This window comes from Euprymna scolopes, chromosome 4, assembly GCF_053919585.1.
Source record: "Euprymna scolopes isolate OS-2025 chromosome 4, ASM5391958v1, whole genome shotgun sequence".
Lineage (NCBI taxonomy): Eukaryota > Metazoa > Mollusca > Cephalopoda > Sepiida > Sepiolidae > Euprymna > Euprymna scolopes.
The window spans coordinates 139,478,421-139,618,749 of NC_136485.1; the positions used below are offsets into that span (position 1 = coordinate 139,478,421).

Genomic DNA, 140,329 nt, shown 5'->3' on the forward strand with positions numbered 1-140,329 from the left:
TCTGAAATTTAACCTACAATTCAAAATTCATAGTGTACTTTCTTTTCAACTTTACCCCTGACCTTGTGACTATCTCCCTGAGAGGTTGGTTGGTTGGTTGTTTTTGGTTTACGGCATATCAACCCTTTTCGGGTTATTTAATGCCGAATCCAAAGATTTTGAAGAAAAATTTTTTTAATAGAATATATTTGTTGTTTTCACGTCGGTTTCTATTTAACCCATAGTTGTGGACCTGGGAGCAATGGTAATTAAAGGGTGGCTCCACACTCCCCAAAGCCCACAAGCTGGGGCCTCACCACTGGATATAGTTTAAGGTCATATCCAGGACCTCGATTGAGAAACTTTTACCCTCTGCAGGGGGGGGGGCAGTCGGCGTATTCTAATGCCCCACCGACAGGGCCTCCCTGAGAGGTAAATATAATTAGTGCCTATTTACTTTTCACTTCATGGGGGGGGGCAAGTAGGACTACAGGTCGGTTTTAAATATGGGGAAAATCCAGATCCTTCAAATGGTGCACTCTGGGTTGGGACAAAAGTTAAAGTTGCCTCCGTCTAGAAATATGTCTTCACTGACTTGAGGATATTAAAAGATGAAGTGTAATATCAGAACAGATTCTTGACTTTGCTCCTAGCCAAATGACCGTGGTTTATGTCGCTTTATTAACAAATATTAAATAGCTGGATATTTTCAATCAAAAAATACTTTTACAATGTGCCCCACTATTTCAAAAGAGGAAGTAATGCCTGGAAACTTACCCTCTTGATTGAACAGATACTACTTAAATGAATAATAATCCGTATTGATTTTTTTTTTTCATAACAAGGTCGATGTTTAATATAGGGAAACGTTTATTTTGAGAAAAAGATTTTGGTACTTGTACAGTTTAACCAAGACATTAAAAAATGAAAATATCGAAAAAAAGGTTATATTGTACGTATCCGTTTTGGACTGAAGATCTTCGGAAAAAAAATTAATTTAATTTGACTTTCAACCCATGCTGCAAATAAATACCCTTTTTACGTTGTTACTGTTGAAAAGAAGTTTGTTGTTTATTTCGTGCTGTGCTCAGTAAATATGTTTTATTAGTGGAAACAAATCACTACTTTACTCAAAAATATCCGCGTGCGGTCTGGAGAAATAGAAACGTGAGCCAAATAGAATGGGCATGTGGCAGAAAGAGACTTTTTAAGCGATGTCAAAACAATTATAACGGTAATAAAAAAAATTTGTTGAAAAAGAAAAAAAAAATTGCTGACCTGGAGTTTTATTTATTTATTTCTTGCCTTTGTTTGTTTGTAACAGTAACGTTGCACGATTAGACGCTCACCAAAGTGTCCCCGCATATCAATGAACGGCTCTACGTCTATGAAAACAGCAATAGAGTAGAGTAAGACACCCAAAATCTCTTCTGACTATAGAAACAGGGCTGCGAAGTCGCTTTTGAACTCTGTTAAGGTAAGAATTTTCGCAAAAGAAGAATGGGAGAGGGTTAATTAGTACCTTCGTAGAAACGATAACAGCATTTTCCATATTTCTTTTTTATAGTACAGTTTTACCATTTATTAAGGACTAGCGAGGGTGCCTGGCGTTTAGGTGGTGTAGTAAGGACACCCGGGAGAATGTCAAAACAACCGTATCGGGGGTGCCCGGGTGTGTGTAGGTGGTGTAGTAAGGAACCCCGGTGTATAGTAACGGAGGGGGTGAGAGCAATGGTAGGCAGAGGTTTTAAAAAAGAAAAAATAGTGGTAGTAGGCTGGAAGGCTCGAACGCGAAGAAGAAAAAAATGTTTTTAAAAAACGTGACGTCGTAGCCGATGTCTCCATCGCGCGACCGGAAGTTCAGAACATTGAAATTAAATGTAGTCAATCGAAAAAAAGACGATGACTTGCTAAAATGTCGGCGAAAAAAAGCGACCCCCTCCTTGTACAAAACTGCTCAGTTGAGGGCGAAGGAATGAATGTTTTTGGCCAATTTTTCGATATTTGTCGTCCGAGGGATGGAGTTTAAAAACGATACTGAAATGGTCAGGATCCGTCGCCTGTCTCGAAAGTTTTTGCAACACCCCCACACACACGCGTGCGCACACACACACACACACACACACACATACACACACATTTTGCCCTTTATATATATAAATAGATAAAAATCACTAGATTGTAAGAATTGATGAGATTTTCATTTGGCTGATGGAACAGCATTACGAAAGGATAAAGAACTATGATGAGCTAGATGTTTTAGTCTATTAAAAACAAGCGAATGATATAGCTGTAGAGTAGTATGACTTAGAATGAGTGCTTGATGGTTGAATAGTGTTAAATTTGTGCTCATTTTTGCATTAAATACTAAATCCCTATTAAGTACCTATTGATCTCTAACTGTGCATCGAACGGATACCATCGTACTTAGTACGTTGCACCTTGCTATAACAAAGGTAAACACGTTTCAGCCAGATCGGCCCAGTAGTTCCCGAGAAAAAAATGGAATCGACAGACAGACAGGCAGACAGACGGGCTAAGAGAAATATGGTATACATTCAGATTGAAAAGTTGGTGTTAGACTTAAAACAAAACCATGTTGTAATTTGTAAAGAACCATTTCGGTAGGATATTTTTGGAGAGAAACTTTGTCCACCGAACAGTTTTTAAGCGAATAAAAAAGAAAACCAACGTCAAAATAAGTACGAATATATATATATATATATATATATATATATATATATATATATATATATATATATATATATATATATATATATATATATATAGTAATAATGAGATCAAGAAGAGAAAAGTGTAAAAATATAAATAAATAAATAAAAATATAAATAAATAAATAAAACAAAGTGAAACATGTTTTATTTATTTATTTATATTTTTATTTATTTATTTATTTATTTATTTCTGCGGGCGAGAGGGGATATTGTTTATGCGAAAATAAAACGTAAAATAGGAAACCAATTTTCACTCGAGCAGTCATTGTATATCCATTACAGCGTTGGATATCAATAAAGTTGATTCTCATATAATCGAAGATTTGATTTATTTCAATCATGTCACTTATAAATATATTCAATGCGGATGTCACGATGAAAGAGGGAACGGCAACGCAATAAATGCCTGAACAATCGCATTCGAGCGTGATTAGAATCATGTGAGAAAGTGGCATCCTTGCTTGCGGAGTTGACGCTGACTAAATGGTTAACAACACTGGCTTGAAACCTGGTTGGGTCACGTCGCTTCATGAAAGTACTTACATATAAAATGTTGGTAATCTTAGCGTGGTAACTCCTGTAAGTACCCGAAGGTTTTTAGAAAGAATTTGGGCATTTTTTACAGTAGATAACAAAATTTTTAAAAAGGGGGGGGGTAAAAAATAAATATACAACGAATAAATGTTATCAGAGGCAACGTAAGTTACTCTTTTATCTACTTGGGGAAAGGGTTTTTTTTGCGTTGTAACTTATTTCAAAGCGATTATTTACTTCGAAACAAAAGTATTGTCAATTATGTTGAGTTAGAATGAAAAAAATGTCAGTTACCTTACATGCATGTATACCCTCTATAATCGTCCAAAATTCGAAAATTAAACAAATTGCTAGTAGAAACACGCCCTATAAATGTCACTGACCATGCGAAATGTAACGGCTTACCAGCATTTTGTTTTAATTGTTTTATTTCTGAGTGATTATCGAGGATATACAGTTGTACATTTTTCACCTTTGCCTTTTGTTGAGTATTGTTAAAAATACCCAAGGATTCCAACTAGAAAGATTTTTTCCAGAAATGAAACCCAAATAAAACTAAATGCAGAAGTGCCGAAATATGTTTAGATATTAAAATCTAGTTAGAAGAAGAGTTACGAAAAATTTGGATGCATCATATAGCAATGGGTATTATGTATGCGTAATTAACACGGATGTCAGCTTTTTTTATGTATTCGTCAATCGCTATAAAACAAAAGAAGAAGAAATTGCTACTTAACGTAATGTGTTTTACTATTGGGGGGGGGGCGAATTCGGCATAACTGAATTCAATTTGATATCCGGGATATATTTAGAGATGGCATCATTTGCAAACTCCAGCGCCCCGCCCAAGCGGTCATGTCACAACTAAAACAACTAAAATGAAAACTTTCGGCTGGCAATTTTAAAATGTTTACTGCGTCAATTATACATGAGTAGGGGCCTCTTTTTTCTTTTAAGTTCTCATTCACTTTTGACAAGATTTTTCGAGATAATTTACGGCTAACACCTGACCCAACGGACCAGGAGCATTATTCCTGTCGTGAAAAAACCTCCAGCAATATTTTTCCAAATTTTAAAACTTTACTAATTCATAACAATAAAACGGGAGATACCACTTAAACAGTCCAAACAAACTTATAAAATATGTTCAAATCAAAATGGTTTATTCCAGATTTCTTCTCTAAAACAAAACAAGCTATTTGTTACGTTAAAATGAGTGTCACTTATAATAATGCATAACAGACCCGTAAGAGTGGAACATTCGCCTAAACACTAAAACAACATTGATGGTAAACCATGATTCCCACAAAACAAGAAAATCTGTCTGATAGGATGAAGAAAATTCGAACGTGAGCAGACAAGAAGAAAAGAGGCAAACAATTAATTCACCGATTCATGCAATATCCTTCTTTTATTTTTAAAGTTCTCAACATTTTGCCTTTTCTTGCAGCTGTATTTTTCTTTGGTAATGTTTATTTATATTTTTTCTTTATATTGACTCTTTTATGGTAAAAAGCTTAGTCACGGCATCCAATTAAATATTTTGTAACGTGGCCTTTAGGCTCGAACCATGTTCGTTACAGTTCAAACTTCTCTCGGGCCCCCACGCCATCTGGCATCATCAAAAAGGAACAAACAAAATAAATGAATAAATAATAGAAGTTGTTTGTAACCGTTCTTTTTTCCATCTCTCGCTGCCACATGTCCATCTCACCTGATGCGTTACTGTTTCTTCTGATTTCATGCTGGCCACAGCCACCCCTTTCTCACATTCGTTCACATGTCCATCTCACCTGATGCGTTACTGTTTCTTCTGATTTCATGCTGGCCACAGCCACCCCATTCTCACATTCGTTCTACACGCCCATCTCCTTTGGCGCCGACTTTGTTTCTATCCGACCACATGGTGTCCTTTTTCCCTTTTTCTTTTCGTGCCAGCTCCTGCTGCTAATACAATTGTTTGTCATCCATCCTTCCGCCGCTGCTGATATTTTTCCACGCTCTGTTACATACACATACGCACGCACACATACGCACACACATACATATCTCTCTCTTTATCTCTCTCTCTCTCTTTATATCTCTCTCCCTCTCTCTCTATATATATATCTCTCTCTCCCTCTCTCTCTCTCTCTCTCTCTCTCTCTCTATATATATATATATATATATATATATATATATATATAATTATATATATATATATATATATATATATATATAAAGAGAGAGAGAGAGAGTATTGTAGGCTTTCTTATCATTAAAAACTATATAAAAAATGATTTAACATTTTTTATTATTATTATTTTTAGTCCTTCGTTTGAAAATTTTATGAATAAGTCAATTAATCTCCGGTAATCATTGAATCAACTTACTTTCTCGAATTTACAATGGTCCTAAATTTTCAGGGATTATCAGTTGTGTTACAACACTCATTGAAACCCGACCGATAGGAAACGAAAAGGTGACAGATGCAGATTAAGATGTGGTAAAATTTGAGGATATAAAAAGTCAGTATCCCTTTCATTGGCGGGAAGAACTTTTTTTTGTTTAATCGGAGTCATTTTATATGTACGGTTAATTTTATATATATATATATATATATATATATATATATATATATATATATATATATATTATAATGATTACTATAATAATTACTAAACACCTATAGACACTAGTGTTTCATCCTTTCGGGAACCATCAGTGCAGGGTGTCACGACTAATACCGGTTGATAGAACTCTGCAACAGAAGCCACCTCTTACTCCATTAGCAAGGGCCCAATCCATTCGGCCATCGTTAACTGGGAGAAATACTGTTGAAATTTTCTGATTTATTTGAAAATGTTTTTAACATCTGTCAGAGTGATCTAATCATTATATGATGATCTGTACATACGATCTAAATTGATCTAAATTGACCGACTTTATTTCAACTGAAAGCACTCAACGTTAAGAAACGAGTTTCTTAAAGGGGCTGACATAATTATCTACTATAATAATTATTAACTATATTATTTACTATAATTAATTATTAATATACGTATATACAGTGCCACGCAAAAGTATTGGATACATTACATTTTTCTTCATAACTTTAATTAGGGGTCAAGATTTTACCTATAATTTGGTCAGTATATTCTTATTACTATTCTAAATTATATTTGGAGTAGTAATTACAAAATCAAAGTTTAGAAAGTTTATATTAAAGGAAAAATATGAATTAACAAACGCAAAAGAATGGATACACTTTTAAAAAATTATTTTTCTGAAATAAATTTAAATTACTTTTGCTTAGCGTATTGCAATAATGCAAACGAGTTATCACTGACCAATCAGAGAGCTTTATATTAAAATAATTTTATAAAATTCTTCCAGTTTGGCCTCACTCCTTCAAAGTCAACCAGTTCATTTATAAAAATGCCTAAAACTAAAGAGTTGTCAATAGACATTCGTCAAAAAATCATTGATAAGCGCAAAGAAGGAAAAGGGTATCGAATAATATCAAGGGAACTTAATCTACCACTTAGTAAAGTTGGAAACGTTATTAGAAAGTTTAAAACCCTGGTGAAGCTGTTGCAAATATTCCAAGATGTGGTCGGCCAAGGAAATTAAACGAAAAAAAAATCAAGGTGGGTAAGCAGAAAGGTACAAAAAAAAACCCTTTTCTTACTCGTGTTGAAATTCAAACTAACCTCAGAGAAGCTGGGATTAATGTGAGTAAGGATACAATCAGTAGAGTTCTAAATCGTGCAGGTTTTGAATAAAGGTCCCCAAGAAAAGTTCCATTATGCTTAAACATGTCAGATCACGTTTGAATTATGTTAAAATATATGGGGAACAATCCCAAGAATTTTGGAACAAGGTAACCTGGTCAGACGAAACGAAAATCGAAATCTTTGGAAGAAACACAGCAACACATGTATGACGTAAAAATGGCACCACCTATAACAAAAAGAATACCATTCCTACGGTAAAGTTTGGCGGTGGTTCGATTATAGTATGGGGTGTTTTTCATCCAAAGGTACTGGTGAACTAGAAATCATCAATGGTAGAATGAATGGACGAATGTACAGGGAGATTTTGGAGAAAAACCTCCAGAAATCTGTTGATTTGTTGAGACATAATAGCAATTTCGTGTTTCAGCAGGACAATGATCCCAAGCATACTATACTGTCAAACTAACCAAAGAATGGCTTAGAAATAACTGAATTGACGTTCTTATTTGGCCCAGTCAGTCTCCAGACCTCAACCCAAATGAAAATGTACGGAAAATATTGAAGATCAATGTTCACAAGAGGAATCCACAAAATATTCAACAACTAGAACAGTTCTGCAAAGAAGAATGGCGCGAAATACCTTCATATCTTTGCAAAAAAACATGTGTGTAACTATAGAAAGCGATTGGAAGCTGTTGAACGCAATAAAGGCTATGCAACCAAATATTAAATCAATGTATCCAATACTTTTGCGTTAGTTGATTTATATTTTTCCTTTAATATAAACTTTCTAAACTTTAATTTTGTAATTACTACCACAAATATTAGTTAGAATAGTAATAGGAATATACTGACCGAATTTTAGGTAAAATCTTGACCCCTAATTAAAGTTATGAAGAAAAATGTAATGCATCCAATACTTTTGCGTGGCACTGTATATATATAATAATAATAAATCAGATTAACGTAGACTAATTATGCACACAAAACCATCAATGCAGAACAGGTATAACACCTCTTCTTTCGCCTGATCAACTACGTCGTGGCTTTTGAGACTGATCAATTGTGTAATGATGTACAACCTTTTCTTTTCTCTTGTATCATCTGACACGCATCCATAGAAAAACAAACGTGATCCTCTAAATGCATTGTTTCCCTCGTTCGTCTATTGTGTTTTCTTATGACTTGGATCATGTCTAATATTTCTGTTTCGACCCGTATCTACCTGCGCTCACGCGAATGCGTAAACGACATCGATTTGCCCCTTTTGAAATCGCATAAATCGTCAATCTCATTATTCTATACAAACAGGGTTATCCAACGCTGTCCGGTTGGATGTCTACCACAGAATAAAAGTTCAACTGAGTGCGTATAATCCATCTGGCAAGTAAATAAAAGAAACAAAAAACGGGAAAAAATATAACCCAGCAGTAATTGGTTGTTTGTTTTACGGCATATCAACCCTTTTCAGGTTATTTAATGCCGAATCCAGTTATTTTGAAAGTTTTTTCATCGAATATATATATATTTAATTTTTTTCATCGAAAATTTTTTTCATCGAAAATTTTTTTCATCGAATATATATATATATATATATATATATATATATATATATATATATATATATATATATATATATATATATATATATATATATATATTTAGGTCGGTTTCTATTTAACCCATAATTGGGACCCTAACAGGTACTACCACTCCGGATCAGAGTGGACCTGGAAGCAATGTCAATTAAAGGGTGGCTCCACACTCCTCACCATTGGATATAGTTTAAGGTAATATCCAGGACCAACCCAGCAGTAAGTAAACTATTAAAATACAAAAGCATCAACATGCTAAAAATATTTTAAACTAGCAGTACCCGCTAACCGACGTTGCTCGGTGGAAGCGTGCCCCCTCTCGAAAAAATATTAAAGTAAGGTTGTTGTTGTTGGTGGTGGTATTGTTGTTGTTGTTGGTGGTGGTGGTGGTATTGTTGTTGCTTCCCAACCCCACCTCCTCATGTTACAAACGGCTTTTGGAATAGACACCCCCAACTCATGGTAAGAACAATCATCGGAATGTCAAGAACGGGTAGAGAGAGGTGGTGTAGTAAGGATAATGAGCAACCCCCCCCCCAGCCAGTGGTGCCAACTGAGATTTTTAAAAATCCGCTAAATCAGTAGTCTTCTTGACCTAAAATGCAGCAAACATCAGTGTTATTGTTTTTCCCATTTTCCTTGTTAAAACTCAATCATGTTCTGCAAAGCCAAAAACAAAGGCAACAATTTTTATCTCCATAACAACGAAGCCATGCAACATTAATAAATATTAAAGGATATAACTTAAAGTATAAAACTTTTTTTTCAAAATTACTGGATTTAGCATTAAATAACCCAAAAGAGGATTGATATGCCGTAAAACAAAAGGACCAAGGAGCAGAGGTTTAAAAATGAACCACCAGCAGTGTCTCCTGTTCTTCATATCAGCAATTGAAAAATAGCATGTTTTAAGCTAATGAATATTTCATATTCTAGCTTTTATGTTTTAGCAACTCCGTGTTCGGATATATCTTTGCTATAGAGGTGGTCACCATTTTGTGTGGTGCATTATCATGAATATCACAGACGCGGATCGAAAGAAAACATCATGACAATTGCTAAGAAACAGTTGGATTTATATACATCTTGTATCAGCCGGGATCAGTTTTTCTCAACTTTGGTTATCTATCAAGAACAGGTGCATCAACGTGATTATGCAGTACAAGATCGGAAATATTAGGCGCTGTATGTCATCTATCTTAACTTATAACCGGGATTATATATATATATATATATATATATATATATATATATATATATATATATATATATATATATATATATATATATATATATATATATATATATGGGAGGGTTATAGGAAGAGAATAAAACCAATTCTTTAAGAGAGGACTTATCTGGATAATACAAAGCTATATATATATATTTATTATTGGATTTTATTATAAGTATGTCAAGAAAAGGTAATGAGTTATTGTTTTCTGTTTCATCGGTAAACTTTATGGAAGGTTCGACTGAGTTTAACAGCGCCAGCCTCCCCCCTCCTTTTTGAATTTCCAACATCAATTTTCCGTTTCTCTGAAATAGAACTCCGTCACACTATGCACGTGAAACATTTTCAAATATTTTGTACTGGTATATTTTTTGGTTTCTTAATCTCATTCATCCAGAGGAAGTCTCGAAATAAAGACGAAACGTTAATGAACACATAATACGGTTTGTTCCTTTTTATTTTCTCTCTCTCTCTCTCTCTCTCTCTCTCTATATATATATATATATATATATATATATATATATATATATATATATATATATATATACACACACACACAGCGTGTCCAAAAGATCAAGAAGAGTTTAGAATCTTTGTGTTTTTACCATTAATGATTATTTTCTTTTCTATTTCAGATATTTTACAGATAATATTTCGGGAATTAATTATGCAGCATTAAACAAAGTACGCAACTTGTTAAATTATTTTACCAAAATCAAGGGTAAATTCTTTTGACTCGAAGCATAAATTTCGATACGCAGAGCAAAAGTATATATTTATTATTAAAAGTAGTAATCTACAGACACGCGTGTTTCGGAGTCCTACTCCTCTTCGGCGTAGCATGACTGTTGTTGGGATTCGAACCCCGGATCTTAGGTATTTCAGTCCAGCAACCTAACCCATTTCGCTATGATGCTATAGACAATTTGCTGTTTAGCTTTTATCGTTTATTTGTTTACGTAGTTTTTGTTGTTGATTTTTTAAACGCTATTAAGGTTAACGACTCCGCCTCGGAGATCCGGTGTTTTTCTTAGAAAGTCGCCCATTTTTTTATTTGGACGTATTTTTTATTTATTTATTTATTATTTTTAAAAACAGTAATCTTCGGACACACACACACACACACACACACACATATATATATATATATATATATATATATATATATATATATATATATATATATATATATATATATATATATATACACTTTTGCTCTGCTTACGAGGGGCGTGCAATAAGTAATGCCCCTGACCCACTTCCAGTTGTCTGATCTAGCTGAAATTTTACATGTGCAATGATTTATATCTCTACGGGCTATGTGGCAAATTCAAGCTCTGAACTAATTGTGGTTTCTGTTTTACAAGTGTTTGAACTGAGTCAGGTGTGAAATGGAGCCTGGTGAATGTCGAGTAGTGATCCGGTTTTTGTACTTGAAAGGAAGCACACCACAGGAGACGTTTGATGAAATGAAAGAAACTTATGGTAATAAGGCCCCATCATATGACCTTGTAAAACGCTGGCATCGTGAATTCAAACATGGCCGGAAGTCTGTGGAAACAGCTCCCAGACCTGGTTGCCCCCCCCCCTTCTGCCATTGATGAGGCATCTGTCCGTCAAGTTGAGGCTGCCATTTTGGAAGATCAGCGTATTACTATTCGCCAAATAGCCCAAGATGTCAAGATTAGTACAGGGTCTGTGGAAACTATCATTCATGACCATTTGCATATGCATAAGGTGTCTGCTTGATGGATTCCCAGGTTGCTTACACCATTCCAGACGCGAGAACGCGTCGAGTGCTCGGGGATGAATTTGGAGATGTGTCAAAAAGATGAGTCAAAGTTTTTCAAAAGACTGATTACACAGGATGAAACCTGGGTCCATCACTATGATCCAGAGACCAAAGCCCAGTCAATGAAGTGGAAGCACTTGGACTCACCACCTCCAAAGAAGGCAAGGATGCGGCCCTTCCCTGGCAAGGTCATGCTCACAGTCTTCTGGGACCAGGATGGAGTAGTGATAACAGATTTCCTGGCAAAGGGTACCACGATTACAGGAGCCTATTATGCTTCACTTTAGAGGAAATTAAGGGAAGCTATCAAAATCAAGAGGCGGGACAAGATCAGCAAAGGTACCCTCCTCCTGCAGGACAATGCTCCGATCCACAACCCGCTTGTCACCAGATCAGAAGCACGGGCGTGTGGTTATGAAATCCTTCCCAATCCTCCCTACTCTCCTGACCTTGCACCCCCTGACTTTCACCTCTTCCGAGCCATGAAGTTGTTTTTGAAAGGAAAGCGTTTTACAGATGATGCAGCCTTGATTTCTGAAGTCACGTCGTGGTTGGAGGACCAACCTGGGGTGTTCTACAAAAACGGTCTCCAGAGCTGCATCAAACGATGGGAGAAATGCGTAACTCGAGGTGGTTCCTATGTAGAGAAGGACTAATAACTGTGCCAAGTTTCGTTGCTCTACTGCTATGGGAAGTGGGTCAGGGGCATTACTTATTGCACGCCCCTCGTATATATATATATATATATATATATATATATATATATATAAAGCTGAACGTCTGTGTATGTGTGTGTGCGTGCGTGTGTGTGGTCACGAATAGGCTCCTATATGGTTGACTATTTTAAAAAACTGATTACATATAATGATAGAAGATGTATCGAGGATCAGGAATGGGTATGTTTGATCTGGCAGAACGTTGGTTCATAAAAATTGTGGGGTCTGCGTTCGCGCCTGGCCCCCAAAGTATGGAAATAAAAAATGAAAGAAAAAACGTTTACAAGGGGTTTTGATATAGATGTACATAAGAATACTTTGATGTATGTTTCAACTTAAATAGTGATAGTATAATAAAATTATGGAGTCTGCGTTCGCGCCTGTACTCCATGGTAATATGGCACAAACTTTAACAAAGACTATTCATATCTATTTGCGTAAGTATACTTTGATAATTACGTTTCAGTTTGAAGGAATATGGTATAATAAAATTATTGGGTGTTCGTTCGCGCCGGACCTCCATAGAATGTAAATATGTCACAAAGTTTAACAAGGTTTTTTAAAAGGGTGAGGGTCCACAATAACACCTTAACTTTAATCTTAATTTATGTTAGCTTTTATTCATTTTTTTACTTAAATCATATTGTGTCGAATAAATTCACCTCATAAATTCACGTTCTTATTAAAGTGAAAGCCAAAAAAAAAGTCGGAACTTTAGACAATTCTTGACACAAATTTTGCATAACTCTGCTTTTTTCCTTCTCCACTTCTACGTGGCACTCTTTCAAAAATAAATAAATAGATAAATAATAAAAATAAGAACGTTACTTGTTATCGTATCAAAAGAAGGAAAAAATCCTGCTCATGTGGTTACGTGTCTTTTTAAAAACATTTACATAACCTTTTTATTTTTATTTATATATTTGTTTAAGCTTTTTTTATCAATGTACTAGAAGGAATTCAGTTTTCTGCGTGTTCTTTACATTACAATAGGACAACCCTGAATCCAACGGCGCAATACTACATCGTTCAATACTGTAAAACTGAAACGAAGCTGTTCTGCTTGAAAAGGGCGCCATTTTCTTCTTATTCATATTTATGTCGATTCTTTGTTTTAAAAAACTAAAGTAATTATGTGTTTACTTTTTTAATATCCCATTTTGCTGTTTCGGAATATTTTACTAAAGTAAGTAAAGCTTCATTATTTTTCAAAACTGTTTTTGTGTCTTTGTTTTTCGATATTTCGTCTATATTATTTAGTAAGAGTGTTTAGCAGAAAAGCCAACAAATGACTACCTGAAAAAATAAATATACAAGAAATAAATGTTACCATAGTCAATAAAAGTTCAGTTCATGTTTTTTTTTTTTTGAAATAGTTTTAATGCTCTTTACTTGAAATAATTTCAACGAACCGAAATTAAAACGAAATTTGAGGCGATAAGCAATTAAACGCATTTTTATATAAACTACACATGCCATAATCAAATATTCCTCAAGCACAAACTAACGGAAAACATTAAAATATGTTTATAAATATTCCTTACATTGACGGAACTCTTTTAAATTGTTAACACAGACTGCTCAGGTACCCCGCCTTCAAATTGAAAACGGGGCTCTTCATTTCAAAGCCGCTGTCATTTTGATTTTTTTAACCGGTTCGTGAATTTAAAAAAAAAATTTACAAACTACTTAAAAATACAAACCAATGAACTTTTCTACCATAAAAGTAACTTTTCTTGACTATGATAACATTTATTTTTGTATATTTATATTATTATACAGATAACATTTTCTCTTTGTAAGGAAACATCATTTTGTGGGTCACTTTTGGCTGCGAATGGAAACAAAGTTGATATAAAAAAATATATTTTCGCGAAAATTATCTTTACTTTCATTATATTTTACTTAGGGTAAAATTTTTGAGTATCAAAACCTATCTCTTTACAACCCCCACCTTTTCATAACCTATCATACTTTCATCAATCACAGTCCATTTTCTGTAGGCTGTTTTTGAACCCAGTCAACGACGGATACTTCTGCTATTATATATATATATATATATATATATATATATATATATATATATATATATATATATATATATATAAACGTAGCCAAATGGAATATTAAAATGCTCAGATTTTTCGTTCTATTGGACGAGGGACAAAACTATATGAAAATTTCAGGGGGGGGGGGAGATTATAATACTATTCTATGGTTAAAATTCCATGTCAATAGGTAAAAAAGAACCTATTTTTTAACCAATTTGTCTACATTATATATATATTGTGGTCTGCATGCCAGCTTCAGTTTTGCTGCTTCGGTTTCCTCCCCTGTGGCATTGTCAGGCCACTAGCATATATCTATATAATTATAAAACTCAAAAGACCTTGTAACGTGTGTTGTAACCCCACATCCGGTTTACGACTTCCGGTTGCGCATGCGTACATAATCATAAACCCATTACAGTGTAAACAAATAAACACAAATCGCTACTTTTGCAGAATTTGACCTGCAACGTTATTATAAACGTTATTATTTAGGAATTATTATTTAACATCGGAAGGGTGGGAATGTTTTGCAACTATTCTGTATTACAACTATACTGTCGCAATTTTCTTACAAATAAATCAACTTTGACCCGTTGAGAACCATAAGAACAATTTACAACGGCCATTTCTAAACCGCCTTCCTTTTTTTTTAATTTATTCTTTTTTGTTTTAATACACCTTTCTTAAAAATATTCATACATTTTCTCCTACACTACCAAATATAAATAAATAACCCCGAAAATATGTTTTTTTAAATTGCGTTACAAATAAAAAAATCAATAATAAAACGTATTTTTTTTCTGTGTACATTTTCAGCGTCCCAATTGTTTTTTTGTTTTTATCGCGTTTAAATTATCCAAATAAACAATTGTTAACACTTTTTTTTACATCGTTCATTTCCGTATTACGTTTAAGTTATTTTAACGCAATTTTTTTTCGCATTTAAATTATCCAAATGAACAAGTGTTAATACTTTCTGTTTTTTTTTACATCGTTCATTTCCGCATTGTCTTAATTAGTTTTATTGACCTTATTATTAAAATATAAATTAAATATTTGACCCAATGAGTCATGAATGTTTGTTTAAAATAAATGAAAAAAAAGTTGCATTTTATTTTCATTTTCTATTTAAAAAGCCATTCTTAACATGGGGAGAGTGTTTTTAACTATTCTGTACTTTCAACTAACAATTTCATTTAAAAAAGATATATCAAAATTTGAATTTAACTTGAAGTATTACGGTATCTGTTCAGTGCACATTTACCAATAAGTATGGCAAACCACTTATAATTCAATGTCTGTAAGTTTTGTTGTTTTTTTCAAAAATAAACAATTATAAACAGAATGACTCGGAGAAATCTATCTATATTCTTTTTTTTTTCATTTTAATATACTTTCATAGAAATGTTTCTATTATGTCACAAAAAACTATCTTCTTTATGTCACAAGTGTCACGCTCATACATTAATTCCATAGCTAATATAACATACTGACCCAACGGGTCACTGGTAGTCCAGTATATAATATATATATATATATATATATATATATATATATATATATATATATAATACTGATTTCAAAAATTAAAAAGTGACATGGCTAAAATCGAAGCCAAAGTAGTTAATGTTCAGCTATATTCCTTACCGCTTGAGCTAAATCAACAGATATGTAAGCAAGATTTAAAATTAAGCTATTTGAAGGTTTTTTGTTGTTGTTTTTTTTAATGTTCTTCCTTTGAAGATTGTAATGCTGGGTCTGGAGCAGCCAAACCAGCTGCCAACATTGCCCCGCTTTTTATTGAATCCAATTGAGAGCTCTTTTTAGTATCCTCGCTGTTCCCTTAAGTGCAGTTGTCTGGATCTCTTTTGCACTTGGTTCACCAGGAATATTAGTTAGGTGAATGAAGTTGCACATGTGCATAATAATAGAAATATAAATGAATATTTTGCATTTCAACTTTCCGACATATTTTTGTGCGCAATATTTATCCATCGAAACAAAGAGTGCACTCGTTATAAATCATCCTTTGTGTATGATTACTATTTTCCTGCTAATTGCAATGTTATGTGACCAGTAGTTTAAAGGTTTATAACTTAAATATTTAAACACACATACATACATACATAAATACATACATCTACTGTTTTATTTATATAAGTAAACGATTTAGAATAGATGCTATAAACGATTCGAAAAATAAAAACGTCAATTCAAACTTTATCAATATAAAGGATTTATTTTTAACTAGTATTTCAGCCCGGCGTTGCCCAGGTGTTTGGAGGTGTATGTTGAGCAAAAAAAAAAAAAAAAAAGTGGTAGTAGAAAGGCAGGCTCGAACCCGTACCATGAAGGAGGAAAAGAACGGGGGAAAACGTGACGTCTTTGCTTTACGACGACCGCCAAACCGGAAGTGGTGTAGGTTTAAACTAAAGCTAGAAAATCGAAAAGAGAGGATGACTTTCGAAAATATCGGCGAAATAAGCGACCCCTCCCTGTAGAAAAGAGCCCAGTTGAGGGTGAAGAAATTAATGTTTTTAGCCAATTTTTCGGTATTTGTCGTTTGAAGGGCCGGGCTGCTAAACGATACTGATTTTGTGAAAATCCGTCGCCTCTGTCGAAAGTTTTAGGTAGACATGCAAACATACATACATTTATATATTAGTAGCTCAAATTTTCGACCCAAACCGATTAAAAAGCTTGCCCTATCTTTGAATACCTTTTATGTAAAATTTCAAATGTTCAGACCAAAAATTGTCTGAGTAATTTGGTAGAGACCGCAGAGGGCAATTTTTTTTTTTTACTTTGACCCCTCTTATGACCCGTTAACATCTCAATATCCTGTATATCAAATTTCGAGTCTGTAAACTGAAAATTGACAGGGCTATTGCGTAGAGAAATGTACACAGACAGGCGCACACACACACAGACTTTCACTTTTATAGATATATAGATTAAATTTTAAAAACTATATGCCAGAATTCCCCCCCCCCCGTAATAATAATAAAGGGTTGGGTTCGAGACTCCTAACAAACGGTTCCCCAGTTCGATACAAAACGCCTGATGAAAGCCGGAGGGCAAAACGGCCGAAACGTTGTGACTATAACAACCAAGATGAGGAAGTCAGTCCGACAATCTCAATAAATGAAAACACCTCATCTCAAAAAATAAATAAGTAAATAAATAAAAAAATACAGACAATTAATATGCCAGAATGTTTTTAGATGAAGATTGATAATTCATATTATTTGGTTTATTTAGACAACTGTTCTCATTTTGAGTGTTATTTTCACAACGTTTCAGCTGATGTAACCTCAAACCTTCTTTAGGTGTATCTTGTCAAATATAGGGATCTTTCTGTAAAACTCAGGAATCTTTCCGCCAAATTTGGCAATCTGCACGGAATTTTGAACCCTTATTTAATCCACATACAACTGAATTCTTACAAAGTACTTTATCTGTTATGCTGCGCGTCCTTACGCAAAGACACTCTTGCAAGTGACACTTTTCTGGAGGTTGAAGTTTCAATCCTCAGTGCAGTTGATACTCAGAATACAAATGCGAATTACTTAGGACTTCTACCCGGTCATGGCTGACGGAAGACGAACATGCTACTCCCACGGATTAAATAAAGGGTTCCATTCGAAATTCCGTGCAGATTCCAGAGTTCGACAGAGAGATTCCCGAGTTTAATGAAATGCACCTGAAAAAAAAGCGAAAGTTATATCGATCGAAACGTTGTGAAAAAAAAACACTCAATATGAGAACAATACTCCTAGTAGTCCAAATAATCTATATAACTAAAATAGTAGATGTATTTATGTGCGTGTTTCTGTGTGAAAATATTTAACCGATAAACTCTTAAATTGTTCATTTCAACTTGCCATCATATTTGTATTACTTTTGCGCATACGCAAATTCATTCATAGCTTGAAGTAGTTTAATTTTAAATCTTTCTTATCTATCTGCCGATAACTCAAACGGTCGGGAACGCGGCTGGAGAGCTAAATCTCTTAGTTTTGACATTAGCTGATGGCATTCATGTCATTTTTTTTTATCTTTTGAAATCATAACTATATATTAGGTACAATATAATATTCAGTCGAGAATTGGCTCTGTAATAATAAATACGAAATCTGTATGAATTAAAATATATTTAAGCGTATATTACAAACTTCCCTTCGCTGCTAGTATAAATTAAAATTCTTTTTTTTTTTTTTAACAAATGATTTGGATTTTTAATATAATCCTCTCTAAAACAACGGTTTACAGTTTGACCTACTTTAACTTACTTAAGAAACCAAACAACTTAAAGCATAAGTATGTTTTCAGATGCGTATCATCATTTTGGAAAATCCAATAGTTAAAAATTTTTTACTTTTATTTTTTATGGCCGTCGAGCGTCTTATGCCTGTTGGCCCACTAATTACTCCAGTCGTCTCCAACCTTTTTACATGGCGGCACGCTATTGAGATTTTTTTTTAGTTTTCGTGGCACATCTATCACAAAAAAAGTACATATTTTCTACATATAAAGCTTTTTTTTTTTTTTTTTGCAAAAGTAATAAAAGCAAAGAAGATTATATAAAAAAATTTTTAGTTACATAAATCAACATATCCTGTATTCAATATCTGGTATAGAAAAATAATAGTGAATGTCAACAGGAAAGTTGTGCCTGGTGTTTCTTTAACTAGTGCTGCAATTTGTGAGTGATTGTGAGAGAGACACACTCTTAACTCTTGTTCGGGTTTGTAAAATAGTTCACGTTTTTTATTTTTAATGTTTTTTTTACATAGAAGTCGCCACTTATCAAGACCCGAAGGCCACTCGAGAATAAGGGCTAATGAGTGTACAGTAGTCAATGGGGCGATATCGTAGCAATCGTTAGTAATTAGTAGTGGAAATTTAATAAATTTGATTGCTTAAGGGGACGGCTTATCAAGAATTTGTTTACATTGGACTTGAAAACGACCAAACTGTAGTCAGCTGAAAAGCAGACAAACTTAACAGAGTTCCGCAAGCGTACAGTTCTAAGAAAGAAGCTCTGTTCGTGGAATCTACGTTTAGGTTTAGGCACAGATAAAGAGTGGGGGAAATTATTGACAGCGGTTTTAGCTAGACGAGTGTCTTTTTTCCTAATAATTTGGCGAGGGGGGGGACCATAGGTTGGAGCTCAGATAAGCACTTAGCATGAAAATATCGATAAAGCAGAGACAAGTTAGCAATGTCTTTTTATGTGAGAAGATCCCAGTTCACATAGGTATGAAGTTGAGAATTTTTTTTTTTTACTTAGAGGTGAATATTCTTTTAAAAGCTGAATTAGTTTGATTTTTTTTCTTTTTTCATGTTTATTTAAGAATCAATTTGGTGTCGAAATTGGGTCTGTATTATTCAGCACCGATACCGATTCCCGATACTTTGAAAAACTTTAATATTCCGTTAATAATTAATCGTCCCATCACCAATAAAAACCATAAAAATGCTGACCAATTAGCATGCACGAAATGTTTAGATTCCAGAAATTCGGAATTTTTTTTTTATTACGCTGTGTCATCATGATTAAGAGATTAGATTTCTTTATTAAACAAAATGAAATTAAATAGCTTCTAGCTATCATCACTTTGCCGCACACCAGTAATCATTCCGTGGCACATTAGTGTGCCGCTGCACGGTGGTTGAGAACCACTGCTCTAATCTTTTCCCGTAATCTCTACGTATCAGCCCGACCTACCCTGCTCGTAAGCATAAACAATCGTTGTATTCACTAGTCTTTTTAATTCTATTGCTATCATTCAAGAGTGTGATGGGAAGAATTAGGAGTGGATAGAGTAAGATCAGGAAATTTCTACTTTTACTAACCAGCAGAGTGTTACCATTGTCAACCTAAGAAGACTATTAAGCATGTGTATGCAGTGTAATGATGTGTAACGCCACTCCCAGTGTATTTTGACGCTAGTAACGGCTTTGAAAAGTTCAAAGAACCGCGTTAACAATCAATATAAAAGTAGTTTAATTGGCTAATGAAAAAGATAGATAAAAATATTAATATTAAAGTTCTCATTTTTTTAGTTAAGTTCTTTTTTTTATATCGTATTCATCGGACTATTGTTCTCATCTGGATTGTTATTTGTGCAACGTTTCGGTCGGGTTGTCCTTCGACAGTCCTCGGGCATGATGGTTGTGGTTTGAGAAAGAAAAGAGAAAAGTTACTAGCTCCGTAGATATTTTCGTAGATATTTTATTCTTGAATACGAAAATATCTGTTGCAGGGTTGAATGTCGGTGACAATCGACCCTGCAGCTAAAGATGACGCAGGCAAGAAAAAGGCGAACGATAATGGCAAAGAAGAGATGACAGACGCAGTTGATACAGTCGTAAACGAACACAAATCCGCCCAGGCTTATTTTCCGAAAAACAAATAAAGCCTAAGATCTTAGGTTGAGAGTTGGAGTACTGCTTGTGTTCGAACTGGAGCGGCTTCGTAGTAGTCGCTGGAAACTGCAGAAAGGTGTCGTACCAGTTGCGGGAAAGTGCTGGAAATGGCAAGAGGAGGAGACGATTTCGCAAAGATAGATAATGGCTTTTTGTGGAAAAAGGTAGGTGTGTGTGTCATCTGGTATGAGCCGACGATGAGTATCTAGCTGTTGCGTTGGGTTAAGCTGCTAACGGGACGAACCTCACCGCTCTAGCCGTTTCTGAGTGCTTGTTGAAAACCCCTCTGTATTTATACTCTTCCTGCGGACGTAGTTGTAGACAAGTGGCCCCCGGCCTTAATCGTCATTTTCGTTTTTAATTTGAGTTTGTTTTCATGTATTTACGTACTCTAGGGAGTCATCTGTCTGGGGGTAATGTTTGCTTGCGTTTATCAAATTGAAGCTGATAAAGTCGTGGATGTATCCGAGTAGGAATGTACTCTTACAGTGTTCCATATGTATGTGCCAGAGGGACGTCGGCTGTGGTATATATGCTTTGAATTTTACTTTTTTTATGAGTTTTTTTTTGGGGGGGGGTGAAACCGCCATATATCTACAAAGCCAGTAACTTTTCTCTTTTCTTTTCCAAACAACACCCAACATGCCTGAGGACGGTCGAAGTCCATTCCGACCAAAACGTTGCACAAATAACACTCAAGATGAGAACAATAGTCCAATCAATACAAGTAACATAAAAAAAACATGAATGTTATGAAAAGATCACTAATTGGCAAGTGCTAACTCAATAACAGGAATTTGGAGGAATAAAGCGAGAAAACATGAGTCAACGAACAAAATATATTGCAAACCGGATTCTCATAAATGTCTGATACGGCTGGACTGAAAAATTATGCAAACCGCCGGAATGTGATGAGCGCTTAAGTTGATCAGCCAATCAGAATGTGACAACAAACATGATCAACCTATAAGAAGCCGAGCAGGCGGCTTTTTATAAATCGAAAGAAAAGGGAGAAAACTTTTTTAGTTATTAATTTTAAATCATGGAGTAATAAACGACAATTAATCTAACTATGCTGGCCAATTTAGTACAGATACCGGAGGAAGTCGTAGCGTATTGTTAACAGAACAAAATGATAGTATCTGAAATGAGGTGCTAGACATTGCCACAAAAGAATATGAAGAAGAGGATGGCTCGAATCATACCGTTACCGATTGGAGGAACTAACCCTAGCCCTAAACCTTAACCCTAAACCTAAACCTTTACCATGACCTCCCACACGCACCAAAGAAACATTAGTTTTTAATCATACAAAAAAATATTTCTACTTATTTACACAAATAAAGCAATATTTATCTATAAAACGGCGGGTTGTTGTTAGATTTTATTTTATTGCGTTTCCATTTTATTTATTTATTTATTTATTTATTTATTTTTTACTGTAATTCGTATCTGATAAATATTGTTATTTTCTGGTTTCTAGCATTTTTAAATTTGCTCGATAGCACTCGGCATATTCCGGCGGCTTACGTCATGGGCCGGGCAAATACGAGCAGACATTTACAGTAACCGGGTCTTTAATATGCACTAGTATGCATACTTATATCAAAAAATTTTACAAATATGTAGAATATACTTTGAAAGACCAAAGATAGTTGAGAAGTTTTAAAGTACTTGAATAAGAACTAAGCAAGAACGTCAGAAATAAATTAAATGAGTTATTGATGTGAAGATTTGCTTAGATTGGTCATTATTATAACTGTTGACAATATAGAAAGTGTCAAAAAATGTGAAGAAACGGTTAAAAAGATGTAGAATGACAGATACATTTCATATATTAATAGTTTTCTTACGATAAACTATATACGCAAACGAGTATGACAATAAAATAAAAAAGGGCTACCCCGTCCAGCAATACATCAAAAAGTATTTAATTTTCCCCAAGCTCGTCCTTTAAGTCATAAAAGAGACGAAAAAATTAAAAAAAAATTTTAGCGGAAAAAATAGCATGCGACTCCGTCTTAATGAAAATTATTGTTCTTAACACAAGACTCTCAGGTTGTTCGAATGACGTACCTAACTATCACACAAATAGAGAATCAGCAGAGTAGTTGTCGTTTTTAGTTGTACACTTGTCGTGCCTTAATTTGTCCTAAATTATTAGTAAAACACGAAAATTTTATCAAATCATCGGATGTTAAAATATTGAAAGTTTTTGAAGCAATTTACCTAAAATAATTTTATAAAGAAAAATTAAAACAGGATTATATTAACAAAATTAGTTTATAGTTTTATAACAATTTCATTCAATTTGTAATTTAACGGCGATATATAACTATATGTGAATTCAATCTTTTTCTTTTTTAATCTTTTGTTGAAACATGAGTTATTATAACTGTTGGCAATAGAGAAACGTGTCGAAAAAATATAGAGAAAAGGTTTAAAAGATGTGGGATGGCATATACATTTCTTTTAAATCTATAAAGACAATAAACGAGTGTGACAACAAAGTAAAATAGGGCTTCTCTATTTGTTACGTTATTGGTTCTCCGAAAAATGCCGGGTAGCCTGGTCAGTCTTTAGTTAATAGGTATATTTCGATAACAGAAAGGAATGTTTGAATAACATAAAGAATGTTATCAAAGCGGATTAGGTATTTAATGATAAAATAATTATGTTAAACTACGTACCAGGAATGTTAACTTGGTGAAAAGGAATATTAGTTTTCATAACTAACATACATAGGAATTCAGACAAATAATAAAGATGATTCATTGGTGACGTCAGAAAACAAGAAAAAAAGGATTATATAAATACACACGTGAGATATTTTCGATACCCAACGGATTGGAAAACAGACCGAGGTCTTGTGCTCTAGGGTTTGGACTTAACGTCCGAGGAAGTCAAAGGCGTGTGATAGCTAAATGTAGACTTGTACGAAGTATGTCCAACTCAGAGAAGGAACCCAGCACGGAAATAAATGATTATATCCAAATATAATTCACGACTTCGTGTTTCCCTTGTTTGGAGAGAAAACATCTTTCAATGCATGAAGCACAAAAGAAACTTTGAAAAGGTATGTTTCTTTTGTTGGTGTCCCCACCGACAAAGTTATCCGTCTCTTTGGTAAAGACTGTCTATGTAAGTTGTCGTTGTCCATAGTTGTTATGCATACTGTTATAAATATATACACGCATATAAGCATAACAGACTCGTAAATAGACGTTTATATACATCTGTAAAATAGACCTTATTTCTATACACTCCCAACTATGAAACACCCACTAACAGACAGGATATCTCAGTCTTTGTAGGATTCCCAGAGGGAAAATAAGGATGAAATCCAATCTTATTTATTGACGAAATAATAATGCGATAGTTCCAAGTAAAATCTTATTTGAAAAGCAAATGTTTGAAATTTTTATTTTATTCTAATACCAAAAATCTATCTAATGAAGTCATCTAACCGAATTTTCAAAGTCAGACCTAAATAGCAATCCGTCTGACATTACCTGTCTCAGACCAACAGCTGATGCAATCCCAATCTAGTTATTTGTTCATGCAACCCAAAATCATGTTTACATCTGTTTTCTATTTTCACATTCCTTTTGCGGTATTATTATATTATATATGTCAATCATTTTTTCCCAATTTAATTGTTTATTTTCTAATCATAATAACTGATCCAGCGACCCGCCGTCGCTCGAATTAATTAATCAATTAATTAATCAATTAATTAATTGATAATAGTAATAATAATAATAATAATAATAATAATAATAATAATAATGTTTTGACCCTTGGCTCTGCTTGCCACAGTTAACATTGATACTATGCTATGATCACTGGGACTATTTGGCTTAAATTTTGCATGGATCTTTGTTATAAGGTGCAGCGAACTAAGTGTTATAGTATTCGTTCAATGCACAGTTAGGAATTAATAGGGACTAGTATTTGATGCAAAAATGAGCACAAATTTAATCATATTCAAGCATCAAATTAGCATAAAGCAATCATTCCAATTCAACGGCTATAACTTTTGCTTGTTTTTAACGGGCTTTTAAATAAATAACAGCCAATTGTCATTCCTATTGTTTTCGACAAAATAAAAGTTTATGTTTAAGGTACAGAACAGTTAATAAACATCCCGCCCTCCTCATATTAAGAATGGGTTTCTAAGTAATAACTTTATTTACGTCCTTTCCAGGAAGTTAGATACAAGGTCATGTCTGGTTTTGATCAAAGTGGTTCTGTGGAGTTAGTCGATTCAAATTTGGCACGCCCAGGTTAACCACTTAGCCAGCGTCCATTTATGTAAGAAGTCCATTCTTAACACGGAGAAGATGGAAACGGGGAAATGTGTTATTATAATGTATCTTCACCAACTTAAATGTTTGGCATTTTTTGTTGTATGTCGCTGTGAAGTATCGTCTAAAATAATATTTGAGTGGACAAACAATTCCTGTCCACTTTCGTGGGGGTTCCATATCCGTTATGGCAGAATCCGGGTTGAATAATAACAATGAAGGAATATATTCAGCTGATGTTTTCAAAATAACTTGTGAATGCAGCAGCAGCAGCTATAGTAGTAGTAGTAGTAGTAGTAGTAGTACATGACTGGCTTTACTGCATAATTTGAAAGATGAACAAACTTTAAAATAAAATTGTAGAATCATTATACAGGAATACTACTCCCCATCTCTGTTGACAATCATGCCGTCTCGTTAACCTTTATCCTCGAATGTTTTTGGTCTTGATATATGATGAATAAATAGTAAGAAAAACGATTGCCGCTGGTAAGTAGTTTGCACGAATATATAAAATTATTACTGTTTTCATTATTATCTTAAGCTTTTATCAACAGCTGAAAAGGGGAATGAAATTACTTTTGTTGTCGTTCAAAATTTTAAAGGATTTTGAAGCATTCAAACCGTTGACTAAAGACTCGTTTCTGACTTTAGAGATTCTTAAATACTCATGTATGAAATCAAAAGTTAAAACTTTAGATTTTTTTTTTTTTTACATCCAATAATTTTATAGTCAGAGATTAAATCAGTTTGTTAGTCTGTAGTAGTAGTATTATTATTGTTGTTGTTGTTGTTGTTGTTGTTGTTGTTGTTGTTGTTGTTGTTGTTGTTGTTGTTGTTGTTGTTGTTGTTGTTGTTGTTGTTGTTGTTGTTGTTGTTGTTGTTGTTGTTGTTGTTGTTGTTGTTGTTGTTGTTGTTGTTGTTGTTGTTGTTGTTGTTGTTGTTGTTGTTGTTGTTGTTGTTGTTGTTGTTGTTGTTGTTGTTGTTGTTGTTGTTGTTGTTGTTGTTGTTGTTGTTGTTGTTGTTGTTGTTGTTGTTGTTGTTGTTGTTGTTGTTGTTGTTGTTGTTGTTGTTGTTGTTGTTGTTGTTGTTGTTGTTGTTGTTGTTGTTGTTTGAACTTCTGTTCTCATCTTGACTGCTATTTGCACAACATTTTGACCGATGTAGCCGCCGACCTTCTTCATGCGTCGCTTGTCGAATTCGGGAATCTACACCGAATTTCAAACGGAACCCTTTACATAATCCACGATGGTAGCACGCTATCGTCTTGTCATACATTCGATATTTTCTGCAGATTCCTAGTTCGACAAAATACACCTGAAGAAAGTAGAAAGTTACATCGGTCGAAACGTTGTAAAAAATAACACTCAAGATGAGAATAGTAGTCCAAATAATTCAAACATTACAATTTACTAATCCTCATCTCAAAAATTCAGAAAAATAAGTTTATTAGTTTTATAACAACTTGGTTCAAATAATAATTTAATTATGAAATTAAATCCGCCAGGATGCATTTAAGTTCCTTTATGACAATAGTATTCATTTTAATCGTTTGTTAATAGTTGAAATAAAAAGAAGAGATATTTGGAGGCATTTAAACCGTCGAATAGACAGTTATTTCTGGATTTAAAATTCTTCGGTTTTACTAGGGCACGAAAAATGTACTACAAAGCACCACAACTGCTCCTACTAATTCTCTATTTGTGTGATATTTAGGCACGACAAATTTAAGCACAACAAATTTAGGAATGACATATTTAGGCATGACAAATTTCTTCTCGTGTTTTGTGGGGAGGCTTATAGTTTTTCGCTACAAATCTTTCTAAAAAATAAACAAGTTTTTTTTAGAATAGGAGTAATTTTTTATAAAACAAAATACTAGCCAAACATAAAAATGTTCCTTTAAGAAAAGAAAATTGTTTATTTTTTAATCATAAATATTTATTTTTGTTTTTATAGTAAATGTTTTTGTTTGTTTGTTTATAATAGTAAATGTTTACCAAAAACTGACATTAAAAAGGAAATATATCAACAAATTAATTAATGCTTCCAAATCTCGTCTTTCAGTCTTTTTTCTTTTCTTTTTTTACAAAGATTTTTACTGGAAAAAAAATAGCATGCCAGTCCGTCTAAAAAAAATCATTTGCTTTTTGTTGTTCTTGACACAAGAAATCCGGGTTGCTCGAATAACATGCATAAATATTACACCAATAGCAAATCAGCAGGAGTAGTTTTCGTTCTTTGTCGTAGATTTATCATGCCTTGATTTGTCATAAATAATCACTAAAACACGAAAATCTTACCAAATCTTCGGGTGTTCAAAAAATGAAAGTTTTTGGAAGCCATTTACACACAATAATTTTATAAAGAAAAATTAAGACAGGGTTAGATTAACAAAATTAGTTAATAGTTTTATAACAATTTCGTTTAATTTATAATGGCGATATATGTAAAATTAATTTTTTTCTCTCTTAATTTTTTGTAGAAATATGAATTATTTCTTGATTCTTCGATATTTAAAAGGAATTTGGAAGCATCTTAACTGTCGAATAGAAGGTAATGTTTTGTTTTGTTTTTTACTTTAAAATTCTTCGCAAATTTTCATGTATTAAATTGATTATAAATTTTGACACTGCTTTACTCCAATTATCTTATATAGATTTAAATAAGATTGCATTAACAAACTTCATTATAGTTTTATAGAAATTTGGTTTAACTAATAATTGAATGGCCAAACGATACCGTGATAATTAAAGGTAACTTTAAAAATCCTAATAAAAAGTAATAAAATTTGGTAAAAATCAGGCGATTATCTTGTTTGACCCTAATATTAAAACCTGCTCGTAAAAAGAGTTCGCAAGGAGTTGTTTAATCTGTAGAGCCTGCAAGGAATCTTTTTAATCTGAGACAATTCCTTACTGCATAGGATAAGTTGCTTTTGAAGCTTTGGTTGGCAAGGTGGTGGTGTTCGTAGCTTCAGTTGGTTTTGGTATTGAGAGAATATGTTACTAATAATGTCACTCTGTCTGTGCCTAAAACTAAACGCAGATTGCATGAACAGAGTTTGTTTTTTTCCCTAGAACTATCTGTCTATGGGACAGAATACCGTGTGTGTTACACAATACCGTGGCTATAGAATGGTCATCTTCAAATCTAATCCTAATAATTTTCTGTTGAACCGTCCTTTTAAATGATTAAGCCCTATCCAAGTTCCACCATTACTGGTGACATTGTCTCACCATCTACCTAACGCTTAACACTTATCCTACAGTGGTCTCCGGGGCCTGATCAACGGTGACATTTTAAGTTTAAAAAAAAATCCTGCAACATATGTAACCTGATTCAGTGCTATCATGGATATGTTGACTGGCATAAGTCTACGGAGAGCAATGTCTGCTCTTTTTATCATTAACTCAGTAGTTACTGGGGCTTGGGTTTTAGGTAGTTTGGGATTTTAGTTTAGTTTGTCGAGTCTCATCATCTGTACTTCCCCAGTAGTGTTTCCAATTTCTTTCTGCTGTCGCTGTTCATTTGAACCTGAAATCGTAAAAATTGGTCAGTCACCTCAGGAATAATAACAACAACAACAACAACAACGACGACGACGACGACGACAACGATGATGATGATGATGATGATGATGATGATGATGATGATGATGATGATGATTAAAACACCACTATTAATGTTAAACTTTTATTTTAACAAGAAAATGAAAACGAAGTATAAGAATTTAAACAAGTTATGAAAAAACAATTGTAGATGTCTTTTAATGAAACATTTAATTAAAAAAACATTTTTTGGGATTTATTGTTGTTTGGGAGCCATTGTTTTTTTGTGTTTTGTTTTTTTCTGTGGGGGACATTGTTATGAATTTTTTCCTTGTTAGTTATTTTTTTTTTTTGCCGATGGTTAGTGGTCATATTTATGTTTGTGTTTGTTTGTTTGTTTGTTTGTTTTGTTTTTATTTTTTTTAATTATTTTCTTTTTAATATGGAGGGTAGGGTGGTTGGCATTTTTTTTTTGTTTTGTTTGTTTTTTTGTTTTTTGTTTTTTGCTGCAAGAGCAGACGATAAACGCGAAGGTAGAGAAAAGGACGTACGGAAAGTGGAAAGAAGTTGAGAGTAATATTGAGCTACCTGGTTCATTATGCAGGCGAAAGGATCTTTGAATTTCTGTTTCCACATAAACTCTGGCAGGTAGCTTTCTAAAAGTCCCCTATTGGTCCCACATTCGATTTTGTTTCTTTGCTTTGCTTCTCTTCACATTCTTTTGAGGTAGTTCGTTGTCGCGTGTGTAGTAGGGCCAACAAAGTTTATGGATTCTTTATCTTAATTATCTGGAAACTTTGGTAAAAAAGAACTTTATTAAAGTGTAATCATTGACAAAAATATAATCAATAAAAAAAAATTCATTGAATGTTTTTAGCGTCTGCTTACTTGAATTCGATTGGCTAAGCGGCTCGGCATGTCACGGTTGTTCTCGATATCTAACCGAAAACACTCATGAAGGTTAGGAAAAATCGCGGTAACAAAACTGCATAAGTACCGTCATTTCTTTCTAGTGTAGATTTAAATTTAAAACAAAAAGATCGTTAACCCACAGTTTCTTTTTGTTTCCTATTCTTTTTTTTCCGTTTTCCTGCTTTCCGGCTGACTACAATATGGTTGTCTTCAAGTCTAACGTAAATAAGTTCTTGATGAGCCGTTCCATATAAGTTATCAAATTTAACAAATTTTCATTACTAATGATTATTATATTGTCCAATTTCTACTGTACACTCTTTGACCCTTATCCTTGAGTGGCCTCTTGGCCTTGATAATGAGTTGATACCTATGAAAAAAAAGAAGAAAAAGTCCAATGTGAACACGTTCTAATTGAATCGTCCCCCTAAGTAATCCAAGTTACAAAATTCCCACTGTTTACTATGCTAAAGTCGCAGTGACTAATGTATACCTATTAACCCTTATCCTCGAGTGGCCTCTGGGCCTTGATAAGTGGTGACACCCTTGTAAAAAAAAATGTGTGTTGCTTTTTCTTTTCTTCGTAATTTTATTTTTCCACCTATTCATTTATGATTATCATTACTTGATCCTCTTTAATTTTGTTTTATTTTATTCGCTTCGTTTCATGAGCTAATAAAGTAGGTCGGCTGTGACGTGTCTTTTTTTGTTTTCAAACCATCTTTGCCGATCTTACTCACTAACTGATTTTTCCTTTTTTTCTTTTTTGGCGTTTCTATTCGACTGTGTTTCTAACGCCACTTTTCTTCTTTATAATAACAATTTATTTTTTTATTTATTTATTCATCCATTTACTAAGTGTCTCGTCATAGCATGCACTTATGTTTTTCTTCCTAAAAAGGTTTTCATACCCGGTTTTCATACTAGTAAATAAGTTTATTATTATTGTGATATTTTGAACAATTGCATTTAAAAAAATCTTGGGATTTGAACAGATTGTTTTTCGTTTATGATTTTTTTCTTTGGTTATACGTGTAAGCAGTAACGTACCAGTCAGAAAGTAAGTAGAGCATTATGAAAATTTAACGATAGCTAACCATTCAGTATAGGGTGAAGTGGGAGTCAGTGGGGTGACATTTGAGCGGACTGCTCCGTGTGACGTTTACTCTAGCTACGCCACTACTTAGCATTTTGTAATTTTTATACGCATTATCTTTTGAATATTACCGAAAAGAAAAGAAAGAAGAAATCGATGTTGAGTGCCTGGGAGAAGGTGTTTTGTTTTTAATTTACAACTTGAGTTCCTCTAGGGAAGATATTGTTACATTATTATATAACTAGCATTTCAGCCCGGCGTTGCCCGGGTGTTTGAAGGTGTATGTTGAGCCAAAAAAAAAGCGGTCAATTTTTTTTTAATTTGACCCCTATTATGGCGCCTTAACGTTTATTGTTTTGGGCTCAAATCAAGTTATTAAGTTAGATCCATGTCCAAGGAACCTACATCTAAAATTTCACTTGAAAGGAGGGGCACGGGTATAGCCATTAAGTTAAAGATCTTAATGGCTATACGCGTGCCCCTCTTATTACTAACCCTGCCCGCACACTCATGTTTTCTATCATTCACACTGAGGAAGATCGCAGGATCGATCGAAAATTATGTGCTTTTGAAGGAAACATTCTTCTTTTTTTTTTTTCAAAAGACTTTTTGTATTCCTACACGTCAACACACAGGAAATAAATACAGAAAATATATAAACATTAATATATTTTTCATATTGATTTTTTTATTCATATATATAAGTATATTTAGGCAGCATTTTTTCATTCAAGTAAATATTATTAAATGAAACGGGGGGGACACACTTTGCTTTATGATTCTTTTTTTTAATTTTTCGATTTTCCGTGTAATCTTTAATAAATCAAAATAAAAAATATTAATAAAGGTTCCATAGTCGTTGCTGTCACGAGCGCTTTCGATTCGTCCACGAATCATCTTCAGGTGTTGAAGTAAAAGTGCGAAGGAGCGAAAATGAGAATTAAACGTGAAAGTCGATGAAAAGTCGATCAAAAATATAGGTCGATTATAAATTTCAAGTAATAAAATCAGCAAGTTAGTGGACACTGTTAGCGAAGTCCGTCCAATACGAACTGCGCAAGATATTTTAGAACGTTACGGCTTTTCTCGAATGCGATATCATTTATAGCGAGTTGAAGAGTTCTAATATATGATGCTTCAAGAATTTTTAATTTTTTAATATTATTTTCATGTTGTATATTATTTATCTTGTCAACGAGGATCTTTCTAACAGGGGGGGGGGGCAGTTATGTTCTTTTATTAAATGTTTATATACAGGACTAGTATTATTTAGATGCATGTTTATTCGCCGGGACAACGCTGTCGTTGTATGCCCAATCATAAAGCAAAGTGTCTCCGTCGCATTTAATATTTGCTAGAATATGTGTGTGTGAGTGTGTGTGTGTGTGTGTGTGTGTGTGTGTGTGTGTGTGTGTGTGTGTGTGTGTATGTGTGTGTGTGTGTGCAGATATATCTATACTCATAGTCAAATTGAATATTGAAATGCTCATATCTTTGGTTCTATGAGACGAAACTACATGAAAATTTGCAAGCTTTTTGAATATTATAATACTATTCTATGGTTAAGATTTTATAACAATTGGTAAAAACGAACTTATATTTTCAAACCAATAAAATTTACCTACATTTGTATGTATAGTGTCCTGACAGGCAGCTTCAGTTTTGCTGCTTCGATTGTCTCCATCGAAGCCTTCCCAGGCCACTAATATAGATATACCACCTTTTGGGGAAATATTATAAGTTCCAAATCTCAATGACAATTGATCAGAATTATACAAATGAAGGCTCATTGGAAAGGTAATGAACTTAATTGTGTAGTAGGCTATGTGACATTTGCCTTAACGTCGCACATTAAGGGGATCATCCATCACTCAGAGCCTATTTTTGACACTTTTTTAATAATGTTTAACTGATAGTCATTTGTTTTCCTAGTTTTGCATATGACTTACAAAATATAATATATTTTCCCCAAACCTCTGGCCTTAATAAAGGTGAGACTAAACTTGCTGCAAATGATCTGAAATAATAGAAAGGGGAGATTTGATTCCAAATATTTCTCATATTTTATATGCCCCCTCTTTGGTTTTAATACATAAAGTAAATTTCACAGTGTATAAAGATTATTTCATGCTGGAGACATCCATAATCATACCCTATCTCCAAAAGAGGGGATATATAACATATGAGAAATATTTGGAATCAAGTCACCCCATTGCTGTTATTTCAGATCTTTTGAAACCATAGTAGCAGGTTTTAGTCTTCTCTCCATCATGGCCAGAGCTTTGGGGAAAACACACACACACGCACACACACACACACACACACACACACACACACACACATATATATATATATATATATATATATATATATATATATATATATATATATATATATATATATAAAATATATATGACGATTAAGCTACACTGAATATTCCGCGTTTGATCCACTCTAGGATTCTTCAGACTTAGGCGCATAAGCCTGAAGAATCCTAGAGTAGATGAAATGCGGAATATTCAGTATAGCTTAATCGCCATATATATTTTATAAATTACTAACTAGCTCTACCTACGTATTGAGCACTTTTGAAGTAAATACGTAAAGTTTACGCATAAATTTATACTTTCGTATATTAATTTTATGTGAGTAAATGAAGTAGTTATATATATATATATATATATATATATATATATATATATATATATATATATCATTCAACCACGGTAGTGGTCGAATATATGCTTAAGTCCGAAATTGAACGAATCGAGACACATTCAAACCCCCACCATTAATTCCGTTCGCAACCAAATTTCAAACAGGTTATATAGTTGGATAGAACACCTTATTAGCTACATTTTGAAAAAAGAATTTCGAAAATTGGTTCAGTAGAAAAAAAGTTACAACAAAATATGTGGGTTCACAAACAGGAGAGTAAGTACATAAGTGACTAACGCTTTTTTTATTTTGCATAACTTTTTTTTGGATATAAATATTTTTTACTGCGATTTTGCCAATATGACATGTTAGCGTAACGGTTAGAGTACCGGAGGTTGGTGGAAAGATTTTAAGTTCAATCCCGTGTATCGTTTTTTTTTTTTTATAATTAAAAAACCGAACTTTTTTTTAATAACTAATCTTTTTAACTCTCCTTATGATTTTATAGCGAAAATGGTGAATTTATCGATTAAAAATATTAGTGAATTCTCTGATATACATATTCTTTGAATGAACTCAAATTTTTCGTTATCACATTTGATGAAAAATGTAGTCATTACCCCTAACAGCCTTGCCTCCTGCGAAAGTTTCAATTTCTGTCCACTCAGAAAAAGGTCACCAAGTTGGCAATTCCTTTTATATGTAAAGAAGACCATTTTTGTTTTACGGCTACTGAATTCTAATTCATTTCGATTAGACCATTTATTAGGAATATTTAATGCCATTTTGGCAATGCGTCTGACCAATGATGCTTTTGAACCCGCGACAAGCACTGTGATGTCATCAGCATCAGCCTGGGCATAAATATTCCTATTTTTAAACTCCTTTAAAACAGGATTCAGCATACAGTTCCATAGTAAAGGTGATAAAATCCAACTTTGGGGGTTTCATTTAACTACTTCCCTTTTAACAGTTGCCCTCAGTAGTTCTACTTGAACTGTTCTGTGCCTCACCATATACTCAATCCATCGGATGAGTACTGGTGTCACATAGAGTTCTCGTAGCGACTTGAACATACTACTGACGGGTATGTTGTCAAAAGTTCCAACGATATCTAAAAAGACACCGAGTGCCATCTTCTTTTTTGTTAGTTTACGCTCTATACAGATCACGAATTCATGAACCGCAGTCTCGGTAGAGACCCTGGCTCGGAACTACTGTGATTGAATGATAAATATTGCATAAATGTGTGTTTGAGAGCTAATTTTTTTTTGACAATCATTAATGAATATTATAAACTTATATATTAATACAATAGCAATGCCTGGAAAAATCATGAATTATATAGAAAAATGCGCGCATGAAAAGTAATATTCTTAAGATTTTATTAAACCTGGAAAAGTAAAGAACAAGATATTCTAGTAAAGTAAAAAATAAGAATTTTTTAGACTTAAAATATTGCAGCTAAAAATAAAATTTGAATTGTATAATTTACATAAAAATTAATAATTTTATTATATCATAATTAGGATCATTTAATTCATTTTTATGTAAATTATAAAATTATTAATCCCATCTACTAACTAACTAACTAATGAATTAATTTTATTCAAACAATTTTCACTACATAAATATATGCAAATAATAGGGGGAAAATAAGTTCAATCCAGCGACTGACACCCTTTCTAACTCAACAATAAACAACATATGCAAATAATAAATAAAATATTTATCAATATTCAAATTTTATTTTTAGCTGCAATATTTTAAGTCTAAAAAATTCTTATTTTTTACTTTACTAGAATATCTTGTTCTTTACTTTTCCAGGTTTAATAAAATCTTAAGAATATTACTTTTCATGCGCACATTTTTCTATATAATATATATATATATATATATATATATATATATATATATATATATATATATATATATTATATATATATAATATATATATATATTATATATATATCTATATATATATATATTTCTGTAGAAATATGATTTTTTCAATTATATTTCACTTTTTATACATACAAATTCTTAATTTAAGAAGCTCAATGTAATTAAAGAGCATATAACAAATAAATAACAAAAGTCTATATTCAAAATTTCATGATGTTGACCATCTTACAATTCATTCCTTTAATTCCGGCGACAAAAATTCTATATTCCAAATTTCATGTTGACCATCTTACAATTTATGTCTGTCAAGAATTTTAAGTGTCAACGGAATTAAAGGAATAAATTGTAAGATGGTCAACATGAAATTTGGAATATAGACTTTTGTTATTTATTTGGTTTATATATATATATATATATATATATATATATATATATATATATATATATATGCTAGCAGTGTACCGGCGTTGCTCGGTGGAAGTATGTCTCCCACTCCACCTGTAAAAAAAAATAATAATTAAGTATGGTTGCTAGTTGGATCCACTGTCCGCCCATTATAATATCAGGCATTGGCACTCGTAGCCAAAATGAATGTACTGTGGAAATGTACGGACGCATTTGATATGTATTTATATATTGAAGTGTATATCTTCCAAGTCATAGCGTATTTAGTAATATGATTTTTGTCCCCCCCCCCATTTAATATGATTTCGTTCCAGAGGGGAATTTCTGCAATCATTTTATTATATAATAGTGAATAGATAGTAGAATATATATATATATATATATATATATATATATATATATAGAGAGAGAGAGAGAGAGAGAGAGAGAGAGAAGATATATATATATATATATATATATATATATATATATATATATATATATATATATATATATACATATTTATCGTTATTTCCATGGCATGTGCTCGTCTGAACTCCAATCTCTGGTCCCCCTTCGCCAATCTTTCATGAAAAACACCCGTCTAGCTGAATCCACTGTGAAAAATTTCCCCCACTCTATATCTGTGCCTAAATCAAAACGTGGATTCCATGAACAAAGCTTCTTTCTTAGAACTGCACGCCTGTGGAACTCTGTTCCGTCTGCCTGCTTCCCACCGGACTACAACTTGGATATCTTCAAGTCCAACGTTAGCAAATTCCTAATGAACCGCCCCCTTAAGTAAACACTTCATCAAATCTCCACACTAACGTAATGTACTTGCAATAACCCTTATCCCTGAGTGGCTTCCGGGCCTTGATAAGTGGTGATCACTGTGTAAAAAGAAATAAATATATATATATATATATATATATATATATATACATACATACATACATATATATATATATATATATATATATATATATATATATATATATATATATCACTGTCTGACTGACGTAAATGAACATTTAAAATTAAAATGTTTAAATTCGACGTTATTTCACGCGGTTAATGGTGACCGAATGGATTAAGTCTTCGCTAAACCGAGCCAGAGATGTCTTGTGATGCGGGGTTCGAATCGTTCGACTGGTATTAATCGTGGCACTCTGCACTGAAGATTCCCGAAAGGATGAAACACTAGTGTCTGTAGGTATTTAATAATTATTATAGTAAAAAAATAATAATATATACATATATATATATATATATATACAGTCATATCTTGCTACGATGTGCAGACCGTTTCAATCATATTAGATATCATCAGGCAAGAAAAATTAAGGTACAAAAACTGAAAAGGTTCAACAGCGTTTCAAATTTGGAGGAGAGAAAATTCGCTTATCGCCACTCATGGCGAATTTTCTCTCCTCAAAATTTGAAAAGGTGTTGAACCTTTTCAGTTTTTGTACCTTAAGTTTTCTTGCCTGATGATATCTAATATGATTGAAACGGTCTGCACATCGTAGCAAGATATGGCTGTATTTACATAAAAAACTTTTTTTTAAATATATACATAACTTGCTCTCTTATGATTGAGCCCTATCAACGGCCCTTGTTGAAATTCAATTATTTTCAATTTTTGGATATCTTCCCAACGAAAAACAATATATATATATATATATATATATATATATATATATATACTGGTAACCAAATTGAATACTAAAATGCTCATATCTTTGGTTCTATGGGACGAAACTACATGAAAATTGCAGGCTTTTTGAAGATTATAATACTATTCTATGGTTATAATTTTATGACAATTTGTAAAAAAAATTTTTTTCAAACCAATAAAATATGCCTAAATGTGCATAATTTCTCTATACAGGCCATCAATATATATATATATATATATATATATATATATATATATATATATATACATACATACATTTTTTACATAACACTAGCGGGCGGGAGGTCCTACTTTACCCGGTCGTAAAATACGCTTAAATATGATATTTTAATTTGGATTCCGTATATATTATTATAGAGTCGTACTTTCAAAAGTAAAAAAAAAGTATTTGGGTGTCATAAGCTAGAATAAAAACCGGAAACAAATCTGTACAATTCAAAGCTGGCGACGTTACCACTGTACCAACGTGACACGCATATGAACTGATTAAAAATAAACTAAGATGAATGTACAAAACGTATAACGATTTTTTTAACTTTGACCCTTTTTTAACCCCCTTAAAAACTATTTTAACAGGCTAAAGACCCATTAAAGGGCGGGCCATAAAAATCCAATCATTTGAGGCTCCTATCGCCGCTCTGCGACTTTTAGTTTCGGAAGAGATAGAGTTTGAAAATATGGAGACAGACAGACAGACAGACAGACATGGTGATTTTTATAATAGATTTACGTGCCGCTACACGTTCATGAGCATGTTTCGGTCAGACAGTTACAAGTAACAAGAGACCTTTTCAGGAGATATTGCTTATACAAAAAGTATATCTTGCCCTACTTCGGTATTGAGCACTCTTGTATTAACCTCATTTAGTTAGGGCACTTTTTAATAATTATATCGTTTGTTATTTACTTAGTGTAATGCAAAGTTCTTTGTAAATAAACAAATGGAGTAATTTAAAAGTGGCAATCAATGTTTATATAAAGAGTTGGAGATATGATTTATGAGCGCCGATCCCAAGGCTTACTGGTAAAACTGCTGACTTGTAACTTGAAGGTTATAGGTTCGAGTTCTGGCTTGGAATGGTGCTAATCTAGCAGCACTGAAGAGCTGTGATACAGTAAAACAATCTATCTATGAATCACACACATACACACACACACATATATATATATATATATATATATATATATATATATATATATATATATATATATATATATATATATATATATACTAATAGAAGTACCCGTCATTGACTAGGTTCAAAAAGAGCCTTCAAAAATGGACTCTGGTGTATGATAGTATGAAAGGTTTTTAAAAGTGGGTGTGCGTCTAATGAAATAACTTCAAATTTTCGAGTATCGAAACCAAAACTATCATGGAAAAAAGAATTTCAATTTTATTGTCGAATTAATAATAAAAAAAAATCAGTATTAGCTCTTTCCTCGCCAGTCAGAGGCACAAATTGTTTTCGACTGAGGTAATTCTTGCCTCTGACAATCTTCATTTATACATTTACATTTCATAAGTGTATTTCAGAAGTTTTATTACCACACAAGTCGAAAGGAATATAAAATCAACAGTAGGTTCTTTGATATGACAGGGGCGCGTTCGAAATGAATGTTTTTGTTTTGAGCACAACTGAAGTATGATACTTGATATTCTCAATTTAAACTTCAATTCAAGCCATTATCAAAATAAGCATAAGGTCCAGGCACATAAAATCGATAGTAGGTTCTTTGATATGACAGGGGCGCGTTCGACACGAATTTTTCTGTTTGGATCACAATTGAACGAATTGATATTAGACTTTTGCATTTTAAACTTTAATTCAAGCCGTTATATTCAAAAATAATTTTATAAAATAAACAGTTGGTTCTCTAAAGTTCAATGTAGATTACAATGTATTGTGGACTACGTCACTGCGTGGAGAGGCATGTGAAACTTCCTTCCGGTGCACCATAACGGGTCCCCAACTAGAGCCGGCAATCAATCGATTGGATTTTTAAAAAAATGGGCGATTATACCGATTTCGGTGATTTTATTTATTATTTATTATTTATTATTTATGAGAAAATAACAAATAAATAAAAAATACTCATATGTACATGCATGCGTTAAAAAGTTGAACTTAAAAAAAATTAAATCGAACTTGATTTGGCGTCATCTGCGTTCGTTCCAATAACGACCGACTAGAAAGGAAACAAAAATATAAAACCAAACATATCTTTTTTCAAACGTCATTCTTGACAATGGGATTATAATCTCGAAAATTCGGATTCCACGCTAACAACACCCTGTACACCCAGCATGTAATAAAGAAAATTACTGAACAAAAATTGTTCTTCAATATTTTCAAATACTTGTAAAAACGTACAAGCGACGGGGAAAAAAAGACATGGTATTGCCTTAAAAATAAATCCCTTTAACATTATGCGCACCGTTTCAAGAAAACTACATCCTCCTCACATTATAATTATTTACTTGTGAAACCGCTAGCTTCAGTGATTGCTGAGAATGCAGTTAGGAGATTCGGAGTTCCTATCACGTCGCGAAGACGAAGGGCAGAGGAATAGTTGGATGAAACGTCGTGAAACAGCAACTAAAAAAAAAGAGATGAGGGTAATAGCCCGCAATAAATAAATAAATAATACTCATCTCAATAAAGAATTCCAATTAATTAAATAATACATACCATTCGGTACAGACGCAACTATGGAAGATCAGATCTATATATCTATAAAAGTGAAAATGTCTGTCTGTCTGTCTGTGTGTCTGTGTACATTTCCCTGCCAAGTAACTCAGTCTAGAGACTCGAGATTTGACATAAGGTTATTGAGATTTGGGAAAATCTTCTTAATCGGTTTTCGGCCAGAAATTTGGCTGTCTAGGGGTCCAAGTTCAACGATTTTACCTTTGAAAACTCTATCAAACTCCTCCGCCAAATTTGTATCTAAACACTTGAAATTTTAGATGTAGGTTACTTGGACATGGATACAACTTTTTAATTTGATTTGAGCCCCAGAAAATAAATGTTAAAGGGTTAAAATTGAGGGTAAAACAAAATTAAAAATTGACCTCTGCGGTCTCTTCCAAATTACTCAGCCAATTTTTGGTCTAAACATTTGAAATTTTACATAAAGGGTATTCAAAGATAGGGAAAGCTTTTTAATTGGTTTGCGTCGAAAATCTGAGCTGCCAAGGGTCAAAGTTCGACAGATTTAACCTTTGCGGTGTCTAGTAAACTAATAAGCTAATTTGGAGCCTAAAAATTTAAAATTTGTACATAACGGATATTCAGACATGCGGCAAGCATTTTAATCAGTTTGGGGACGAAAACTTGGCTGCCAAACGTCAAAGTTTAAAGAGTTGACCTTTGCAGATTCTTCCGAATTTCTCCGCCAATTTTGGGTCTAAAGACTTGAAATTTTAGATGTAGGTAACTTGGACAGGGGTAAGACTTTTTATTTTGATTTGAGACTAAAATAATTAATGTTGAGAGGTCAAAATTGGGGTCCAAGTAATCAAAAAATTACCTCTGCGGTCTCCACAAAATTACTCATTTTTGGTCAAAATATTTGAAATCTTATATAAAGTGTATTTACACGTAGGGCAAGTTATGAACAATACATAGGACCCGAGCAAAGTCGGTTGAACTGCTAGTAATGAATAAAAGTGGATTTATAGGACCAAAAAATCCAACCTTGATCGCCCTTGGCGCAGTGGATAGATACGTTGAATCTCTACCGTTCCAGGTGAGCATTGTCTGAAGATAGCGGTTTCAATCCTACCCAAAGCCAGCCAGAGGCTTACTTGGCCAAAACGTGGTGAGAAGACAACTCTGGATGGCAATAATTGCTTAGAATGCAGGTGGGAGTTTCGGAGTTTCTATCCCGTCGCGGATACCACGTGATGAAGGCCAGAGGAATAGTTGACTGAATCGTCGTGAAACAACAACTAAAAAGCAAAAAGATGAGGATAACAGTCCGCAATAAATAAATGAATACATGTATGATGTATGGGCGACCTTATTTTAGATATCGTTGATAACGCAACAACAATTTATATGGAATACGTGTTAAATACTGGAGATTAGAGTTTCGCGTCAACCTATTGATACAGAAAATAAACACAAAACAAAACTTCCTTTATGCTGGGGCCAAAAAAAAATATTTTGTTTACTATTTCACATTCTGATATTTAATGTTAGTGATTACTGTCTTAACCACCTAAATATACGTCAAATATTGAACTTCATTAAAAAAAAAAACAAAAAAAAAACAATACGGTTACCCATCCCTCCATGACCTTGAAATGGGAGATAAATAACGCTTTCTGTAGCGGAAGCGGTCAATAATTCTACGTTAAATTTAAATAGAAATTTGAACACCCAAACTCAAGTGGAAGATGATGGACGATTTGTAAAAAAAAAAGACAAGGAAACAATGCCTGAACGAATAAGTCAGAATGTGTCCAGTTAAGAGTAGGATAGACAGTGGATGAGCATCGACTACCTCTCTCTCTTTCTCTTTCTCTTTCTCTGTCTCTGTCTCTCTCTCCCCTCTCTCTCTCTCTCTCTCTCTCTCTCTCTCTCTCTCTCTCTCTCTCTCTCTCTCTACATTTTAGGGCGTTGTTCCTAATTTATAAAATTGCATCTGTTTCATTTTTGCAAATAAATACATCAAAGTGTAATATGATTTTTGTCCGCAGTCGGTGGAGAAGGGAAGGGTTTCTAGACTGAGATCATTTTTTATTGTTGTCCCAATCTAGAGTTCGTATTTTTGCAGAGTCCGATAACTTAATATTAAAACCCACCCTTGTATTCGTGAGGGATATATCTAATATCTATGCTTGCCTTTGTATAGATTTTATTAAAAAAAAATTCTATATAAATTGTAATTACCTCTCATGTGCCTATAAATTAGCCGTATAAAGTTAACCACCTTCATTTTGGTTCTGGTCATATGTTTAAACTTTCTATTTGGTGTATAATTTCTGTGGTGATAAAGAGATTTTATTTTAATAAAAATTTGTCTCTGAAACGATCGTACACATATGGGTAGTTAATGTTGAATTCTCGGAGCCTAAATAAATTTTTCATAAATCATATTACCTCCATACGTTTTATATATACTTTTTTCTAGCACATTCATTTCTCCTATCATTGAGATTGATTTATATATCCGGTAGTTTGAACACTTGGTAACTATACCTATGTATAACTCTAAAAATTAAAGGTAAGCTGGCTGTTTATTTGCCAAAGTTGTTCTTCTCCGTGTTGTCCCCTATTTTATCTATATATATATATATATATATATATATATATATATATATATATATATATATATATATATATATATATATAAGCCTGAAAAATCCTAGAGTGGATGAAACGCGGAATATTCAGTGTAGCTTAATCGCCATATATATTTTATATATATATATATATATATATATATATATATATATATATACCAAATTAAAGGTATTCAAGTTGGTTGGTTGGTTGGTTGGTTGGTTGGTTGTTTTTGTTTTACGGCATATCAACCCTTTTTGGGTTATTTAATGCCGAATCCAAAGATTCGGAAGAAAAAATTTTTTTAATGGAATATATTTGTTGTTTTCAAGTCGGTTTCTATTTAACCCATAGTTGGGACCCTAACAGGTACTACCACTCCGGGTCAGAGTGGACCTGGGAGCAATGGTAATTAAAGGGTGGCTCCACACTCCCCAAAGCCCACAAGCTGGGGCCTCACCACTGGATATAGTTTAAGGTCATATCCAGGATCCCCATTGAGTGACTTTTACCCTCTGCAGGGGGGCACTCGGTGTATTCTAATGCCCCCACCGACGGGGCCAAAAGGTATTCAAGAGAGAAAACTCATGAATAACGAGGTTATTAAGAATGCTCAATAAAAAAAGAGCAAAATATAATATTTTTTTATTTATTTATACAAATATTTCATAGTCGCTACACTGAACATGCTAATGTTTTGCACAATTGGTTGGCAAGAACCAAAAGAGCTAATGTATCAATGAAGGTATCTGGTTCTCAAATGAGATGCCAACCAACTGGCCGAAACATTAGCATGTTCAGTATAACGACGATGTAATATTTGTCTGTATAAATAAAAAGATTATATTTGAAAAGGTAATTTGAGAATTCAAAAATTCTTACTTTGTAGAAATACATGACCACATACAAACATACGAACTCATGATAAGTATAATATGGAACATGCAATAATAATACATGTTTTATTTTTGTCATCTTTCTTTTCTCTTCTTTTCTTTTATATAGGTTTCACTACTGAACGTGATTCATTCATCAGATGAAAAAGAATGTCATAATTCATAATATGGAGTTTTTTGTAGAAACGTTTCCTCAATTTGACGTAAGTTATTAAGATAAATGCAAGCAAAAGTCAATTATTCTCCATTTACAGTTTACTGAATTGCGACACCATTCTTAATAAGCTTTAATTATAAAATCAATTAGAATGTAAGGGAGCTAACCCTATTCGTACTTCCGTTCCGTTTTCTGAGGAACTATCTATCCTTCATCAGCTCTTTAATGAGGCTTAAAATAATAAACGACAAACAGACATAACTTTATGAATTTTTTCATGAAACTGTTTTCTTTTGTTTTGTTTTGCTCTGTGATATGAAGTCTTTTGTCGACAATATTCTTCTGAATATGTGTGTGTGCGCGCACGCGCGTGCATGTGTGTGTGTTTGTGTGTATGTTTGGTAAGGAATTCCTAAATCTTATTGAAAAGCACTTCCCCCTTAACAAATCCCTTACACAAAATCTTCAATAAAAAATAACCTAAAACTGTCCCACAGCTGCTGCAAAACCTTAGAGATTATATAAAAACACATAATAAAAAAAATTATTAAATAGGAGCATTGAAAAAAATAATAACAAAATAAGAAAATTGACCAACATAGCAACAATAAAAATACAAGGGACAAAACATAACCATCAGAAATAGTAGTAACTCGAACTCAAATAGCAACGATCCTAATAGAAATAAAAATGCTGGCAATGAACAAAAGAGTCGCAACTGTAGAACTCGTACATTCTGTCTACTACAAAATAAATGCTCAACCAAAGCACACAACAATGTGTGCCAAAGAAACGCCGAATAATAAAAAATATTAAATGGGTATACCCTCCTTAGATTTAAAACCAGATATTACGACCACAAAACCACATTCAATAAGAAGAATGCCGAATAAAATCAGCACCAGTGAGCATCTACTGGGAGTTTTAAAAAAAGTGGATGTTCGCAGATATTCGAATGGAAATAGTACAAGCCAGTACGTGTAGGGATTTAAATAACCCGTGTATATTATGTTGAATGAGAAATTCGCTATCCTAAACTTTAAAGAACTCCAAAATCTATTTAACTGCAGAGGCAAAATAGCAAACAGTTGTATGCACAGAATAAAATTTACTTTAGGGTAACAATACATAAAATAAAATTAAAAATAAATATAAATTAAATAAAATAGATAATTGTTATGGAGACGCCCACTAATTAACATAGGCGGGTGAGTGAGATATATAAAAGTATCAATCACCAATACCGGGAGAGTTCTGCAACGACCGCCAAATAGGCAAGACACCTATGTTGCCTCCAGTAAGACATGCAAGACGCCACCTGCCGGAATATCTCCAACTGAAGCATATCTGAAGACATGTAAATATGTATATAACTTTTCTTCCTAATATATTATTGTATACCTTTACTTTCCGTGTTCTCGTTGATTATTTGTGCAGGCATAACAGTGGCGACGGGAATTCGAAAAAAGACTTACGCGGGATAAAATCCACTATTAAAACACAACAGCGGCGTCGAGAATTTAAAAAAAAACTTACGCAGGATAAAATCCACTATTAAACACAACAGTGGCCTCGAGAATTCGAAAAAAGACTTACGAGAAAGATTGAAAAAAAAACGTACTCGAAGAAAAAAAATCTACTGTTTGAACGCAACAGTAACATCGAGGATTTTGAAAAAGATTTACTCGAGAATTCACTGTTAGACACAGCCAGAGTATTCGAAAAATAGTTTACGCGGAAAGTTATCACGGTCGAAAAAAAAAGAAAAACAAACGAAAGTAACTACAAAAATTTGTTGAGCGAAGATTTACTCAAAACAAAAGAAAAACAAACGAAAGTAACTACAAAATTGTCGAACGAGTTATTCAAACACTGGATACTTGAAAGCAAAATACCAATAACCATTTCAAAGTGACTACGAAAGTCAAAGAAAAAAGAAAGTGTTTTCGCTAGCAAAATACCAATAACCATTTCAAAGTGACTACGAAAGTCAAAGAAAAAAAGGTGTTTTCGCTAGTACACCGTGAACTAAATTATGCAAATTGTCTTGAAGGAGAAAAGTGACCATTTCAAAGTGATTACGAAAGTCAAAGAAAAAAAAAAGGTGTTTTCGCTAGTACACCGTGAACTAATTTATGCAAATTGTCTTGAAGGAGAAAAGTGATTTTCTTTTCAGCTATACCAAGAAAGGATTTTTTCTTGTACATAATCAAAACTTAACGGATTAAGAGAAAAAAATAAAATAAATTTTTTTATCCCTCAATAGAAAAAGGGAAAAAGAAAGGGTCAACGCAAAAAAAATAATATATCGATAGAATTCGGTTGAAAAAAAAAGCGAACCTAAAAACGGTTGTTCGTAGTCATTGTAAAAAGTGAATTAGTAAAATAGACTGATTTTTCTATTTTTTGAAACAAAAATTAAAAAAAAACAAGATAGAGGAATTTGCTAAAATAATGACACAGTTCATGCAGAATCAGCAGATCCTACAAAAAGAACAGCAAACGATACACGCAGAAAGAGACGAAAGACAAAATGAACGACTCATAAAATGCCTAGAAAGACAGGAAGAAAGGTTCGCGCAGATGCAACTTGAACAGAAAGAACTATTAGAAAGATTAACAGCTAATTCCATGCAAGAAAGTAATACAACCTTCTCCAACACAACAATTGTTAACAGCATAGATGTGTTCACATACGTACCGTAGAGGATAAAACTTTTGATGCATACTTCAAGAGGCATGAAGATATTTTTGAAACAGACTGCGAAAACTGGCCAAATGAAAGAAAGTAAGTTTATTACTTCGAAAGCTTGGTACCAGTGAACATTGCAAATTTGTTGATTTCATGTTGCCAAGGAGAACGAATCAGTTAGATTTCGCTGAGACCGTAAAGCTTCTTAAGGAGTTATTCGGACCGAACATGTCTCTTTTCCACAAGAGATGGTCATGTATGAATCTTAAGAAAACTGATGAGCAGGACTACCTGACATACGCGTCAATAGTAAACAAACACTGCGACAACTTCAAATTATCGGAACTCACAGTGGATGATTTCAAATGCTTAATCTTTGCACAGAGTCTAGTGTCCACAAAAAATTCAGAGATCCGAAGACGTGTTCTCTCAAAATTAGAGACAGAACAAGGCCTGATATTGCAGAAATTAGCAGAAGATTGCCAAAGGGCAGTATCACTAAAAAAAGATTCCAGGGATATAGAAGAAGCAGGAGTGGCGTACATTATGAAGATTTAAAAAACCTGTCAGAAACTCAGGGCAAAGAAATTTTGAGACTAGGCAAAATTCAAAAAAATACTCAAATTATAAATACTCAAATTATAATAACTACAGAAAACGAAATTACGATAATAGTCAATATAATAACTACAGAAAACGAAATTACGATAATAATCAACGGAATTATAAAAAGACAGTATCAGGTAATAATTGCAGAAGATGTGATGAAAAACATTTGGAAAAGGATTGTCCTTACAAAAATATCAGGTGCTGCAATTGCGATAAAGTTGGACATAAGAGTGTTTGCTGCAGAACAAAAAATAGAGTACACCAAATGAGAACAAACGACAAAGGGAAAAATAATTTACGAAAATATGTATCAGTAAATATTTTCGATAAACAAGTGAAATTTCAGCTTGACTCTGGATCGGATTTGTCGTTAATAAACGCCAACACTTGGAAAAAGCTGGGTAAACAGAATCTTCAAAAGTCAAGTAAAGGTGCACGAACAGTGACAGGAGACGAAATAAAATTCGAAAGAGAGGTCATCCTGCCCATTAATTTAAATGGCACAACGAAGAAATTGAAAATCTTCGTAATTAAAGAAAGCGAGAATTTACTGTGAATTGACTGGATTGAAAAATTCAATCTTTGGGATAAACCAATGAACGCTTTTTGTAGGAAAATAACCAGTTGCACCATAAATTCAGAAAATATTAAAAATGATCTCAAAAAGAAATTCCTAGAAATATTTACTACTGGACTGGGAAGATGCAATAAATTTAAGGCTTCGTTCGAGCTAAAAAAAAAAAAAAAGGATGCAACAAGAAAAACAGAACGTACCGTCCGCCGGTTTAGAAAAAATAAATAGTGAGCTAGATAGACTCGAAAAAACAGGCATCTTATCGAAAATCGAAACTAGCGTCTGGGCAGCCCCTACGGTGTACGTAAAAAAAAATTGGATCAAATTCGAGTCTGTGCAGACTTTTTTACGGGCCTAAACGATAAATTAAAAGACCACCACTTCCCTTTACCAAGCCCTGAGGAGATATTTGCCAGACTAAATGGTGGCAAAATTTTTCAAAAATAGATTTGTCCGACGCCTATTTACAAATTCCGATGGAAGAAGAATGCTCAAAGATATTATGCATTTACACGCACAACGGGTTGTTCAAATACAACCATCTACCCTTCGGGATCAAAGTCGCGCCGGCGATTTTCCAACAAGCAATGGATACAATACTGAACGGAATAGATTGTACTTGTGCATACCTGGATGACATAATCATCAGGAGCGCGTCCATAAGTGAACACCAAGAGCATCTAAAATAAGTATTCACAAGAATAAACGAATACAGATTCAAGGTGAAAGAAAACAAATGCGAATTTTGTTTAGACGAAATCAAGGGCAAATAATAAATAAAGACGGTCGACGCCCAGACCCGGAAAGATCGATAGCAATTAAAAACGTGACGACTCTACAGGGCTTCTTGGGTCTCGCAAACTACTACCAAGTATTTATCAAAGGAATGCACGACCTAAGAGCTCTGCTTAACGAGTTATTTAAGAAAGAAACACCAAAAGAATGTGAAGACGCATTTGAGAAAATTAAAAAGACGCTGACGTCCGATCTATTTTTAACCTATTACGACCCAAAAGTAGAAATAAGTGTTGCGAGCGACGCGAGCTCGTATGGTATAGGAGCATGCATACAGCATATCCTGCCACATGGATCGAAGGAACCTATAGCTCACGTGTCAAGGACACTACTTCCGGCAGAAAAGGCTTACTCTCAAATAGAAAAAGAGGGGCTAAGCATCATTTTCGCGGTGACGAAATTCCACTGTTACCTGTACGGGAGACACTTTATACTGGAAACAGATCACAAGGCCCTAGTGACAATCTTCGGCTCAAAAAAGGGCTTGCCAGTATATACGGCAAATCGCCTACTCCGTTGGGGTATGATCTTGCTAAATTATGACTTTCAAATAAAACATCCGGATTCGAAAAAATAGGTCATGCGGATGGCCTGTCAAGGCTTATACCGAAAATGGAGGGAACCCTTGAAGAGTCAGTAATTGCAGCCATACGTTCCAATTATGAGGAAAAAAACATGGTGGCAAATATAATAAAAGAATTACCAGTCACGTCAACCGATATAAAAAGGGAGGTTGAAAATGACGATGTCATCACAGACATAAAGAGAAAAATAAGGGAAAATGATGAAAAAACGCAAAGCATATTTTCCGTATGCAATGATGTTTTGTCATATAGTGAAAGAGTTGTTATCCCGAAAACCTTGCAGAAAAAGATCTTACGTGATTTTCATACAGGACACCCGGGTATAAATAGGATGAATGCACTTATGCGGAGTTACGTTTACTGGCGTAACATGGATGTGGATATTGCACTAACCGTAAACAAGTGTAAAGGTTGTACGTTAGCCGCAAAGGCACCACCGATAGTCCATAAACCTTGTAAAAAACTGACCATCCATGGTCATGCATTCATATAGACTTTGCTGGACCGACCAAAGGACAATACTACCTAATCGTAGTAGATAGTTTTTTTCCAGATAGCCTGAAGTAAAGCGTTTCAAGAACCCGACAACAAATAACACAATAAGTTTTCTGCATGAAATATGTGCACGTTTTGGTGTGCCAGACATTATAGTCACAGATAACGGAACACAATTTACATCAAATGATTTCAAGGACTTTTGTGACACTTTTCAGGTAAAACATACAACTACACCACCGTTCCATTCTTGATCAAATGGATTAGCGAAAAGGTTCGTAGACACGATAAAACGTGCACTTAGAAAATCAATAGGGACCCCCAAGGATAAAGCATTACAATTCCTGCAAATATACAGGATAACTAAGAACCCAAATACACAGTTGAAATTATCGCCAGCAGAATTAATGCTTGCTAGAAAAATAAAATCACCATTTGATAAATTAATATCAAAGCAAGCAATCGTCCATCAAACTACGCACACATCATGTAAAAGGTTTAAACCTGGTGATCGTGTATATTTTAAATGTATCAAAAATAATATTTCATATTGGAAGTTTGGTACGGTAGATAAACGTATCGGCGACTTGGTCTACATATTAAAAGGTCCAAAAGGGATACACAAATAAATGCATCAAAATCAATTGAGAAAACGTCATGTAAAAGACAATGAACATGACAAACCTGATGAAAAGGAAGATCCAATTGATATACTATACGAAGCGTTTGATATCGAACCACCACAAACCATGCCGAACCGAGAAGATCGGGAAGGAAAAGAACGTTTACAAAACCAATTATAATGAACTCCAAGAGGAATACCGAAAGGTTAATCACCATAGCAAGAGACACTGTAAAAATGAACAAGATAGAGAACAGAGGGGCAAGGAATAAGACAAGAAAAGAAAAATGAGAAAAAAAAACAGTACACGGACGATTCATAAGGATGAAAAAAGATGAAACTCACGAAAACACTTGGACATGGCTGCAAAAAGGACATCTAAACAGATAAACTGAATCACTAATAACAACCACACAAGATAACATGATCAGAACCAACCATATCAAAGCAAAGATCGAAAAGACACAAGAAAGCAGCAAATGCAAACTGTGAGCAAAAAGACGAAACGATAAACCACATAATAAATGCAGCAAACTAGGCCAAAAAAGGACACAAAATAGACATGACCAGGTGGAAGAAGCAGTATACTGGGAAACAACTGAATCTTGAACACCAAGACAAATGGTACAAGTACAAACCGGTAGCAGTACTTGGAAGCGAAAACTATAAAATTCTGTGGAACATGAACATTCAAACAGATAAACCCATTCAAGCAAGACGACTAGATGTCATAATAGTTAGCAAGAAGGAAAATATCCTATTAGATCATAAATTTTGCCGCTCTAGCAGTTCACAGGGTGAATGTCTAAGAGATGAAGAAGGAGAGCAAATACATGGAAATAGCCAGAGAGCTGAAAAGAATATGGAAGATGAAAAAAGTTTGAATAGCACCAATAATTGTAGGATCACTAGGAACAATCCCGATAAACTTTGAAACAAGAATGGGAGAAATTAGAATCGGGGTATGGATGAGAAAGTATAACAAACAGCAATAACGAAAACAGTTGAAATATTAAGAGAAACCCTTAAATGTGAAGATGAGCTAAAAATGCTAACCAAAAACTGCAACGGAAGTAAAAAAAAAAAAAAAAAAAAGATAGAGAAACACCACATGGAACCAAGAAAACTGAAACTGTATAATCCTAAATTAACTCCTCTCCACTCCCCCCAAAAAATAAAATAAAATTTTTAGTGCTGGCATCAACTGTCATCACACCAAATAGTCGTGAATAGTTAAAGAGAACGAAAGGATGAGAAGAAAAAGCACTAACCAGACCTCCACTGGATGAGTGCAAAGAAGACTAGAACCTTGAAGAGGCTTGTTGCTACCAAATTTTCAGTTCCGTCGCCAGCAAGAAATCAATGGTAAACAAGTGTTGCTATAATGCAAATTCATTTGTGAAGGTTATCAGAGCAAGTGGAGAGTGTTGGCTATTTCGGGAGACATAATGTCACCCAGACTCCATAGAACGCCACAAATTGTTGTTAGTGAGCAATCTCTGATGATGACCTGTGTGAGAACTAGTAAATAACAATAAAATAAGTAATAAATAGAAAAGTAAACTAATATAACACCTAAAATATAAACAAAACATATAAGCAAACGTATTTAAGCACATCCAGGCCACTTTTTAATACATAAAGGCTCATACCGCTTCTTTTAAAAAAAAAAATAAAAAAAAACTACCATTTACTGCTAAAAACAGGAGCAGGAATAACAAATAATCTGATTGATTAACTAGCAAACTTAATACCACACAAACACACACATATGCACATACAGATATATATATATATATATATATATATATATATATATATATATAGAGAGAGAGAGAGAGAGAGAGAGAGAGAGAGAGAGTCTTTTTATTATACAAACATTATTGATTACATATGTGCATACATGTTTCAGTGGAATCCTAATTAAAACTCCTCGGCCTAACATTTACAGGAAAGATAAACTGGAATAGATACATTGAGAACATTGCCAAGGCTGCTGCAAAGAAGGTGGGCTCTCTCTACCATGCTAGAAAACTACTTATGCCTGAAAGTATCTTGTACCTCTATAAGGCCACCATTCGCCCATGTATGGAGTACTGTTGTTACATTTGGGCTGGTGCATCTACTACTTGTCTCTCACACCTGGACAGGGTTCAAAAGAGAATCGGCAACCTGATAGGTCCTGAATTGTCATCTAGGCTTCAACCTCTGTCCCATCGACGAAATGTTGCATTCCTCTGCCTGTTCTACAAGTACTTTAATGGTGAATTCTCTGACGAACTACAAGCACTTGTACACCCTCGACGTGAATACCTCCGACAAACCCGACAAGCAGCCAAACCCCACACCTTCACAGTAGAGATCCGTAGGTGTAAGAAAGCCTTCTACTCCAATAGTTTTTTCCCCCAGAACTTTTAGACTTTGGAACTCCCTTCCAGGATTCTGCTTTCCTAACTGTACTGACATACAGAAGTTCAAGTGTAATGTGAACAAACATCTTGCTGCTCATCTCCCTTCATGATATCCCTGCAACTTATGTTTCTGATAGTAGCCCCCTACTTCAAAGTGGCACTGTGCCTTGTTTGGGGTTAAAAATTGAATTAAAAAACAAAAGACCACCTCATCAGATAAAAAAAGGAGCAATATTGAAAAGAGAGTCAAGATTACATTCGATATTCGGGTATGGTTTCTGCTTTGGAACAAAGTGGGAGTGAGGTGTATAATATGTGGGCATAGTTATTAATAAATTTGAATTGAGATTCCACTGAAACATGTATGCACATATGTAACCAATAGTGTTTGTATAATAAAGAAAATGTATACCAGCTCTGTTCTTTCATTGAGCACTATTTAATAACCACACGGGTTTCATTGGACTTACCACTAGCAAACCAATCTATACAACCATTGTATATATATATATATATATATATATATATATATATATATATATATATATATATATATATATATATAAAGTTTAATGGTTACTGTTAAATTCCGTAAATGAATGGTTTCTGCTTTGGAACAAAGTGGGGTGTATAAGATGTGAATGTGAGCAGTAGGGATTTTGGAGGGAGGTGTGGTGAAGAAAGGGTGGGGGTGGGCTACGGAGAGGGGGGAAGTACGATCTCATGTTCTCAATCTGTAGCAGTAGGGGTATTGGTATTATTTTAACTTGACGGTTAATTAATAGCCTAAGTTTTTGCTTTGATCTGAAGTAATATTACGCCCTCATCGTTGTTAACTTCCTTGTCTTTTGTTTTTATGGTTGTTTTGTTTTTCTTTTCTGGTGGCGCGTACATTATTTGTCTATTTTATTATTAAGTTATATCTATTTATTTATTCATTTTATTCCACGCTTTTTTTATCTGTTCATTTGCTTCTTGTTTTCAGATTATTTATTTATTTATTCATTCATTTATTTATAAGATACATGCCCATATGTTTAAATTAACAGCCACTGAATAGATATACAAGCCTATTTATGATTTAAATAAAGGTCGAATACTGAGAGTTATATTTTCCACTCTGCCTGGGTGTCTGAAGTAATTACAGTGGCAAAAGGTTTCAAATCTATATATAAACTTAATTTTTATGGGTATCATTCCTTCATTTGGGTTGTTTATCTTTTCCTTCATACTAGAGTATAAATTTATTTTATAGGTTTATATACTTCGTTATGGAGATAGGTTTCCAGGCCAGATACGTGCAAACGGATACATAATAGCATATATTCGTTTATATTGTTGGAGTATTCCATTCTCAAAGTCCTCTAGTTAAAGTACTTAGTTATAGTTTGGGATTAATTGTGTGGTTGGTTTCCTTATGCAACGTTGCTTTACGATAATACTCCCCATAGGTATATATCAACATTCCAATTACAAGCGTGCAAGACTCATAGTTTATTTTAATCAATCGTTTTTGGATATTTACTTATTAAGTATGCAAAGTGCACTCACCTTTATCTATTTGGGTGCATATTGTGTTTCTGCTCATTTAGCTTAGTACTAAACGGTATCGTTTGAGATGATGCTGAGGAGTAACGAGAGATGGTTACTTTCTTAATTTACCTTCGTTATTTATGCCTATTCTTCAGAGGTTTTCGGTGGGTGTAGTTATTAATAAATTTGAATTGGGATTCCACTGAAACATGTATGCACATATGTAACCAATAGTGTTTGTATAATAAATAGACTGTATACCAGCTCTGTCCTTCATTGAGCACTATTGAATAACCACACGGGTTTCATTGGACTTACCACTAGCAAACCAATCTATACAACCAGTGTATGTATATATATATATATATATATATATATATATATATATATATATATATATGTATATATATATATATATATATAATGGGTTAAGAAATTCCAACGAAAGAAAGATGTATATTTAAATAAGGGAGTAGTCACCAACAATGTGTATTTTTTAACATTATTTTATTATTCCGTGTCTTGGTTTTTCATTGAGAATTATGTTTGGATCATTGTAATAATGTTTTTAAGGCATTGAAATCGTTTTTACGCGCGTTTCAGACGTTCTGTGATGCGTCCTCGTCAGAAATTATTTTCAAATGTGTTGGAGATGTAAAAATGGCAATTTTCGTAGTTAATTTGAAGTTTTTCCAAGGGGTGGAGGCTTGTAATTGTTTATTATTCATTGGCATGCTCAATTTTTATTGCTCTTTTATTGGGCTTGTGAGGGAGATCGTTGACCTGGCTGTAGTCGCTATCTCTTTTTCCTAATGTTTTTTTCTTTTCCTTTAGAGTGGGGTAGGGTGTGTGTGTGTGTGTGTGTGTGTGTGTGTGTGTGTGTGTGTGTGTGTGTGTGTGTGTGTGTGTGTGTGTGTGTGTGTGTGCGTGCGTGTGTGTGTTTGCTTTTATTGGTTTGGGAATGTGTATATTGTTTTATAGTATTTTGGGGTTATTTGCTTCCATAGACCAACTAAGAACCCCAAAAGAACACAACAAACAACAAATTTTAGCATACGTCTCTACACACAACACAAACAACCAAGAACTATTCACACAGATAACAAAAAACCTTATCCTCCTCAATCAGAACGACAAACTAAACAACACACTTAAAACAACAAAAATAATAAAAAGCAAACGCCAACCCAAAAACTTCAAAACACATCCTAACTTCCTCAAAACTCGTCCCACATACTACAAAAGGAGTTACAAAATGCAACAAACCGCGATGTGGAGTATGTGACATAATAATAGAAGGTAACACATACACATTCAAAAACCAGCACAAATATCTAGTATTATTATATATTCTTCATTAACTATGCGACGTAAAAAAAAATTAAAAAATTGGATTTCCCTGATGAAGAATTTGCTATAATTCGAAATATTGAATTTGTTTTGATAAATAAATGTATTTATTTATTAAAAAAAAATTCCTGCACTAGTTTTGGTCTTAAAACGTTTAAAGTTTGAATTTTGTATTCTATATATCGACAGTGCTTAAAACAGTGAATTCCTGTATTATATGATCCACGCGTCGACAACGTTCATATTGTATTGAAGTATCAAACCTCAACGACATCTTAAGACGTTTCAGTCATTATCACCGCTATGCGACATAAATAAAAAAAAAAAGAAAACTGGATTTTCCTGGTAAAGAATTTGTTATAATTTGAAATACTGAATTTGTTTTAATAAATATATTTATTTTAAAAAATGTCGGCACTAGTTTTGATAAAGTTTGAATTTTTTTATTATATATATATATATATATATATATATATATATATATATATATATATATATATTTATAAAGTAATAGGGTTCGTGTATTTCTGTCTGTGTGCACAGCTCTCCATCATCAACGAAATATAAAGGAGGTAAGAGGGTAGATCTCTCCTGGTAGAGAAACATTAGAACCCATTTTAGGATGTTTCTGTTATAGGAGACATAAGAATCTATGCCTAATTTCTTTATATACTATTCTACAAACCACCCCCATATCGAATGACTTATGCTCATTTGCATATCACATTATATTAAATCTCTTTAACTAATTACCTCGACCTTATTACATATTGGAAATATTCTAATCATTTCAACTGTACTATTTACAAAATCTATTTAACATTTAATTATTTAATATATTTTCATTTAATTTTATATTCGATTTATTTCACTTTACGTATATTATCAAAACAATTCATTGGCGAGGAAAGCTTTATGTTTTGGGATTGTATTGAAAATGTAATGGAAATTTCAATTTCGTTCCGTTTTAATCTTTTATATTTTACTTGCCAATATAATTGAAAGAATACAATTCAACTATCGTAATTTTATATAAATAAACAAAAACAAATATTTTAAAATAAAACTTTATTAAAAAAGAAATAATTTTATTTTTAAATTAAAAAAATCAATTTAGTAAAATGATTGTATTAAACACCCCCAGCCTTGTCAGCAAACCTGTAAACCTATAAAAGTTAACATTTCGAATGTAAACAGTGATTTTTCGATTTTGTTAGCGCTTGCCGCAATTAAAGACAGTTAAAACGGAACTAACTTTATTTCCATTCTATTTTTTAAACAACCCCCAAAACATAACGCTCTCTTCCAGTTATAGCCATTTTTTTTTAAATTAAATAAAACAGGTCAAAATAAACAGATAAGCGCATTTTCTTTTACATTTTTCTTACAACCATTGTCATTTAACCAACTGCAGGATACCGTTACTTTTGTGGGGTTGTTTGAAAATGGCACGGAGATTATAATTTCGTTCCAATTTAATCTTTCTGGTCGAGCCTATTTCGAAAGCCTGTCTTATCATAGATTTTAACTACAAATAATTTATTACATTTTGATTATTACTATCTTAAGACTTATATTTATTAAGCTTATATTTATTTCATTTTTCTATTTATATATTGAATTAGTTATTTCCAGTCTTATTTAAACTTAGTGCTTTCTTTAAACCGGATGAACCTTTTATAAAAATATGAGTTTAACGTAAAGAACACGAACAAGGTTTTATTCAACTGAATTTCTTCCAGTTTACTAACAAAATATATAAATTTAAAAGAGATATAAATAATAAAATAAAAAGGTTATGTAATTTAAAAGAAATACACGTACTCACAAAAGCAGAACTTTTTTTACACATTTTTTTCTTTAAAACCATAACAATGAGACTAACAATTACCTAGATCTTAGTATTATTTGTTTTAATAGAACTGTTTTAATTGTACTGTTTACTTAGTTAACCTAAGTTGGTATTACATTTATTTTACATTTACTTTTTTTTTTTAATTATTACTTTTAGACTGTGACGTTTACACCCGGAAGTAATGAGTCACACGTAGGTCGCTTTTATTCATTCCTTTTGGTCAAGATCAAAGTGTAGTATCTGTTCTTCAGATGCTGCACTTCATTTTCTTGTTCTCTTTCGGTGGAGGAGAAATCCTTCACGACTGAGACAATTTTTATTTTTGTACCTTTTCTCCACCTTAAAAAACGACTCTGTCCCGTGGGGAGGCATAGTAAATAGGTACAATATAATTGTTTATAATTGTACTATTCAGAAATATTATTTATAGTTCGTCCATTTCAGTTAGTATACATTTCCTTTACGCTTAATTAATTTACAATCATTAATATCGTTAAACAATTCCGTTTAAAATCGAAATTATGCCACCCAAACGAAGTAGAAACGAAAGTGAGGAAGAAATGATGGAAAGATTGGAAGCTAATAGACTAAGAGTTGCTGCAATTCGCTCCAATGAAAACAATTCAGATAGAGAAAGACGTCTAGAACTTAACAGGATACGTCAAAGAGAAAGGAGAGCAAGACTGTCAGATTTGGAAAGAGAAACCCAACGTGAAGCTGACAGAACTAGACATGCTGTAAGGCGGTTAAATTCATCACAAGATGAAATTCAAGAAAGGCAAAGATATGCACTGGAAAGAGAAGCAATATTACGATCGAATGAATTATATGAGGTAAGTAGACGTACACAAGGTCAGTTGAGAGTGGCTCAACGACATCAGAATGAATCGGAAACCCAACGAAGCTTTCGCCTATACCAAGGGCAACAACGAGAGGCTGCATGGAGAGAGAGTATGACTTTGCCCCAGCAATTGACAGAAAACGAGGCAGCTAGACAACGAATGACTGCTTTGAGACACCATGAAATAGAACACTGCAATAGAAAAGGATTGCTCTACAACAAAAATGACTCTCTCACTACAGCTGATATAGGAAAAATGGACAAAGTATGTCAACATTGCTCAGCTGTAAAATTTAAAGGAGAACCCCCTGGTTGTTGTTGTTCTTCTGGCAAAGTTGTGCTTGATAGCTTTCCACCACTGCCTCAGTTGCTTCAAGATTTGCTCTCCGGCAATGGTCCCATCTCTAAAGATTTTCTGCAAAATCTACGCAGTTATAACAATTGTTTTGCAATGACATCATTTGGTCACAAAATTGCGGCAGTACATGGGTGGAATCCTTCTTTTAGAATTCGAGGCCAGGTTTGCCACCAGATTGGGAGTCTTTTACCACCTGAAGATGAAACAGCAAAGTTTATTCAAGTCTACTTCTTGGGTAGTCTGGAAGAGGAACTACATAATCGGGGACGTGACAGTAGACTCAATAGAGACATTCTCCAAAGTCTGACTGAATTTTTACATGAGAACAACAGCTTCATTTGTCAGCTGAAAACAACAAAGGAGAGGATTGAAGAAGAACACTTGGTAGAACATAAAGTTGTCATAAGGGAAGACCGAAGGCCGCAAGAAGAGCATCCACGGCGATTCAATGCTCCAACAACAACGTATGAGATTGGAATATTAATGGAGAATGAACCAACAGCTAACCGGGATATTGTCTTGCGTTTTAGAAATGATACATTAAAATGGATCTCCGAACTACATCCCCTCTACGACACTTTAATGTACCCGTTAATGTACCCCTATGGTTCTCCATCTTACAACATCTACATGAAGGCATCCAATGGGCGAAAAGTTACCCAACAGCAATTTTATTCGTACCATTTAATGACTCGGCCTGGAAACTATTTTCTCTGGTACCGAAGGCTATTTCAACAATGGCTGGTGGATGTGTACTGCAAGATTGAAACAGAACGTTTACAGTTCCTGAGGCGTGAGCAACAGACCCTGAGAGCTGACAATTATAGCAACTTGAGAGATTCAATTCTTAGGGAGGATGGGAATCCAGAACAGTTTGATCAACGAGTTGTTCTTCCGGCAACTTATACAGGAGGCCCTCGATACATGTTTGAGTGTCAAAGTGATGCCATGGCATATGTTCGGCGAATGGGCCGAGCCGACCTCTTCATCACGTTCACAACAAATCCAAAGTGGACAGAAATTACAGAAAATTGTCTTCAAGGGCAAGACCCTCAGGATCGTCCAGATATTGTTGCCAGGGTTTTCAGGCAGAAGCTAAAAAAGTTACTTGAATTTATTAAAAAGGGAGGATTTGGCAGGTTGAGGGCTTTCCTGTACAGTATTGAATATCAAAAAAGAGGACTGCCGCATGCACACATCCTCACCTGGCAGGCCCCAGAGGACAAACTTCTACCAGAAAAAATGGATCTCTGCATATCTGCAGAGATCCCTGACAAAGAGGAAGATCCTGATCTTCATGCTAAAGTGATGGCACATATGGTGCATGGACCTTGTGGACCATTTAATCCAAATTGTCCATGTACGATTGACAACAAATGTTCCAAAAAATACCCAAAAGAATTTCTTCAGTGTACCGAGCAAGGCCAAGACTCTTACCCCAAGTACAGGCGAAGAAAACCAGAAGATAGAGGCCAGACTGGTACAATAAGGATGAAGAGAAATGGTCGGTATGTTAATCAAGAAATAACAAACCAGTGGATTGTTCCGTACAACAAGGTCCTCCTTCAGCAGTTCAACGCTCACATTAACGTAGAAATTTGCAGCTCGATCCAAAGCATCAAATATGTCCTCAAATACGTGAATAAAGGATGTGATCAAGCAGTGTTTGAACTACAATGAACTGATGGAGCAGCTAACCAACAAGGCCAAGTACAAAGTCACATTGTGGATGAGATCCAGCAGTTCCAGAATGCAAGGTATGTCAGCAGTTCAGAGGCGGCCTGGAGGATATTGGAACATCCCATCCATGAACATTTCCCCCCAATTGTACAACTTTCTGTTCATCTTGAAAATGGGCAGCATGTCATGTTCTCAGCTGATACTGCTCTGGAACGAGTCCAAGGTCCACCGCCTGCCACAACTTTGACAGCATTTTTTCAACTCTGCCATGAGGATGACTTTGCAAGGGGTCTCAAATACGTAGAAGTCCCTGAGTTTTACACTTGGAACAAATCGACAAAGAAATGGATGAGAAGAATGCGTGGGGTACAAGTTGAAGGTACTGAAAATGATGATGTATGGAAGGCACCATGCATTGGGAGAATCTACACGATTAGTCCAAAAGCAGGGGAGTGTTATTTCTTACGCCTGTTGCTCAATGAGGTTGTTGGTCCAACTTCATTTCAAAATTTGCGAGCATACAATGGTCAGGTGTTTGAAACATACAGAGCAGCGTGCCTTGCTCGAGGCCTTCTAGAAAATTACCATCACTTGCATCAAGCAGTAGGAGAGGCAAGTGCCACTCAATCACCTTCAAATTTGCGAAGCCTATTTGTGATAATTTTAACAGCCTGTGAGCCAAGAAATCCTCTTGAGATCTGGATGGCTTTTCGTGATGTAATATCTGAAGACATTCTTCACAGATACAGGCAAGAAGTTAACTATCCAGAAGCAGATTTTAATGAGGACATCTACAATAAAACTCTTTGTCTAATTGAAGAAGGAAAAGTTCTCCTTATGTGCGGTCAACCATTGGCAAGCTATGGATTACCTGCACCAACGCAAGGGAGAGATGAAAGACTCGCGAGAGAGTATCAACGTGAAGTTACTTATAATCTTGAAGAACTTTCCCTACAAGCAAAAATATGAAAGAAAAACTGACCGATTCTCAAAGAGAAGTTTACAATTCATTCATGGCAATGTTGGAAGCACAAGGTGAAATGAACAAAAACATGATGTTTCTTGATGCTCCAGGTGGTACGGGCAAGACTTTTGTAATCAATTTGATCTTTGCAAAGATTAGATCCATGAGAAAGATTGTGCTTGCAACAGCATCCAGTGGCATTGCTGCTACTCTACTACAAGGTGGCCGCACTCTTCACAGCACTTTTAAAGTACCCTTGGATACTCATCGAATGGATCAGCCAGTTTGCAAAATTACTGGTAACTCAGCCTTGGCAAATGTAATTAGAGACACCTCTGCAATCATTGTAGACGAAGCCCCAATGACGCACAAGAGTGCTTATGAAGCAATTGACCGAACACTGCAAGACATCACAGGAAACAAGAATCCCATGGGTGGCATTCCAACCTTATTTTGCGGTGATTTCCGTCAAATCCTCCCAGTGGTTAAAAATGGCACAAGGGCTAACATTGTCAATGCAAGTTTGAAACAATCCTATCTCTGGAGGCACGTTATAGTGAAGAGACTGACTACTAATATGAGAGCCTATATCTCTGATAACACAGCTACAGCAGATTTCTCAAAATTGCTTCTCCAAATCGGTAATGGTCAGTTTCCTATCACTTCTTCACCTGACACAATTAAGATTCCAACTGCGCTTGGTAAATGTGTCGGTAATCAGAAGCAACTGAAAGACAAAGTGTACCCAGACCTGCAAAACAATGGAAAATCACCGGATTGGCTTGCTGAGAGGGCTATTATTTCGCCATTAAACAGCAATGTGAATCATTTGAACAATTCAATAATGAATGAATTTCCAGGAGACACAAAGCAATACAAGTCAGTTGATTCGGCTACTAATGAATATGAAGCTGTTCACTACCCTGTGGAGTTTTTAAACTCTTTGGAGATATCTGGAATGCCTCCACACATTTTAAATCTCAAAATTGGATCGCCAATCATGATTCTTCGATCCTTGGAACCGCCAAAAACAACAAACGGAACCAGATGTGTTATCACCAGATTGCACACCAATGTACTTGAGGCCACCATTTCCTGTGGTCCCTACAAAGGCGAAACCGTTCTACTGCCAAGGATCCCCTTAGTTCCATCGGACTCAGAACTTCCATTTAAATTCCGGAGACTCCAATTTCCTGTGAAGGTGTGTTTTGCAATGAGCATAAACAAAAGTCAAGGTCAGACATTTAACACCATTGGCGTAGACTTGACATCAGACTGCTTCAGTCACGGTATGTTCTACGTCTCCATCAGCCGGACAGGAAGTTCAGAAAAACTCTACATTCTGGCTCCAAATCAAAGCAGCAGAAATGTAGTTTACCCTGAGGCTCTTCAGTGAAAAGTTCAAGAAATGGATATGAGGAAAAACTGACATGATCTGATTGTGGTAAGTTTTTAGTATTGAATGTGCAAGATAAAATTTAAGCAAGAGTTGAAAATTACTTCAATGAAAAATTTACTATGTAACATCAAGTAACCTTCCTTTTTGATGAAAATGTTTTGTGAAGTTCCTGATTGAATTTCAGTCACTACAAGAGGTAGTTAAAATGTTAATCACCTTATGCAATCGTTGCTCTTACAACATCAACTTACTGGAAAGGTGCCCACAGATTTTGGTACCCGAGTGCGCAACAAAGCTCCGTGCGAAGCACGGGTATCTTTGCTAGTATATATATATATATATACGGGGGTTGGACAAAATAAAAGAAACACCTTAAAAATCAACAATTTATTTTAATATGGTGTAGGTCTACCTTTTGCGGCAAATATAGCCTCAATTCTCTATGGTATTGATTCATACAAATTGTGAATTGTTTCCAAAAGAATTTTATCCCATTCTGCAGCTAAAACATCTTCTAGTTCTTTTAGAGAAGGTGGCGGTGGAAATCGATTTCTTACTCGAATCTCCAAAATCGACCATAAATGTTCAATAATGTTGAGATCTGGGGATTGTGGTGGCCAAATCAGATGTTCAACTTCATTGGAATGTTCTTTGTGCTAATCTTCTAGCTGTATGGACTGAGGAATTATCATCTTGAAAGATGGCATTCCCCTCCAGAAACAGTTCTTGAACCATAGGATGAACTTGGTCACCCAAAATTCCTAAATAGTCTCGACTGTTAATTCTTTCATGGAGAGTAATCAGCGGATTTCCAAGACATAGCACTCCAAATCATCACAGAACCCCCGTCATGCTTTGGGAGATTGCAGTCTGGATAAAATGCTTCTTTCGGCTGTCTCCAAACGTAGAGTCGGCCAGTGGTCGGAAATAACGAAAACGATGATTCGTCAGAGAAAATCATATTTTTCCACTGCTCGAGGAACCGATCACTTTGAAACATTTGTCTTTAAGAGCAGAGATTTTGAGACCAATTGCTTTGAAACTTTTGTCTTTGAGGGCAAAGATTTTGAGACCAATTGCTTTGAAACATTTGTCTTTGAGGGCAAAGATTTTGAGACCAATTGCTTTGAAACATTTGTCTTTGAGGGCAGAGATTTTGAGACCAATTGCTTTGAAACTTTTGTCTTTGAGGGCAGAGATTTTGAGACCAATTGCTTTGAAACATTTGTCTTTGAGGGCAGAGATTTTGAGACCAATTGCTTTGAAACTTTTGTCTTTGAGGGCAGAGATTTTGAGACCAATTGCTTTGAAACTTTTGTCTTTGAGGGCAGAGCTTTTGAGACCAATTGCTTTGAAACATTTGTCTTTGAGAGCAGAGATTTTGAGACTAATTGCTTTGAAACATTTGTCTTTGAGGGCAAAGATTTTGAGACCAATTGCTTTGAAACTTTTGTCTTTGAGGGCAGAGATTTTGAGACCAATTGCTTTGAAACATTTGTCTTTGAGGGCAAAGAATTTGAGACCAATTGCTTTGAAACATTTGTCTTTGAGGGCAGAGATTTTGAGACCAATTGCTTTGAAACATTTGTCTTTGAGGGCAGAGATTTTGAGACCAATTGCTTTGAAACATTTGTCTTTGAGAGCAGAGATTTTGAGACTAATTGCTTTGAAACATTTGTCTTTGAGGGCAAAGATTTTGAGACCAATTGCTTTGAAACTTTTGTCTTTGAGGGCAGAGATTTTGAGACCAATTGCTTTGAAACATTTGTCTTTGAGGCCAAAGATTTTGAGACCAATTGCTTTGAAACATTTGTCTTTGAGGGCAGAGATTTTGAGACCAATTGCTTTGAAACATTTGTCTTTGAGAGCAGAGATTTTGAGACTAATTGCTTTGAAACATTTGTCTTTGAGGGCAAAGATTTTGAGACCAATTGCTTTGAAACATTTGTCTTTGAGAGCAGAGATTTTGAGACTAATTGCTTTGAAACATTTGTCTTTGAGGGCAGAGATTTTGAGACCAATTGCTTTGAAACATTTGTCTTTGAGAGCAGAGATTTTGAGACTAATTGCTTTGAAACATTTGTCTTTGAGGGCAAAGATTTTGAGACCAATTGCTTTGAAACATTTGTCTTTGAGGGCAGAGATTTTGAGACCAATTGCTTTGAAACATTTGTCTTTGAGAGCAGAGATTTTGAGACTAATTGCTTTGAAACATTTGTCTTTGAGGGCAAAGATTTTGAGACCAATTGCTTTGAAACTTTTGTCTTTGAGGGCAGAGATTTTGAGACCAATTGCTTTGAAACATTTGTCTTTGAGGGCAGAGATTTTGAGACCAATTGCTTTGAAACATTTGTCTTTGAGAGCAGAGATTTTGAGACCAATTGCTTTGAAACATTTGTCTTTGAGAGCAGAGATTTTGAGACCAATTGCTTTGAAACTTTTGTCTTTGAGAGCAGAGATTTTGAGACCAATTGCTTTGAAACTTTTGTCTTTGAGGGCAGAGATTTTGAGACCAATTGCTTTGAAACTTTTGTCTTTGAGGGCAAAGATTTTGAGACCAATTGCTTTGAAAAATTTGTCTTTGAGAGCAGAGATTTTGAGACCAATTGCTTTGAAACTTTTGTCTTTAAGAGCAGAGATTTTGAGACCAATTGCTTTGAAACATTTGTCTTTGAGAGCAGAGATTTTGAGACCAATTGCTTTGAAACTTTTGTCTTTGAGGGCAAAGATTTTGAGATCAATTGCTTTGAAACATTTGTCTTTGAGGGCAAAGATTTTGAGACCAATTGCTTTGAAACATTTGTCTTTGAGAGCAGAGATTTTGAGACCAATTGCTTTGAAACATTTGTCTTTGAGGGCAAAGATTTTGAGACCAATTGCTTTGAAACATTTGTCTTTGAGAGCAGAGATTTTGAGACTAATTGCTTTGAAACATTTGTCTTTGAGGGCAGAGATTTTGAGACTAATTGCTTTGAAACATTTGTCTTTGAGGGCAGAGATTTTGAGACCAATTGCTTTGAAACATTTGTCTTTGAGAGCAGAGATTTTGAGACTAATTGCTTTGAAACATTTGTCTTTGAGGGCAGAGATTTTGAGACCAATTGCTTTGAAACATTTGTCTTTGAGGGCAGAGATTTTGAGACCAATTGCTTTGAAACATTTGTCTTTGAGGGCAGAGATTTTGAGACTAATTGCTTTGAAACATTTGTCTTTGAGGGCAGAGATTTTGAGACTAATTGCTTTGAAACATTTGTCTTTGAGGGCAAAGATTTTGAGACCAATTGCTTTGAAACTTTTGTCTTTGAGGGCAGAGATTTTGAGACCAATTGCTTTGAAACATTTGTCTTTGAGGGCAGAGATTTTGAGACCAATTGCTTTGAAACATTTGTCTTTGAGGGCAAAGATTTTGAGACCAATTGCTTTGAAACTTTTGTCTTTGAGGGCAGAGATTTTGAGACCAATTGCTTTGAAACTTTTGTCTTTGAGGGCAGAGATTTTGAGACCAATTGCTTTGAAACATTTGTCTTTGAGGGCAAAGATTTTGAGACCAATTGCTTTGAAACTTTTGTCTTTGAGGGCAGAGATTTTGAGACCAATTGCTTTGAAACATTTGTCTTTGAGGGCAGAGATTTTGAGACCAATTGCTTTGAAACATTTGTCTTTGAGGGCAGAGATTTTGAGACCAATTGCTTTGAAACATTTGTCTTTGAGGGCAAAGATTTTGAGACCAATTGCTTTGAAACATTTGTCTTTGAGAGCAGAGATTTGATTGTTTAAAACATGCTCAAAGATTGATGCCAAAAATGTTAAGTGTTTCTCTTATTTTATGCAACCCCTGTATATATTCGTACTAGTTGGATTCATCAGACTACTGTTCTCATCTTGAGTGTGATTTTCACAACGTTTCGGTCGGTATAACCTCCGACCTTCTTCAGGTGTATCTTGTCGAATTCTGGAATGCTTCTGTCGAACTTTGGACGGAATTTCGAGCGGAACCCTTTATTTATTTCACAAGGCTAGCGTGCTCTTGTTCTGTCAGCCATGACTGGATAGAGGTCCTAAATGATTCGCAATTGTATTTTTTGGTGGCCCACACTGAGGATTGAACCTTCAACCTTCAGGAGAATATCAAGTACTTTAACCACTGCATCACGGGGCCTTGTGAATTTTTTTTTTACACAGTGATCACCACTTATCAAGTCCCGGAAGCCACTCAGGGATAAGGGTTATTGCAAGTACATTACGTTAGTATGGAGATTTGCTGAAGTTTTTAATTAAGGGGGCGGTTCATTAGGAATTTGTTAACATTGGACTTGAAGACATCCAAGTTGTAGTCCGGAGGGAAGCAGGCAGACTGAACAGAGTTCCACAGGCGTACAGTTCTAAGAAAGAAGCTTTGTTCATGGAATCCGCGTTTTGATTTAGGCACAGATATAGAGTGGGGGAAATTTTTCACAATGGATTCAGCTAGACGGGTGTTTTTCGTGAAAGATTGGCGAGAGGGGACCAGATATTGGAGTTCAGACGAGCACCTGCCATGGAACTAACGATAAAACAAGGATAGGCTCGCAACGTCTTTTCTGTGGGAGAGAGGTTGCAGGGTAGAGAAAAGGGCATCCCCCACTAAGCTACGAAGTACTCTGTCAAGACAGGATAGGCTGTTTTTAGTAGCTCCTGCCCAGATATGGCAGCAGTATTCCATCTTTGGACGTACTTGGCTTTTATATAGATAGAGAATTGCATCAGTAGTGAGATATCTTCTGGGGCAGTAGAAGGATCCCACCATCTTCCCAGCGACCTTGGCAACAGACTTGATGTACGTGTTCCATTTCAGATCAGGAGTAAAGGTCAAACCCAGACTTTATGGGCACCCTTTAGATTATGTAGCCAGACTTTGTGGGCACCTTTTAGATTATGTAGCCAGACTTTATGGGCACCTTTTAGATTATGTAGCCAGACTTTGTGGGCACCTTTTAGATTATGTAGCCAAACATTATGGGCACCCTTTAGATTATCCAGACTTTGTGGACACCTTTTAGATTATGTAGCCAGACATTATGGGCACCCTTTAGATTATGTATCTAGACTTTGTGGGCACCTTTTAGATTATGTAGCCAGACTTTATGGGCATTCTTTAGATTATGTATCCAGACTTTGTGGGTACCTTTTAGATTATGTAGACAGACTTTATGGGCACCCTTTAGATTATGCAGCCAGACTTTGTGGACGCCCTGTAGATTATGCAGCCAGACTTTGTGGACACCCTTTATATATATATATATATATATATATATATATATATATATATATATATATATATATATATTACTTATTACTTGTATATATTACTTATTACTTGTATATATTATCTATTGTTTATAATTAATGGTTCTCATATAGTTTTAAATTCTGTATAAGGTCTACTTAGTGATTGGCATTTGTGCTGCTTCTTTCAGTCGTCTTACACCCCACCCTTCTTCTCTGTCTATAATTTTTACTTCGTCGCATAATGGAAGATGGTTTCCTTTTTCCTTCTAGATATGCCTTCGTGGTTATCCATAGTCTATCAAAGGCAGAAGGAGCCTGTAAAAAAATACTTGAACTTCTGCATGTCAGTACAGTTGGGGAAGCAGGAACTCGGAGGAGAATTCCAAAGTCTAGCAGTTTTGGATACGAAACTACTGGAGTAGAAGGCTCTCTTACATCTAAGGATCTGAAATGTGAAGGGGTGGGATTTTGCTGCTTGTCGGGTTTGTCGGGGATATTTACGTTGAGGGGGTACAAGTGCTTGGAGTTCGTGGGAGCATTCACCGATAAAGTACTTGTAGAACAAGTAAAGGGATGCTACATTTCGTCAATGGGACAGAGGCTGAAGCTTAGATGCCAGTTCAGGACTTATCAGGTTGGCGACTCTCTTTTGAACCTTGTCTAGGAGTGAGAGACTAGTAGCAGATGCAGCAGCGCAAATATGACAACAATACTCCATACATGGGCGAATGGTGGCCTTATAGAGGTATAGGATACTTTCGGGCGTTAGTAGCTTTCTAGCACAGTAGAGAGAATCAATCTTTTTTGCAGTGGTCCTGGCAATACTCTCAATGTAATTGTTCCAAGTCATGTTTCCTGTAAACGTTAGGCGGAGGAGTTTAAAAGATGTACTTTCAGATAAAGAGTCTTTGGTCATTGCTATTGATGGTAGAGAAGGTTTCTTGTAATTATTGTAGGAAACAAGTTTAGTCTTGGCAGCATTGAATGTGACCATCCATTTTTGTCCTCATTCCACTACAGATTGGAGGTCATCATCTAGTATTTCTGCCATTTCTTTAGATATGTGTTCATTTGTTTTCCTGTCGTGTCTGTTATAGAGCGTAATGTCGTCAGCATATATACCCATCTCACAGATATTTTGTCAGGGAGGTCATTTATGAATATTAGAAATAATAGAGTTCCAAGGATAGACCCCTGAGGCACTCCAGCATTTATATCATATAGTTTAGATGTACGACCATCGAGGACAACCTGGATTTTTCTCTTATCTAAGAAGGATTTAATTATATTAAGTATTCTTCCAGTAATACCGTATTATCTGATTTTCCTGAGAAGACCTTCATGCCATACCCTGTCAAAAGCCTTGGATATATCTAGAGCTACCGCTCTTCCCTTCCCTGCTTTGTCCAGTAAATGGTATATACGTTCTGAGATTACAGTTAGAATGTCTGCTGTGGAACGGGCTTGCCTAAATCCATATTGCTGGTCGGTCACAAGTTAAGCATTTGTAAGGTGATGGACTAGAACTTGGTTAATTATGGACTCTAATATTTTGGCGAAAAGTGGGAGGAGGCTAATGGGGCAGTAATTTACTGGATCAGTTCTTTCGCCAGAATTATTGAAAACTGGTAACACAGAAGCAGTTTTCCAGCAGGCAGGAAAGCAAGATTCATTAAGGTATTTTTTGTAAAGTTTGGAGAGAACTGGAGCTACTTTGGCGGAGCACTTTTTTTCATAGCACAATGGGGATGAGATCAGGTCCACATGTTTTTGAAGTATCAAGATTTTTTATGATAGCATGCACCTGAGAAGGGGTGATTTTCAGATCGTCTTGTGGTGCATCTGTCTGTAAAGGAAAGTCAGGGAGGGGATGGTTAGCAGGGTCCAGTGTAGAGTTGGAGGCAAACCGATTGGCAAGCATGTTAGCCTTCTCGGTTGTTGAGCAAACAACCTTATGATTGTTGGTTAGTGGAGGAATTGTTTATTGCCCATTATTTACTACACTGTTGTAGATTTTCCAGAAGTCACAGGTTCTAATTTCTGTGCTTCGATGCGTTTTTTTTTTTTTTTTTTTTTGGTGGTGTCAGTAAATTCTCTCTTAGCTGTCGCTAATAAACACATCTCTTCTCAGTTGTGTGTTGTGTGCAACCAAACATTGCCTAGCGAAGCAATGGTTCCAAATTAGATGAAAAAACACACCACAACTAAACCTAATATAGCCTTCAAGCTAAATTTTATTATTTTATTGCATAAAAATGCTTTACTAGTAGAAAATGTTAACTTTTTGTAATAGGGGTACCATGAGAAGTTAAAGAGCTCCATAATATACCGCCATATACAAAATTTTGGGAACCACTGCCACAACGTGGCGTTTCCTTTTTTTTACCCTTCTACTTTTAATAACGATACTTTTTCTTTTTTTCTTTTCTTTTTTTTCAAATTTCCAATTTGGGGCATTTTTTCTTTCTTTTTTAAAAACTACTGATTGAAACGTAATTTTATTGCAATATGAATATTAGTGTGCATATTGGCTGACTGAACATAATTTTTCTCACCGTCTTGTTCAAGGGTGTATGATTATTTTAAATATTTCTCTTCGCTAAAAACAAAATTAAACTTGAAATGTCAAATGACATGTAATTTGCAAATTACATTGTATTTCTTATATTTGTTTTGTTATTTTGATAAAGTAATTTCATTTTTCTTCCGGATATATTCGTATATTTTAGGTTACTGAGATTGATAACAATTCTACCCATGTCAACACCACACAGAGTAAGTTTTTTCCTGTTTTCTTTTATTTTAGTAATTAACAAAATGGTGCGAGTATAGTATTGGTCACAACAGAAAATCGGATTCTTAGTAAAATTTCTTGGCGCTCCTACACCATCAGAAAGAAATTTCAGAAATCGTAAAACTGAATTCCACATGAAAACAAACGTATCTACACATTCCTCGTATTTTTAAGATGATTATATCGAAAAATAACGAAAATCGATAATGTAGAAAATTATTTTTTAAAGAAAACAGAAAATAGAATTTAAAGAAAACGATCGTATTTACTTATGTAAGACATAGTAGAGTTCAAAAAGGAGGTATTTTTCCGTTTCGATTTACTTATAAAAACAAGATGGCCGCAATTTTCACCTGCTAACACGATTAAAGTTGGGTTTTTTTTCAATAATTCAGTAATATTCATGTAATTTCGACTGCATGATTTGGAAGCTAATATTGTAATTTATCAGAATTGACAAAAAATCAGTAGAAACCAGTGTTTTTTTTTATCTGGAAACTCAGTTTATTAACTACAAAATTCCGTTCTGATAGTGTAGAAGCACCAATTTCTTTGATATAATTACATATCGTGCAGAAATAAGTATCCTCGCCAAAAATTAGAAAAAAAAATGGTCGGGTAGAAGTTTAATTTCAATTAAAAATCGATTTCATCATAAAATTACAGTTTTATCACATTACGTTTTAATTTTTTTTTTTTTTTTTTGTTAAATTAAAGACTGACTTATCTCCCCTGTTTTACAAGTGCTTCCGGTATTCCAGCTTTTATCAATGGCTGATCGGAAAAATAAGATAATACTTTTTATTTTTAATAAAAAGTTCTAGTCAATCTTTTCGCATGATAAGTAAGTGTAGAATTAAAAGACAAGCGTCTCATTCTAACATTTAATAACAACTATATTGATTATCCTCGTAGGTATGACTTGTAAGAATTTTGGTTAGTCATGGAAAGAGTTAATATGTATGGACGTAGAGACCTGTTTAAAGAGAGAGTTCATGAAGGCATATTGATGTTAGCAGTATGGGCAGGAACAACAGATTTGACACAGTTCTGTAGGAAGATAAAATAGTGCATGTGTAGGTGTATCAGAATTTTTTGTAGGAATTTTTGACACCCCCAACACAACACTGCGAATAAAATATAAAAATCTCGTAATTTCTCTGTTAAAAGTGGGTTGTTTATTTTCTTTATGGATTATACTTCCAAAATAAACTATTAAAGTTGTTTTAAAAGTAATAGAAATATTTTTTTAAACAGTAATGAATTTTCTGAACTCAATATTTTTCCATTTTTAAACTTTAAAAATCTATCAAAAATTTTCTATTGATTCTATTTTTACGATATTTTCAGGGTCAATGTGAAATTTTATGTTCTTTCCAATAAACCGAATATAATATTTTAGACAAACGTTTTTTTTTTAATTCACGCCCCCCCCCGATTTTCAAGTGTCTATTAAAAAGTAAATAATTAATTTACTCACCGAAAAGTAAATAATTAATTTACTCACAAATTGAAGAGAAAAGGTCAATAAATAATATATTCAAATTTAAAACAAAATAAAAAAGTAGTGTTTTTTAGAATTTTACCTGTAAAGTTTGAAGTTTAAAACCTTTTTTTTTAACCACGTTATTGGTTTTTTCTTTTTTTTTTTTAATGGAACCTTGGTCCTTGCTCCTTTAATTGAAAAAAGAAATTAGGGCTTGAATTACATTTTTCGATGAGTTATAAGCTTGGAAAGACAGGGGGTCGAATAATTCACACCTCTCATTTTGAAATGTCTATTAAAAAGTAAATAATTAATTTATGTACCAAAGTCTTATATATCACAAATTGAAGAGAAAAGGTCAATAAATAATATATTCAAATTTAAAACAAAAAAGTACTGTTTTTTAGAAATTTACCTGTAAAGTCCGAAGTTTAAAACCTTTTTAAAAAAAAAAAACACGTTGTTTTTTTGTTTTGTTTTTTTTAATGAAACCTTGGTCCTTGTTCTTTTAATTGAAAAATAAATTAGGGCTTGAATTACATTTTTCGAGGAGTTATAAGCTTGGAAAGATGGGGTGGAATTATTCACTATTTTCACAAAATTTCTGACACACCTAGTGCATGTGTGTACTACATTGGAGTGTGCAGAGGTAGCTATGTTGGCTTGTTTGTTTTCTCATCGACCCATGCCCAAAGCCCTCGCCGAAATTGCACCCCAACAGAGGAGTGTGTTGTCAGGCGAGAGCCGGGAAGAAAGAGAGAGAATTGTCATGTGTTTAACCTTTTACAAACTCAGTCACGTGGTCAACACACCTGAGAGATGGTCTTTGATTGGACAAACCAGAAACGAAGTTGGTTGCTACAAGCAATCAGCAATGATGTTACAAAGCAAAACATATTCAAAATCTTAAGCCTCAAGTATATGCTGCCCCTGCTGCTACTCAAGTATATCAAAGTGTTTTTACTTAGAATGCGATTTTCACTTGTGACCAATACTATATAAGAACCCAAAGTTTTCCTGAATTTCTAAGATGGTAATTTATAATTTGCATTACATGGCATACTATGTATCAGAAAGCTATTTGTTTGCTGGTATTATTTCCGAAAGTTCCTTTTCCTAGATTAGTTGCTCTATCCAGGCCTGAAAGTATAGTCTGACCTACTATTTTTCATCATCGAAATAAAGTAAATTCTCGCATGTGAACTCATGAGATTAGCACCAAAAACAAATTTCAATAATTTTATTTGGACAAGTAATAAAAGATAATGTGCATAATGAAAGATTTATGAAGACAAGAGGGAATAATCTTTTTTTATATAAAAGTGTCACCACTTATTAAGCCCCGAATTCCACTTGAAGATAAAGATTAATGAGTGTACGGTGGTCACTGAGACAACAGTATAGTGATCGTTAGTAGTGGAAATTGAGCAGAATTTGATTATTTAAACAGGACAGCTCAACAAGAACTTGTTTACATTGGACTTGAAGGCAACCACTTTGTAATTAGCTGGAAAGTAGGCCAGCGGAACAGAGTTCCACAGACGGGCATTTCTAGGAGAGGATCTTTATTCATAGAATTTGCATTTAGATTTAATCACAAATAGAGAGTGAGTGAAATTTTTTGATAGTGGTTGTAGCTAGACGAGTGCTTTTTGTGAAGTTTTGCAGGGAGGATCATAGATTGAAGCTCAGATGAGCACTTGCCATGAAAATAACTATAGAGTAGAGATAGGTTCTATATGTCTCTTTTGTTGGAAAGAGGTTGCAGGCAGGAGAGTAGGACATCACCTATTAGGTTTCAAAGTCGGTTTTACATGTGTAGAAAAAGGATAGAGTGCTCGGAACAGCTCCTCCCCAAATGACGAAACAGTATTCCGTTTTATGACGTATTTAGCTCGTCTAATAACTGCTTGCATGATCAGATCTGTCGATTTGGGCTCTTTTCATTATGGAAGAAGAAATGGTCACACATGTAGTGCTGCAGTCAAATCCTATCCAAGATTGTTTATAATAGGGGAAAATGGAGTGTGTGTCTTCTATGAACTTCTGTCGCTAAGTAGTCAACCAATGTCAAGGGTAGTAAAAAAAAGGGGGGGTGAAAATTTTCTCATTTTATCCTTGCATTTCCTGAGCCATGTTTCTGACAAAGAGGGAGAACTGTTGTCTTCTGAGTTGGAACGATAACATGGTCAAAGGGATATAACTTTCTTTTCTGTAAAGGCAAAGTTGCCTCCCCTGCTTTAACTCTGAGATAATAGTTATCATGTCTTCACACGAGAACAACAAGAGACCACATGCCAGCAGCCATATTGGGATAGAGCAGGACACCGCAACGTGTAGACAACCAGACTAAACTAATTTATACAAATAGACTTAAGAGCTTTTTCCAACTTACAAATAAAAGACTTAATTCATACAGTGAGTCATAACAACTGGCGACGACGAGGTACAAACTTTTTAACTAAAAAAAATAAATAAAAATCTCTATTTCTGCAAATGTTCTTAAAGAAATCCTCGCCCATCAGCAAGAACAATTCGAAAAAGTCTAACTAAATTTAATAACAATATTGACACAACAATTTTGGTTCCAATACCCCAGTAATTCAGTTTGTGTTGATCTTTCAAATGCAATATCAGAATTTACGGATGGCATTATACACGTTTTTGTCTATTCAAAAACCACAAGTGTCACTTTTAAGTTGAAAGCAGAAAGCAAGTCAATATTTAGACCCCCAACATCCTGTCTTATTCAGCTCTCAACATAGTCGAAAAGGAACTGAATCGCTCCCAGGAAGCTGGAATACTAGTACCAACAAACTACTCTACAGGGTGGTCAAAAAGTCAGGTAACATTTTAAAGAAAAACGATATTAGCAATACACGTATATTTAAGTACCATACATTGAAATATAAAATGAAACAAACATGAAATATGTTTATTTTGTTAATTATCGTCGATTTCTCTCTATCAATCGCTGGAAGCGATTAACCACTGATTGTGTAACACGTGTAATCATGTCAGCTGATATCCGCGCAATCTCCTCTTCAATAAATAACTTTAAAGACGCTATTGTATCAGGCTTCTTGCCATAAACGCTATCCTTTACATAGCCCCAAAGCCAGAAATCAGGAGGGGTAGTTTATATATTACACTCAAATATTTAAACAAATAATATTAAACGAATAGAGATTATAATGGATCATATTGTTTTTTCTACCTTTAACATGTTACCTGACTTTTTAACCACCCTGTAGATGGCAGCTCTTATTGTTGTCATCAGGAAAGCAAATGGTAAAGTATTTGTCTGGGCTGACTATTCCACAGGACTAAACAATGCATAGATGCACACCAATATTCCCTGCCAGTACCTGTTAAAGTTAAAGGTGGAATCTGTTTTGCAAAAATCGGTTTTTCAGACGCATTTTTGCAATTGGAAGTTGGTGAGGACTCCAATGAGCTCCTAACAATCAACACCCACAGAGAGTTATTTAAATACAACCGTCTTTCTTTTGAAGTGAAAACAGCACCATCTATATTCCAGCAGGCTATGGATGCCATGCTCACTGGCATAATGGGAGCTACAGCATTTCTTGATGACATAATCATCTCAGGCACATCCTAGGATGAACTTCTGCAATGGCTAATCCCGTATTTGAACATTTTCAACAATATGGTGCCCGTGTACTTGTAGAAAAATGTCCATCTTACTAGACCTCGATAAAATATTTTGGGTTTTATTTTTGACTAGTAGGGGTACCCGGCGTTACCAGAGTGTTTGTAGGTGTGTGTGTGGTGTTAAATAAAAAAGAAACCGGGGGGGGGGATTGAACCCGAAGCCCTGAGGCGAAGTTTGAAAATAAAATCGGCCAGCCAGAATGAGTTAGTGAAAGATGTTTGAGAGTCGTCGAGCGTTACGACGACGATGTAAGCATTGTTATAAGCGAAGTAAGAAAAGAAAACAACGTTCTAATTAAGCGGGGGGGGGGGGGGGGTAATCAAAACATCAAAAAAAAACACAAAAACTCTAACGTAAGGCAAACGAACGTTGAAAACAGAAAACCGAACATGTGAAAAATGGCTTAAATGAGCCTGTTTCGATATTAAAATTTAAAAAATCGGTGGATACCCGGGTGTCGCTAAGAATAAGCGAAGTAAAAAAAAAAAGAAAGAAAAAACCAGGAAAATGAACGTTACGTGAAAAATGGCTTAAATAATACAGGGTTCAATATTTAAATTTAAAAAATCGAAAAAAAAAAACCATCTCACACCACGATTCGAACCCAAAATGTTTAGATAACGAACAAACGCGTTAACCAACTGCGCTAAAGCGAAAACGATGTAGCTTCTTCGGTTTTTCAACTATTTAAAGTAAATTAGGTCACGACGTCATGACGTCATCTGACGCATGCGTAGAATAAAGGCATCGTTATGAGAAACTCGTTGTTGACCCCCCCCCTGTGGAAAATTGTCGATATCGGGGTGAAAAAGTTAACGTTTTTGGCCAATTTTTCGATATTTTTTCAAGCGAAGGATGGGGCTTCGATATGATACCGAGTTTGTGAATTTTCGTCGCGTCTGTCGAAAGTTTTTAGAAGACACACAAATATACACGCATACAAACAAACATACATACATACATTTTCGCTTTTATATATATAGATAAAACAGGTCTACGACTGGATCCTGGGATCATTTCAGCTATCAAAAATATGCCAGCTCCAACAGACATCAAAACTCTACATTCTTTTCTTGGTTTCATAAGCCATTACAGTTCATTTTTTACAGTTCATTTTTTACATTTTTTACATTTCATTTTTGACAGTTATATCACACTCTATCTCTTCTAAATCACTTTCTAAAAAAAGAAAGTATATGGAACTGATCACTAGAACACAAAGTTGCTTTAAAAGCCTCACCTTCTTCAGATATTCTCATGCATTTTAATCTATCTTTGGATATTGTCATAGTTTCTGATGCTTCTGACTATGGCGTTGGAATAAGAACCAAATGTGCACGAAGATGGAGTAGTGTTGTCACATCTAGGGAGGTGTTGACTGTTGCTTGTGTGTTGAACAAAAAAAAAGTGGTAGTAGGCAGGTAGGCTCCAACCCATAATGCGAAGGAGGAAAAAAACGTGAAAAAAAGTGACGTCTTTGCTGTTGCATCCATCGCTAACCCAGAAGTGGCGAAGGTTTGAATTAAGGCTAGTCAATTGAAAAGAGGAGATGACTTTCGAAAATTCGGCGAAAAAAAGCGACCCCTCCTTGTAGAAAAGTGCCCAATTAAATTGATGTTTTTAGCCAATTTTTCGATATTTGTCGTCCGAAGGGTGGATCTACAAAACGATACTGATTCCGTGAAAATCCGTAGCCTCTGTCGAAAATTTTAGGCAGACATACAACCATACATACAAATGTGTACTAAGATGAAGTAATGTCACGTCTAGGAAAGTGTTGCTCAGAGCACCGTTTCCTGCCTCAAAAAATAGACGTTGTTAGTCTATTATTATTTTCATGGCAGGTGCTCGACTGAACTTAATCATACATAACAAAACTCATCTACCTACAACCAATACATAGTTTACCTTTTTCTTTCTAACTCTCTCTATCACTCACTCTTTCTCTCACTCACTCACACTTTCCCTCCCTCCCTCTCTATCTATCTATCTATCTATCTATCTATCATTATCTAAAACAGTCACTCTCAACCTTTCCTCCATCATTGACTCCGTTATGTATTTCTCAACTTATCCCCTACTCCAAAACAAAAAAGATTTATGGCCATCATAAAGTGACAGAAAAACAAGAAAGTCAAAAAGAACCTTTTTATTGTTTAGGATTTTAGGTTTTGTATAAAAAATAGTATTATACATTCAAATTAGAAAAATAAAGAAAATCAAATCTTTTCTAAATAGAAAATTATGAAGTTAGTTTGTATGACGTTTCTTAGACTTGACACAATCTGAAAAAAAAATAATTATTTTTAAATTATCAGGAATTTCAATTATTTACTCCTGATTATATAATTTTTTACCTCCTAGTGGTAAATTTACCCCTGGTTGAGAATCTTCGACTTAAAATTAAAGGAAACGTCATGAGCAAATCTTATCTTCTAGAACTGCTCGTCAGTGGAAGACAGTACAGCAAGACTGCCTTCCAACTGATTACAACATGGTTGCTTTCAAGTGTATCTATCTATCTATTTATCTATCTATCTATAATTTCTTAAAACTTAACGAAACTTCATGAGCAAAGTTTATTTCCTAGAACTGCCAGTCTGTGGAACACAATATTGTGGGGCTGCCTTCCAGTTGATTACAATATGGTCGTTTTCAAGTCTAATGTAAATAAATTCCTGTATACAGCCCTTTTAAACAATTAAATTCTGTGCAATCACATATTCATTACCAATTATCACGGTGTCGTCTTATCATTCATCAGACACTCATTTAAGCTGTGAGATATCTACTGGATCGATAGAAGGATCTCACCATTTTTCCAGCGACCTTGGCAACAGATTCGATGTACATATTCCATTTAAGATCAGGACTAAAGCTCAAGCCCAGAAGCTTGTCAAACCTTGAAGCCTCCTCAAGACGAGAGCCATTCATTTCAATTGATGCCAGATCGGGATCAGAACGTTGATGATGTAAAGAGAGAAGCTTGGTTTTAGATGCATTAAAAGTAACCAGCCACTCCTTTCTCCATTGTACCACATGCTCAAGATCAGAGGAGAGAGAATCGGAGAGAACCTGCTCGTTTACTGTCTTAGATGTGTTACCATAGATGGTAGTTTCATCAGCAAAAATGTCTACACATGATGTAAGAATATGAATAGAAGATCAATTATGTAAATCAGGAAAAGAGTTGGGCCCAGGATGGACCCCTGAGGGACGCCAACATTAATACGGTGAGCTTCTGATTTTTGCCCTTCAACTACTACTCTTATGAACCTATCAGAAAGAAATGATTTAATAATTGAGAAGACATCTCCAGCTATACCATAGCTGGAGATCTTGTGAAGTAAACCTTTATGCCATACCCTATCAAAGGCCTTAGATATGTCAAGAGCAATTGCCCTAGAAAGGTTGCCTCTGTCGAGAGATTCGCTTATCCTATGAGATATAACTGTAAGCACATCTGCTGTAGATCTAATAGAACGGAAACCATATTACATTACAAGGCTATTTTTGCTGAGATGGTTGATTACTTCTGTATTTAACACAGATTCTAGCAACTTACTCATGACTTACAGGAGACTTATTGGCCTGTACTAAGAGGGGGATGAGCGATCACCTGAATTCTTAAATACAGGGCATACTGATGAGATTTTCCAGGGTGATGGGAAGCAATTCTCCTTAAGACAACGTTTAAACAGTTTTGTAAGGATGGGTGCTAGTTCTGTTTGAATTTTTTTGAGTATTATAATTGGAATACCGTCAGGGCTGGTTGCTTTACTGGAATCAAGGTTTTTGATTAGCTTGGCAACATCATGTACAGATATATGTATATCACATAGCATGTTTTCTGATACAGGAGGAAATATTGGGGGTTAGCGTCCTTGGTCGCAAAGGGTAGTATTAGCTGCAAAGTTCTTGGCAAAGAGTTTGGCTTTGTCTGATGCTGACGAGATTACCTCAGGTCCATTGGTGATTATTAGGATATAGCACACGTTTCTGTTCAGGATTCTGTTTGCTATTTGCCAAAACTGGTGGGAACCAAGCCACTGCTCAGCTACTTTGGACTTGACGGACAGTATACAACTCTCTTGTGTTCTTTATTACTTTCTTACAATGGTTGCTCACAATCCTGAAAGCGGCTTTAGTTTCCATACATCTATTACGTTGGAAGCAGTGGAAAAAGTGATTTCTGTGCGCAATAGCAACAGCACATTCTGGAGAGAACCACAGTTGGCTGTTAGGTTTTTGCTGGAACTTTTTCGAAGGTATGAAACGATCTATACCTACAATTAACCATTCCGTCAGGTCTGATACTATAGAGGACACATCCTTTTTAAACATGGAATGCCGAGGTACATCCGATATAAATGGACAGAGGCTATCCCAGTCAGCCATAGTGTATCGATATAGTGTACGCTGGAGAGGTACGTCTGAAGATTTTTTACATTTCATTTTTATCTTAATTGATACAACAGAGTGGTTGGAAGATCCCAGATGAGACAGAACAGAAACTGAACATAGTTCAGATAGTTCAGGGCAAGTTGTGAGAAAAATGTCTAGTAGACTCGCATACGGGCCGTCATTGTCGGGCACACAGGTGGGTTCGTGAACAATCTGAGTGAGGTCATAAGCAACGGAGAAATCATGACAGAACCTCCCCACATCATCGGTTTTGTTTGAGTGGGTCAACATTGTGAACATTGAAGTCTCCACATACGTGAATGTTAGCTGAAGGATAAGCAGATAGGACTTGGTCAATTTTCTAAGATAGTCAGGAGAGTAATAGCACATAGTGGACGATTAAATTAATTTAATGTTCATTTTGGTCAATTTCTGTTCTACGGAAATCCTTCGACCTGTGATATCGCAGTTATTGCAAAATCCAGGACGTTGCAGGATTTTTCTTTGGGTCATGAAATCTATCCATCGTCTCTATTTCGTGCCATGTACAAGTTTTACAGTTGCAACTTTTTGTGTGTTGAACCAATGGTCATGGGAAAGCGGGTGGGCAAAGAGCAAGTTTATCGCCTTCTCCTTTCCTTTCATACTCAACTCACCCACTCCTTTATCTCGTTCCCGGCATCCTCCTACCTTACTCCTACTTCTTCATAGCCTCACAGTCTATCTTTTAACTCACATTCTCTCTCCTAGCGTATTTTTTGTTTCTTTTTAATAAATTCTTTCTGCACCAAAGATTTTGGTCGTTTGAATAAACCGAAATATGGGTTGACTTTAGAGAGGTTTCTGTATTATTAATTTTACTAAACTGTTTTTATACTTTTTCACTAGACTCCTATATGTATGTATGCATGTATGTATGTATGTGTATGTGACATAATCACGTTGACACACTGGTTCTTGTCAGATCACCGAAGTTAAGCAATGTTGAGCCTGGCTAATACCCTATAGGTGACCATTTAGGAATTCTAGGTGATGTATGTTCTTTCCGCTTATCTCAGCATTTGTTTCCAGTCGTCCTGAACCTTCACTTGCCAATGATATTTAACAATGTCGACTCGGGAGAGGTGTGGGTAGAGACTGTGCAACTCCTGCCAAAAATTTAATGTGCAACCTCATAGTATGTATCCATAGTCTGTCAAGATTGAACGAACCCATTGATGTATGTATGTGTGTATGTATGTATATATGTATGTATGTATATGTGTGCATTAAAAGTTTTCCAAAAATCGGAGGTATCTACATTTTCACAAAGGGCTGTTGTCAATTGACCATACAAGAAAGTGGACAAAAATACGATAAATTGGAAAATAAGAGAGGACAAATGCAGATGAGCAGTTATAAAAGAAATGTTTTTATTACACCACAAATACAAGAGGAAAAAGTGGAAAGGAACTAACCCTTATCCCCGAGTGGGTTCCGGGCCTTGATAAGTGGTGACCCCCATTTAAAAAAAAAAAAAACTGGAGAAAGTCGATCAATGAAGATTCTAGAAGCAGGAAATTTGGAGAACATGAAATGTTGTACCTGGATACCAGTGGAGACTCGATGAGCAGGAATGTTGGGTGCTGGAAATGTTGCAGATGTAGAAACTGGATTCTGGGCAGCATGGAATGATGTCACACAGAGACTGATGCAAACGTGCCTGAGGTGTGATGAAGTATTTCAGGTAGGTCTGGTCGTGTGGACAGGGCCAAGTGCTGGATCGACAGGAACAGAGGTTGCAGGAAAGGCTGGGTCCTGGAGTCGGTCATAGATGGTCACTAGAACGAAGGGTCAGACATTGACGGGCATTGGAACATGGTGTCGGATGCTGGTGAACACTGAAACAGAGAGCTGGGTGTAAACAGACATTGGAACAGAGAGCCAGAGGCTATAAGCAGGAACTTCTGAAAGAAGCTAGAGCAGAAAGGAGTTGAAGCGTGTGCTGCTCAAAGAAGCTGCTGAAAGTTGTTGGAGCATGAGGTGCTGGAAGCTGCAGGAGTGTGCTGGAGTCAGAGTTGCAGGAAAAATGGCAAAGAAGAGAGGACAAACGTAGATGAACACTTATAAAAGAATCGTATTTATTCCACCATAAATACACGAGAAAAAATGTAAAGGAAGCTGGAAAAAGTCGATTGATGAAGATTCTTGAAGCAGGAAGGTTAGAGGACAGGAAATGTTGAACTTGGATAGCAGCAGAAACTGGATGGACAGAAATGGGGGGGGGGCACTGGATGACTGGAAAGTTTGGAGATACAGAAACTGGATTCTGAACAGTATGGTGTGATGTCACCGGAGAGTGATGTTGAAAATGAAATGGTCAATTATTGAGCTATACTTTTAGTACTGCTCCCAACTACAGGTAGTATATTTTGGCAATAGTAATTTCTTTGAAAAGCGCCAAGAACAACGCTTACAATTAATATACATGTAGTTAAAGTCTCATCTTTGAGTGGCCTTTGAGCTTTGATAAGCCGTGATATAAAAAAAAAGTAATTCCAGACATAGACGCAGCAAGGACACGAAAGTCAGAGTATTACTTAATCATCTGATGAAAAAACACTATTTTTTCATCATGGGGGGGTGAAGGTGGCTAAGTTGTTAACGAGGCAGACTGAAAACCTGGATGTTCCAAGTTCGAATCCTATTCATTACACAGAAACGCGTTCACCAAATTAACACCTAACTCTGTGTCTGACCTTCTGAAAAACATTCAAGTATTACAATAGAAAAATGCGAGCATGAAAAGTAATATGGTTAAGCTTGAATGTATAAAAGTAAAGGACTAGTTGTTAAAACTGGAAAAAAGGACAAAATATTCTAGTAAAAAATATAAATTTATAACTTAAACTATTGCAGCATTAAGAATTGGTTATATAATGTTATAAATTGAATTTTCTTTTTAAATATTCTAAACGCTGCAATATTTTAAGTTATAAATTTATTATATTTTCTACTAGAATATCTTGTCCTTTTCTTTTCCAGTTTTAACAACTAGTCCTTTACTTTCCCATGTTTAAGCTTAACCATATTATTTTTCATGCTCGCATTTTTCTATTGTAATCCATGATTTTTCCAGGCTTCTAATAAATTCATTTGTTCTTTGTTTCAGTCTTATTTTTTTGCCCCCATAAACACATATGTAATAACAATGTACGACACTCATCTGTTTTCAATAAATCACCCTAATTATCTCCCTTTCATGCTTTCGTTCTCACTTGTTACTTCTCTTTTCGAATTAGTAGCAACAGTAGTCGCTGAAGCGACGTGGTTGCTATGGAAACCAATCATAAAAAGCGTTGCTCACCTCCTTACATATTTTTACGATTTTGAACACCAGAAAATTCATCATAACTTTTGTTTTACTAAACGAAAATCGAAATAAAATTTTTTTTCACAATATAGCTGAGAAGGTATATATAAACTATAAACGGTAATAATTGTTTGAAATTTGGTCAAAAAATGAGTGAGCAGTGAAGCTTTTAAGCAGTTCTAAATGACTAAAACTGCGACTTAACCATATATTCAAACACAGTAGTGTTTGAATGATATTCTTTTTATTACTTCAAGTCGAATAACTCTGCCACTAACAATAACGGAAGTGTGAATCAAGTTGTCTCCCTTGAACGAAAAGTGAGAATTATAAATCAAAGCAATTGAAATTCGATCCTCATCTTATAAGAATATTTGTATGATTCCAAATGTCTGTAAAATTATACTACACAATGCACCTAAGATGTGATATTGAAGCTCACATACAGCAGTCCATCTGTTCTACGTTCATTTATTTTTTATTTGTTTTTGTTTGTTCTTTTTTTGTTTTTTTTAGGTGTGGTGGTCACTTATCTAATTGGAATTGGGATATTCATTTTGGCCTTTTTGTGCCTTGCTGTTTACTGCTTGATCCTGTAAGATATCTTATTGATTTTTTATAATAGCACATGTAAATTTTATATGTATATATATATATATATATATATATATATATATATATATATATATATATATATATATGTATATATATATATATATATATATATATATATAAAACGGTAATAAAAAATATAAATATATAAAACGGTAATAAAAAATAAAACATATATATATATATATATATATATATAGTAGAAATGGTAATTAATAAAAACTGAAGAAAGTGCTCAATACTGTTGTAGAGCAAATATGCGTTTTATTTTTTATTACCGTATCTTTCTGTTAAGTTACATTTCTGTAAAAGTCTGAGGAAGCTACAGACGGCCAAAAAAACGACCGGGTAGCTGAAACAATAATGTAACTTAACAGAAAGATAATAAAAAATAAAACGTATATATATATATATATATATATATATATATATATATATATATATATATATATATATATATATATATATATATATAAAAATTGCCGCTAATGGGCCGAAATTCAAAATAAAAACTTGGCAGGGCAAGTCAAATAAAATACTGCTCCTGCTATTACTTTTGCACATGAGCAAAATTAAACTCAAAGTCAATTAATTTTTAACCTTTTGTATCCATCTAACAGTAGCTCAGATGGTAACGATGCTGGAGAAATAAATGACAACTAAGGCTGGAGTACTAAACGTTCTGATTTCGATTCTAACAGATAGTACCCAAATCACGTTATTTTTAATAAATTTTGAAATCATTAGTGTGTATTAGATAATAATCAATAGAGAATTTGCTCTACAAAATCTGCATTAATTAAAATATAATATTTATGCATATTGTACAACGACCAGGCAACGCCAAACGGTCTGCTAGCATATATATATATATATATATATATATATATGTCGATTTTTTTTAAAATGATACCCGGCCTAGGCCCTTCGGGGCCTGGGCAACAAGTGTCAAGCAAAGACCATATGTGGGGGCAACCCCACATATAAGACCTTGGTCAATGTAGGGGCAACCCTTCATACCAATTACCACTATCCGGCTCCCCTACTCTCTGGGGAGCTGGTACCCATTTTCCCTTCAATCTCCACATTAAAAAATGGCCTTGTGCCTAATTTGCTCAGTGGGGAAGCAAATAAATACAATACAGTTATTAGCATCTCCAATCTTAGAAGATCAGCCATATTTTTTGGACGTAAACAAATATTATTTATTTATTCATAATTTTTCTTATAAAACAATAACCTACGAACACATATTTCGAAGTACTACTTCTCATCAGCATAGCTTGACTGTTCTATGATTCGAAGCTCAAACCATATGCAATGTGGTCGAGTGCATTAACCGTTATGCCATGAGGACCTAGATGATTTTACGTGTTATTTTTTTTTTTTTTCACTTTTAAACTTATGTCAATTTCTTTGGTTGATTTTTATAAACGATAACACAGTTATAAGCGTCTCCAACCTTGGAAGTCTAGGAAAATATTTTTCCTTAGAAGATTGGCCATATTTTTTGGACGTAAATAAATAAACAAATATTATTCATTTATTTATAATTTTACTTATAAAATAATAATCTACAAACACATGTTACATTGACGAGAGCTAGTACTAGAAACACGTGTTTGTAAATTATTGTTTTATAATATACTAGTCTACCCTTAAAGGGTAAGATGAAAAATGTCAAAAAAAGATTCTATTGAGATTATATTGTCTTTTATTGTCTTGAAAAAACATTTTGTAAGTGATGAATGGAAAAAATAAAACTCAGGATGCCTCTAGAGCACTATTGCAAGCACTAATTAAATTTAAGAATTAAGGAAGTCCTATCAAAACCACTACTAAAACCAAGTTTCTACCTCTCCCCCTCCTTGAAGAGAAAATATTTTTTAAGTAAGGCCTGAAAAAAATAAATCGGCAGAATCCACAGGAGCGCTACTATATTATTGTATATTTATGTTTAAATCAGTTTTTTTTTTAACTCAACAGGGTTAAATTCCATTTATTTGTAAGGAAAATACGTTAAAATAAGTTAAAACAATAAAAAAAATTGTTGACCTGGTGTATGCTTTGAATAGCAGTAGTGGCTCTTAATATCGAACTTAAGACAGGGCGGCCATGAAATAGGTAAGCAGACGAATTTTATGAAACCGGAAGTCGGAAACCGTAAGTAAGCAAGCAAGCTAATCAGAGTTATATATATATATATATATATATATATGTATATATATATATATATATATATATATATATATATATATATATATATAGTGAATAAATGACAAAAGACTATATTCCAAAGTTCATAGTGTTGACCATCTTATAATTTATTCCTTTAATTCAGTTGACATTTACAATATATATATATATATATATATATATATATATATATATATATATATATATATATATATATATATATATAACAGGATTCTATGAATGAGAGAAAACATGAGTTTAAAAAATATATGTTTAGTTCATATTATTTGGATTAATGGGACTAATGTTCTAATCTTCAGTGTTATTTGTACAATATTCCGGTCGATGTAATCTCCAATCATTCCTCAGGTGTATAAGTTATCAAACATTAGTCCGATTGATCCAAATAATGCAAAAAAAAATCATTCCTTAGCTAAAAAATTCAGAACTGGAAAATATATTCATATATCAATGATTTTGCAGAGATGTAAAATATATTTTGAACGACAAAATTTTGTTGTGTGTGTGTGTGGGTGTGTGGGTGTGGGTGTGTGTGTGTGTGTGTGTGTGAGAGAGAGAGAGAGAGAGAGAGAGAGAGAGAGAGAGAGAGAGAGAGCAAGCACCTTCTGGATGGTTGTGTTCGCTTGAGATATAGCAACAGGCTTAAAAGAATTTCTATGTGGGGCATTCCAGTCTTCTATGATGGGCATCGTTGATGCTGAGAGTTGAGGCACGTTGCAAGTGTCACCCGGAAGTATTCTGATTTCACTTCATCAAGTCACAGCTTTATAGGAGTGTCTAAGTTTGCATTAGCCTGTTAATCTGACTTGTTACTTTTGTGGTTTAAAACGATTTTCATTGGTTGGAAATATTTGAGTTGACACGTTCTGTTGTATAGAGAGGTTGATATATGTTACAGCTCATATTTACGTAAAGGTATCATATTTTCATAAGAAGAATAATATATGCTTCATACCTTTTCATTCTCCAAGAGTTCTTCTATCTTCACTGCTGGGCTCTGTGATAAATACGAACTGACTAACACCATAACCAATTGAGACCTATGTTTTCCCTTCTTTTGTGAAACCACCGGACAACACTTTATATTTTTAAAATATAAATTTATTTCAATTGTCTCAATGGTCTTCACAAGGAGTCTGCATTACATGCTTGTTTTTACAGCCCTGCATCCCGGCTTGTTTTTTTGAAGCACGCCCGTTCACTTTCATGACCAAACTCAAACTCTCTGATTGACTAAACTTCCGGACCTCTTGACCTCAGTTCTATTACGTCATCATTCAAAAAGCACACGTATCTCTAACGTGTGACCTTTCCACGTACGCCTCCTCAAGGTTATTTTGTTTATTTAACTTAACTAATTTATGTAAACATCTTCAACTAAAACCCATTGCTACACAATATAATATTGTCTATAAACAATAAATAACTCCCAATATGAACTATTTTAACAATATCACTGGAATAGATAAATAAATAGATAGACAGATAGATCGATAATAACTAATTTGACTTTTAACAATGTTATCATCTAACAGTTCTTGTGAAAACTAACTTGGATGTGATGAAGAGAGTGAATCCAAATAAAGCAAAAACAGAAGAAAAAAAAGTAGCAGTTCAAGCTGTTTGATTTTTAGCATTGTCCGAATCGCATCTTGATGTAGGAATCTGATGCCAAACTTTGATGAAAGAAAAGAGAAGGAAAGAAGTGAAAAGAATAAGCTAAACGAAGAAAGAAAAAAAAAGAAGTAGCGCATATCAGCTTTCCTGTGCTCGCTCGTTTCGCACATTAATTTCTAATCTACCACTTGTTTTGTTCTGCTTCTGGCAAACTGTCCTGCATTGCCAGGATTAATAGTGTGAAAGGAAGAACGTGGTTTTCTTGTTCTAAAGGCAAAAAGTGTTGGACCATAGACTGTCACTCTTGTCTAGGCTGACTGCCTCATTAATTATGAACATGGCAGAATTGACCATGTTATTGAGTGTTAAATGTCAAGACAGAGGACTGGTGCTGAATCTGCAGGAGAAGGAAGTGTACGGTGATCTCATATCAGAGACTATTCTCTGTTTCTGAAGATTTACTATTAGATCATTCAAGGAGTACTATTAGATCATGTAAGGAGTAATGTTGTCATATTTGGGCTGGTAAATTTTCGTTTCATTTGAGGGTTCTTGATAAATTGCAGAAACATATCTGCAATTTGATTGGCCCCCACCCTTTCTTCTTCTATGCATCCTCTCTCTCTCTCTCTCTCTCTCTCTCTCTCTCTCTCTCTCTCTCTCTCACACACACACACACACACAGACGTGATGTTGATAGTCTCAGTCTTTTCTATGAATACTATTATGCCATGTGTTCTTTATAATGGTTTGATCTATCCCCCATTTCATCCGTCCCAGCTCGTTTGATTCGTTGGTCTAGTGGTCTCCATCAATTTGCTGTTTTGATACCTGATTCTAATACAGCTTCCTATCTCAAGAGCTTATGGAACTCTCTTTTTGATGACTGTTTTTCGCTTACCTAAAGCGTTGCTGTTTTCAAAACTAAGGCATTTTCAGGTCAGAAGTGAAGTTCAGTTCTAGAAGTTTGTCAAAGCAAGGTGCATCTACAAGACGCGATCCATTTATTTCAATTGAGGCCAAGTTGGGATCAGAGCGTTGGTGGTGAAAAGATAGAAGTTCGGTTTCGGATGCATTAAAATTAATCAGCCACCTTTTTTGCTATTGTACCAAATGCTTACGGTTTGATGATGAAGAATCAGAAAGATATAGGTGATGCTGTCCAGAGTACACATTTTTGTTTTGCCTGGATCAACTTTGCCATCTAGTGAGAAATGATCTTTTCTCTTCTCTTCTCTACAACCCTTTCTCATAAAAAGATGCCGTTAGTCTTTCTCTACTCTATTGCTGTTTTCATGATAGGTGCCGGACTCTGCTCAAATCTCATTCACAGTAAGAACTCGTCTTACTACCACCATTGCAAAGAACCCTCCTTAATTCGTCTGTGTACATAAAACCAAAACGGAATTTTCATGAAGGGAGTTTCTTTCCAAGAACCTCCCATCTATGCAAAACACTACTATGGGACTGCTTACCTGCAGATTTCAACATGTTCATTAAGTTATTAATTTTCGTTTTTTCCATTCATCATTTTCAATCCTCTCATAGTATTCATCATTCAATTGAGAATCTTATTAGCCCTTATTCTCGAGTAGCATTTCATCTTGCTATGTGGTGACTTATCACTATCTATAAAGTTAGATATGTTTATATCTTTACATATTTGTATGCGGCATAATCACATTGACACACCGGTTCTCGTCAGATCACTGAAGTTAAGCAACGATTAGCCTGGCCAATACCGGATGGATGACCATTTAGGAAAAGCATGCGCTGTATGTGCTCTCTGCTTATCCCAGCATTGTTTCCAGTCGTCCTGAAATCTCTACTTGCCATTGGTATTTAACAGTGCCGACTCAGGAGAAGTGTGGTTGGGGACTGCGGAACGCTTGCCACAACATTTCATGCGCAAGTCACAGCATCATCAGTAATATTTCGTGGTACTCATCGAAATCGATGGCCGGACATAATATTTGTGCACACAGGATTTACTCCTAAACTAATTAACCGATCATTATGAATTTTGAAATATAGTTTCTATGCGTAAGGAGTCCAAATGTGGACTATAGTTAGTTCGATGTAGTTTAAGGCTAAGTGGATAGAAACCGAGTGAAAACACGAAAGTACAGATGCTTCTCAGTTTTGTGAAATTTTAACAATAGATGTCAGAGATCAACTAATGAATATTTCCAAGATTTCAGTTTCTTTGAAGTAATTTAAAGAATAATTTTAGGGAGCATAATATGAACATAACCTCTCATTTGAGTTTCAGATTTTCATGAAAATTTGTCCATAAAACATAAATGAAGGAAGATTCTCAGAATTTCTATTTCTTTTATAAGCTTGATTCTATAAAAAAAAAAATGGAGTTTACTTCTCTAACTTAAAATAATTCTCGTCTTGCCACGTCTCCTGTTCTAAAAATAAGTCCTATTTTATTTGTCTAGACGATTCTGCTGAACTAATCATTTAATTTTGGTGGGCTGAATGCAAAATAGAAAAAAAAACAAAAAAAGTTATTTTTTCTATTTTTCAAATGAGATTGTATCCAATCCACAAGTAATGAAACTTCTTAATTTGAATACAACTACCTGAATCTGAAAAGTCTTTTATAGAGTTTCCATTCAAATATTTAAAACCGGATTGTCAAGCAAGAGATAATTCTTGTCTTGTGGAAAATGAAGACTATGCAGAATTGCAAGATATTAAACCTGAAACAAATATATCAATGATATCGTTTCAAATTCATAAGAGAAACGAAAACATGGGAAACGAAATGAATAAAAGGGGGTCATTTAACATGGAGCTGTCTATTTTCTTGGACGCTAAAGAACTTTTTTAATTATAGTTGCACTTCTTAAAACTGCCAATAAAATAAGTTTTGCAAAGACTTTATTATTTTTAATTAATACACATATTATCCTATATCTCTGTCTTGAGTGTTTTCTGTATGCTTTTTTCTCAGCATTTATTCAAATTGAGCTAGCCACTACTGAGCCGTTCTTTTGCCAAATTACTTTAATTGTTAAATTTGAGACATTTTCTAGAATCAAAATCATTGATCAAAATCAGAATAAGGATTCTACACACAAACTTTTGTAGCATTATATTTTCATTTTGATCTTCGTAAGAGGACATAAAAGCGGTGCAAAACTGTTCTTGTCAAATAATTAAGTATACCCATCCTGGGACGGGTATTCTTATAGTTTAGTATTCATAAACAAATTGTTGATATTCATTAAGATTTAAAGTTAAAATCTTTCATTCCTATCAACCAGACACGATCAGGCCATAATAACCGGAACAATAGAAAAAAAAAAGGATTGGAAAAGTGACATATATTTAGCCAAGGCCGAGAAGAGGCTCTTGATCCAGATTCTCTGGAGAATATTTGGAGTGGAAGCATCCGATAAAAACAAATTTTCTTTTTAATTTATTGAATGATGATACATTTTGGAATATTCATGCCGATAGTATTTCCAGTTGGTGCTGAACTAGGGATGGGGAATGAAAGTAAAAAACAGGTTGGTTTTTAAAACTGAAAATACGAAACTGTGGCTTCCAACAAACTCTGTTAACTTTGTATTATTTGGATTATTCAGACTACTGTTCACATCTTGGACGTTATTCTTACCATGTTTCGGCTGATGTAACTTCCAACTTTTTTCAGGTGTATCTTATCAGACTCAAGAATGTTCCTGTTGAACTCTGAACCCTTTATTTAAACCACTGGATGGCATAATCTCGTTTCATCTACCATGACCAAGTCTTAAGTAATTCGTAATTGAATTCTGAGTGTTGTTCTCTGCAAGGACCCGTGGTGTAATTTTGTAAGTGACATTCTTCTGGAGATTGAAGGTTCAATTCTTAGTGCGGGCGATACTAAGAATACAATTAGAAATATGTACGACATTTATCCAGTCATGGATGACGGGATGAGAGCATGCAATCCCCATGGATTAAATAAGATGTTCCATTCGTAATTCCATGCAGATTCACACATTTGACCCAAAGATTCTTGAGTTCGCTGACATATTCCTGAAGAAGGTCACAGATTACATCAACCGCAACGTTGTGAAAATAACATATGAGTGTTTGCTGGTTACTTTATATATCTTAAGTTGTATCATAGAATTGGGTAAGTTGTAAGCCGTTTTGATGTTAATATTGTTAAGAAAGATGGCAAAATAACTTTCACATTTATTTATTACATTGAATACTGAAATTCTAATTGAGATCAAATGATTTCCTAATTTTCAGCCCCAAACAAGGCAAATTGCCACAGAGATATAAGGTGTTATCATGAATTAGGGTTTACGTTTACAGGGACATTCTAAGCAGGGAGTTGAGCAGCGAGATTTCATAAACAGAACTAATTTTGAGGGTGATTATTTCAGTTTAGATTTTTATTTGTTTCGTCTAAAAAGTAAATGACTATCTTGTTCTGATAGATGTAGTTCGGTGGGATTTTTAGGGTGTTCTTTATTGTGCTCCCATGTTTATAACTGTCTATTGTTTTTATAATGTATGTATTGTTTATTTTAATGTATGCATTGTATTTATAATATCGGTATTGTTTTTATATTACATGTATTGTTTATATAATGTATGTATTGTTTTTATAATACATGTATTGTTTTTATAATACATGTATTGTTTATATAATATATGTATTGTTTTTATAATATATGTATTGTTTTTATACTACATGTATTGTTCTTATAATACATGTATTGTTTTAATAATACATGTATTGTTTTTATAATATATGTATTGTTCTTATAATACATGTATTGTTTTTATAATATATGTATTGTTTTTATAATATATGTATTGTTCTTATAATACATGTATTGTTTTTATAATATATGTATTGTTTTTATAATACATGTATTGTTTTTATAATATATGTATTGTTTTTATAATACATGTATTGTTTTTAAAATATATGTATTGTTTTTATAATATATGTATTGTTCTTATAATACATTATTGTTTTTAAAATATATGTATTGTTTTTATAATATATGTATTGTTCTTATAATACATTATTGTTTTTATGATAAATGTATTGTTTTTATAATACATGTATTGTTTTTATAATATATGTATTGTTTTTATAATATATGTATTGTTCTTATAATACATGTATTGTTTTTATAATATATGTATTGTTTTTATATTACATGTATTGTTTTTATAATACATATATTGTTTTTATATTACATGTATGTTTTTTATATTACATGTATTGTTTTTATATTACATGTATTGTTTTTATAATACATGTTTTTTTTTTGTTTTTTTTTGGGGGGGGGGTTTACACAGTGATCACCACTTATCAAGGCCCGGAAGCCACTCAGGGATAAGGGTTATTGCAAGTACATTACGTTAGTGAGGAGATTTGCTGAAATGTTTACTTAAGGGGGCGGTTCATTAGGAATTTGTTAACATTTGACTTGAAGACAACCAAGTTGTAGTCCGGAGGGAAGCAGGCAGACGGAACAGAGTTCCACAGGCGTGCAGTTCTAAGAAAGAAGCTTTGTTCATGGAATCTGCGTTTTGATTTAGGCACAGATATAGAGTGGGGGAAATTTTTCACAGTGGATTCAGCCAGACGGGTGTTTTTCGTGAAAGATTGGCGAGGGGGGACCAGAGATTGGAGTTCAGACGAGCATCTGCCATGGAAATAACGATAAAACAAGGACAGGCTCGCAACGTCTCTTCTGTGGGAGAGAGGTTGCAGGGTAGAGAAAAGGGCATCCCCCACTAAGCCACGAAGTCTATTTTGTACTCTGTCAAGGCAGGATAGGCTGTTTTTAGCAGCTCCTGCCCAGATATGGCAACAGTATTCCATCCTTGGACGTATTGTTTTTATAATGCATGTATTGTTTTTATAATACATGTATTGTTCTTATAATACATGTATTGTTTTTATAATATATGTATTGTTTTTATAATAGATGTATTGTTTTTATAATACATGTATTGTTCTTATAATACATGTATTGTTTTTATAATATATGTATTGTTTTTATAATAAATGTATTGTTCTTATAATACATTTATTGTTTTTATAATATATGTATTGTTTTTATAATACATGTATTGTTCTTATAATACATGTATTGTTTTTATAATACATGTATTGTTTTTATATTACATGTATTGTTTTATAATATATGTATTGTTTTTATATTACATGTATTGTTTTTATATTACATGTATTGTTTTTATATTACATGTATTGTTTTTAAAGTGCATGTATTGTTTTTATATTACATGTATTGTTTTTATAATACATGTATTGTTTTTATAATATATGTATTGTTTTTATAATACATCTATTGTTTTTATATTACATGTATTGTTCTTATTATATATGTATTGTTTTTACAATACATGTATTTTTTTTATAATATATGTGTTGTTTTTATATTACATGTATTGTTTTTATAATATATATTGTTTTTATATTACATGTATTCATTTTATAATACATGTATTGTTTTTATATTATATGTATTGCTTTTATATTACATGTATTGTTTTTATAATACATGTATTGTTTTTATAATATATGTATTCTTTTTATAATACATGTATTGTTCTTATAATACATGTATTAATTTTATAATATATGTATTCTTTTATAATATATGTATTGTTCTTATAATACATGTATTGTTTTTATAATATATGTATTGTTTTTATATTACATGTATTGTTTTTATAATACATATATTGTTTTTATATTACATGTATTGTTTTTATAATACATGTATTGTTTTTATATTACAGGTATTGTTTTTATAATATGTGTATTGTTTTTATATTACATGTATTGTTTTTATAATACATATATTGTTTTTATAATACATGTATTGTTTTTATATTACATGTATTGTTTTTATATTACATGTATTGTTTTTAAAATACATGTAATATTTTTATAATATATGTATTGTTTTTATAATACATATATTGTTCTTATGATACATATATTGTTTTTATAATATATGTATTGTTTTTATAATACATGTATTGTTTTTATAATATATGTATTGTTTTTATATTACATGTATTGTTTTTATAATACATATATTGTTTTTATGTTACATGATTTTTTTTTTATATTATATGTTTTTTTTATAATGCAGGTATTGTTTTTATAATGCATGTATTGTTTTTATATTACATGTGTTGTTTCTATAATACATGTATTGTTTTTATAATGCATGTATTGTTTTTATATTACATGTATTGTTTTTATAATCCATGTATTATTTTTATAATATATGTATTTTTTTTAAAATGTATGTATTGTTTTATATTACATGTATTGTTTTTATAATACATATATTGTTTTATATTACATGTATTGTTTTTATAATACATGTATTGTTTTTATAATACATGTATTGTTTTTATAATATATGTATCTTTTTTTTAATATATGTATTGTATTTTAATATATATATTGTTTTTATAATATATGTATTGTTTTTATAATATATGTATTGTTTTTATAATGCATGAATTGTTTTTATAATATATGTATTGTTTTTATAATGCATGTATTGTTTTTATATTACATGTATTGTTTTTATAATACATGTATTGTTTTTATATTACATGTATTGTTTTTAAAATACAAGTATTGTTTTTATAATATATGTATTGTTTTTATAATGCATGTATTGTTCTTATAATACATGTATTGTTTTTCTAATATATGTATTGTTTTTCTAATACATGTATTGTTCTTATAATACATGTATTGTTTTTATAATATATGTATTGTTTTTATATTACATGTATTGTTTTTATATTACATGTATTGTTTTTATATTACATGTATTGTTTTTATAATACATGTATTGTTTTTCTAATATATGTATTGTTTTTATAATAGATGTATTGGTTTTATAATACATGTATTGTTCTTATAATACATGCATTGTTTTTATAATATATGTATTGTTTTTATAATCTATGTATTGTTTGTATAATATATGTAAGTACTTTTAATACATGTATTGTTTTTATAATATATGTATTGTGTTTATATTACATGTATTGTTTTTATAATATATATATTGTTTTTATAATACATGTATTGTTTTTAATATATGTATTGTTTTTATAATACATGTATTGTTCTTATAATACATGTATTGTTTTTGTAATATATGTATTGTTTTTATAATATATGTATTGTTCATATAATACATGTATTGTTTTTATAATATATGTATTGTTTTTATATTACATATATTGTTTTTATATTACGTGTATTGTTTTTATTATACATGTATTGTTTTTATATTACATGTATTGTTTATATTATACATGTATGGTTTTTATATTGCATATATTGTTTTTATATTACATGTATTGTTTTATAATATATGTATTGTTTTAATAATACATGTATTGTTTTTATAATACAAGTATTGTTTTTATAATATATGTATTGTTTTTATAATACATGTATTGTTCTTATAATACATGTGGTTTTTTATAATATATGTATTGTTTTTATATTACATGTATTGTGTTTATAATACATGTATTGTTTTTATAATATATGTATTGTTTTTATAATACATATATTGTTTTTATATTTCATGTATTGTTTTTATAATACATATATTGTTTTTATATTACATGTATTGTTTTTATATTACATGTATTGTTTTTTAATACATGTATTGTTTTTATAATATATGTATTGTTTTTGTATTACATGTATTGTTTTTATAATACATGTATTGTTTTTATTATATATGTATTGTTTTTATATCACTTGTATTGTTTTATAATACATATATTGTTTTTATGTTACATGTTTTGTTTTTATATTATATATTTTTTATAATGCATGTATTGTTTTTATAATGCACGCATTGTGTTCATTCTGCATGTATTGTTTCTATAATACATGTATTGGTTTTATAATACATGTATTGTTTTTATATTACATGTATTGTTTTTATAATCCATGTATTGTTTTTATAATATATGTATTGTTTTTACAATACATGTATTGTTTTTATAATATACGTATTGTTTTTATAATGCATGCATTGTTTTTATATTACATGTATTGTTTTTATAATACATTTATTGTTTTTATAATACATGTATTGTTTTTATAACATATGTATTGTTTTTATAATACATGTATTGTTTTTATAATATATGTATTGTGTTTATAATATATGTATTGTATTTGTAATATATGTATAGCTTTTATAATATATGTATTGTTTTTATAATACATATATTGTTTTTATTATATAAATATTGTTTTTATAATATACGTATTTTTTTTTATAATGCATGTATTGTTTTTATATTACATGTATGGTTTTTATAATACATGTATTGTTTTTATATTGCATGTATTGTTTTTAAAATATATGTATTGTTTTTATAATATATGTATTGTTTTTATAATACATGTATTGTTCTTATAATACATGTATTGTTTTTTTAATATATGTATTGTGTTTATAATACAGGTATTGTTTTTATAATATATGTATTGTTTTTATATTACATGTATTGTTTTTATATTGCATGTATTGTTTTTATAATGCATGTATTGTTTTTATAATGCATGTATTGTTTTTATAATATATGTATGTTTTTTATAATAGATGTATTGGTTTTATAATACATGTATTGTTTTTATAATACATGCATTGTTTTTATAATATATGTATTGTTTTTATAATATATGTATTGTTCTTATAATACATGTATTGTTTTTATAATATATATTGTTTTTATAATATATATATTGTTCATATAATACATGTATTGTTTTTATAATATATGTATTATTTTTGTATTACATGTATTGTTTTTATAATACATATATTGTTTTTATATTACATGTATTGTTTTTATATTACATGTATTGTTTTTATATTACATGTATTGTTTTTATATTACATGTATTGTTTTTATAATATATGTATTGTTTTTATAATACATATAGTGTTCTTATAATACATGTATTGTTTTTATAATATATGTATTGTTTTTATAATACATGTATTGTTCTTATAATACATGTGGTTTTTTATAATATATGTATTGTTTTTATATTACATGTATTGTTTTTATAATACATTTATTGGTTTTATAATATATGCATTGTTTTTATATTACATGTATTGTTTTTATAATGCATGTATTGTGCTTATAATACATGTATTGTTTTTATAATATATGTATTGTTTTTATAATACATGTGTTGTTTTTATAATATATGTATTGTTTTTATTATATATGTATTGTATTTATAATATATGTATTGTTTTTATAATATATGTATTGTATTTATAATACATGTATTGTTTTTATAATACATGTATTGTTTTTATAATATATGTATTGTTTTTATAATACATGTATTGTTTTTATAATATATTTATTGTTTTTATAATATATGTATTGTATTTATAATATATGTATTGTTTTTATAGTATATGTATTGTTTTTATAATACATGTATTGTTTTTATTATATATGTATTATTTTTATAATACATGTATTGTTTTTATAATACTATAATTATTTGTATAATATATGTATTGCTTTTATAATGCATGTATCTTTTGGATAATATCTGCATTGGTTTTATGTCAGTATTGTTTTTATAATGTCTGTATTGTATTTATAATGTCTATATTGTTTTCATAATGTATGTATTGTTTTCATAATATCTGCATTGTTTGCATGTCAGTATTGTTTTTATAGTGTCGGTTTTTTGGTCAACATGTGTGAAAATATGGTAGAAAAATATGAATGATGCTTTAATAATATGAAATGAAAATTTATAAAATCATGATGGTATATTAAATAATAATATGCATAAAATAAATTATAATGGTTTTAAATTACCCTTTCTACAAACTGACAAAAAAACATTTTGTACTTACCTAATTAAAATGTCCGTGAATAAAACATTAAGTAATTTGTTGTTGTTTTTTTGTTTTTTGTTTTTTTAACAGAGTAAAGAAACACCTGATAAGATGTAAAGCAATTAATAAGCAACCTGCCGCTGACGAAAAGGAAAAGCAGAAACTTACCGCTGAACAAATCTCACAAACGAACACTAAAGATGAAAAGGTTTATATTCACAACGAATTATACATAAGCACAGAAAGTTTGCTCTTGGAGAATAGAACTGAAGCATTCCATTTGGATCAAAAGATAATTCTTACAGAAAAAATCGATTTGAATCAATCGTTACAAAATAAAGAAACACACATCGATCTTCAGGAAATTCCTCCTGTAGAAGATCTAAATGTTATAAATAAAATAAAACCAGTTTTACCTGAATATATCGACTGGAAGGCAACATGTTCACAGATTAGTAACGAAGTGATACGGTACCACTCATTTATACCACAAAGGATTGAGCTTGAGGCGGTAGCAAATGAGAATTATGATAGTACTCAACAGGAAACCTCTTTCATAGAGTTTCCGTTCAAATATTTAAAACCGGATTGTCAAGCCAAAGAAAATTCTTGTCCTGTGGAAAATGAAGACTATGCAGAATTGCAAGATATTAAACCTGAAACCAATATATCAGTGATCTCTCCTCAAATTTATAAGAGAAAAGGAAGCATGGGAAACGAACTGAATAAAAGAGGGTCATTTAACCTCGAACAGAACATTCCTGAAAAACAATACAATGAAAATAATGCAAACATCCAACAAAAAAAATGGGAAAAAAGAAAGTCTTCTTTTCTTGGAGGAAACCGAATTAGTAAAAACCAAATAGAATTGACATTTGAAAAGAGCAAAATTGAATTTCAAACCGATGATCCCACTCACCAGCATAGCCATTCTGCCAGAGGAGAAATATCTTCTTATGATGAAGAAGGTGACGATGAGCCTCTGTATGAAGACCTGGAGATTGTAGAAGAAAATAATCCCTTAAAGAGTGAGAAACATCATTGTCTTCCTCCATATCGAACTAGCATTTCAGATAATAATCGATCTTTATTGAGAGAACGTTCATGTGATTTTGAAGAGGAATTTGTCGACAATTGCTTGTATGATGACCCACAAGAGATTCTACAAGAAAATAATCACTCACAGTGTGACAAAAATAATTACCTTCGTCCGCGTACACCAGGCATCACAGAGAATAATCCCCTTCTATTAAAAGAAAGACTTGAAGCGGAATATGACGATGATTGCTTGTATGATGACCCTGAGGAGATTTTACAAGAAAATAATCATTCACAGTGTGACAAAAATAATTACCTTCCCCCACATACACCGGGCATCACAGAGAATAATCCTCTTCTTTTAAAAGAAAGACTTGAAGAGGAATTTGTCGACAATTGCTTGTATAATGACCCTGAGGAGATTTTACAAGAAAATAATCGCTCTCAGTGTAAAAAAAATAATTACCTTCCTCCACGTACACCAGGCATCACAGAGAATAATCCACTTCTATTAAAACAAAGACTTGAAGAGGAATTTGTCGACAATTGCTTGTATGATGACCCTGAGGAGATTTTGCAAGAAAATAATCATTCACAGTGCGACAAAAATAATTACCTTCCCCCACATACACCGGGCATCACAGAGAATAATCCTCTTCTTTTAAAAGAAAGACTTGAAGAGGAATTTGTCGACAATTGCTTGTATAATGACCCTGAGGAGATTTTACAAGAAAATAATCGCTCTCAGTGTAAAAAAAATAATTACCTTCCTCCACGTACACCGGGCATCACAGAGAATAATCCACTTCTATTAAAACAAAGACTTGAAGAGGAATTTGTCGACAATTGCTTGTATGATGACCCTGAGGAGATTTTACAAGAAAATAATCGCTCTCAGTGTGAAAGAAATAATTACCTTCCCCCACGTACACCGGGCCTCACAGAGAATAATCCCCTTCTATTAAAAGAAAGACTTGAAGAGGAATTTGTCGACAATTGCTTGTATGATGACCCTGAGAAGATTTTACAAGAAAATAATCGCTCACAGTGTGACAAAAATAATTACCTTCCTCCTCATACACCGAGCATTACAGAGAATAATCCCGTTCTATTAAAAGAAAGTCTTGAGGAGGAATTTATCGACAATTGCTTGTATGATGACCCTGAAGATATTCTGCAAGAAAATAATCATTTACAATCTGAAAAGAATAATTGCCCTTCCACACATAAAGCTAGTATTTCAGAAAATAGTCTAATAAAAGAAAGTTCGTCTAATTTTGAAGAGGAATACATTGACAACTGTTTCTATGATGACCCTGAAGAGATTCTTGGAGATAATAACGATTCATCGTGTGAAAAAAATAATTACCATCCTTCACATTCATCGAGCATTACAGAGAATAATGCTGATCTATTAAAAAAATGTCCTGAAGAGGAATTTGTCGACAATTGTTTTTATGACGATCCTGAAGAGATTATACAAGAAAATAATCACTTGCAACATGAACCAACTAATTACCTTCCTTCATATGCATCTAGCATTACAGAAAATAATCTCTCGCTATTAAAATTAAGTCCATCTCATTTTGATGAGGATTATGGGGACAATTGTTTCTATGATGACCCTGAAAAGATGCTAGGAAATAATATCGACCCACAATGTGAAAACAGTAATTACCTCTGTTCACATACACCGAGCATTACAGAGAATAATCCCGTTCTGTTAAAAAAAAGTTCGTCTGATTTTAAAGAGGAAGATGTAGATAATTTCTTGTATGATGATCCTGGAGAGATTTTACAAGAAAATAATCACTTACAACGTGAAAAAAAATAATTACCTCCCTCCACTTGCATCGAGCGTTACAGAGAATAATCTCATCGAGTTAAATGAAAGTTCATCTGATTTTAAAGAAGAAGATGTAGATAATTGCTTGTATGATGAACCTGGAGAGATTTTACAAGAAAATAATCACTTACAACGTGAAAAAAAATAATTACCTCCCTCCACTTGCATCGAGCGTTACAGAGAATAATCTCATCGAGTTAAATGAAAGTTCATCTGATTTTGAAGAAGATGTAGATAATTGCTTGTATGATGAACCTGGAGAGATTTTACAAGGAAATAATCACTTACAACGTGAAAAAAAAATAATTACCTTCCTCCACTTGCATCTCATATTTGAGAGAATAATCTTATCATATTAAAAGAAGGTTAAGCGGATTTTAAAGACGAATGTGCGGACAATTGTTTGTATTTGGACTCTTGGGAAATTCTAAAAGAATTTATAAACGCCAGGTGGCTTTCGTATCAGTGATTAAAAAAAAAGAGCTGCACAGCTAAAATTCATTCTCTTTTATTCTTATAGAGATGAAATTAAATTCATAAATGATGTGGAAACACCAAGAACTCAATATGTTGCTTGTGCCATGGTCATCTATATATATAAAAGCGAAAATTTATGTATGTATGTATGTATGTATGTATGTATGGATGGATGGATGGATGGATGGATGGATGTGTGTTCGCTTTTTCTGTATGTCAACAAAAGGCTTTTTTCAGAGAAGCGGTCGCTTGCTTCACAACTTTTTAAAACTTTTTATATCACATATAAATCGTAATATCTCACAGTTAACAACGAAGCTCGCCTGTCTATTTAATTTGCTCGATTTCGGGAAGATAAATATTCAATATTTGTCGCTCGCCGCATGTGGGTTAGTCTTTTTCCTATAATATCTTGGAGGGGGGGGAAGCGTTCAGCAGTAAATGAATACTATCCCGCAGTCAAACTTGACCTCATTAACTCATTAAAACGGGAACCTGCTAAATCCAAGTAATTAAATAAATTCAAACGTGTTTCTGTTAGCATCTCGCGGTGGGGCAATGGTTAACGTCGCACGTTTTTTTTTTTTTGTTGTTGTTGTTTTGTTTTTTTCACACTTTAATTTACAACTTTGCCTCAAGGGTTCGGGTTCGATCCTCATACTTACTTTTTTACCTCCCCCCCACACCTCCAAACACCAGGGCAACGCCGGGTACCCCTCGCTAGTGAACAATAAAATAAAAATACCAAAGGTTAATAGCAACAATCACCATGCAAAGAAGGCATCACTGCTTAATACTGTGAAAAGAATAATTGCTTTTCTTTACATGAATCAAACATTTTAGAACAACTATTCTCAACCTTTCCTTCATCATTGACCCCTCGGCTTTATGTATGTCTCCATTCACCCCCTACTCCCATACAAAAAAAAAGGTTCATAGTCATCATAAAGTGACAGAAAAACAAGAAGGTCAAAAAGAACCTTTTATATTGTTCAGGATTTTAGGTTTTGTATAAAAAATATTCAAATCAGAAAAATAAAGAAAAGAAAACTTTTTCTAAATAGAAAAATTATGAAGTTAATTTATATTCTACTAGTCTGGGTTCCCGACGTTGCCCGGGTGCTTGGAAGTGTATGTTGAACAAAAAAAAGAAAAAGTGGTAGTAGGCAGGTAGGCTCCAACCCATAACGCGAAGGAGGAAAAAAACGTGGAAAAAAGTGACGTCTTTGCTGTTGCATCCATCGCTAAACCAGAAGTGGCAAAGGTTTAAATTAAGGCTAGTCAACTAAAAAGAGGAGATGACTTTCGAAAATTCGGCGAAAAAAAGCGATCCCTCCTTGTAGAAAAGTGCCTAGTTAAATTGATGTTTTTAGCCAATTTTTCGATATTTGTCGTCCGAAGAGTGGATCTTCAAAACGATACTGATCCCATGAAAATCCGTTGCCTCTGTCGAAAATTTTAGGCAGACATACATCTTAGTACACATTTGTATGTATGGTTATACATACAAATGTGTACTAAGATGGAGTAATGTCACATCTAGGAAAGTGTTGCTCAGAGCACCGTTTCCTGCCTCAACAGAGTACAAAATATTATTAGTCTATTATTATTTTCATGGCAGGTGCTCGACTGAACTTAATCATACATAACAAAACTTATCTACCTACAACCAATAAATAGTTTACCTCTTTCTTTCTCACTCTCTCTCTTTCTCTCACTCACTCTCTCACTCACACTTTCCCTCCCTCCCTCTCTATCTATCTATCTATCTATCATTATCTAAAACAGTCACTCTCAACCTTTCCTTCATCATTGACCGCTCGACTTTATGTATTTCTCAATTTACCCCCTACTTCCATATAAAAAAAAATCATAGTCATCATAAAGTGACAGAAAAATAAGAAGGTCAAAAGATCCTTTTCATTGTTTAGGACTTGTATAAAAAATAGTATTATACACAACACAACAATAAAGTCAAAGTCATAATGAACATACGAATCCAGATATGTTTCTAAGAAAACATGACACAATCTGAAAAAAAAAATATTTTTAAATTATCGGGTACTTCAATTATTTACCTCCGACTATATAATTTTTTACTCTCTGGGGGTAAATTTACTCCTAGTTGGGAATCTCTGTTTTAGAGAATAATGTATCTCTATATATTGAAAAAAAAAAAAAAAAAGTTTCAGCTCATTTGGAAGAGGAATACATTGTGTAAAGATTGATATTAATCTAAAGAAGATTAAATTGAAGATTATCAATTTACTTTTCGAATACAATTTCATTGCTACTCAATGTATATTAGTTAGTCTTCTATATGTATAAAACTTAATGTCTGTGTCTATATCTGCGTGTGATATTTCCCTATAGATGGAAAGGTTAGAGAATCTTTATAAAATCTAAAAGTGTATTCTCATGTAAAATTTACTTGGTAAGACACTGGAAGTCTTCTCGAATCTCTAAGTTTACCTTAAAGAGCATAACTCTTTTAAAACTGATCCGAAATACTATATATATATATATATATATATATATATATATATATATATATATATATATATATATATATATATATATATATAGTGTTTGAAGTTTTTAACATTTGAAACCATACCAAAATTTACTTTTTATCATTCGTTAAAAAAAAAAAAAAAAAAAACATCTAGTCAGTAAGTCATTTAATCACTTGCAATCACTGCATCAACTCTCGAATTTACTATAATATCAATTTTTTTTATTTTTTAAGGGATCATCAGTTGTTTACCATGAAACACTGCTTCGGGGATTTAAAAACAAAACAGTATATTACATCATGGCTCCCCAGCAGTGTTGATCAAACCCCAATTTTACATGAGAATACACTTTTAGATTTTATATAGATTCTCTAACATTTCCTTCTATAGGGAAATCTCACACGCAGATATAGACACAGACATTAAGTTTTATACATATAGATATAACTACTTCATTTACTCACATAAACTTAATATACGAAAGTATAGATTTATGCGTAAACTTTAAGTATTTACTTCAAAAGTGCTCAATACGTAGGTAGAGCTAGTTAGTAATTTATAAAATATATATGGCGATTAAGCTACATATATATATATATATATATATATATATATATATATATATATATATATATATATATATATATATATATATATAGGGGGGAATATGCTTATTCAATTATATTTCACTCTTCATTTATTTTTTTAAGGAAAAATCGAAGATGGCATAAATATCATAAAACACTATTTCAACTACTCTTTGGATTTTTTTGGTTTTAAGTAATCATGTCAAAATTATTCTTTTTTTTTTTTCTCCTTTTTTTCTAAAGTTATGAGTTCTTATTCTTCTGATGAGTCAGGGCGGAAAACAATAACAAACTGACATAATAATTATATGATTGTTTCTGAGCTACGAAACAGGTTTTGTCAAGAATTGAACATTTTAACATACTGAGAAACAAATGCTAAGATGAACAACATCTTGGAATTTGGAATATAGACATTTTGCCTTATATATATATATATATATATATATATATATATATATATATATATATATAAACTCAGATCAGCTTGCTTGCTTGCTTGGGCATTTAAACCGGCCATCTTGTTTCTGACTTCCGGTTTCCAAAGTTCGTCTGCCTACCTACTTCATGGCCGTCCTGTCTTAAGTCCGACATTAAAAGTCACTACTGCTATTCAAAGCATACACAAGATAAACAAATTTTTATTGTTTTAACTCAATGAAAAATGGAGAAAGATGAAATTTTATAACAAAACATTTTTCTACAAGAGATTGTTTATAATCTATACTCTTATGAATTTGTGTGTGTGTGTGTGTGTGTGTGTGTGTGTGTGTGTGTGTGTATGTGTGTTGATATTCATATTAAAAACCTTTTTTTCTATTTATTTAAAAACAAAATATTAATTTGTTATATATGCGTCGTTGAATTGCATTCATCTGCTAAAATCTAGCTAATTAGTACATTCTGTTAAACATTCATTTTAATTAATTCCATATTAGTTTCTTCGGTTTCCTTATGGGATGATCATCTTTAGTTAACAATTACGTGTAATTATATTCATGCAGATATTCTACATGATTTATACTTGCGTAATATTTGCGTAAAAACGTTGTAGTAAACACAAACCTCTATCTTTGTATATTTAAGTATGCGTATATGTATTTGTTTTAAAAATTTTGCCTACCAAACTCCTCTGTCAGTTTCTGGTCTACGGACATGAAACTTAATATACAGAGTATTCAAACCCATGCGAAATTTTATATTTGGGTTTTAGCCGGTGAGAATTGGTGCAAAAATGTGAAAATTAAAGAAATGCAATTTATCAGGTGAAGGTCAAACGGTGCCATTACAAATATGCATGCATAACGTAATAGATATTGGGGCTTTTTTTTTTTAATTTTTAGCCTTGCAGCAAACATGTCTTCATAGTACAGTTATTAATGTCAAAGGAAAAAATAAATCATGAGCTAAATGCTATGGTTTTGATTCTTGGTGGTGGAGCACAAGTAATTTTTTTTTTTTTTAAATCATTACTATATATTGGGTCCAATATAATAATAAATACGAAATCTGCATTAATCAAAATATCATATTTAAGCATATTCTAAGACCAAGCAATAGTAATTAAAATTAAAATTAAAATAAATTTCATACGCGCACACATGTACATAAATTCATCCACAAAAACAATTGAGGTTCAAATAAGTGGGAATGCGGTATTGTGGTGATAGTGTCTGGCTAAGAGTAAACTCAAAATTCGTAAGATGATAAGAAAGACCTTCGACCCCCCCCCACCTTCAAAATCAACAGGGCTTCATGCCTAAGTCTGTATAATACTAGCAATTCAGCCCGGCTTTGCTCAAGCCCAATGTACTTTATGTGCATATGCATATATATATATTAAAAAGTTTGACTCCTGTCCAGGTAACTTACATCTAAAATTTCAAGTGTTTAGACGCAAAATTGGCGGAGGAGTTTGATAGAGTTTTCAATGGTCAAATCGTTGAACTTTGACTCCTTGACAGCCAAATTTCTGGCCGAAAACCGGTTAAAAAGATTTTTCCAAATCTCAATACCTTTTATATCAAATCTCGAGTCTGTAGACTGAAAATTTACAGAGTAGTTTGGTAGGGAAATGTACACACACTGTAGAGGACTAGGATATATAAATCCTAATCCTGTTACAAAAGAAAAATAATGAAACGAATGGAATGAAGGAAACAAAAACTCAATTGATGGATAAAATAAACGTGTTGTTTATTTACTGGTGAATGAATGAATGTTTTAGGTATAACATGTGTTCATGTCCACGCGGGTGTAACCATCATTTGTTGCGGGACTGGTGGTGTAGAAAGAAAAAGGAAATGTGTGTTCATCTCACGTTCGGGTCACTATCGTTTGTTCGCGCGTGGTAAGAGAAGTGAGTAATGTAGTGGAAATGGGAATGATAGTCCAGCGTGTAGACAAAGAAAAAGATAGAGGGTTAAGCTGTGCGCCATGTTAGCAGTCAGCTACGCAAAGGTATTCTCAGGGACCAGTTGTATATATATATAGAGAGAGAAAGAGTGAGAATATCAATCCAGTTCATGGAGAGAGAAAGCGTATAAAGTGTATGTACGGTCTATTAGCTTTTTGTCCCACATAATAGCAAGTGGCGTGAAGCCCAGGCGCGCACCTCCCTTTCGGGAGGCGGCTGGTTCGCCGAACCTCTCAGCTCGAGAGCTGGTCCGAAAAGAAAGATGCTGCTTATTGCTCTTGCTTTTATAATTGTTTTCGGTGGTATTTTGCGCATGTGTGGATTTCCTTTAAAAGGGAAGTGACGTTGTCCAAATGTGTACGTTAGCGTGTGTGTGTATACACGTGAATGTGAGTGTATGTACGCGAACATGAATATATGTGCATGTGTGGACGTGCGCCCGTATGTTTGTGTGCGTGTATGTATATGACAAGTAATATAGCTTGAGATGTGAACACGTGTTTTTGTGTGAGACTAGAAAAGGCTCGCGCAACACACACACACAGACAAACAATTTCACTTTTATAGATATATAGATTCATATTATTGTAATGTATACATTATTGTAATTTTGTATTGATTCAGTGTTCAATAAACTAAATATATAAAAATATAAAAGTTACTTTCCATAATGAAAATGTTCATAGTACAAACGTGTGTGGGTAAAAAAAAGTTGAATGAATAGTAGTCACAAGTCAATATGTTCAAAGAGTGTATAATATGTGTGTGTAAATAATATACGTATGTGAGTGTTCGGCAGCGTGGCATTGTGCATGTATGTACATTGGTTTACCTTGTTCCCTATAGAGTGCGTATAGCTCTAACTAACAATTTCTTTCTGTTCGCCTGACACTTGTTAGTGTGTAGAGATGCATGCACAAGATGAATAAGGATTGCACGTGAGTCATTGAGTTCCTCCCCACCGTCTCTGTGCCAGGCAAGGAGGGGTGTGTGTTGAACAGACGTTTTGGAGTCCTATTCAAGGTGCTGCTTGTGAAGTCTAGAGAAAACTAGTTTTGTTGCTCCCTTATAGGAGTTTTTAAGTTTGCACTTACTTCTCATTTTCACACGTGTGAGTTATTTTTGGAAGCTTGAAACGATTTTCATTGGTTGGAAAACATTTTGAGTTCACACATTCATGTGAAAACTTCGTTACTTTGGGAAGTGGGGAGGAAAATGAATTCCAGCAAAACGGGAAAAGAAAGAATGTAGCAATTATAGTCATTGGTTTGTTTTTTTTTTTTTGAGCGTTCGTAGAAATCAGTTTTAGTCTTACTGGATCTTAGACGTTGATACCAGTTATGTTGCAAGCAGTCAAATCGCTTAATATGCATGCAAACCAGGTTTTCTTGACATCTCTTGCCTAAAAATGAGAAAACAAATTGAAAAATCGTTATGCCCGACGCTTTGCCCTTCAAGAGTTTTACCAGTAAAAAGCAGGGTACTTCTACAGCTTATTGCTGAAAATGGACACGCCATTTTATTTCGAGCATCTGTCGATTAGAATCAGAGGGAGAAGTCAGTATTTTAAACTATGACCGAAGTAGGAAGTAAATAACAAAAAAATAAAATTACAAAATTGTTTTATTAAAATTATATTTTCTTACGCAGAATTTTCAATAAATGTCTACAGTTATATTTTGATACAATTTTATACAATAAATATTTTGGGTTTTTCAAATGGCCCTCGCCCAGTTTAAATAATTATGAATATTTTCATTTTCTGCTTTGAATAATAATGTTTTTTTTTTTTTTCTGTTTTTAATAATAAAACAATATATTTCCTGAAAAGCTTTCCTGTTTTCATTAATTAAACCGAAACATTTCCAACTAACAATTACGGATTTATGTTCTTTTTCACTTTCTTCATTTACTTTTTTTCATAGTTATTTCCGGAAGTAATTAATATCTAGTTTAATTTTTTTATTTTTTTTTTTTTTTATTTCCTACTTAGGCCATAGTTTAAAATACTGATTTCTCCCTCTGATTCTAATCGACAGGTGCTCGAAATAAAATGGCGTCTCTATTTTCGGCGATGAACCGTAGAAATACCCTGCTTTCTACTGGTAAAACTCTTGAAGTGTAAAGCGACGGGCATAACGATTTTTCAATTTGTTTTCTCATTTTTAGGCAAGAGATGGCAAGAAAACCTGCGTCTCCATTTTCGGTGATAAACTGTAGAAGTATCAAAATCAGCATGAATTTATTCTTGAGATAATATGTCAAAGAATGAACAGAGACACTGTTATATTCCTATTTACCTGCCTATCCATGGGGGTCAAAGTTAGTCACAATATCGGTTTTTAACAGGGGGGAAATCCAGCTGCTGTTGGAATTTTTTTTTTTTGTACCAATAATGGTGCATTCCCCCCTGTTTACGTTTGTTATTTTTTATCTGGTTCTTATATATGATTTTCTGTATTTTGTATCCTTTATGATTTTTAGTTTCGTATATTTTCGGTTTGTACGAAACTCCCTTTAATTTGAGAAAAGGGAAATGCTAGCTCTGTGATGACGTCACGAGCCCAGCGCGTATTTCGTCCTCTTGAAATTCTGCTGACGTGGAGAGTGAACGTGATTCATTGGCCAGTGCTGAAAATGGAATTTTGATGAACCTCCTTCAAAGAAGAAACCCCGGCAAGAAATTAATACCCGGCTGTGACGAGACAGACTTCTGAAAATTAACTACGTGACTACGGTTTTGCGCGTATTTTAGAGGGAGTGAAATTGTTTTAAAGAAAATACCTTTTTATGTGACAAGGAATTTTGGAATTTCCTATCCAGACAAGCGACGAGGTCTTGCTCCTGAAATTCATCTGTGTGTCTACGGTTTGCACGCAATATGGAGGGAGAGAAAATTCTAAAAGGACTTTAAACAAGAAAAAAAAGAAAAAGGCACGTGCCTGACTGGCTTTCAATTGTGAGTACGCTCCTAAAATTAATTTCATATGCGAGTGTGATTAGGAGATACTATTTTGTATTTTATTATTGTATTTGTTAATGGATACACACATCTTTATAAGAACCAGTGTTATTTTTTTCATAATATGTTAACTTGGCGTTTCTTAAGTTTAATGCCCACAAAGGGAAAAATTTGCAACTTATTATTGTAAATAAAATTTCTTTTTAGTTTCAAATCAAGACCTTTATATTTCATTCTTTACCCCCTCCCCCTCTTTTATTCCATGCTGTTTTGTTTTTTTGTTTTTTTTAGCTTAGTTACTTTAGTGTCGAATTTATCTGGAAGCAGGATAAATTCCGACACTCCCCCCAAATATGGACACTTTGTATTAGAACAAAAATTAAAATTGCCTCAGTCTAGAAGGACAGAATAAACTAAGGATAGCATTAGAACAGATAATACACTTTCTTCATGGCCTAGAGACATTGATAGGTTCGTGTATTTGATAAAACAAAGACATGAAAATCATTATCTAAGGGAGACTACTTCGATATCAAAACATGATTCATTATTGATCAAAGGGAGACAAGTGTTTTGCAGAATTATTGAAATACGCCGAAGGTGGAAAAACCAAGAAAATATATCTTTCAATCGAAACGTGAATGCAGGAATTCATTCAAGACAACAATAACTTCTGAATTAATTTAAAAAAAGAAAATAATTAATTTATTTTAAACAACTGTTTCTGCCCATCCTCATCATTTTTAATTTGTTAATTAATTTATTTCCCATTTGTAAACTGTTTCGACAATTTTTTTTTTTATTACATTTTTACCCCAAACAGGGCACAGTACCACTTTGATGTAGGGACTACTATCAGGGCCCTAAGTTGCAGGGGTACTATTTGGGGAGTTGAGCAGCAACATGTCTGTTCACATAACACTTGAACTTCTGCATGTTGTTCGAACATGTTTTTTTTTCCTCACATACACACCCCCACATGTACGCACGCACATACGCACAGACACGTACATATATTCAGGTTCACGTATATACACTCACATTCATGTGCATACACACACATGCTAATGTACACATGTACGCACACATGGGAAACGTCACTTCCCCTGAAAGGAAATCCAGACATGCGCAGTCAGAACACTGACCCCGGTATAAAAGTCAACAACACCATTCAACATCCTCTTTCTTCCCTTTTGCTTTGGTTCATCAACCAGACAAGCACAGCCTTTGGCTTGAAGACTTTTCCACACGGACGACTACTACCATGGACGCACGGCTTTACTAAGGTCAACCCCCTCTCTCTTTCTTTTTCTACATGCTGTACTGTCATTTCTCATTCTTCTACTTCATTCCTTTTTTTCCACGCGTGTAGTCGTCAACGACTGAATGAACACGTGTTCTACCTAAACCCTTTATTTTAGACAGAAAATAAACGGCATGTTTATTTTATTCAGCAATTGAGTTTTGTTTCCTTCTTTCCATTCATTTCATTTTTTTTCTTTTGTAGCGAGTTAGGATTATTATATCCTGGTCCGCAACAATGTTAGTAGTACAGTTGGGGAGGCAGGAACCTGGAAGGGAATTCCAGAGTCTAGCAGTTCTAGGGAAGAAACTATTAGAGTAGAAGGCTTCTTACATCTAGGGATCTCTACTGTGTAGGGGTGGAAGTTTGCTGCTTGTCAGGTTTGAAGGGAGTATTTACGTTAAGGGGATACAAGGGTTTGTAGTTCGTCGGAGCATCCACCATTAGCTGTCATCTAGGCTTCACCCTCTGTCCCATCGACAAGATGTTGCATCCCTCTGCCTGTTCTACAAATACTTTAATGGTGAATGCTCTGACGAACTGCAAACACTTGTACCTCCCCGACGTAACTACCCCCAACAAACCCGACAAGCTACCAAGTCTCATCCCTTTACAGCAGAGATCCCTAGGTGCAAGAAAGCCTTTTATTCCAATAGTTTCTTCCCCAGAACTGTGGGTCTTTGGAACTCCCTTCCGGGATTCTGCTTTCCCAACTGCAATGATATGCAGAAGTTCAAGTGTAATGTTAACAAACATCTTTCTACTCATCTCCCTTCATAATGACCCCGCTAATTAAGTCCCTGATAGTAGCCCCCTGCTTCAAAGTGGCACTGTGCCTTGTTTGGGGTGAAAATTGAATAAAAAAGAAAAAAAAAAAAAAATACTTGTAAAACAGGAAAAAGGGTGCAACATTTCGTCGGTGGGACAGAGGGTGAAGCCTAGATGACAGTTCAGGACTATCAGGTTGGCAGCTCTCTTTTGAACCCTGTCCAGGAGTGAGAGACAAGTAGCAAATACACCAGCCCAAATGTGACAACAATACTCCATACATTGGCGAATGGTGGCCTTATAGAGGTATAGGATACTTTCAGGCATAAGTAACTTTCTAGCACGGTAGAGAGAGCCCACCTTCTTCACAGCAGCCTTGGCAATGCTCTCAATGTATCTGTTCTAACTCATGTTCGCTGTTAACGTTAAGCCACTGGGTTTGAAAAAAGTACTTTCAGGTAATCTATCTTTAGCCATAGTTATTGGTGGTTGAGAAGGTTTCTTGTAATTATTGTAGGAAACAAGCTTAGTCTTGGAAGTATTGAATGTGACCACCCATTTTTATCCCCATTCCACCACAGTTTGGAGATCTTCCTTTAGTGTTTCTACTATTTCCTTAGATATGTGTTCATTTGTTTTCCCCTCATGAGCGTGGTGTTATCAGCAAATATACCCATCTCAGAGACAATTTTATCAGGGAGGTTATTTATGAATATTAGGAAGAATAAAGATCTAAGGATCGATCCCTGAGGTACCGTATTTATATCATATTGTTTAGATGTACGACCATCGAGGACAACCTGGATTTTTCTCTTATTTAAAAAAGATTTAATTATGTTAAGTATTCGTCCAGTGATCTGATTTTTCTGAAAAGACCATCATGCCATACCCTGTCAAAAGCCTTAGATATATCTAGGCCTACTGCCCTCCCTTCCCCTGCATTGTTCAGTGTATATACGTTCAGAGATTACAGTTAGAATATCTGCTGTAGAACAGGCTTGCTTAAATCCATATTGTTGATCAGTCAGAAGTTTAGCAACAGTAAGGTGATGGACTAGAGCTTGATTAATGGTGGACTCAAATATTTTGGCGAAAAGAGGGCGGAGGCTAATGGGCGATAATTTCATTGGTCAGTTATTTTGCCAGAATTCTTGTAAACTGGCACCACAGAAGCAGTTTTCCAGCAGTCATGAAAGCAAGATTTATTAAGGCATTTGTTGTAAATTTTGGAGAGGACTGGAGCAACCACAGCAAAGTATTTTTTTTAATAGTACAGCCGGGATGAGATTGGGTTCACATGCTTTTGAGGTATCTAAATTTTATGATATCCTGCACCTGAGAAGGGCTGATTTTAAGATTGTCTAGTGTGGTGCCAGTCCGCAAAGGAAAGGGAGGAAGTGGTTTGCTGGGTTCAATGTAGAGTTTGGCAATCATGTTAGTCTTCTCGGTTGCCGTGCAAACAAACTCATGATTGTTAGATAGTGGGGGAATTGTTGATTACTCATTATTTACTACACTGTTGTAGATTTTCCAGAAATCATGAGTTCCTAATTTCTGCAATTCGATGCGTTTTCTGGAGGTTTTGGTGTATTCTTTCTTAGCTGTCGCTATTTCTTTTTTACAATTACTTCTAGCTTCTAAAAGCTTTTGTCTGTTTGTACTGGACTTATGTCGGATAAATCTGCAGTATGCATGCTGCCTTTGTGCGATAGCAGTTGTACAAGTAGAAGTAAACCATTGGGGAGTGGGATTTACTATAAAACCTTCGCGTGGGAATATGAGCTTCAATTGCCACTTTGAACCATTAAGTGATCTCATTTGCGCACTGTTCTGCAGGAAGAGAAAAAATATTTCCCCATGATGAGATCCCTGATGGCTTCCCAATCAGCCTTCTCGTAATACCTTGTCATTTTGAATGATGGCTCTTCAGCTTTGGGTCGAGAATTCAGGGAGATTTCTACCATTATCACAGCATGATCAGCATTCCCGAGTGGGCTATGGGCATTCATTACGCAATCATCGGGAACTGTGGTTAGAATTAGATCTAGAAGTGAGGCTGGTTGATCTTGCTGGTCTGGAAAACGTGTTGAAAACATAACTGTCTGTGATAGGGAATGAGATATAGAGAAGCTGTGTATTATACTAGCAGCTGCGTTTGTGTAAGTAGAGAAACGAAGCCAATTACATTAAAGTCACCAAATACATGTACTTGCGTGCTAATACCAAGAGAGAGTGCTGTATTTATGCTGTCAGAGATTTGGTTGATTAGACTACAGTCCTTGGTTGAGAGAGAGTGGTAAAGAAAATATAAGCAGCTAATGCTATATTGCAGGTTAAGTCTAAAGCATATAAAAGCCTAATTTCTGGACTAAGTTCATTCGGCTCTTGGTGGGGATCATTGTTCAGGTATAGTATTAGTGTTTGGCAACCTTGACAATCGTAGGTTGAATAGAAAACATGGCCGCCTGAAATTGAGGCAACTCGGGAAATGAAAAATGCGAAATCCAGATACAGTGAAGCAAAGTATTTTTTAATCGCTTTTGACAAAAAACCGACTTTTTTTTTTCTACCAACATCTTTTGAAAAATTTATTCATTTAATGATAATTTAAATAAAACAATGAAAATTCATCTTAAAATAGAATCATAAAAAATACTTGCAATTTTTTTTTTTTACCAATAAAAAAAAATACTCATAAGGAGCTATCCCCTTCGGCAATTTAAATAAAAAATTCTTGTGAAACATTATTTTAATTATTTTTTTAATTATTAGTCAAAGCTCAAAATTTGATTTAGTATCTAAGTTGTAATTAATTTTGAAATACGAAAACGATCACACACACACATCCCAAAGTATGAAACCACCAAACTAATCCTAACAATCATTTGTAACCCCAAGAGTAACTCTAGCAACCGAAAGCAACAGCAAGTCTTGTAAATTATGTTTATGACAATAAGTTTATCCTTGATTTTAAAACGTATTTCACTTTACTTTATCCGGATTTCAAATTTTTCATTTCCCAAGTGACATCAGTTATTGAGCTATATACCCAATTTGATAAGCAGTTAGAACAGAATGCGAAAAAAAATTCATACACGCATTAAAAATAGTTTTATGTTGCTTTTTTTTAATATTATTAAATGGGGAATCATTTCAATTTAAAATCCAGTTAGTATTACGCATGTAAACTTAAGGAAAGCACTTTGAAATGTGTCAACATTGTCTGAATAAGCGAAATCATATGACATTGGGTCAAATTCAGTTGCCATGTTATTTTGATTTCTATGTTTGTTTACTTGTGTACACATCATCTGACCAATCGTCACTAAGCTTAATCAAATATCGATCACGATCTAATTTAGCACTTAAGTTTGAAGATATTCAGAGATGTACCTGAAATGTTGGTGGATCATTGTTTAATTTATGTTGAACATACATTGCTTTACGATTCGTATTTTTGAGATGAGGATTGATTATTCATATTATTTGGATTCTTCAGACTACTGTTCTCATCTTGAGTGCCATTCTCGCAACGTTTTGGTCAATGTAACCTACATCTTTTCAGGTGTATCTTGTTGAACTTGGGAACGTTTCTGTTGAACTCAGGAATCTGCACAGAATTTTGAACCGAATCCTTTGTTTAATCCATGGGGTAACATGCTCTCTTTCGATCGGTCATGACTGGGTAGAAGTCCTAAATAATTTGCAATTACATTTTAGGTGTTGCTTGCGTTGAGGATTGAACTTTCAACCTCCAGAACTGAATTTTACCAAGTTCTCTATCCACGGTCATGGGTCCTTGCAGATTTCTGAGTTTGACAGAAAGATTCCTGGGTTCGACAAGATACACCTAAAGAAGGGCAGAGGTTACATCAACCGAAATGTTGTGCAAATAACACTCAAGATGAGAACTTCGGGCCAAGATCACAGTGTAGTATCTGTTCTGATGCTACACTTCACTTTTTCTGTTCTCGGTCAGTGGAGAAGAAATCCTTCTTCATTGAGACAATTTTCATTTTTGTTCCTATTCAGAGTGATCCTTTTGGGGTAGATGGATTTTCTTCACATTAAAAACGGACCTCGTGTCTAACTCTGTCCTCGTGGGGAAGCAAGTAAATAGGAACACCCAAGATGAGAACAGTAGTCCAAAGAATCCAAATAGTATGAATTGTTTTGTATAATTACATAATTTCTGTTGCGGGTTGTTTCATGTTGAGAAAAAGTTTTCTTGTTTAAACCTTTATTGTTGAATACCAAAGTTGGAATATCTGTGGATGGGAGAGAATTCTCAACATAACCCATCACAAATTCAGCTCAAAATGTATCATGATTTAAAACCGAGTGAGAAGCACAATGTTCCAAATTATTTAAGAAATCAATCAATTGAGCAGATCCAAATAGTGCTCAGCCATACCAAGTGCGTTTTGGCATTAATGTTCATCTCTGTACCCATGCTCCTCCTCGTGAGATCACCAAGGTTGGCGATTTTTTTTTTTTTTTTTTTTTTTTTACATTTATCAAATTACTATATTTATATTTTAATCTCTAGTAATTCATATCCAATTTAGCTATTCATCCATCCAAAGATTTTACTCGTTATAAACCATTCTTTGTATGATTACTATTTCCTGTTAACAAGGCTGACTGGGATGCCATTAGAGATCACATTAGAGATGCCCCATGGAGAAATATCTTTTCTCTTCCAGCAAAACAGTGCGCAAATGAGATTATTGAATGATTTAAAGCAGCAAATGAAGCACATGTTCCTACATAGAAGTTCTATAGCAAACCCCACTCTCCCCAATGGTTTAATTCTATATGCACAGTTGCCATTGCTCAGAGGCAACATGCATACTGTAGATTTATCTGGCATAAAGTCCTGTACAAACAGACAAACATATATAGAAGCTAGAAATAATTGTAAGAAAGAAGTAGCAACAGCTAAGAGTGAATATACTGAGACCACCAGGAAACACATTGAAGCACAGAAATTAGGAACTCGTGATTTCTGGAAAATCTACAATAGTGTAGTAATAGTAAATAATGAGCAATCAACAATACCCCCACTTGCCTATCAGTTTACCTCGAACTCTACCTTGGACCCAGCAAGCCATTCCCTCCCTGATTTTCCTCTGTGGACAGAAACCATGCTAGATGATCTGAAAATCATGCCTTCTCAAGTGCATGATATTATAAAAAGCCTATACACCTCAAAAGCATGTGAACCTGATCTCATCTCGGCTGTACGATTAAAAAAATGCTCCATTGAGGTTGCTCCAGTTCTCTCTAAACTCTTTAACAAATACCTTAATGAATCTTGCTTTTCTGCCTGCTGGAAAACTGCATCTGTGGTACCAGTTTACAAAAACTCTATCGAAAGAACTGATCCATTAAATTATTGCTCAATTAGCCTCCTCCCTCTTTTCACTAAAATATTTGAATCCTTAATTAATCAAGCTCTAGTCCACCACCTTACAGCTGCTAAACTTCTGTCTGACCACCAATATGGATTTAGGTAAGCCCATTCTACTGCAGATATTCTAACTGTAATTTTTTAACGTTTATACCAAGCACTGGATGAGGCAGGGAAGGGGAGGGCAATAGTCCTAGATATATCTAAGGCTTTTGACAGGGTATGGCACGATGGTCTTCAAATGAAAATAAAATCCTATGGTATTACTTGACGAATGCTTAGCATAATTAGATCCTTCTTAAATGAGAGAAGAATCCAGGTTGTCCTCAATGAGCGTACGTCCAAAAGATTTTATATAAATATGAGTGTATCTCAGGGATCGATCCTTGGACCTTTATTATTTTTGATATTCATAAATGACTTACCTGATAAAATTGTTTCTGAGATGGATATATTTGCCAATGACACCACGCTCTATAGCAGGTATGTGGGGGAAAACTAATGAGCACATATCTAAGGTAATGGTTGAAACCATAGAGGAAGACCTTCAGTCTGTAGTGGAATGGGGTCAAAAATGGATTGTAACGTTCAACGTTGCCAAGACAAAGCTAGTTTCCTTTAATAATTATATGAAACCTTACCAACCACCAACAGCTATGGCTAGAGATACTTTATCTGAAAGTACTTTTTCAAACCCATTGGCTTAACGTTCACAGGAAACATGAGTTGGAATGGATACATCGAGATCATTGCCAAGGCTGCTGCAAAGAAGGTGAGCTCTCTCTACCGTGCTAGAAAGTTACTTATGCCTGAAAGTGTCCTGTACCTTTACAAAGCCACCATTCACGCATGTATGGAGTACTGCTGTCACATTTGGGCTGGTGCATCTGCTACTAGTCTCTCACTCCTGGACAAGGTCCAAAAGAGAGTCGCCAACCTAATAGGTCTTGAATTGTCATCTAAATTTCAGCCCGTGTCCCATCGACGAAATGTTGCATCCTTCTGCTTGTTTTACAAGTATTTTAATGGTAGATGCTCTGACAAACTACAAGCCCTTGTACCCCCCCTTGACGAAAATACCCCGCAAAGTCCCACCCCTACACAGTAGAGATCCCTAGATGTAAGAAAGCCTTCTACTCTAATAGCTTCTTCCCCAGAACTGCAGGACTTTGGAATTCTCTTCCGGTTTCCTGCTTCCCCAATTGTACCGACATGCAGAAGTTCAAGTGTAATGTGAATAGACATCTTGCTGCTAAACTCCCTACATAGTACCCCTGTAACTTAGGTCCCTGATAGTAGCCCCCTACATCAAAGTGGCAATGTGCCTTTTTTGGAGTGAAAATGTAATTTAAAAGAAATAATAAATAAATAATTCAGTGTTATGTGACCAATAGTTTAAGAGTTTTCAGTTAAATATTTACACACACATACATACATACATCTTAGTCATTTTGTAGCTGTTTGCAAAAAGATTGCCACTCTGGTAAAGGCTGCAGACATAAAAGGGTTCAAGTCTGTGAAATGATATTTTCAAAGATCAAGAGGGCAACCGTATGGTGCTGGTCATTAGTGTTGTACCGCTGAAGAACATTTTCAAACACAAAAATTAAATAACAATTCAACAGGTTTTTTTTTTCTTTTTTGTATAAAAATTATTCTGAGTAAAATTGACAATGTTGTGTTTGTGTAGAAAAAAAATAACAATTTCTAAATGCAATTTCCATTAAAAGTGTTTTTGGACTGGTTCAATTATCAAGTTCTGTACGACTTCTAATGGAATTTAATAAACAGTTATCAAATTATCACATCACCTTAAGTTTTTGATAATATTTTTATTTCAAACCTGCACGGCTCTGTTTTCTTTCTTTTTCATTTATTTTTTTTATACTCTTATTGTCACTTCAATACGTGTTGGAGATCTGCCTCTCTCTCCTTCTTGTTCGTTTATTTCCTTACTGTTTTTTTGTTTTTTTTACATGGGGGGTCACCACCTATCAAGGCCCGAAGGCCACTCAGGGATAAGGGTTATTGCGTGTACAGTAATCAATGAGATAGTATTGTAGTAATCATTAGTATTGGAGATTTGATAGAGTGTCTTACTTAAGGGGGCGGTTTGTCAGGAGTTTGTTTATGTTGGACTTGAAGACATCCAAGTTGTAGTCAGGTGGGAAACAGGCAAGCGGCAGAGAGTTCCACTGGCGTGCAGTTCTAAGAAAGAAGCTTTGCTCATGGAATCTACGTTTGGATTTAGGCACAGATAAAGAGTGGGGAAAATTATTGACAGTAGTTTCAGCCAGACGGGTGTTTCTCGTGAAAGATAGGTGAGGGGGGACGAGAGATTGGAGCTCAGACGAGCACCTGCCATGGAAATAACAATAAAACAAAGACAGGCTCGCGACGTCTCTTCTGTGGGAGAGAAGTTGCAGGGAAGAGAAAAGGGCATCCCCCACTAAGCCACAAAGTCTATTTTGTACTCTGTCAAGGTAGGATAGGCTGTTTTTAGCAGCTCCTGCCCAGATGTGGCAGCAGTACTCCATCCTTGGACGTACTTGGCTTTTACACAGATAGAGGATTGCATCAGTAGTGAGATATCTTCTGGAGTGGTAGAAGGATCCCACCATTTTCCCAGCGTCCTTGGCAACAGACCTGATGTACGTGTTCCATTTCAGATCAGGAGTAAAGGTCAAACCCAGAAGCTTGTCAAAACATGGAGCCTCCCCAATATTGAGAGCCATCCATTTCAATTGATGCCAGATTCGGATTAGAGCGTTGATGATGTAAAGATAGAAGCTTGGTTTTGGATGCATTAAAAGTGACCAGCCACCTCTTCCCCCACTGTATCATGCGCTCATTAATACTGTGGGCTTCTGATTTCTGCCCATCAACCACTACTCTTATAAACCTATCAGAGAGAAATGATTTAATGATTGAGAAAACATATCCAGTGATACCGTAGCTGGAAATCTTGTGAAGTAGGCCCTTATGCCATACCTTATCGAAAGCCTTCGATATGTCAAGAGCAATTGCCCTGGAAAGGAAGCCTTTGTCAAGAGATTCACTAATCCTATGAGATATAACCGTTAGCACATCTGCTGTAGATCTTGCAGAGCGGAAACCATATTGCATGTCACTAAGAAGGTTGTTTCTGTTGAGGTGGTTGACTACTTCTTTATTTAATATGGACTCCAACAACTTACTCATGACACACAGGAGACTTATTGGTCTGTACTGAGAGGGAGATGACTTTTCACCTGAATTCTTAAATACAGGGGATACTGATGAGGTTTTCCAGGGTGTTGGAAAGCACTTAAGGCAACGCTTAAACAGTTTTGTAAGTATGGGGGCATGTTCTGGTTGGAGCTTTTTCAGCACTATAACTGGAATGCCGTCAGGACCAGTTGCTTTACTGGAATCAAGGTTCTTGATTAGCTTGGCGACCTCACGCACAGATATTTGTATGTTGCATAGCGTGTTGTCTGTTATAGGGCGAAATACGGGGAGTTGATGGCCTTTGTCGCATAGAGTAGAATTAACTGCAAAGTTCTTGGCAAATAGTCTGGCCTTGTCTGATGCTGACGAGATGACCTCAGGTCCATTGATGATGGTTGGGATAGAACGCACGCTTCTGTTCAGGATCCTGTTTGCTATTTGCCAAAACTGGTAGGAACCAAGCCGCTGCTCAGCTACTTTGGATTTAACGGACTGAGCATATAGCTCTCTTGCATTTTTATTACTCTTTTACAGTGGTTGCTGGCATTCCTGAAAGCAGCTTTAGTGTCAGTACATCTATTACATTGGTAGCTATGGAAAGGCAGCAGCACATTCTGGGGAGAACCATCGTTGGCTGTTAGGTTTTTGTTGGAATTATTTTGATGGTATGAATCTGTCTATGCCTACAATTAACCATTCGGTCAGGTCTGATACTATGGAGGACACGTCCTTTTTAAACATGGAATGCAGAGGTAGATCAGATATGAATGTACGGAAGCTATCCCAGTCCGCCATAGACTATCGATATACAGTGCGGTGGAGAGGTACGTATGAAGACTTATTGCATTTCAGTTTTATCTTAACTGCTACAACAGCATGGTCAGAGGATCCCAGAGGAGATAGAATGGAACATGAACATAGCTCAGGGGAAGTTGTGAGGAAAAGGTCTAGAAGGCTTGCATACTGACCGGTAGTATCGGGCACACGGGTGGGTTCGTGAACAATCTGAGTGAGGTCATAGGCAGTGGCAAAATCATGGCAGAACCTCCCCTCGTCATCGGTGTTATTTGAGTGGGTCATCATGGACCGCAAATGTGAATGTTAGCTGAAGGATGAGCAGACAGGATGTGGTCAATTTTCTCAGATATGCTCTTAAAGATAGTAACCCCATGTTGTGGGGGCGATAGAGGGCAAATATTAATGCAGTGGTGTAAGCTAGTGCAACCCGGAAGCACATATAAGGTAAATTAGGGTCTTCTCTGGAGATATCCCTACCACATGGAAAGCCATCTTTGATGTAGGCACATATTCCCTGCCCATGGCGATGTTGGGGGTCAGATTTAGATGTTAAGTTAGAGTATCGTTTAATTATGAATTCGTCTAGGGAAGTGGTTGGTCCTATGCCAGTTTCACTTAGAAAGAATATGTTCAGTTTCGTCTCCTGTAATTGTGTTTCAACCTCTGGAAGGTTGGAATGTAGACTCCTGATGTTGGAGAAGGAGATCTGGTAGTAGGGGTCTACGTTGAAGGATGGGGTTCTAGGTACTGTTACCTCGATTGGTGTGCATGTGGGGAAGAGGGCTCTTCCTACCCATTTCCAGATCCCCTGCCCATCACATGAACAGCAAACTTTTCTAAAATGTAATTTATTCCATTTTTCCAAAATGTGATTTATTCCATTTTTCCAAAATGTAATTTATTCCATTTTTCCAAAACTGGAATATGTTTGTCATCACTGTCCATTCAACTTACGTAAACGTAACATGCAGCCACAGCTGAGACTGAACTCACTACACGAGTTTGTAGTGTAATTCAAATCTTGTCCATAGCTGAATACTTGAGCTTCGCCAGGGCTCTCAAGGGTATGTTTTTATCGTGATGCCATCACTAGATGGGTTGCCTACCACGGCTTAAGAGAGTCCCATTTATCGTCAAGAGAAGGATAGACCACGCCAGTTTCCCAACCTGGTATTTTACTTCGCAGTACATACAGCAGCTCACCTTCCCAAATGGTCACCCATCTGGTACTGGCCAGGTTCAATGTTGCTTAACTTCAGTGATCTGAAAAGAACCAGTGTGTCAACCTGATTGTGCTGTATATATCAACTTACAAGGAGCCATACCAGTTATGAAGGCAGCTTGCTTGTTAGTCATCAAAATTTCCTCTTCACATGACGAGAAAAACAATTCTTTTCTTTTTCACCAGTTTTTTTAATTAAATTGTAAATTATTTTGCTGCTTTTATTTTGGTTGTTTTAGATAAAGTTTTGCATTAACCCTTTTTGATTCAATAATTTTGTCACACATCCATTAGAAGTTAAGAATATAATGTCTTGTGAAATGTATAAAAGCTTTGTGGACAGATGTAGATATGTCTACTATTTTTTTCTGTCTTCAGATATACCAACTTTCCATGCAAGAAACTAGTAATGAGCGGGGGGGGGGGGGGGGGGGTCTTGCCCGCTCAAAAAATATGCTTAAATATATTTTAATTCATGCAAATTTCATATTTATTATTACAGATCAAATTTTCTATTGAATATTATATTGTACCTAATATAATATATATATACTAGCAAAGATACCCGTGCTTCGCACGGAGCTTTGTTGCGCACTCGGGTACCAAAATCTGTGGGCACCTTTCCAGTAAGTTGATGTTGTAAGAGGAACGATTGCATAAGGTGATTAACATTTTAACTACCTCTTGTAGTGACTGAAATTCAATCAGGAACTTCACAAAACATTTTCATCAAAAAGGAAGGTTACTTGATGTTACATAGTAAATTTTTCATTGAAGTAATTTTCAACTCTTGCTTAAATTTTATCTTGCACATTCAATACTAAAAACTTACCACAATCAGATCATGTCAGTTTTTCCTCATATCCATTTCTCGAACTTTTCACTGAAGAGCCTCAGGGTAAACTACATTTCTGCTGCTTTGATTTGGAGCCAGAATGTAGAGTTTTTCTGAACTTCCTGTCCGGCTGATGGAGACGTAGAACATACCGTGACTGAAGCAGTCTGATGTCAAGTCTACGCCAATGGTGTTAAATGTCTGACCTTGACTTTTGTTTATGCTCATTGCAAAACACACCTTCACAGGAAATTGGAGTCTCCGGAATTTAAATGGAAGTTCTGAGTCCGATGGAACTAAGGGGATCCTTGGCAGTAGAACGGTTTCGCCTTTGTAGGGACCACAGGAAATGGTGGCCTCAAGTACATTGGTGTGCAATCTGGTGATAACACATCTGGTTCCGTTTGTTGTTTTTGGCGGTTCCAAGGATCGAAGAATCATGATTGGCGATCCAATTTTGAGATTTAAAATGTGTGGAGGCATTCCAGATATCCCCAAAGAGTTTAAAAACTCCACAGGGTAGTGAACAGCTTCATATTCATTAGTAGCCGAATCAACTGACTTGTATTGCTTTGTGTCTCCTGGAAATTCATCCATTATTGAATTGTTCAAATGATTCACATTGCTGTTTAATGGCGAAATAATAGCCCTCTCAGCAAGCCAATCCGGTGATTTTCCATTGTTTTGCAGGTCTGGGTACACTTTGTCTTTCAGTTGCTTCTGATTACCGACACATTTACCAAGCGCAGTTGGAATCTTAATTGTGTCAGGTGAAGAAGTGATAGGAAACTAACCATTACCGATTTGGAGAAGCAATTTTGAGAAGTCTGCTGCAGCTGTGTTATCAGAGATATAGGCTCTCATATTAGTAGTCAGTCTTTTCACTATAACGTGCCTCCAGAGATAGGATTGTTTCAAACTTGCATTGACAATGTTAGCCCTTGTGCCATTTTTAACCACTGGGAGGATTTGACGGAAATCACCGCAAAATAAGGTTGGAATGCCACCCATGGGATTCTTGTTTCCTGTGATGTCTTGCAGTGTTCGGTCAATTGCTTCATAAGCACTCTTGTGCGTCATTGGGGCTTCGTCTACAATGATTGCAGAGGTGTCTCTAATTACATTTGCCATGGCTGAGTTACCAGTAATTTTGCAAACTGGCTGATCCTTTCGATGAGTATCCAAGGGTACTTTAAAAGTGCTGTGAAGAGTGCGGCCACCTTGTAGTAGAGTAGCAGCAATGCCACTGGATGCTGTTGCAAGCACAATCTTTCTCATGGATCTAATCTTTGCAAGGATCAAATTGATTACAAAAGTCTTGCCCGACCCACCTGGAGCATCAAGAAACATCATGTTTTTGTTCATTTCACCTTGTGCTTCCAACATTGCCATGAATGAATTGTAAACTTCTCTTTGAGAATCGGTCAGTTTTTCTTGCATATTTTCTGCTTGTAGGGAAAGTTCTTCAAGATTATAAGTAACTTCACGTTGATACTCTCTCGCGAGTCTTTCATCTCTCCCTTGCGTTGGTGCAGGTAATCCATAGCTTGCCAATGGTTGACCGCACATAAGGAGAACTTTTTCTTCAATTAGACAAAGAGTTTTATTGTAGATGTCCTCATTACAATCTGCTTCTGGATTGTTAACTTCTTGCCTGTATCTGTGAAGAATGTCTTCAGATATTACATCACGAAAAGCCATCCAGATCTCAAGAGGATTGCTTGGCTCACAGGCTGTTAAAATTATCACAAATAGGCTTCGCAAATTTGAAGGTGATTGAGTGGCACTTGCCTCTCCTACTGCTTGATGCAAGTGATGGTCATTTTCTAGAAGGCCTCGAGCAAGGCACGCTGCTCTGTATGTTTCAAACACCTGACCATTGTATGCTCGCAAATCTTGAAATGAAGTTGGACCAGCAACCTCATTGAGCAACAGGCGTAAGAAATAACACTCCCCTGCTTTTGGACTAATCGTGTAGATTCTCCCAATGCATGGTGCCTTCCATACATTTTCAGTACCTTCAACTTGTACCCCACGCATTCTTCTCATCCATTTCTTTGTCGATTTGTTCCAAGTGTAAAACTCAGAGACTTCTACGTATTTGAGACCCCTTGCAAAGTCATCCTCATGGCAGAGTTGAAAAAATGCTGTCAAAGTTGTGGCAGGCGGTGGACCTTGGGCTCGTTCCAGAGCAGTATCAGCTGAGAACATGACACGCTGCCCATTTTCAAGATGAACAGAAAGTTGTACAATTGGGGGGAAATGTTCATGGATGGGATGTTCCAATATCCTCCAGGCCGCCTCTGAACTGCCAACATACCTTGCATTCTGGAACTGCTGGATCTCATCCACAATGTGACTTTGTACTTGGCCTTGTTGGTTAGCTGCTCCATCAGTTCTTTGTAGTTCAAACACTGCTTGATCACATCCTTTATTCACGTATTTGAGGACATATTTGATGCTTTGGATCGAGCTGCAAATTTCTACGTTAATGTGAGCGTTGAACTGCTGAAGGAGGACCTTGTTGTACGGAACAATCCACTGGTTTGTTATTTCTTGATTAACATACCGACCATTTCTCTTCATCCTTATTGTACCAGTCTGGCCTCTATCTTCTGGTTTTCTTCGCCTGTACTTGGGGTAAGAGTCTTGGCCTTGCTCGGTACACTGAAGAAATTCTTTTGGGTATTTTTTGGAACATTTGTTGTCAATCATACATGGACAATTTGGATTAAATGGTCCACAAGGTCCATGCACCATATGTGCCATCACTTTAGCATGAAGATCAGGATCTTCCTCTTTGTCAGGGATCTCTGCAGATATGCAGAGATCCATTTTTTCTGGTAGAAGTTTGTCCTCTGGGGCCTGCCAGGTGAGGATGTGTGCATGCGGCAGTCCTCTTTTTTGATATTCAATACTGTACAGGAAAGCCCTCAACCTGCCAAATCCTCCCTTTTTAATAAATTCAAGTAACTTTTTTAGCTTCTGCCTGAAAACCCTGGCAACAATATCTGGACGATCCTGAGGGTCTTGCCCTTGAAGACAATTTTCTGTAATTTCTGTCCACTTTCGATTTGTTGTGAACGTGATGAAGAGGTCGGCTCGGCCCATTCGCCGAACATATGCCATGGCATCACTTTGACGCTCAAACATGTATCGAGGGCCTCCTGTATAAGTTGCCGGAAGTACAACTCGTTGACCAAACTGTTCTGGATTCCCATCCTCCCTAAGAATTGAATCTCTCAAGTTGCTATAATTGTCAGCTCTCAGGGTCTGTTGCTCACGCCTCAGGAACTGTAAACGTTCTGTTTCAATCTTGCAGTACACATCCACCAGCCATTGTTGAAATAGCCTTCGGTACCAGAGAAAATAGTTTCCAGTCCGAGTCATTAAATGGTACGAATAAAATTGCTGTTGGGTAACTTTTCGCCCATTGGATGCCTTCATGTAGATGTTGTAAGATGGAGAACCAAAGGGGTACATTAACGGGTACATTATCGTAGAGGGGATGTAGTTCGGAGATCCGTTTTAATGTATCATTTCTAAAACGCAAGACAATATCCCGGTTAGCTGTTGGTTCATTCTCCATTAATATTCCAATCTCATACGTTGTTGTTGGAGCATTGAATCGCCGTGGATGCTCTTCTTGCGGCCTTCGGTCTTCCCTTATGACAACTTTATGTTCTACCAAGTGTTCTTCTTCAATCCTCTCCTTTGTTGTTTTCAGCTGACAAATGAAGCTGTTGTTCTCATGTAAAAATTCAGTCAGACTTCGGAGAATGTCTCTATTGAGTCTACTGTCACGTCCCCGATTATGTAGTTCCTCTTCCAGACTATCCAAGAAGTAGACTTGAATAAACTTTGCTGTTTCATCTTCAGGTGGTAAAAGACTCCCAATCTGGTGGCAAACCTGGCCTCGAATTCTAAAAGAAGGATTCCACCCATGTACTGCCGCAATTTTGTGACCAAATGATGTCATTGCAAAACAATTGTTATAACTGCGTAGATTTTGCAGAAAATCTTTAGAGATGGAACCATTGCCGGAGAGCAAATCTTGAAGCAACTGAGGCAGTGGTGGAAAGCTATCAAGCACAACTTTGCCAGAAGAACAACAACAACCAGGGGTTTCTCCTTTAAATTTTACAGCTGAGCAATGTTGACATACTTTGTCCATTTTTCCTATATCAGCTGTAGTGAGAGAGTCATTTTTGTTGTAGAGCAATCCTTTTCTATTGCAGTGTTCTATTTCATGGTGTCTCAAAGCAGTCATTCGTTGTCTAGCTGCCTCGTTTTCTGTCAATTGCTGGGGCAAAGTCATACTCTCTCTCCATGCAGCCTCTCGTTGTTGCCCTTGGTATAGGCGAAAGCTTCGTTGGGTTTCCGATTCATTCTGATGTCGTTGAGCCACTCTCAACTGACCTTGTGTACGTCTACTTACCTCATATAATTCATTCGATCGTAATATTGCTTCTCTTTCCAGTGCATATCTTTGCCTTTCTTGAATTTCATCTTGTGATGAATTTAACCGCCTTACAGCATGTCTAGTTCTGTCAGCTTCACGTTGGGTTTCTCTTTCCAAATCTGACAGTCTTGCTCTCCTTTCTCTTTGACGTATCCTGTTAAGTTCTAGACGTCTTTCTCTATCTGAATTGTTTTCATTGGAGCGAATTGCAGCAACTCTTAGTCTATTAGCTTCCAATCTTTCCATTCTTTCTTCCTCACTTTCGTTTCTACTTCGTTTGGGTGGCATAATTTCGGTTTTAAACGGAATTGTTTAACGATATTAATGATTGTAAATTAATTAAGCGTAAAGGAAATGTATACTAACTGAAATGGACGAACTATAAATAATATTTCTGAATAGTACAATTATAAACAATTATATTGTAGCAAAAATGAATAAAAGCGACCTACTTGTGACTCATTACTTCCGGGTGTAAACGTCACAGTCTAAAAGTAATAATTAAAAAAAAAAAGTAAATGTAAAATAAATGTAATACCAACTTAGGTTAACTAATATATGTAAACAGTACAATTAAAACAGTTCTATTAAAACAAATAATTACTAAGATCTAGGTAATTGTTAGTCTCATTGTTATGGTTTTAAAGAAAAAAATGTGTAAAAAAAATTCTGCTTTTGTGAGTACGTGTATTTCTTTTAAATTACATAACCTTTTTATTTTATTATTTATATCTCTTTTAAATTTATATATTTTGTTAGTAAACTGGAAGAAATTCAGTTGAATAAAACCTTGTTCGTGTTCTTTACGTTAAACTCATATTTTTATAAAAGGTTCATCCGGTTTAAAGAAAGCACTACGTTTAAATAAGACTGGAAATAACTAATTCAATATATAAATAGAAAAATGAAATAAATATAAGCTTTAAGTCTTAAGATAGTAATAATCAAAATGTAATAAATTATTTGTAGTTCAAATCTATGATAAGACAGGCTTTCGAAATAGGCTCGACCAGAAAGATTAAATTGGAACGAAATTATAATCTCCGTGCCATTTTCAAAACAACCCCACAAAAGTAACGGTATCCTGCAGTTGGTTAAATGACAACGTTGGTTGTAAGAAAAATGTAAAAGAAAATGCGCTTATCTGTTTATTTTGAACTGTTTTATTTAATTAAAAAAAAATTGGCTATAACTGGAAGAGAGCGTTATGTTTTGGGGGTTGTTTAAAAAATAGAATGGAAATAAAGTTAGTTCCGTTTTAATTGTCTTTAATTGCGGCAAGCGCTAACAAAATCGAAAAATCACTGTTCACATTCGAAATGTTAACTTTTATAGGTTTACAGGTTTGCTGACAAGGCTGGAGGTGTTTATTTAGAAAGCCATACTTAACATGGGGAGGTTGGGATGTTTTATACAATTATTTTACTAAATTGATTTTTTTCATTTAAAAATAAAATTATTTCTTTTTTAATAAAGTTTTATTTTAAAATATTTGTTTTTGTTTATTTATATAAAATTACGATAGTTGAATTGTATTCTTTCAATTATATTGGCAAGTAAAATATAAAAGATTAAAACGGAACGAAATTGAAATTTCCATTACATTTTCAATACAATCCCAAAACATAAAGCTTTCCTCACCAAAAAATTGTTTTAGCAGTAGAAGAAATTGATAATTATGCACTGTAAGAACCAAGCTGTAATATGGGCATTAAAGTAAAATTTTATCCAACTTTTGTACTGGAAAAATAATAATATCTACGAAAGTATTCAGTTGCGAAGTGTTTGAATATCAGATTCATTGTCGGCGATTATTCCGAAACCTTGTAAAAAAAATATTGGGGGGGGGGCGTAATTCTTGTAATATGATGTTTTAAATATTTTTTTAGGTTAAATTAAGGTTTCACGATATTTTGTAAATAAGCAGATCATCTAAATAAAAAATATGAAAACTATTTGAAATTTTAAACTATTTTCAAGAGTTAACAATTTTTATTTATTTTAAACATTATTTTTTTAGCTAAAATTGAAGTTTCACGATATAATTTTTTTTTAATTGTTAGTTGGAAGCACAAAATAAGTTACAAAACATCTTTGCCTTCATGGCTTTCAAAATAGTAACGTTAATATTTCAGAACGGTACCACAAATACCGAAGGAACTGAACTGTCTATATTGGTGGCCGGAAAAACTCGTCTCGGAAAAACTCGTCTCGGGAAAACTCGTTTCCGGAAAACTTGTCTCCGGAAAACTGGTCCCCTTTCGCTAGGTAGGAAAACTGGTCCCTTATTGAATAAATACCGATTGAAAACACATTTTATGATCATTCTTGAAGGAGATATTATTTTTTAAAATAGACTATAGCCCCCCCCCCTAATATTTTTTAAAAATATTTTTACTTGTTTAATGTTTTCTTTTTTTTTTTTTTTTAATAAAATCGATTTTCTAAGTGTCCGTTTTCTACCTAACTGGCTAAGTTCTTAGTGGTTTCACTTATATTAAAGCGTTTATTATGTTCATACAAAGTTGATTACAAATTTTTTTTGTTCTTATTTTAACGATGTTTTTTCGAGTCATAAAAACAATAATTAAAAACAAAACCAAAAAATTAAAAAACAAGGAACGATTCGATTTTTCGTTACTTTTTTGTTTTGGTTTTTAATTATGATAGTTTTTTGTTGTTATGTTTTTGTTTTCTCTCATACCAAATGCACTCATGCGTTATTTAAAATTATATTTTTATCCATTATCAACATTTATTGTCGTCCTGTCAAATTTTGCAAAAATTAACTAATAAATTAAAAGCGAAATATTTTTTTGGCGCGATAGATGCCATGTGCTTACAATCTCTCGTTAACTAATTTTTAATTTTTTAAATTTTTACTTCAAAATTCTAAAATCAATCATTCAGAGAAAAAGTAATCACTAGATAAATTTATTAATCAATTTTATTGAAAACTCCGCTATCGTTTATCAAGAATCTTTTTAATTTCATTTTTGTTGGTTGTTTTTCGGAGGGAGATATAGTTTTAACCCCCCCCCACTCTCTCTTCCTCTCTCTAAATTATATTTAAAAAAATATTAAAATTTATTATTTTCTATTTAAAACTAAATCTCCCTCAGTAATTTCTTTAATTTTCTATTTTTTAGCGATTATCAAGACCCCTAAGATGTGATTTACCGGACATTATTTCTCGTTCGGGTTTGTATTACTGTACACATAGATTCGAAAAAGTTGTCAAAAAAACAAATATATAACAAATAAATGTTATCAAAAGCAAGATAAATTACTTTTCTACCAAACTGGATATAATTTTCGTGTTTTTATTTAATTTAACATGTTTATTCAGATCAAAAAGCATACAGTGTTTACCGATGTATTGGAAAATTCAAAATGGCGGCCGACTCTCTCTATTTAACACGGTAAGTTCGGGAAAAGGTGTTATAAATAATAAACCAGACAAAATACTATTAACAAACCACCGAATATATGTCAAGTTATGTCACGGTAACATATATTGAGCAAATTTCTAACAGTATTTTGTCTAGTTTATTATTTATAACACCTTTTCCCGAACTTACCGTGTTTAAGAGAGAGTCGGCCGCCATTTTGAATTTTCCAATACATCGGTAAACACTGCATGTTTTTCGAGCTGAATAAACATGTTAAATTGAATAAAAACACGAGAATTATATCCAGTTTGGTAGAAAAGTAACTTATCGGGTAACCCAACTTATCTTGCCTTTGATAACATTTATTTGTTATATATTTGTTTTTTTAACTACTTTTTCGAATCTATGTGTACAGTAATACAAACCCAAATTTAAATTTTAATATTTTTTAAAATATAATTTAGAGAGAGGGGGGGGGTTAAAACTATATCTCCCTCCGAAAAACAACCAACAAAAAATGAAATTAAAAAGATTCTTGATAAACGATAGCGGAGTTTTCAATAAAATTGATTAATAAATTTATCTAGTGATTACTTTTTCTCTGAATGATTGATTTTAGAATTTTGAAGTAAAAATTTAAAAAATTAAAAATTAGTTAACGAGAGATTGTAAGCACATGGCATCTATCGCGCCAAAAAAATATTTCGCTTTTAATTTATTAGTTAATTTTTGCAAAATTTGACAGGACGACAATAAATGTTGATAATGGATAAAATTATAATTTTAAATAACGCATGAGTGCATTTGATATGAGAGAAAACAAAAACATAACAACAAAAACTATCATAATTAAAAAACCAAAACAAAAAAGTAACGCTCCCAGTTTTTAAATTTTTGGTTTTGTTTTTTATTATTGTTTTTATGACTCCAAAAAACATCGTTAAAATAAGAAACAAAAAAATTGTAATTAACTTTGTATGAACATAATAAACGCTTTAAAATAAGTGAAACCACTAAGAACTTAGCCAGTTAGGTAGAAAACGGGCAATCGATTTTATTTTAAAAAAAAAAAAAAAAAAACATTAAACAAATAAAAATATTTTTTTTTAAATATTATGGGGGGGGGCTATAGTCTATTTTAAAAAGCAATATCTCCTTCAAGAACGATCATAAAATGTGTTTTCAATCGATATTTATTCAATAAGGGACCAGTTTTCCTACCTAGCGAAAGGGGACGAGTTTTCCCGAGACGAGTTTTCCGGAGACGAGTTTTCCCGAGACGAGTTTTCCCGGGACGAGTTTTCCCGGGACGAGTTTTCCTAAATTCGTCTATATTATTGGTAAGTGGTAAATTTTCACAATATAAATTTATAGGAATATAAACAGAACAGTGATATAAAAAATAATTTTGAAAGAAATATTGTTCACAAACCTTTTTTAATATTAATTTCAATTTTTTAATGTTGTATTAACTTAAAATCCAGCAGTTGATAGAGCAAACGTAGATATGTCTGTAGGTTTGGTAGCGTGCGGAAAGAATACGTTATTATTTCGAAAGGCATTCGTAGTGTGAGGAGGGGGGTGGGAATTTAAATAAATATTGTGAAATTTCAAGTTTAGATAAAAAAAAATGTATTAATAAAGTTATGCTTAAAATAAATAAAAATTATTGTTTATTTTTGAAAATAGGTTAAAAAAAAGTGTTAATGCGTAAGCACCAGAAGTTAAAATTATAAACATTTTCATATTGTTATTTTTTTTAAAAAGGTAAATTTAATAATAAAAATAAGTGGAAAAAAAATCCAATAAAAAGAAAAATATCTATTACAGACAACATGTAATGACGTAAATCTCCGATTGCACAAACAGTAAACCTTTCAGATAATATACGTAAAGTGAAATAAATCGAATATAAAATTAAATGAAAATATATTAAATAATTAAATGTCAAATAGATTTTGTAAATAGTACAGTTGAAATGATTAGAATATTTCCAATATGTAATAAGGTCGAGGTAATTAGTTAAAGAGATTTAATATAATGTGATATGCAAATGAGCATAAGTCATTCGATATGGGGGTGGTTTGTAGAATAGTATATAATGAAATTAGGCAATGATTCTTATGTCTCCTATAACAGAAACATCCTAAAATGGGTTCTAATGTTTCTCTACCAGGAGAGATCTACCCTCTTACCTCCTTTATATTTCGTTGATGATGGAGAGCTGTACACACAGACAGAAACACACGAACCCTATTACTTTATAAAAATATAGATATAGATATATATATATATATATATATATATAGTAAGTTATAAAATATATATGGCGATTAAGCTACACTGAATATTCCGTGTTTCATCCACTCTAGGACTCTTCAGGCTTATGAAGAGTCCTAGAGTGGATGAAACGCGGAATATTCAGTGTAGCTTAATCACCATATATATTTTATAACTTACTAACTAGCTCTACCTACATATTGAGCACTTTTGAAGTAAATACTTAAAGTTTACGCATAAATTTATACTTTCGTATATTAATTTTATGTGAGTAAATGAAGTAGTTTATATATATATATATATATATATATATATATATATATATATATATATATATATATATATATTACATTACATAGGAGAAAGGCAATGTGAATTAAGAAACAGACTTGCCAAACACAAGAGATATAAGAAATGGCAATCCCCTAAATGTACTTTTTTCCTCACGTCTCACGGTAGAATCAGCCTTTTATTTTCACAAAATCTAAAATAATTAAATTCGCTCATAGTAAAGCCCGACAAAGATTTGAATCAGCATTTATTCTTAATTCTGACACCATAAAATAGAGAGACAGTTTCTATGATTTAACTTCCATCATCAACAAATTAATAATCAAGGAACAGAACATAAATTTAGAACCTGATTAGTTAGTCCACATTTTTTTCAGTTACTTTTCTTCTGTACATAAAATAAAAACTGTATAAAAGACATACTTTTTCTGCACATTATAGATGATCATCTTTAAAAAAAAAAAAAGGTCACACAAAAATCATTCGGTTAATCATGGTTCTAACTTATTTTCCTCAATCATTTTATCATCCTGAAGAAGGCCCCCAAAAATGGGGATGGAACGTTGATATTTTTCTAATGCTATAGGTTTTCTTTTTTTTCCATATATATATATGTAATTATTATTTACTATCATGATTATTAAATGCCTACAGACGCTAGTGTTTCATCCTTTCGGGAATCATCAGTGCAGGGTGTCACGATTAATGCCAGTTGAGAGATTCGAACCCCGGCAACAGAAATCATGTCTGGCTTCATTAGCAAGGACTCGAACCACTAGGCTACCATAAACCGCGAGAGATATGGTTGAAATTAAACATTTATTCTTTTTAAATGCTTTTAGCGTCAGTATATGAGCGTGTCTGTGTGTGTCTGTGTGTCTGTGTACATTTCCCTACACAATAACTCTGTAAATTTTCAGTCTACAGACTCGAAATTTGATATACAGGGTACTGCGATTTGGGAAAATCTTTGTAATCCGTTTTCGGCCAGAAATTTGGCTGTTAAGGGGTCAAAGTTCAACGATTTGACTTTTGCGAACTCTACAAAACTCCTCCGCCAATTTTGGGTAAAAACACTTGAAATTTTAGATATAGGTTCCTTGGACATGGATCTAACTTAATAACTTGATTTGAGCCTGAAACAATAAATGTTAAGGGGTCATAATAGGGGTCAAAGTTAAAAAAATTGACCGTTTTTTTTTTTGCTCAACATACATCTCCAAACACCCTGGGTGAAATGATAGTATATCTATAAAAGTGAACGTATCTGTGTGTGTGTGTGTGTGTGTGTGTCTGTGTACATTTCTCTACACAATAACTGTCATTTTACAATCTACAGACTCGAAACTTGATATACAGGGTACTGAGATTTGGGAAAATCTTTGTAATCCGTTTTTGGCCAGAAATTTGGCTGTTAAGGGGTCAAAGTGCAACGATTTGACCTTTGAGAACTATCGCCAATTTTGGGTATAAACACTTGAAATTTTAGATATAGGTTCCTTGGACATGGATCTAACTTAACTTGATTTGAGCCCAAAACAATAAATGTTAAGGGGTCAAAGTTACAAAAAAATTTGACCATTGCGATCTCTACCAAATTATTCAGACAATTTCTGGTCGATTGTTTAGCCTTAATTTAGACCTATGTCACTTCTGGTTTGGTGGTGGTTGTAACAGCAAAAACGTCACGGTTTTTTTGCATTCTTTTTCTCCTTCATGGCCTGCCTTCCTACTACCACTTTATTTTTTATTTATTTATTTTTTTTTTGCTCAACACACACATCCAAACACCCGGGGGGGGGGGGCAACGCCAGGCACCCATGCTAGTAGCATATATATATATATATATATATATTATATGAAAAAGGAACAAGCCAAGTTATATGTCCATCAACGTTTCGTCTTTATTGTAAAAACTTCTTCTGGATGAATAAAATTGAAAATAAAATACCAGTACAATATTTGAAAATATACTTGTGGTGAAAAATATGACTTTGTTCTATTTCAGAAAGAAAAAAGTCGTTGGAAATTCAAAAAAAATTTATAGCATTGTGAAGAGAGTAAGATTTTTTTTTTTTTAAATGTCATAATATATTTAAAAAAGATATATCATTTGTATTATTTTGGTGAATAAATATGGCCATTATCATTCAAATGTGGATGTGTAACAGAAATGAAATAAGTGTATTTTTGTTATATAATTTATTGATTGATTACATGTAATAATTATTATAGGAGGTGTTTTCTATGATGTGAAAGAGTTCATCTGTGTCTAAAATTAAATTATGCTCTTTTAATGGAAGTTTATTTATTAATGGTGATACATTATTGAAACCTCCACATTGTTTAATTGTGCTTGAATTTGCAATAAGCGCCGCAGTTTATTTGAAATAAATTTAACTATTTTTGCTTGTTTGAAATCAAAAGTATGATTATGCTGTAATGCGTAAAGTGTCGACAAGATGATGTATATTTGGAAATACACTCGTTGCCAGGAATGTCTTGTTTAAGTAGCCCGTTCTTGCCTCTCATGCAAGCGTGTGAGTCTACTTATATGGGGGTGTGACACCAAGACCACTCCGGTCTTGTAACTGGGCGTCTTGGGTTCAATTCCACCTCTACATAATGAATGAGAGAATAATGTATTCAGAGAATTGCTATCTCTTATGCTTGTTGAGCCTTTTCTCTAATTTATGTTGGGTTTTACCAACGAATTAGCAATTTTGACACGGAAGTGTATATGCCTGCCTTAGAAATTGGTTTGTTTTGTAGGTTTTATAGTTTGTGATATGGTTTGTATTAATGGAATTCCTGGTTTGTTTAGAGCGTTGCAAATTATTGTATTATTAGCGTGTGTAGGTAAAAGAAGATGTCTGTTTATGAGAAGTGTTTGGTGTATACAACTGCAAATTACTTAGGACCTCTATCCAGTTATGGTTGATGGAACAAGAGCATGCTACCCCCCCTCCCCACCATAAAGTAAATAAAAGGTTCTGTTCAGAAATGCATCCAAGTTCTCATGTTTGACAGAAACATTCCCGAGTTCAACAAGATACACCTGAAGAAGGTTCGAAGTTACATCCACCGAAACGTTGTGAAAATCGCACTCAAGATGAGAACAGTAGTCTGATGAATCCAAATAATCCGAATAACTAATCCTCATTTCAAAAACTCAGAAATTTTGTTATTATGGTGTGAGTAGGAATGTATGTAATTAGTTTTGTATAGTTTTGTGGTGAACTGTGAAGGATAGGTTATTATTCGATTTTATAATAAGTGTCCAGAAAAAGTAATGAGTGATTGTTTTCTGTTTCATAAATGAACTTTATGGAGGGTTCGACGGAGTTTAATTATGTTTTTAATATTATCTATGTGCAGGTTTTCAGGAAGAAAAATTAAAATGTCAATGTATCTAAAATATTCTGAGTTTGGAGATGATCTAAATTTGAAAGAACCAGATTCTAGGAATTCTTAGAAAACGCACTAAGGACATAACTTGGTTTGTTTCTTTTTCATCTTTCTATCTTGTCAGAATGCTATGTCCTTTATTCTCATCATCATATTATATATATATATCATATACACCCACATCATTCAAACACTACTGTGTTTGAATATATGGTTAAGTGGCAGGTTTAGTCATTGAGAACTACTTTAAAGCTTCATTGCTCATTCATTTTCCGACCAAACTTCAAACAATTATTACATTTTATAGATCACCTTCTCAGCTATATTGTGACAAATAGAGCGGTGAAGCTTTAAAGCAGTTCTAAATGACTAAAACTGCCACTTAACCATATTATATATATATATATATATATATATATATATGTCTAAAGAAGCTTTGAAGAAAAGAAATGCAAAAATAAAAATAAAGAATGCAGTTTAAATTCCCGGAAGGAAAAAAAATTTTAACTTTAATCTATCGCAGACTTAGCACCTACATAATCCGACTTCTAAAAAGTTTATAATTACAAAAGAATTCATTCATGTAAGGATGGAAAAAAAAAAAAAAAAAAAAGGCCTTAACTAAAGTTGTTAAATAGAAATAGACTTAGCATTTGCATGAGCCGATTTCGCAAAAGTCTTCAATTTTAAAACAGAATTTAACTACATAAGGATGAAAAGAGAAAACCATAACTAAAATTTTGTAAATAGAAAAAGGGGATCATCAGCTGCTTACCATGTAGCTGTTTCGGAGATTTTAAAACAGGACAGCTGTTAAGTACATGGCTCTCCAATTGATAATACCACTTCCAATAAAAAAAAAATATAAAATATGTTTACTATTTTTACTAATATATGAAATGAAAAAAAAAAAAAAAAAAAAAAAAAAAAAAAGTGAATTAAATAATATAAAAATAGAAAGATAAACTATTAATAAGTTTAGGATTACAAGATCCATTCTGCGACATGTTAACTAGCATATAAATGCTATGAGAATAAAAATGCATAAAAGCTTAAGTACCTGAGGTATATATAAATATATATTTTCACAAAAGAAAATTACAATCAAAGTAAGAGCATCATATTCCATATTTGTTACAATTGTTTCATAACCATTTGTACAATTTCAAACATTGTCATTCAAAAATATTCCAAAACAACCTCTCTTCAGACAGTGAAATACATTATTTAATTTGTGTATGTATATATATATATATATATATATATATGAACACATATCAAATCCCTATTTAAGAAATCAAGCAGTTGAACATACCTCTACCCCTCGCTTCAAAGTTCTTTTGTTTAAATATTTTCCATGGAATTTATAAATCGCCCTATTTTTACTTTCTAAATTATTTTTCAACCATTTATTTTTATATATATATATATATATATATATATATATATATAATAGACTCGACTACATCCCTTCCTTATCCTTCTCTACCAGCTAGATAATTTATAACACCTTACATAACTAAACAAAAAACATCTACTTATGGTGAGTATCACATGATCTAAAGCACTTGATAAAAATGTTCAAGGAAACATCACTTGTTCCATAATACATAATTTACCAGCAGATACCAAAAGAATTGCTTAATCATATTAACACTAGGTTACAGCATTTTTTTTTTTTTTTTTTTCAATTCTTTTATTTGAACATGTAAATATTGTTGCAGTAAAAAAGATTAATTCTTCAATTGGTACAGATTATAAGAATAAGCTTCACTTGCATTCAGAACTTTTTTGGTTAATGTCAATTGGCAGCAATTCATTTTCTAGTGACATTCTTGTTTTTTTTTTTTTTATAATAGCAATCATAATAAACCTATTACATTAAAGGGCAGTTTGTTTATTTTTTTATTTTACTTGGGTAATTTTTTTTAAGAGATCAAGGGAGATAACTCCTTTGATTTCATTATGATTTGAATTTTTATCCGCGAGCTCTTTTCAGAACAGATGTTGTTCCCTTTATGCCTGCAATCTGTATTTTATTACAGCTTGGTATTCCAGAGATTGCTTGTATGTGTGTGCATGTGAAGCTAAAAGTCAAAAACCACAAAACAAAAACTATTAATCTCGATTAGCATTGCCCTGGATGAATAATTTCTAAAAATAAATTAAAATTTCTTTGGGAGTTAACCATACCAAGTTTCATTAGTGAGAGGGCGGAGGGTAGTGTTATGTACTAATTTGGAAAGAAAATGCCAATTTAAATCCTAGAGAAATCTGTTATAGAAAGACAGAGTCATGTGTGTGCGCATATGTCTAGCTAGAGAGAAATGGGTT

The 140,329-nt window shown here is 33.8% G+C and overlaps 1 protein-coding gene across 3 annotated transcripts; it reads left to right on the forward strand.

Moving 5' to 3' along the window:
- Positions 1–25,077: 25,077 nt before the first annotated feature.
- Positions 25,078–102,716, forward strand: LOC145269482 (uncharacterized). 3 transcript variants are annotated; one of them, XM_080125207.1, is made up of 6 exons: positions 25,078–25,580; positions 27,577–27,647; positions 43,599–43,692; positions 70,406–70,451; positions 83,905–83,983; positions 98,862–102,716. In XM_080125207.1, the coding sequence occupies exons 3-6, from the start codon at positions 43,630–43,632 to the stop codon at positions 101,641–101,643; spliced, it is 2,970 nt and encodes a 989-aa protein (XP_079981333.1). In that variant the 5' UTR covers positions 25,078–25,580; positions 27,577–27,647; positions 43,599–43,629; the 3' UTR covers positions 101,644–102,716. The 3 variants fall into 3 exon arrangements, with proteins under 3 accessions (XP_079981333.1, XP_079981342.1, XP_079981351.1); XM_080125216.1 differs by lacking the exon at positions 27,577–27,647 and having other exon boundaries at positions 25,346–25,580; XM_080125225.1 differs by lacking the exons at positions 25,078–25,580; positions 27,577–27,647; positions 43,599–43,692; positions 70,406–70,451; positions 83,905–83,983 and adding an exon at positions 91,214–91,358.
- The last annotated feature ends 37,613 nt before the right edge of the window (positions 102,717–140,329 follow it).

Excerpts from the sequence above, each read along its gene's own strand:
- LOC145269482 (XM_080125207.1), top strand. The coding sequence starts at position 43,630 with ATGAAAAAGAATGTCATAATTCATAATATGGAGTTTTTTGTAGAAACG. Across the intron at positions 43,693-70,405 it reads AAACGTTTCCTCAATTTGAC|GTTACTGAGATTGATAACAA; the intron begins GTAAGTTATTAA and ends CGTATATTTTAG. Across the intron at positions 83,984-98,861 it reads GCTGTTTACTGCTTGATCCT|AGTAAAGAAACACCTGATAA; the intron begins GTAAGATATCTT and ends TTTTTTTAACAG.